A 122,154-nucleotide genomic window follows, 5' to 3' on the forward strand; every position below is an offset into this window, starting at 1 on the left:
AAATCATATATGAATTATATATTTATATATTTATAAATTATATCTCTGATTTTTATACATAAATATTTTATATATATATATATATATATTTTTTTTTTTTTTTCTGCTTTTCTCCTAAAGCAAATCCTAGAGTCACCCAGAGAAGGAAGACTTCCTTTGCAGATAGTAGGAGATGCTGGCACGCAGTTCATTTTTTCTGTCCAAGGACAGATTCCAGGGCCCTGTCCAAGTCTCCAACATTTGGGAGGGGGTCTTTTGGCTCCCTTCAGAGTTCAGGTTTCAGGCATGAGTTTGCTGTCCTGGATGACAAGAGAGGTGCAAAGGTGGGCACCCCAGGTGAGAGTAAGGGAGCAAGAGGAACCCACTGAGGAGGATGCTGGGACAGGGCAGGGCTGGGCTGGCCCAACCGGTTCAGTCCAGCCAGGAAAGGGCAAGTCAGATCTGGCTCAGGAGTGGGGGCTGGGCCGGGGGAGTGGCGCTGACTCAGGGCCTGGCAAGTCAGGTGACAGTCCAAGGACAGCTGTTGCCTGGGTGTTTTTAGAAGACTTTGGCTGCCAGAGCCTCATGGGCTGCTTCTGCATCTCCTCAGAAACAGGCAGAGGAAATGAGGACATCTTCTTTAATAAGCTCTAGGCATGGGGGATTAATATCTGGCCATACTCTGTTGATCCTTGCCAAAATTTACCTGGAAAACAGGAGCAGAAATTAGCCAAGAGGCCTCTGAATCCCCTTTGAATCCTCTGAAAAATCACCAAGTTTTTCCTCTTAGATCTTTTTAGGTACCTTGTCAAGACTCCAGTGTGGAGGTTAAGGGAGTGGGTGTTGAAGTCTGGAGGGTCTGGAATCAAGACCCAACTTTATCATTTATTATTTTTATAACTTTGATCAAGTTTCTTAATTTCAAAGAAAACAACACATAATTTTAATTATGGAAAATTTCGAATATGGAGAAATTAGACATAATAGTGTGATGAATTTCCGTATATCTATTATCCAGCTTGAACAATTACCAACCTGAGGACAGTCTTGTTCCATCACACCTTGCTTTGTCTCCCCTCCCTCCAATTATTTTGAAGGAGATACCGGGCATCATCTTTCCCATCCCTCTAAACTTCTCCAAACTCTTTTTTTTTTTTTTTGAATTTTACAGTAATCTCTACACCCAACATGGGTCTTGAACTTAAGGCCCCGAGATCAAGAGTGGCGTACTCACACAGACTGAGCCAGCCAGGCACCCCAATTTCTTCAAACTGTTGTTTCCTCATCTGAAAATGGGGATTATCCTAGTCCCTACCTTGAGGTATTAACATGAGATCATGCATATAAAGGGACAGCACAGTGCAGGAACTTAGTAAATGAAAACCTGCATTATTAAATAAAATAATAACAATAGGAAAAGTCTAGCTATCCTCCCATCTCCCTGCCGGCCCTCCTCTGTCCTCCTAGAGGCCCCTCCTTGTAGTATCTAAGGACTCTCTCGCCTCTCAGCACTAAGTCCAGTGCTGACATTGCGACAGGGTTAGATGACTGCCCAGCTCTCCCGGCCTCAGGATGGGCTGGGAGCACAGGGTGCCTGAGTCCTAGGGAGGGGGCTAGAGGGAGGCCATGGAGTCATGGGAAAGAGAGATCAAAGGTACAGCAGCCTTATGAGAGAGACTGGCAGACACAGGCCAAGTGTGAGCAGAGGTGTGGCAGGTCCTCGCAGCAAGGTCAGCAGAAAATGAGATGGGGAAAGTGAACGTGGCAGGAACATCAGGCAAAATTGGAGTCACTGTAGAAGTTCTTTTTTTTTTTTTAAAGATTTTATTTATTTATTTGACAGAAAGAGACAGCCAGCTAGAGAGGGAACACAAGCAGGGAGAGTGGGAGAGAAAGAAGCAGGCTCCCAGCGGAGGAGCCCGATGCGGGGCTTGATCCCAGAATGCTGGGATCACGCCCTGAGCCGAAGGCAGACGCTTAACGACTGAGCCACCCAGGCACCCCCACCATAGGAGTTCTACCGGAAATAAGTGTGATAGTCTGGGATCTTGGTTGCAACACAAACCGACTTTGGTAAATAGAAGCAGACACTAAGTTTATTGAAGGGTTATTGGGAAGCTCTCAGAATTACTGAAGCTGGAGAAACAGGCCAAGGAATTAGGGCACAAGCAGGTTGCACATGCAGGGGTTGCATGAGGCCATCACTGCTCCGTGCACACCAAAGAGATACAGCCTGCAGTGCCAGGGTGGACAGCACTGGGCCTGGGATGCCGTCCGGCTCTGGGGCTCACAGGGGCGCTGGGAACCAAGTACTGCTGCTGCACCCCACTGCCTGTTCAGGACATGCCCCACTGTGCCTGCTGCTCTGTGTCCTCAGCCCCTGTACCAAAGCTTTAGGCTGGGGCTTCAGGCTGGCAGATGTGTGTTTGGGGGAGGGGGCATGGGTGCTGGGGAAGGGAAATACAGTGGGAGGAGGGCTCTGCATCCCGGCAGCTTGCCGTGGAGGTTTGCTTGTCAAAGGAAGGGGGTTCAATGTTGGGCAGCCAAACACCTGACAAATGTCTGTTCCACAAGGAAGTGAGTGTGAATATGGGTGAGGGCTGGGGGACTGGCAGTGATGGAAACAAGGCAAAGAAATCCACGGAGGATTTCTACACGGCTGTCACGGATGCCATTGCTCACAGCAGGGCAAAAGGTAGTGGAATGCTGGTTGTACAAGCTACGTGGCAAAGGCCTGGTTTCCTCTCGGAGTAGTTTGGACAGTTGAGATGGCTGCCCTCAGATATTATCTTGGCAGTGTCTAACTCAATTGTATGTAGCGTGGAGGCTTTGGATACCCCATGCTTCCATCCTCTCTCGGGCTCCAGGAAGGAGGTGGGACAGCCTGCAAATAACTGGGTGCTTAGTCCAAAGCCCTGGAAGCAGGACTGGGTAAGGGCTGACAGGTGACAGCTGAGAGCTGAGCTCCCAGCTTCATGAGTGGACAATTCCATGAAGTCTGAGCTTCCGTAATCAATCGATGTGATCAAAGAAATCTGTCACCAATTCTAAAATTTGAATAACTGTTATGTTATTTGGTAATTAGGCATAAAAACAAGCAGCAAGAATCTATTCTTTTTTCAAACCAAACCAAATTATTTAGGTTTTTTTTTTCTCACTTTGCTATCACTCACATCTATGAGGCGTATCAGTATTGATTTCATCTATCTCCAAAAACAATTTTTTAAAAAAGATTTTATTTATTTATTTGAGGGAGAGAGCACAAGTGCGCGAGCACAAGCAGGGGGAAGAGCAGAGGGCAAAGTAGGTTCCCTGCTGAGCAGGGAGCCCTATGAGGGGTTAGATCCCAGGATCCTGGGATCATGACCTGAGCCAAAGGCAGATGCTTAACTGACAGAGCCACCCAGGCGCCCCTATCTCCAGGTACAACTGAATCCCCTCCTCACTTTTATTTTGTTTCGATCTAGGGGTGCCTGGGTGGCTCCGTCAGTTGGACATCTGCTTTTGATTCAGATCATGATCCCAGGGTCCTGGGATCAAGCCCTAAGCAGGGAGCCTGCTTCTCCCTCTCCCTCTGCCTGCTTCTCCCCCTGCTTGTGCTCTCTCTCTCTGTCAAACAAATGGATAAAATCTTTTTTTTTTTTAAAGATTTTATTTATTTATTTGATAGAGAGAGACAGCCAGAGAAAGAGGGAACACAAGCAGGGAGAGTGGGAGTGGAAGAAGCAGGCTCCCAGTGGAGGAGCCTGATGTGGGGCTTGATCCCATAATGCCAGGATCACGCCCTGAACCAAAGGCAGCCGCTTAACGACTGAGCCACCCAGGTGCCCCTGAATGGATAAAATCTTTAAAAAAAATTTAGATCTGGTTCTCTATTTCCCTCTCCCTCTGCCTCCCCCTTTCTAAAAATAAAGGAGTAAAAATAAAAATAAAAATTTAGATCTGAGTACTGAGTACTCGGAGTACTGACTTAACCACCTTCCTCACTTTACACACTGACTACTGACATTTTTAATCCGTGCAAGGTCCTTCTCATTTCATTTTATTTCACATTTTCCCCTTCTTCCCCTGTCATTGCTCTCCCTTTCCACAGGTTCCCTCTGTAATGTGTTTGATGTACAGTATTAAATATGTGTGAAACCTCATGCAATATAGTTTTGTATGTTTTTAATTTACAGGAATGGCATTGTACTATAAATCATTTTGCTTCCTTTGTTTCAGTTGCTGAACATGCAGCTTGTTACTAGCTTAATATTGCTACACAGCATTTTATAGCATGTGGGGTAGGCCCTGGACAGACCTGCTATTGGCCCAAAAGCACAATGAAGAATTTTCTTACATGGTAGATGATAGGCCCTTGAATGCTGGCCCAGCTTCTCACCAAGTCTAATCCTATAAAAACTTGGTCCCGATTCTGAACTCATTAGACCCATCTTTCTCCCTCTAAATGGCCTGCACCGATCATCAGAATTTGGGCATGTGAATGCGAGGAACTTGGAAGGCTTTGTTCTTTGCTTTACTTGGTCGCTAGTATATTAGCGAACTAAAGTGATAACAATGTAGCCTTGGGTCTGAGGTGTCATGTTAGCCAGTTTTCTTTTCTTTTTTTAAAAGATTTTATTTATTTATTTATTTATTTATTTATTTATTTATTTGAGAGAGAGCGGGCTAAGTGAGTGAGCAGGAGGAGGAGCAGAGGGAGAGGTACAAACAGATCCGTGCTGAGCATGGAGTCCAACGGGCGGTTCGATCCCACAACACTGAGATCAGGACCTGAGTTGAAATCAAGAGTCAGATGCTTAACTGACCGAGCCACTCAGGCACCCCAATATATTAGCCAAATAAAAAAATTTTTTTTATGTATTTGAGAGAGAAAGCACAAGCCAGGGGAGGGGCAGAAGGAGAGGGAGGAGCAGACTCCCCACTGACTCGATCCCAGGACCCTGGGATCATGACCTGAGTTGACAGCAGATGCTTAACCAGTTGGGTTACCCGCGTGCCTGATATTAGCTGATTTTCAACCACAAGCCAACCCTTTGTGATCTGGATTAACTTAATATGCATCCTCCACATTTTATTTACTCATTCCACTAGTAACAGATGCTTAGACTGATTCCATCTAGCTGCCACAAACAAAACCATGATGAACCTATATGAAGATTTCTCATGGACACACCCAGGAGTGGTATTACTAGGTCATAGGCATGTACATTGTTTATTATATATTGCCTAATTGTTTTCCAGAATGGCTGGACCAGACTGCACTCCCACCAGCTATGCATGAGAGTTCTTGTCCATCCACATCCTCGCCAACACTTGGTATTATCCATCTTTTTAATTTTTGTCATTCTGAAGGGCAGAAAATACTATCTTATTTGAATTCCTCTGATTACAAGTGAATTTGAACATTTCTTCATACATTCTTCTTATACTCCTGTGAATTACCATTTCTTTCTTTTGTTTATTTCAAATTTGCATATATAAGAGGTAATTTTTATTATAATTTATTGAATAGCTTTAGTAACTTAAAGAATGGTTACAAGGTTCACCTGGAAGGGAGACTCTTGTCAATCAAGTACCAAATCACCTCAGTCTTAGGGAGTGTCCCAATTGGCCCTGATTTCTATAACCTGACAGTGGTAGCCTGATTTGGGCATTTTCATAGGTTTAGATCCTCAACTCAAATAATGTTCAGTTCTGAGTGCCACATTCCCCTGGAGGGACGCATGCAAACCAAAACGATAGTGCTGATAGTTACCAGAGGGTCATCTGACTGAAGAGAGTTAGCTTGGCGCAGCTAAAGGAAAACACCAATGCTGTCTTCAAGTAGTTGAAGAGCTGCGTGTGAATGGGAGGAAGCTCACTTAGACACAGTGTGTGGAACGCTTTTCTGTCAGAAACACCCAGCACTGGAATCAGTCCTCTTGGCATCAGCAAACGCATTGGACCCATTCAGACACTGGACTGGCCACTGGTTGCTTAGAGCATCGCTGCATGGAGCAGGAAATCAGTTTAGATGCCTTCCAAGATTTCCTTCTAATGCAGACGTGATTCAATCTCATCTACATGAGAGCCCCTATTACATGCAGGACACCGGTCTGGGTATTATAGAAGATGCAACAGTGGTTCCTTACATGGTTTACGTCTTTCAGGGGGAAGAGAATCAATGTTTAAGAGAATCCTTCCACTGACTGCTAGTCCCACTGCCAGTTCTTGACATGGATTATTTTAATCTTCACCATAGCTGGTTTTAGCAGCTGATAACCCCACTTGCCAGGTGAAGACACTGAAGTTCAGGATGATTAGTAATTGTCTAAGATGACCCAGCTAAGTGAGATGGAACAGGGATTTAAGATCGGATCACTGTGACTCCATCGTACCACGCCATGAGTCTATGAACTCGTAAGTCACAAGTGTAGCTTCAGATTTCTCGGCTTGGAAGAGGGTTAAAGCATTCCTGTCCCCAGGCACTTGAAAGTGCCTTTTCTCTCCTCCGACTTTTGGTGCTTCTATCAGTTTTTCGACCATCTCATGCAGGTCAAGTTGTCATACCCTGTTCTTTCCCCTCCTGTCTCTCTCTCAATTTATCTATAGCCTTCTTTGCTCTTCAGAGCTCTGATTTTTGCCCCTATAAAAATTCTAGTTCCTGTGATGGACAAAGTGTGCCTTATAGCCCTGTTTTGCACTGATGCACTCAAGGGGTTACTCTGCATGTCTTCATGTTAAAAGGGAACCACTACGTTTGTTCATTTCTTGCTGCTTTCATTTTCTAAGTGGTCTGAATTGAGCAGTTATTACTTTAATACCTAGTTGAATAGCCAGTTATTTGAAAATCATCGTTTGCCTTGAATGATTTTTTTGTTTTTCTTTAAACCTTAAAAAAAAGTTAACTTACATATTTTACATTTTTATATGTAAATATACAACCCCTAAACTGGTTAGGGTTCCCACTGGATCCACAATCACTTTAGAAGAGGCATAAAGTTGTGGGGCGCCTGGGTGGCACAGCGGTTAAGCGTCTGCCTTCGGCTCAGGGCGTGATCCCGGTGTTATGGGATCGAGCCCCACATCAGGCTCCTCCGCTGGGAGCCTGCTTCTTCCTCTCCCACTCCCCCTGCTTGTGTTCCCTCTCTCGCTGGCTGTCTCTATCTCTGTCGAATAAATAAATAAAATCTTTAAAAAAAAAAAAGAGGCATAAAGTTGCAAAGATGGATTTAGGGGAAGTCCCTTCCCTTCTAGGATGTCCCCATGGATTAACAGAACACATTTCATGTCTCAAAATATGTGATTTGTTAAGATTTATGTCCCTCTCGGTTTGCTTTTTTCAACAAGTCAATGATCCTCAAATGGAAAAAGTTTTCTCAGTTCTGGTAGTGGTAATAACATTGCTGAGGCTTAACTGAAGGCCAAACACTGAGCCTCATTTAATCCTCACACAACCTTATGGTAGTTTCTATCTAATTATTACTTTACAGATGAGAAAACAGATTTAGAGATGGTAAGTAACTCACCCAAGGTCTCTTTTGAACAAAGGGACAGATATAGAACCTTAGATCTAGCCAACTCAAGGTCCATTTTTTAAATCACTGTGCGGGACCAATTGTTCCAACATAGATGGGTGGGTTCACCTCCTGGAGTTGATGGTGGGGTTTTTTTGTTGTTTTTGTTTTGTTTTTGTTTTTGTTTTGCTGGGGTGGAGGGAAGGGGGAATCTGCTGTCTTCAGCCATTAGATTTTCTTTCTTCCTTTCTCCCTCCCTCCTTCTTTCTTCCTCCCTTTCTTTCTTCCTTCCTCCTGCCCTCTCTTTCTCACTTTCTTTCTTTCTCACTTTCTTTCTTTCTTTCTCTTTCTTTCTTTCTTTCTTTCTTTCTTTCTTTCTTTCTTTTTCTTTTCTTTTCTTTTCTTTTCTTTTTTCTTTCTTTCCTTCCTTTTCTCCTTTCCTTCTTGTCCCATTATTCCTTTTGATGATATCATTAAAACTTTGCAGCTGAAGTCAGTTCTGATTCTTGCTTCTCCCAATTTTAATCCTTCATTTCTCCCTTTTCTGACCTATTTCTGTTCTTAGTTCAATTCTTTTAGCACCATATTTCTTCCATGATGGCTTATTGCTTTATTTCTAAGTATTCTAACTTGTAATTTTTCTTTCTTTTTACTTATGGTGCAATTCTTCACCCTTACCTATTATGAGTAATAGTAATAACTTATATTTACATAGTGTTTTATGCTATACAAAGTGCATTTACTTGCATTCTCTTATTTAATTTTTAAACAATCTCATGAAGTACCACACCCTTTTGACATACGGGCAAAATAGGCATGAGGTTAAATGAATCCATTGTCACAGAGCTAGTCAGTAGTTGAGTTGCCCCTGAGTCTACATTATCTGGCTCCAAGTTTAGTGTTCATTCCACTGTCCACATGGCAGTTGCTCTATTAGCCTTCATAGTATTTCTTGTTTACTAACATAAATTCTGTAACGGAGTTAGAGGAGTTCTTCACGTATTTGCTAAAATTAATAAAATCTGCTACAAAGGTATTATCTTTGCATTTACTTGTTCTGAGTTTTCAATTTTTTCCCCAACACGGAAAATTTCTCCAAATTAGTATTGTTTTCTAGGGGGAAAAAAGTGAACCTCTGAGTTTCATTTTCTTTTTCCTTCAATAAACATGTTTTGACTTTCTGATCTATTTAAGACCTGTGCAAAGTGATGCATATAATAGTCACATCTCTCAAGGAGAGTTTAATTGGAGAAAATAAAATATGTACATAAATACCTCTATAAAATGTGGAAAATGTATCACAAGAAATGTTTAAATAAAGAGCAATGGGAAGGAGACGTGGTTATTCACCAAAATACTAATAGTGGTTATCTCTGGAGGTAGATTTTATTTTAAATATTTTTATTTTTAAGTAATCTCCATACCCAACGTGGGACTTGAATTTATAATCTTGAGATCAAGGGTTGCATGCTCTACCGACTGAGCCAGCCAAGCACCCAGACTTTTTTCTTTTTAAGTAAGCTCTGTGCTCCACATGGGGCTCAAACTCACACCCCTGAGATCAAGAGTCACATGTTCTATGAACTGAGCCAGCCAGGAGCCCCAGAGGTAAAATTTTTAATAATTAATATTTTTTGTTTTGCTTATCTACAGTTCTAAGTTTCTAAAAATAACTATGTATTACTTGTGAAATAAGAAAGGGGAAACAATTGATTTTTAAAAGTACTATGGGAGGGATGCCTTGGTGGCACAGTGGGTTAAGCATCTGTCTTCAGCTCAGATCACGATTCCAGGGTCCTGGGATGGAGTCCAGCTCCTTGCTCAGTAGGGAGCCTGCTTCTCCCTCTGCCTGCTGCTCCCCCTGCTTGTGTTCTCTCCCTCCTTTTCCCTCTCTCTGGCAAATAAATAAAATAGAAAAAAGAATAAAAGTGCTATGGGAGGGGTGCCTGGGGGGCTCAGTCGTTAAGCGTCTGCCTTTGGCTCAGGGCGTGATCCCAGAGTCCTGGGATCAGGCCCCACATCAGGCTCCTCCGCTGGGAGCCTGCTTCTTCCTCTCCCACTCCCCCTGCCTCTGTTCCCTCTCTCGCTGGCTGTCTTTCTCTCTGTCAAATAAATAAATAAAATCTTAAAAAAAGAAAGTGCTATGGGAGTTCAAAAGAGAAACAAATTCCTCCCAGTAAAAGGGTTGGGGAAGAGGCTATGGGGAGGGCATTTAAGCTGAATGCTGAAGGGATATGGGGGGGGGGGTGAGGAGAGGATGCATTTCACATGAGGAGAACATTAAACTAAGCATGAAATCAAGAAGATGCATAGGAACTGCAGAAAAGATGACTAGTTCAGCTTGTCTGGAGACTAGTCTGTGGAAGCTAGGATAGGAAATAAAGCTCACTGGCTAGGAAATAAAGCCTGCCCTTAAGTGCCGGCTCAGGAGTCCAGTATTTCAGAACTGAGGTATCCCTGGAGAAGATTAGAACAAACACATCCAATGGGCTGGGGAAGGCTCATGGGGCAATCATTCTCTAACATGTGGTAGGATTCAGTCAAGATATGTAGGCAGAGCAGAATTTTGGCAGGTGATGGTGATAAGAACAGCTGCAGCCTCTGGGCAATCGGCACTCAGCATCAGGGATGTCTAACAAAGACCTTCCTCCTGGATGTCCCTGCAAGATTGGGAGCATGAACACAGGAAATAGGCAGTATCGAATGGGCAAAATCCCTGAGATTGGAGTGGTAGTTTTGACAGCAAGGCGATGACATAGCAGTGGGACTGCCATTCAAGGGAAGAACTCCCATTTTCAAGGAGAACAGAGAGAGCAAGGGGTGGGGGGGGAGAAACGAGGGGAAGAAATCAGGTATAGAGATTGGAAAATATATGCAGGAAGGTGAGTAAAGATGATCCTGAGTCAATATCTTTTGAAGCAGGGATTTTTTTTAAAGTTTATGTATTTATGTATTTAAGTAAATCTCTACATTCAACGTGGAGCTCAAACTCCGGACTCGAAGATCAAGAGTCACACGTTCCTCAGACTGAGCCAGCCAGGTGCCCTGAGGCAGGGATTTCTTGTAGCTTTAGAGGCAGGTCCTGAAAGTTGAAGCTAAAGACTGAAAACATGACTTTGGTCAGCTGTGTGTTTCCTAGAAAAATACAGAAATAATACCTTAACTAATAATACGAATATATAAATATACCTATTTTCTTTCTTGGCTTTGCAAATATTTGGGCTAGAGTCTTTACAGAGCGATGTTTTAAAAGGCATAAATCCTAAGCTCGTACTAAATTGGCATTTTCTTTCACTAAGTTTTAGCATTTATCAAATACTACTTTGCAACACTAGATTTACCTTTTAGGCCTACATAGACCCCCATTTTATTCTTTTTTTCCCCTAGAGTCAGAGATCTTTCATGCCTTGATCATTCCAGGCACTTTCAGTGGTGGATACAGCTTGATGCTTATGTCTTACTCTGGCAAAACTTTCAATTAACTTTATAGAAGCCAAACATTAAGTACTGGCTGAGCCTCCCAATTCCACCTCCATGCAGTGTGATGTCCTGTAGAGGTTTTCTTCCCTTTTCCCTTGCATATAGTGCTGGCTCTGCTACTCACGGTGTGACCTCTGCCAAGTCTCTAACCTCTTTAAGCCTTAGATTTATCTGTAAATTACGTGCAGGAGTTGAATTATGATTTAAAGATACGAAAGCTTGGGACACCTGGGTGGCACAGCTGGTTGGGCATCTGACTCTTGGTTTTGGGTCAGGTTGTAATCTCAGGGTTGTGGAATCGAGCCCCTTGTCGCACTGCACCCTGAGCTCAGCAGAGTCTGCTTGGGATTCTGCCCCTGCCCCCCCTGCATGCTCTCTTTCTCTCCCTCAAATAAATAAATAAATCTTCAAAAAAGGATATGAAAACTCTAAAATTCTATGATCCTGACCCAATAATAAATAAAATTTCTTAATAAGTGTAATTAACTCCTAAGGTTTCAGAATATGGAGCTCATGGAGGAAAGGCTCTCATTGATGTAACTGCTCGAAACAACTGGGATAGAGCATAGTTTTTAAAATTTATTTTCCATATTTAGCTGCCCTAATTCCCAAAATTTATGTAGTGGAATTAATTAGGCTTTCTACATTTAAAAACCATAACATTTGAAAATGCTTTACAATACTGGGACTTGAGTTAATCAAACTTTTTTTTTTTTTTTGCTTTTTTAAAAAATTTTATTTATTTATTTGAGATTGAGTGAGCAAGAGAGAGCACGAACAGGGGCAGGGGCAGAGGGAGAAGCAGATGTGGGGCTCCATCCCAGGACTGAGCTGAACTGAAGGCAGATGCTTAATGACTGAGCCACCCAGGTGCCCCATAATCAAATTTATTTTGAACGGGAAAATCATGCTAACACTGAAGATTCCCTGAGGTGCTCAATGTAATGCCTCAATTGAGGACAAACCTGTGTAGCACTGACCATAGCTCATTTTGATTTGCATAGCTAGCTTATATTAAAATTGTTGGTATTATCTTAAGACACCCCCAACTGGAGAAAAAATGATCCATAGAGGATAAGGTTTAAGTGACAAGAGCAATCACAGAAACAAACTGAAGGGCGAGGAGTATTAAAGAAGACAAGTATTTTTTCAGTACTGAAGCTTTACGGGTGGCTGGGAAGAAAGAATGCAAGCCAAGCCTTTTAAAAATGGGAGACTGAAATATGATGACCCTAACTGCCTCAAAGACCTATTTTAATCACATTTTAATACACAAACATTTTGGGGGGTGGTGGCAGGGTGTAAAAATGTAGTTTTTACTTCTCTCTGAATCCGTTTCCAGATGTCTCAGGGTTTTCTCCTGTATTAGGTTGAACCAGCCTATCAGGTTCAACTATGCAGCCATGACATGCTAGGTGTGCTTTTGCCGCGGTGAAACACACTGAGAATGGCTGGGCAGTAGGATGATTATTTAAACTACAGAAAAGAAGAGGAAGAGGAAAGTATAAAGACAGATGGGGAGAGACAGAAGGAAGGGTGTAAGGCACATGAAAAGAAGGTGCAAGGAAGAGGCAGCGTAGGGTTGGGGCTGGCTTCACTCTCCTTCAATTTTGGACACCGGTACTTCGATTTTGGCGGCAGGGAGGGGCCCTGCTTCTTCTGTATGGCGCTCTGGGCTCTCCCGTATTCCAAAAGGACCGCAAGGCCTGCAGTGAGTTCTCGCCCGTAGAGCACAGCACCGAAGCTTCCACTCTGCGGGGAGGTTCTCCCTGCGCTCAGGTGTTCCTCAGTCCTCCTCTCCTCGCCCTGAAAGGCGGATTACATCATCCCAACCTGGGCAGCCGGGCCAGTTTTTCCATGCTAAATTCCTGCTCTCTGGAACGTCAACTCTCGTTCAACCAGGATGGAACTCTAATGTTTCTCCTGTCACTATTAGCCACGAGAGAGGGCACTCCAGGATGCGTCTCATTTTAGCAGAGCCTATTAATGACCCAGGGCGCCACTTTTTTTCGCGTTTACGAGCTACAGCTACACAGGAACACACGGCCATCCAAGCCTGTCACTGCGCCAAGACCTTCAGCTCGACACACGCGACAAACATGACCGAGAGCATCCTCAACGCAGCCGGGAGGGCGACCCCCGGACGAAAGGGAAGGGTGTTAAGGGGCTACTCCAGCGTGCCGCGCCTGCGCAGTCACCAGGCAGCTCCTCCCCGCGGGGCGTGCTCGTAACGCTGCGCACCCTATCAGACGGCCGCAGGGAGCGCGCCCGCGGCCTCGCCCTCTCTCGCCCCTCCTCTCTCTTTTCTCCGCGGGGCCTTAGACTAGGGCTCGGAGACCCGGAGCGCCGCTCTCCGCCCCCGCGTGCCCCTACACCCTCCGGCGCGCGTGCGCAGAGACGATCCGCAGGGCGAGGGCGCGAGGGAAGGGCGGGCGTACGTCCTTGCGTGCGTCTCAGGCAGCGCGCACGCCGGCGTGAGAGGGCACGGGGAAAAGGTGGCTCTGGCCGGGGCGGCTCGGCTTCCTGTGGCTATGTAGCTGAGCTCGTCGGCTCGGGGTCCTCCTTCGCTGCCACCGCCGCGGCCCGGAGCGGAGTTTCTGTTGGGGAGAGAGACTGTCCTCACGTCCGTCGCGCTCCCTCGACGGCAGAGCTTGCTCGCTCGCCCGTGGGAGCGTCCCGGCCGAGCAGCCCTGAGGGGGGAGGGGAGGCCATTTTGTCCCGACCGACTCCCCGGAACCGGGCGGAGCGGCTGGGAGAGGCTGCGGAGCCGCGGTCGCCGCCCTCGGAGGCACCGGACGCCGCCACCGTCGGGGCTTCCTCGACGAGGCCGTTCGTAGGTCGCCCGCGCCCTCTCGAGCCCTCGTTTTTCCCACGCTTCCCCGGTACTCCGGCCTGAGAACGCCCAAGTGAGGAGTTGGCCGTAGTGAGAGGGACCGATCCCTTGGGGCCGCCGGCGGCGAGAGCCTGAGCCGCTCCTCCCAATGGCGAAGAAGACGTACGACCTGCTTTTCAAGCTGCTCCTGATCGGAGACTCGGGAGTAGGGAAGACCTGCGTCCTTTTTCGTTTTTCGGATGATGCCTTCAATACCACCTTTATTTCCACCATAGGTAAGACCTGTGGGAAGATGGTGTACGGTCTGGGTAGCTGCAAACCGTTTCTTTTACTCCAGACATCTTGCTTCCCGTAATAAACGCCTTTGTTTCAGTGATTCCGATTCCAGGCGACAGACCCAAGTTACTGTTTGAATCGACATCGAGCTTGCTGGGGCGGGGTCTTCCCATGCTTTCCATCCGGTCTTTTGCTTTCAAGTCTCCTACTCTCTTCATTGCCTCTATTGCAAAATATGCAGCATTAACCACGTCCCAGAATGCTGTTTCTTTAAGCGACTGGACTGGTTTTTTCCATATTTGTGTGGCGTTACTAGATGTACGATACGTGTAAGGGGTTTATTTTAGTGGTTCGGATTGAAGCCGTAGTAGTCATTTGGTAAAGGCCTGAATTTATACTTCAGGGCAAAGAGAAGATTCCATATGGTCATAACTTAGAGTAAACTTGAGGGTTTGTGTGAGGAATAATTAAAGCAAATTAGAGGGGAAAAGTGAGTTCCCCCGCGTTGACTAATCCATTGATGTGTCAAACAATCGGAGGCTCTTCGTGCTTGGGGTGGGACTCAATGGCATGTTTGCCTCACAGTGCTTTTCCAGACATCAACAGAAGCAGTAATCTAAAAGAGATGATCAGTTTCTGTCCTCAGACCCGAAAGACTGAAGTTCTCCCTTGTATTTGACTTTACGCTACAATTTACAGGAAAACATTTGGCCAGTCCTAGCTCTAGAACTTCTCATGTACTTTCACCTCATGTTTCAGAATTACTTAGTGTGGAAGTAAGAACTAAAGATTGACCTTTTTAGTCGGTTTCCCGTTTTGGAAAAGAAAAGGGAAGGCTCTAGGAAAGTCCCTTTGGACTCTGGTTAGAAAATTTAGTGGAATTAACACGACTTGTGTTAAACGAATTGTATGTGAAAACCGTCCTCCCCCCGCCCCCCCCATGAATATCTTAAAGAACACATGGTTGCTCCTGTCGTTTGGAGCCCAGCACTCAGCACTGGGGGGAATACAGTGAAACCCAATTATAAGTGTAACTAGTTTTATGTTTGAGACGATTTTAAAAAGCAGCTGCAGTCTTTCCTGAACTCTGAGAATTGTCAAAATTAAGCTGATTTCAATTTATAGCGTTACTGGAATGGTTGATGTGGATTTCTTACGACAATTTTTGTCAGCTACTTAATTCATTCTTACAAATTATGCTGAAACTAAATTGATCATTTAAAATAGATTTTAGTTTTACTCTTCCTTTTTTGGGGGTGGATAGGAGTCATCGCAATAATTATTTCATATGTACGATACTATTTTGACCTGTCATAAATTTCATGAAATTTAGAACTTGTTCTCTGCTTGTGGATTTGCCCCTCCTACCACTAAGTTTGCTTTTAATATTCCACTTTTAGCTGTAGCTGGGTGGGTCAGGTGGTTAGATAGTTCAGCAAATATTTATTGAGCACCTAGTGTTAGGCACGGTTTTAGGTACTATAAGTGGTGAACAGAATAGACCCCTTGAGCAGTCTCCTGAGCACCGAGTGTGGGAAGTGCTACAATAGGGATGAGCATAGGGAGGAGGGGTGACTAGCCTAAATCATGGGGAGTCTTGAGTAGGCATGCATGGAGATGATGTCTGAAATGAAGCCTGAAGGACGTTAGACCAGAGGGAAGGGATAGGATCTAGAAATTCTGGAAAGGGGAGCACAGTATAAACCTGTAGTAAGATCAAGGATTTAATTTGTGTGGGCAACTTTAACCTGCCATTCTTTAACCTGCCATTGAGAAGGGTGGGGTGGAGAGTAGGAAGCAATGCATTAACCCCCATCTATTCCAGTTTTTTTTGTAATGGGTACATACCCACAACTAGAACTTAATCCTGTTAGATAATGACACAATCTTGTGTAGTCCTTTTTTACAAAAAAGTTTTATTTATTTTTTTAGTAGTCTTTACACCCATCATGGGGCTCAAACTCAGAACCCTGATATCAAGAGTTTCACACCCTTCCAGCTGAGCCAGCCAGGCATCCCTTGTGTAGTCCTTTTATTAGGGAAAGTGTATGGTGTTTTTGGTTTGAGCCTGCTGGGTTGGAATCCTACTTCCACAGGCTGTGGGCTTTGGCAAGTTACTTAACCTTGTGTGCTTCAGTTTCTTCTTTAAATAGGACCTACTACATAGGGTAGTTGTGAGGATTTTATGGGTCAGTGAGAGTAAAGCATCTAGCATGATACCAGGCACACTGTAGGAGCAGAGTGCATATTAGCTGGATATAGAATGAGTATCCCTTCGGCTTTTGAAGTGCAGCAGAACAAGTTACTTTAGGGATTGAATGCCCTGTGCACAGTGGTCATTCAAATATTTGTTAGGGCTCTGCTAAGCAATTTCATATTAGACTCTGAAACTTTCATATTTTGATATAAAAATATTTGATGTTTGGCATTTTGATGTAGAAGGTAGGTTGAAGAGTGTGAACTGAGAAATGAATAAATAACGTAAGTGTAAAATTCTGAGCATAGCTTCGACACGTATTGCATGTATTACTCTGTGTGCAGGTTTAGAAGTCTGTTGTCTTAAACCAGTGCTGTTTAAAACAAACATAATGTGAGCCACATGGATGATATTTTTTGGTATTAAAAAAGGTAAAAAATAATTTTTACACTAAAAAAAAGTAAAAGAAGGGGGTGTTTGGGTGGATCAGTCGTTTGAGATCTGACTCTTGATTTTGGCTCAGGTCATGATCTTGGGGTTGTGAGATTGAGCCCTGCTTTGAACTCTGTACTTAGCGGGGAGTCAGCTTGAGATCCTCTCCCTCTGCCCTCCCTCCCCCGTGTGTGCACAAGCTCTCTCTTTCTAAATAAATAAATCTTGGGGTGCCTGGGTCGCTCAGTCGTTTACGTGTTTAACTCTTGGTTTTGGCTCAGGTTGGTTGTGAGATTGGGCTGTGTTGGGCTCTGGGCTCAGTGTAAAATCTGCTTGAGATTCTGTTTTCCTCTGCCCCTCCCCCTGTGCTCTCGTGTTTGTGCATGCTCTCAAAATAAATAAAAAAATTTTTAAAAAGATTTTATTTATTTTTGAGAGAGGGGAAGAGGAAGAAGCAGACTCCCTACCAAGCAGGGAACCTGACCTGGGGCTCAGTCCCAGGACTCTGGGATCATGACCTGAGCCAAAGGCAGATGCTTAGGCGACTGAGCCACCCAAGCACCCAAAATAAATAAAATCCTTAAGAAAAAATAAATCCTTTTTTTTTTTTTAAAGATTTTATTTATTTGAGGGAGACAGAGAGAGCACAAGCAGGGGGAGGGGCAGAGGGAGAGGACTCCTCACTGAGCAGGAAGCCTGATGTGGGGCTTGATCCCAGGACCCTGTGATCATGACCTGAGCAGAATGTAGACACCCAACCAACTGAGCCACCCAGGCACCCCAGAGAAAAGAAATCCTAAAAAAAAGTAAAAGAAGAATTTATTTTTTATTTTTTAAAAGGATTTACTTATTTTAGAGAGAGTGTGTGCACATGGGGAGGGTGAGGGGCAGAGGAAGAGAGGGAATCTCAAGCAGACTCCCCGCTGAGCTCGGGGCTCAATCCCACAGCCCTGAGATCATGCCCTGAGCTGAAATCAGGAGTCAGACACTTAATCGAATGAGCCACCTAAGTGCCCCAAAGAAGAATTAAATGAAAAATTTTAACTCATTTCTATCCCAAATGTTATCATTTTATTATGTAATCAAAATTAAGAAAATGTTGACATATTTTATATATATATTTTTTCAATGTGTATGTTATACTTAAAGCTAATTTCAATTTAGGTTGGGTACATTTCAAGTGCTTGACAGTCGCATGTGGCTGGTGGCTACCGTATTGGACAGTACATATCTACCTAGTCTGAACTAGCTAGTTGGCTAACGTGCAGATGACTAGAAATGACTTTGGATGTATACTACTCTTACTTTTTAAAAATTAAAATTTTATCAGTAGACTAGTGTTGTTTTTTTTCCTTTGGCTTTTTAAAAAATCTGGAGCATTCTCTAATTATGAATGATAATGAAATTTGAGTTGTTACTTGATTGTTAAAACCTCCTGAGATTTGAATAGGTAGTTACCTTGCTAGGTGAGTATTCAGAAATAAATACAAGTAAGTGTTCAGAAGGGCCAAACTGTCAATATTAGGCAGGCCCTCATTATTTCAGGCAGAATCATTTTAGTTGTTCCTTGGTCATTGATTCTTGGAAGAAAGAATTTTTATAGGCTTATTGTGCTTATAGTATACTCAAAGACTACTGTATTTAAATTTTTCTGTGTACTTTTAATTTCCACACATTTACATCAGAAATTATGTATGATTTTTATGGTCAGATTTATTGCAGACAGTTGCAAAAATAAATTACTGATTTGTTTCACACTCAGCATTCTCAGAGAGAATCCAAGGGCACTAGATACACAAGGCAGGGGTGGGTTGGTTTGTTTTTGTTTTGTTTTCTTTTTTTGCTGATAGATGCTAAGCACACCTAGAAGAGTCTCTTCTTCTAATGGGTGCTTGATAAATCATGAATGAAGGAAGAGAGGCAGACAGACAAGTAGTACAGAGTCAGGATCCTCTAATATAAAATAGGGGCCAGTTTTATTTTAATATTTTCCTTTCTACCTCCTTTCTGAGCATTATATATGTGAAGTAGATTGGGATCTTTGCTTAAGAATATTAGCTATTTGGCTAATAGAGTAATTTTAGGGTAAAACTGGCCTTGGAAATTCAAAGATTGAGAAATATTTGTTAAAAGAGGGTTATTGGTTTTGGATGAGCAAATTTTGGTGGTTGATTTGGTTATAACCCTCTTGGCAGTATGAGGTCAGGAAAACATTACGCTTTAGTGATATAGTAATTACATGGACTTGCCCCAAGGCAGAAATTTTTAGTGGACTGTCTTACTGAATATGCTACTTTTTGGTGGTGGTAATCCCTCCCTCCACGCCTAGAATTACTACCTTTTCCATAGGGAATTTATTTCGTTGGGAAAGGAGCGTCTGGTCTCCATGCAAGAAGTTAAATTGGTGAAGACTCTTGCCCCTGGGAGAGGTATAATGAATGCACCCTTTTGTTGTCTTTCTGAGTGTTTTTGCTAAGCTTTGGAAGAGTAGGATGATTCCACTAGCCTTCATTTAAGTATTGGCGGGTTAAATTGAACTCAGCCCATTTATATGGGGAGGCTGCTGTTTGGAGAAATGAAAAAAAACTCTTGACATATTAAACCTGTCTGGGCTTTGCTGTTATTCTCAGCAGCTACGGGAATTCCAGAATGCCTAATGAATCATTCATTTGAACACGCATTTTTAGGATTGATTAAGAACTATCCAGACATTTTTCCCAAGGAAGATATACAGATGGCTAGTAAGCACATGAAAAGATGTTTAATATCACTAATCATTAGGGAAATGCCAGTCAAAACCACTATGAGATGTTACCATTCGGATGACTGACTTATCACAAATGAACTTTGTTACACAATTACCTGTTCAAGTTCTTTCAGTTCTTTTGGGTATAGACCCAGAAGTGGAATTGCTGGGTCATGTGGTAATTCTATTTTTAAGTTTTTGAGAAACTACCATATTTTCCACAGTGGCTGCACTGTTTTACATTCCCACTATTACTGCACAGTGTTCCAATTTCTCCACATTCTCACCAACACTTATTATTTAGCGGCATTATTCATAATAGCCAAATGGTGGAAACAACCCAAATGTCCACGTGAATGGTCACACAAGATGCAGTATTGTATACATAGAGTGGAATATCACTCAGCCTTAAAAATGAATGAAATTCTGGTATATGCTACAACATGGCTGGACCTTGAAAACACTGTGCTAAATGAAACAAGCCAGGGGCGCCTGGGTGGCTCAGTCCTTACCCGTCTGCCTTTGGCTCACGGTGTGATCCTGGGGTCCTGGAATCGAGCCCTGCATCAGGCTCCTCCGCTGGGAGCCTGCTTCTTCCTCTCCCACGCCCCCTGCTTGTGTTCCCTCTCTCGCTGTCTGTCAAATAAATAGATAAATAAATAAAATCTTAAAAAAAATAATAAATGAAACAAGCCAGACCGAAAAAAAAAAGGACAAATACTGTGTGAAATCATTTATATGAGGTACCTAGAATAGGCAAATTCATAGAGAAAGTAAAATAGTGGTTACCAGGGCCTGGGGACTGGGTAATGGGGAGTTATTGCTTAATTTGTACAGATTTTCAGTTAATGGGGGAATTATTGCTTAATGGTACTGAGTTTCAGTTTGGGGAGATGGATATTGGTGATGATTGTATAATAATTAGAAAATAATACCACTGAATTATATGCTTAAGAATAGTTGAAATGCACAAAAAGGCAAATTTTCACTGTATGATTGCATTTATATGAGGTATCTAAAGTCAGATTCATAGAAACAAAGTAGAATGATGAAAGGTAGAATGATAGTCCCCCAGGGAGTGGGGGAAGGGGGAAATAGGGAGTTGTTTAATGGGTATAGAGTTCCAGTTTTGTAAGATGAAAAAGTACTGGAGAGCTGTTGCATAACAGTGTGAATATATTTAATGCACTTAAAACTTGTTAACATGGTAAGTGTTATGTATATTTTTACCATAGTTTAATAAGGTAAATTTTATGTTATGTATATTTTACTAAGAATCCAAAAAACAGAACTACCCAACACTTAACCCAATTCCCTGTTAAGAGCATTTGATTAGGGGCGCCTGGGTGGCACAGCGGTTAAGCATCTGCCTTCGGCTCAGGGCGTGATCCCGGCGTTACGGGATCGAGCCCCACATCAGGCTCCTCCGCTATGAGCCTGCTTCTTCCTCTTCCACTCCCCCTGCTTGTGTTCCCTCTCTCGCTGACTGTCTCTATCTCTGTCGAATAAATAAATAAAATCTTTTAAAAAAAAAAAAAAAAGAGCATTTGATCACACCCAGCATTCTGGGGTTGAGCCCCGCATCAGGCTCCTCTGCTGGGAGCCTGCTTCTTCCTCTCCCACTCCCCCTGCTTGTGTTCCCTCTCTCACTGGCTGTCTCTGTCAAATAAAATAAAATCTTTAAAAAAAAAAAAAGAGCATTTGATCACAGATAGCCCCTCACTGTTCCATGTGATAGCTACTGTTAACCGGTGGTCATTGAGTCAAGAGGATCTTTTATGGTATTTTACCACACTTTAGTGTCATTGGTCTGTACTTTCAGATACTGAAGACAGGTTTGTCTTTTTGTTGTGTGTTATCTATGTAGAACTTCTTGGAATGTTAGAATCATGAAATATTAATGCAGGAAAGAATCCTGCAATTAATTTTAAGAGTCAGGAAACACACTGGTGAGGTGAAGGAAGTTCCAACAGATTGTATGACTAATTAGTGAAAGAGTTTTGTTTTGTTTTTTGAAAGGTTTTATTTATTTTAAGAGAGGGGGCACACATGCGCAAGGGTTGGGGGAAGGAACAGAGGGAGAGGGGAAAGTAGGCTGACTGCTGAGTGTGGGGCCCAAGGCTGGGCTCTATCTCACCACCACAAGATCATGACCCGAGCCAAAACCAAGACTCAGACACTTGACTGAGCCACACAAGTGCCCTGAAAGAGTTTTGACTAGAATCTATATCCAGTTCTGTCTATGGCCATGTTTCTCACTCAGAGAATTTCATTGTTTTGTTTGAAAAAAAAAAAAAAAGGATAATTCTTCCTACTCATCAGTTTCTATTTGAAAAGTGGAGTTGCCGTGGTTTTCTGCTTTGTTTTTGTATTTGTTTTGGCAGGAGTGAGTAAGAGTAACAAGTAGCACCAAATATCAAAAAGTTTGTTCAGGTTACTTGTACTTTGCAAACCTAGAGCATAACAGAGCAGAGCTAATGGAAAATGTTAGGGATAATTACTTTCATTTCCAGAATCATGGTGTGTAAGATGTGGCAAAGGAAATACCAATACTCCTGTTTGGTTTGTAAAAGAGAAGGAATGATAGGAGAAATACTGGTAATCTCTGTCAGGTTTAACAGTACCAGTTTCCCCAGTCAGTGCTGTGGTAGGAGCTGTGATTAATAGAGAAGTGTAAGGGCTGCTTGAGTGTCGATTTACAAATTAGAAACTGTTATTTAGCATAAAATATAAATTGTGTGATCAAAGAGATCTGCATGGGAAAATTGCTTCTGGAGATGGTTCAGTCATAAATGAACCGTTTAAAGCTACAGAGCATGTTAGTCGAACATTTTCTGAACCAGAAAGACTGATAAAAGTCTTGTAAATTTACTTCCTCCAAATAGATGAGTATTGTGGGCTAGTAAAATACCTTTTTTTTTTTTTTAAGATACTATTTTTGGGTAATCCCTACACCCAAATGCTTGAATTTACAATCCCGAGATCAAGAGTTGCATGCTCTACCTATTGAGCCAGCCAGGTGCCCCTGGAATAAAGTTTTAAAATTTGGATTATAAGATAAAGAATTTGAAAAGATGGTTAGAATAAATTTTTGGTGAAGAAAACTCACCTGAAGGGAAATTTGAAAAAATTAGAAAAAAATTTCTTTGAGAACAGTATTTTGGATTATAAGCAAAAGTGATTACTTGATGTTTATCCTTCTTTCCAGAGATGAAAAATAATTTGTTTTTTGAGGAAAACAGCAACTGGTGATGGAACATTGAGTTTCCAGTATGACCCAGAAACAGAGCATCCAAGGTTGTAAATCATTAGAAAATGGAAAAATCAGTATTCCGGAGACCCAAAAAGTACAACGTATCAAAATCAGAACAGGACAGTGTGAATTTGTTTCTTTCATATCAATAGCAATGCTTATGCAGACTTTTTTTAATTGAAATTTTTATTAAGGCAGTTGTAGATTCACATGTAGTTACAATACAGAGGGATCCCTTCTACACTTTACCCAGTTTCTCCCTATGAAAACATTTTTTGAAACTTTAGTATAATATCACAATCAGAATATTGACATCTGGCCTGGTACACCAGTCTTATTTCCATTTCTCAGTTTTGTTTTCATTTGTGTGTATATGTATTAAATTCTCTATAGTTTTATCACTTGTGTAGGTTAATGTCACCACCACTGTCAAGATACTGAACGGTTCCAAGGTGCAGGGATCCCTAGTGTTCTTTTAACTATTCTCCTACACCCATTTATTTCCTCCAGGAATTTGTTTTTCATTTATAAAGCTTTGTCATTTCATAAATGTTATATAAGTGGAATCATATAGGATGTAACCTTTGGGATTGTCTTTTATTGACTTAGCATAATTCTCTAGAGATTCATCCCAGTTGTGTATATCAGTAGTTCTTTTTTATTGCATAGTGTTCTGTGGTATGCATTCACCACAGTTTGTTTAATCATTCACCTGTTGAGGAACGTCACGGCTGATTCCAGTTTTCGGCTGTTATAAATAAAGCTGCTATGAATATTTGTGTATAGGTTTTTATATGATCATAAGGTTTCATTTCTCTGGGATAAATGCCCAATAGTATAATTAGTGGGTCATATGGTAATTGCATGTTTAGTTTTATAAGAAACTACCAAACTGTTTCAGAGTGTCTGTACTATTTAACATTCCCACCAGCAGTGTGTGAGTGATCTAGTTTCTCTGCATCCTTACCAGCATTTGGTGGTGTTACTATTTTGTATTTTGCTATTCTGGTATGTGTGTAGTGATACTCTCGTTGTGGTTTTAATTTGGATTTCCCTGCTGGCCAGAGGTGTTGAAAAATCTTTTTATGTCCTTATTTACCATCTATGTATCTTCTGATGAAATGTCTGTTCATGTCAGTTGCCCATTTTCTTGGATTGTTTGTTTTTACTGTTGAGTTGTGTTTTTTTTTAAAGCTTTTTATTTTATTTATTTGACAGAGACAGCCAGCGAGAGAGGAAACACAAGCAGGGGGAGTGGGAGGGGAAGAAGCAGGCTCCCAGTGGAGGAGCCTGATGTGGGGCTCCATCCCAGAACACTGGGATCACGCCCTGAGCCGAAGGCAGATGCTTAACAACTGCGCCACCCAGGTGCCCCTACTGTTGAGTTTTGAGAGTTCTTATAATATTTTAGATACTAGTCCTTTGTTGGATTTGTGCTTTGCAAATATTTTCTCCTAGTCTTTAGCTTGTCTCTTCTTCTTCATGTGGACACTTATAGAGCACACAATTTTAATTTTGATGAGGTCTAATTTTTCTTTTTATGGATCATGCTTTTGATGTCTTAAGAACTTTGTTTAGTCCTAGATCCTGAAGATTTTCTTCCATTTTTAAAAAAGAGTTTATTTATTTGAGAGAGAGGGAGAGAGCGCGTGCGTGAGCAGGGGGAGAGGCAGAGGAATAAGCAGGCTCCCCACTGATCAAGGAGCCCAATGTGGGACTCAGTGCCAGGACTCTGGGATCATGACCTGAGCCAAAGGCAGATGCTTAACCAATTGGGCCCCTCTGGTGCCTGATTGACTCTTTTGTAATAGCAGTTTATACTGTGCTTTCTGAAAGGTTTTTATTTTTTATTTATTTTTATTTTTTAAAGATTTTATTTATTTGACAGAGCACAAGTAGGGGGAGCACCAGGCAAGGGAGAGGGAGAAGCAGGCTTTCTGCCGAGAAGGGAGCCTGATGCGGGGCTTGATCCCAGGACTCTGGGATCATGACCTGAGCAGAAGGTAGATGCTTAACGACTGAGCCACCCAGGTGTCCTGAAAGGTATTTAAAATTAATTTTTATCAGTGAGATATAATATTTGAAATAAAATAGTGCTAAGATATTTGTAGTAACTGAGGCACCTAAGTGGCACAGCGGTTAAGCGTCTGCCTTCGGCTCAGGTCATGATCCCAGGGTCCTAGAGCCACATCCCTCTCCCTCTGCCCTTCCCACACCCCACTCATGCACAGGTGCCTCTGTGCAAGAGCTCTCTTACTCTTTCTGTCTGTCAAATATATAAAATCTTAAAAAATAATAATAATAAAAGATACATAGCAACAAAGAAAGGAATCTCTTGTCCCATCCCTCTCCATCCCCGGTCCTGCTCTTGAGAAGCATCCTCTGGCTCTTCTGTTACCTACCTTTATTTTCTTTTTTTCATATTTATTTATTATTATTATCTTTTAAGTAAGCTCTATGCCCACTGTGGGGCTTGGACTCAACGACCCCAGGATCAAGAGTCTCATACTCTACTGACTGAGTGAGCCAGCCAGGTGCCCCCTACATACCTCTTTTCGAATTATATGCCTATATAGCCATCTCTTGAGTCATTGATTTAATATTAAATGAGAATTTTAACATTTTATAATCTCATCCCACTCTTTCTCCTTTTTGTTAAATTGGTTTCTAGTGGTTCCATTAATATGCCCATGTAAATATTCCTTGTCAAGCCAAATAGTTAGACTCTCCTCTCCTCTGAAGTTAGAAGTTCTCTTTGATTAATTTGCTTTTACCCATTGTCTTCTTATTCTCCAACAACCTGTCAGAACGATTATCTGTACACTCAAATCATCAGACAGATAATCTTTTTTTTTCCCCCTTCCTGGACACACCTCTTCTAGATTTTTTCTCCTTCCTGCTTCAGTAATGGATTGGTCATTAACTAGCTATTGCCTTGGGAATTTCCTTAGTTATCCCCTTCTGTGTGATACTGATTTTGTTTGTTTGTTTGTTTTTGTTTACGGCCTTGGATCCTTTCATGGTTTAGTAGCTTCTTGAAAAAAAGGTGCACGGCAAAGGAAATTTTTTGAGACTTTCCATTTTTGACAATGTCTTAATTCTTTTTCACTCAATGAAGGTTTGACAAGGATTGGGATTCTAGGTTGAAAATAATTCTTCTTGATTTTGAAAATATTAGTGTGTGGTTTTGTAGTTTCTGATATTGCTAGTAAGTCCAGTACTACTCTGATACTTTATACGTTATTTGTGGCCTAGTTTGTCTCTGGAAGTTTTTAGGTATAAAAAATTTTTTGAACTCCTGGTAACAAATTTCACAATGATATATCTTGGTGGGATCTTTTTTTAATGAACCCAGTTTTCTAAATATTTGGTGGGTCTTTCTGGGTTTTTCTTGCATTTTTACCCCTTATAATTTTCTTCCCTTTTTTCTGTTTTTAATTGGTTTTTGGACTTCCTGGATTGATTGTGTAGTTTCCCGTTTTCCAGCTTTGTTCATTTGTTTTACATTCTGGAAGTTATCCTCGATTTTATCTTCTAACTTTTCTGTTGAAGGCTTTATTTCAGCTGTCATATTTTTAAATTTCTAGTAGCTTTTTCTTGTTTATTCCTTGAAATTTGTCTTTTAAAGTGTTCTCTTTTCGTGAATACAGTATGTTTTTCCTGGAAGATAGCTTGTTTGACATTTTCTTCTATTTCTTGGCTGTTTTTTTTCCTTCAAGTTTTCTGTGCCCTTCCCCCACATTTGTTTTATTCTTCATTTTATTTTATTTTTATGTAATTTTTAAAAAAAGATTTTACTTATTTATTTGAGAAGGAGAGTACAGACAGGGGCAGTGGCAGAGGGAGAGGGAGAAGCAGGCTCCCCACTGAGCAGGGAGCCTGATGTGGGGCTCCATTCCAGGACCCCCGGGATCATGACCTGAGCCGAAGGCAGACACTTAACCGACTGAGCCACCCAGATGCCCCCCCCCTTTTTTTTTATCTTTTATTTATTTATTTGTTTGCAGCAAATAAGGAGATCACAAGGTTTATTCTGTATTTAGAGGCCTTTCTCAAATGATTGGTAATTTCAGGGTATATGTTCATAATTAAGAATGAAGAATGGGTCATTAAAAAGATGTTTGCAAGCTCTGTAAGCATGGGCAGGGCTTTTTAATCTCCCTGTTTTTAGTCTCCTCTCCACACTACATTGAGCCTCTTGTTCTTGAATTCGAAGTGTATCTATTTTATATTTTCTAGAGAATAAACCTTTAGATTGCTGCCTTAGCCTTGAGGAGTGGTAAAATCTGGCTAGGTGAGTTGGAGGCTAGGTCTTGGGGTGTCCTTATGTAAACCTTTAGTCAGGCCTTCCCTTTCTGCCTGGTGCCTGATACCTCCTGCTTTAAAACCTCTCCAGGGTTCTGAGACATGAATTGGCTTGCTCCTCTTTGGTGTCTTCAGTGGACCCTGAGGTCCTAAGATTATTTTGTCTTCTTGTATTGTGATTAGAATTATGATGTCTATTTATTTATTTATTTATTTATTTATTTAAATATTTCCTGTTTTCCTTACTGTTTTAGTGTGATTTTGGAGAGAATGGGTCAGAAAGATCTTTCTATACTACCTTAACTGGAATTTGAAGTAATTAAAAAATTATTTATATATATTTTTATTTATTTAAGTGATCTCTACCCACCAATGTGGGGCTCAGACTCGCGACTCTGAAATCAAGAGTTGCATGCTTTTCCAACTGAGCCAGCTAGGCACCCCTGGAATTTGAAGTAATTTTTGACTCAAAATGATATTGACTCCACTTTTTCTTTTTTTTTTAAGATTTTATTTATTTATTTGACAGAGAGACAGCCAGCGAGACAGGGAACACAAGCAGGGGGAGTGGGAGAGGAAGAAGCAGGCTACCAGCCGAGGGGCCTGATGCGGGGCTCGAACCCAGAATGCTGGGATCACGCCCTGAGCCAAAGGCAGATGCTTAACGACCGCGCCACCCAGCCGCCCCTTGACTCCACTTTTTAACTCAGAACATCCAGTAGAGTTAGGAATAAATGATATTTTGCTATTGTTTTTAAATATCCAGCCCATTCTCAAAATATTGAAGTTTTTGTTACTTAGGGTATAATCAGATGAATGTGGTAGAGAATCAGACTAGTTTGTTCAGACAGTGTTATTTAAAGGAAACAGTTTTGGTTTAGATATATAATTCTTGGCTGATTTACTTGGAAGGAAAAGGAGTCTTCTGCTTTTGATGTGTACTATTTTATAAAATACTGAACAACAGATGATTCAGCAAATTCATAATCTGTCCGAAGATTGCAGTGTGTCCCATATATTTTAGCACTTGGCATAGAATGATAAAGTATCTCACTCTTGATTTTGCTGGTTTGAGACTGCTTAGTGAACATTTATTCTTACAAAGTGTGAGTTTAAGTTATTCTACCTCTTTATATATTCTTAGTCTTATAAAAAATGCCTTTGCCTTCCTTAAATCAGAAATTAACAGATAAATATGAATTTTTAAAAATCCTCTAGTATCTTTTTGCATATATTTGTTTGTGGGGATATATTCTCAGCATAGTAAACATAGACGTTTAACCGAGTGAGCCACGCAGGCGCCCCCATAGTTATTTTTTAAAAAATAAACTAGGAGGGGTGCCTGGGTGGCTCAGTCATTAAGTGTCTGCCTTCAGTTCAGGGCATGATCCCAGGGTCCTGGGATCAAGCACTGCAGCGGGCTCCCTGCTCAGCAGGAAGCCTGCTTCTCCCTCTCCCACTCCCCTTGCTTGTGTTCCCCCTCTCGCTGTGTCTCTCTGTCCAATAAATAAATAAAATCTTAAAAAAAATAAGCTAGGAAATTAAGCTATAAGCCTTTACAGTTACTGTTTATTTAAAAAAATTGAGATTTTACAAAATGTGTAGGGCATCTTGTGTGAGTACCAGGGATGTAGTGGTGAGTAGTAAAGACTTGGTGACTGCTCTTGCAGAGTGGCAGCTCTACAGGGGAGGGAGTGGTTGAAAAGTACCAAAATATTACTACTTTCTTAGCACCTGAAGTTAGAATCTGATTCGCAATACCTTTGCTGTTCTTTTTTTTTTTTTTTTTTTTGCTCTTCTAAGATGTTTTGTGTTGTGAGAAATACAAGCTTTATGCCTTTTAAGATACATTATTTTTCTATTTTATTTTCTTACGTAATTATAGTTGCTCTACCTTAAGAATGATGTAGAGTTTTTTTTAAGGTGGAGAATTTTAACAGCCAACTAGTAACACTACATTTATCTAAGGATTAGTCTTCCAACACTGCAGTACTTGATGTTTTCTCAGTGTCTTACTGACTTTGATTTTTTTTTTTTTAAGATTTTATTTATTTATTTGACAGAGACAGCCAGTGAGAGAGGGAACACAAGCAGGGGGAGTGGGAGAGGAAGAAGCAGGCTCCCAGCAGAGGAGCCCGATATGGGGCTTGATCCCAGAACCCTGGGATCACGCCCTGAGCCGAAGGCAGACGCTTAACAACTGCGCCACCCAGGCACCCCTGACTTTGATTTTTAACCCCATTTTATTAAACCCAAAGCAATTAAGAAGCAACAGACTTTTGTTGCCATGCAGATAACATGTCTAGCCAGAAAAAATGAGACCAAGTAGACATTTAGGGAGGAAACCTGAAAACTAAAATGAAGAGAAAAGATTGTATTACTGTACCATACGGTTACAGATTTGTGAACTGATGATTATCAGCGAGAAGAAGTTCTTTGTCTTTAGTAGTTTCTCTCAAGGTAGAAAGTTTGGTATATTTTGCACATAAAAAGTGACTTAAGTTTTGGTACCTTACATGTAATCAGAGTTTAACTTTTGTGGACTATTTTTTCTACAGGATGCTGAATAAATGATTTATCATAAAATAGTAAAACATTTCTTATATTCAAAAAGATTTAAAAAATGGGATGATCAGTAGAAGAGTGAGGCCTGAGGGTGCATATAATCCAAAGAGAAAATTATGAGCCTGGCTAAGGTAAGCTTAAGATTGATTTACTACTTCTCAAGTTCTAGGATTTGTTGGAAGGTTATCCTTTGACACGTGAGTGAAGCAGTTTGAGGGTAAATATATGGATTTTTTGCATATTGAATGATATGTTAAGGGAAATAATTTCTCTGTTTTAAATGTACTCAAAGAGGGTCTGCGCAGATGTCTGAATGAGTGTTAGAGCCATAAATAGCATCTTAGTCAAACTGGCTTATACCTAACCTTTAAGATGGATTTCCAGGAGGTCAGCCATGCTCTTATCTTAATATGCCTCCCTCAAAAGTAGTGGACTTGTTGATCATAAGTCAGAGAGGATTTGATAGTTTGTATTTCTCTGTACAATAAAATATTCTTTTTTTTTTTTTAAAGATTTTATTTATTTATTTGACAGATATAGAGACAGCCAGCGAGAGAGGGAACACAAGCAGGGGGAGTGGGAGAGGAAGAAACAGGCTCATAGTGGAGGGGCCTGATGTGGGGCTCGATCCCATAACGCCGGGATCACGCCCTGAGCCGAAGGCAGACGCCCAACCGCTGTGCCACCCAGGCGCCCCTGTACAATAAAATATTCTAATAAAAATACTAAATAGTAATATCTTCTATAACACAGGTAACTATAAATTAAGCAACATGTGGACTGTACTTTTGAGGTTGTTTCTGTTGGTTAATTTATACTTAAGGGAATAAAAATAAATTCAGTATTAACCTGGTAAACTCTAGCATAACTAAGTTTTACACTATAATATGACTTCCCCTCACTTTTTCTTTATCTTCTGAAAATTTTTCCTTATTAAGATATTTTTATTTTAGGTATTACAACTTACAGGACTTTTTTTCTTTTTTTTTAACACAAGACGTTTTAAACTTTCTTTAGCTCCCAACACATATTTTCTTGAGCTGATTTCAACTTTTTTTTTTTTTTTTAGGTTATGCTATGTAACAGGCATTGTTTATTGGGTTGTTGGTGACAAGGCAATATCTTTATACGAGTGCTCTTACCCTTTGCTCTAGGTTGTGAACTTCCTGTTTAATGATGATTTTCAACTCCAGTAGTGATCTAGTTAGGCACAGTTTGCTCTTGCAGCATTTTCTTTGGTCTCAGGGAACATCTCCATCCTTGACATTATGTCTACCCTTGGAACACTTTAGCTCCATAAAAATGTTCCTGCTGAAGGGATTCTTCTAACATTTTTTCCTGATCTCTTAATGAATTTTAGTAAATTACTGAGTTTAAAACTGCTCAGTTGAGTGAGAATTTTTTAGGGAACTGTATTCTCAAATACACTTTGTTTTATCATCTGTTAAGTGAATTTGTTGATTGATGGGAATGAGTGGCTACAAGAAAAGAATTGGAAGTCTTAAATGTTAATTTTAAAGAACACATTATAGCTAACAATTTCAAGAGTAAATAAATTTTTTGTTAATTTGTCCTTGACTCTTTTACTGTAAAACATATCTTCCTGAAAGCAGTGGTGTTGTGTGCTTGCTTGGTGTGGCATGATTGTATATTATTTTGTAGATTTTGACATACACCATGGAATAGTATTATAGCTTGACTCATCTTTCTGGCTATTTGTCAGTTAAATTTTCTCATATAATTGCCATGAATCTGCTTCAGTGGATGATCTGCTTTTAGGCAGTGTTTGGCCTTCCCTTACCATTGTAAAATTTGGACAGTCTGTGGTGGGTTGATTTCCTTTAAAGATGATAAAAATGGGGGCGCCTGGGTGGCACAGCGGTTAAGCGTCTGCCTTCGGCTCAGGGCGTGATCCCGGCGTTATGGGATCGAGCCCCACGTCAGGCTCCTCCGCTATGAGCCTGCTTCTTCCTCTCCCACTCCCCCTGCTTGTGTTCCCTCTCTCGCTGGCTGTCTCTATCTCTGTCGAATAAATAAATGAAAAATCTTTAAAAAAAAAAAAAAAAAGATGATAAAAATGATCAGTTTTTTTTTTTTTTTGAAATGTGCAGTGTCTGTGAAGCCAGTGTTTCCAAAGTGTGGCTCCCTTAACAGCAGCACCAGCAACACCAGGAAACTTGCTGGAAATGCAAGTTCTCATGTTCCACCTCTTGATGTTTTAAATCAGAAACTCCTTGGGTAGGGCTCAGCCATCTATCTGTGTTTTGATAGAGCCCTCCAGATGATTTTGATGCAAGCTAAAGTTTGATAACCAAGGTTGTACAGTTGACCCTTGAACAACGTGGGGGTTAGGGGCTCCAACCTCCCTGTGCTGTGGAAAATCTGTGTGTAACTTGTGACTCCCTCAAAACTCAACTGCTTATAGCCTGCTGTTGACTAGAAGCCTTACCGATAATATAAACAGTTGATTAACATGTAATTTTATATGTTACATACTATATTCTTACAGTAAGGAAAGCTAGAGGAAAGAAAATGTTATTGAGAAAATCATAAGGAAGAGAAAATACATTTGTAGCACTGTATTTATTAAAAAAAATATGCATGTAAGTAGACCAGTGCAGTTCAAACCCATGTTGTTCAGGGGTCAACTCTACTATTATATAAATACATCTTAGAAATAGTTGTATTTTCCCCCTTCTCCTGTAATGTATCTTACGTTACAGGACATCATTTCTCATCATTGTTAGTTTCTTCATTTTTTAAACTGTTTCTTGGTGTTCCATTAGCTGTATCACAGTTAGTCAACCCGTCTGTCCTGCATTTATTGTCATCTTGGGTCTGGGGTGTCAGGTGTTTAGAAACATATGGTGCCAACTGTGAAGGGGCTTTGTATGATCTGGCAGTGAACTTTTTTTTTTTTTAAGATTTTATTTATTTATTTGACAGAGAGGGATAGCGAGAGAGGGAATACAAGCAAGGGGAGTGGGAGAGGGAGAAGCAGGCTTCCTGCCGAGCAGGGGGTCCCATGCAGGGCTCGATCCCAGAGTCCTGGGATCATGACCTGAGCCGAAGGCAGACGCTTAATGGCTGAGCCACCCAGGCACCCCTGGCAGTGAACTTATACTTCACCCTGTGGATGGGGTAGTGAGTGGCAGGGTTAAAGCCGTGTTACTTACTTACTTACTTATTTATTTTAATTTTTAAGTAATCTCTAAACTCAGCATGGGTCTCAAATCCACAACCCTGATATCAAGAGTTGCACACTCCACTGGCTGAGCCAGCCAGATGCCGCCGTGCCACATTTTTTTTTTTTTTTTTTTAAGAGAGAGAGGACTCAGTAGAGAGAGGGCAGGGGGAAAGGGAGAGGGAGAGAGAATCTTAAGCAGGCTTCATACCCAGCGCAGAGCCTGATGTGACCCTGAGATCATGATCTGAGCCACAATTAAGAGTTGGATGCTTAACCAACTGAGCCACCCGGGTGCCCTGTGCCACGTATTTCTTTCTTTCTTTCTTTTTTTTTTTTAAAGATTTATTTATTTATTTGACAGAGACAGCCAGCGAGAGAGGGAACACAAGCAGGGGGAGTGGGAGAGGAAGAAGCAGGCTCCCAGCGGATGAGCCTGATGTGGGTCTCGATCCCAGAACGCTGGGATCACGCCCTGAGCCGAAGGCAGACGCTTAACGACTGCGCCACCCAGGCGCCCCAGTGTGCCACATATTTCTGATGCTGCCACTGGTTGGGTGAATTGGTGTCATTAACAGAAAATATGTGAGAAAGAGCAGGTCAGAGGCATGATAAGTTTTTGAGTTGAGTTATGTGCCTGTAGGTTATCTAGTAGATGGTAGGTATTTGTATAGCATGTCTGGGAGGTAAGGAGTAGAATCTAGTCTGGAGAAAGAAAAGCAGTTTAAGTCATGGTGAAGTAAGAAGAGAAGACCTCCAGAAACTGCAAGGAATACCAACATTCAGGTGTAGACAGGATAGGAATCCAGCAAGGAAATGAAAAAGTAGTGGCTAGAGTGATAAGGGAGGGATGGTATAATGAAAAGAACATGGGTTAATTAAATTAATATCTTTGTTGCCGCTGTTTAATTCCAGGCAGGTTTTAAAATCTTTTGGAATTTTTTTTAGACAGAGGCTAATAATGCGTACCTTGTAAACCTGATTGGATTAAATGGAATGATAAGCCGCTATAGGACTGGACCATTTTGTGACTTAAAAAGACTTTATTGAAAAGTATCTTTTAGGGGCACCTGGGCGGCTCAATAAGTTGAACGTTTGACTCTTGGTTTTGGCTCAGATCCTGAGATCAAGCCCTGCCTTGGGCTCTGCGCTCAGTTTAGAGTTGGCTTGAGATTCTCTTCCTCTCCCTCTGCCCCTACCCCCGCTTGTATGTGCACGCATGCGCTCTCTCTCTCTGTAAAATAAATAAATAAAATTTAAAAAGAAGAAAATTATCTTTTACATGAATGATTTCTTTGGATACATAATCCGAGGATGGTTGTAAAGACTAGATATAGTCTATAGACAATTCGATTTGCTATTCATATTTTTAGGTTGAAAGAGCTGATATTTAGCCAAAATCTTTTTTTTATCATTTATCTCTTCTGTTGATAATTTTAAGCAGCCATGTTTCTTCTCCACATCAAACATCATACCTCTTTAAATGGAACCCATTGAAACCTCAAAATCTCTAACCACTAACAGCTTACAGTTCTAGGAGCTTTCAGAAAAGGGGTGGAGTTGGAGTTTTTTCTGTATGTGACATTTTCTTTGGTTTAAATATTTTTATTCTGTGGTAAATTACTGTAGTCAGTGCCTTTACCCCTGGGTCAGGAAAGTGATTTCCAGTAATAGGTGCATTTATTTTTATTTGAGTTATATTCATTTAAAATTTACTTCTAAAAAGTAATGCCTATTAATTTAAAAATACAGCATTAAAATGATAACATAGAAAGGGTAAGTACTGTGGTACCTCTCTTCCTTACTGCCTATCCTTGGCTCTGCATCCTCAATGTCTTTTTGGTGGCAGTACTTCTTTGCAATACATTTGTGTATTAGGAAGTGACAACCCCTTGCCTCCCAAGAAATCCCACAGATTGGCTTAAACAATAAGAAGTTTGAAGCTGTGCCATTTCAAGGGTCCGTTTGCTAAGTGGCTTGGCAGTCTCGACAAGAGCCCCAGTTATATTTTCCATCCTGCCACTCACTCAGCAGTGTTTCCCTAGCTAGCTTTCCTCATCGTGTGGAGATAAGCTGCACCAATTTTAGGCTCCAGACACACTGAGACATAATATCATCCTGAAGGAGGAGGACCGTTTCTTTCCTGTGTCTCTCTTTTCCCTTCCAACTTTTCATTTGAAAACTTTCAGACCTACTGAAAATTTGGAGGAATAGTACCACTCTTCATATATATACCCTTAATGGGGGTTTTCTAGTAACATTTTACTGCCTTTGAGCACTCACCCATTTTGTGTTTGTATTTCTTTTATTTGCTAGGCCATTTGAAAATTTGAAAGTAAGCTGCAGATATGACACTTCATCCCCAAATACTCCAGTATATATCAGCTCAAAATAAGATGTTTTGTATAACTTATGTAACTACAATATTATAATTATAGTTGAGAAATTTAGTATTAGTCAATTATATTATATGTTTTGTAGTCCTTATTTAAACTTCCTCAACTGCTTTGACTTTTTTGGAGGTGGTTGGCAGTGGAGGTGTCCAGAGTCCAGTTCAGGATATTGCATTGAATTTAGTTGTCCTGTCTCTTTACTTTCCTTAATTGAGAACAAAACAGATCATGACATTGACATTTTTGAATGAGTATAAATATTTTTTTAATAGAATGCCCCACATTTTGGATTTGCTTCTTCATGATTAGATTCAAATTAAACATTTTGGCAGATACACTAACTAGGTGATCTTTTTCAACTCATCACATCAGAAAGTGTGCATAATGTCATTTTGTCTATTATTGGTGATAATAAATTTGAGCCCTTGTGTAAGATATAATCTGCCAAATTGCTAAGATATTTTCCCATTTGTAATTAATAAGTAATAGGTGTGGTGATGCTTTGAGACTGTGTGAGTATTGTATTCTCTAATAACATTTTACCCAGTGGTTTGATCCATGAATGAATCAGTGATTACATTTGGGGTTTCAAAAAAATATTTATTTTTCTCTTATTTCTTTTTATCTTCTTTTAAGAGCATAAAAACTCTGACCAGAGTCCTTTGGCCAGCTTACTTTCACTTTTCATTAGCCAGAATTGCGGTAACATGGACAAAATTAAATGAGCATTTTCCTGACTTAAAAAAAAAACACCAAACTCTATACACAGCCATAATAGGGTTCCTTGATCTGTTCTTTCCAGCCTTTTCTTTCTTTAAACAAATTCCAAAAAAAACTTAATAACGATTTGTAGTTTAAAGAAAGTTAAACAGTACTGTATGAGACTCTATGAAAAACAGGGGTTTCCTCTACCACTGTTTCCACTATAAGTCCTGTTTCCCTTTGACAGCCGTTCCAACTCTTTGCTAATTCTCCTGTATGTACCATCATATTTCTAAATAATATTACATTGGTGTTTATCAATTTTAGACATTATCTGTTGATTTCCTTTTGTGGAATATGAGCGTTTCAGCCCAGAATATTGGCTCCAGAATCAATACTGCTGATTTGTCTTCTAAGAGGTGAATATTCTGTTTTAGAGATGTGGCTGGGTCTCTTATTTGCCATATATGTCTCCTTAATAATAATAATAATAATAATAATGATAATAATAATTCCTCCTCTTCTTCTTCTTCTCCTTCTTCTTCTTCTTCCTTTTTTTGAGAGAGAGAGAGTGGCGGGGAGCAGAGGGAGAGAGAATCTCAAGTGAACTCTCCTGCTGATCGCAGAGCCTGATGCAGGGCTCAATCTCATGACCTCAAGATCATGACCTGAGCCGAAACTATCAGACAGTCAACCCACTGTGCCACCAAGGCGCCCCTAACTGATACTATCTTTAAGTGAAATAGTTAATGGTAGGTGACAGAGGCGGAGGAGGATGGGGATTCTCATTCCCTCTTATTTGTGAGTTCATTTATATGAGGTCTCTATCAGTCTATATTAACCCTATTGGAAAGGTTTCCCTTTAGTGATAATGAGAATACAGATTTGGGTGGAGTATAAGTGTATGGCAAAAATGTTCTTATTAAACTAAAAAGTACTTTTAAAAGTACTTTAGAACAAAAAATATACTTGGAATGACTGTGGAATACACATTGCTCTAACTGCATACAAAAAGGCTGCAATTAGGGATGGGAAGGTGAGCAAAATGGGTTAAGGGGAGTGGGCGCTAACAGGCTTCCAGTTATGTAATGATAAGTCGTGGGAATAAAAGATGTACAAGATAGGGAATACAGGCAGTGGTATTGTAGTAGTATTGTTTGGTGACAGATGGGAGCTCTACTTGCGGAAAGCATAGCATAAGGTATAGAGTTGAATCTTTGTTGTATACCTGAAACTGATGTCACATTGTATATCAGCTATACTCAAATAAAAAAATAAATAGAAAGGGGGGGAGTGGGAAGGCTACAATAGTCTACCATTTGAAAGATAGCTTTAGATATATATATCTATATAAATATATGTATATATTTTAGTTTTTTTTTTTTTTTTTTTTGATTTTATTATTTGACAGAGAGAGACAGCCAGCGAGAGAGGGAACACAGGCAGGGGGAGTGGGAGAGGAAGAAGCAGGCTCCCAGCGGATGAGCCTGATGTGGGGCTTGATCCCAGGACCCCAGGATCACGTCCTGAGCCGAAGGCAGCCGCTTAACGACTGAGCCACCCAGGTGCCCCTATATTTTAGATTTTTAAAATTCATTTGAGAGAGAGAGAATGAGTGGTGGGGAGAAGCGGAAGGAGGGGGGAGAGAGAGAAGCAGACTCCCTGCTGAGCAGGAAACCTGATGCGGGGCTCAATCCCAGGATCCCAAGACCCTGAGATCATGACCTGAGCTGAAAAGGCAGACGCTTAACTGACTGAGCCACCCAGGTGCCTCAATTTAGATGTTAAAATTAGAAACACACACAGTGACTGAAGTATACAATTTGTGATCAAGCTGTTGTGCTAATTTCTATAGACATACACATTAATGACAGCATGTGAATTCTCTCTGTTACATGTCATTCATATTTTGGAAATGTTTGAGCTTTTATTTTTTTTTATTTTTTTATTTTTTTTTTAAAGATTTTATTTATTTATTCGACAGAGATAGAGACAGCCAGCGAGAGAGGGAACATAAGCAGAGGGAGTGGGAGAGGAAGAAGCAGGCTCACAGCGGAGGAGCCTGATGTGGGGCTCGATCCCATAACGCCGGGATCACGCCCTGAGCTGAAGGCAGACGCTTAACCGCTGTGCCACCCAGGCGCCCCATGTTTGAGCTTTTAAAGAACTACTTCGTAATCTACCTGAATGTCCTACGGTGGCATTGAATAATTTTTTATAAATGAATCTTAGAAATTTTGGTTGCATTTATATATATATATATATATATGTGTGTGTGTGTGTGTGTGTGTGTGTAAATATATATAAGGTAGGCTCCATGCCCAATGTGGGGCTTGAGCTCACCACCCTGAGATCAAGAGTCACATGCTCCAGTGAGCCAGCCAGGCACCCCTTGGTTGAACTGCCAGAAAGTTCAGGTATTGAAGTTTTTGGCAAATTGCAGTTATTGAAAATAAAACCTTGCACACAGGTAAATGACAAATGAAAGTGTTGACAATTTTCAGTATAGCAATCTTTAAATACAACTTAGGGAACTACAGAAAACTCTATTAAAAAAATATAGCCATACTGAAAAAGAAAACTACATTCTTCAGAGGAATATGAGGGACATGACATTAGGTGCGCTTAATAAAGGTATGTAAATATGACACAAAGAATATTTCTTTTTTTGGAATGATCTAATTTTTGGAAATTATCTTTATAGTGCCAAATGTATTAGAATATTGAGCCAGGAAACAAGGTTCTAATTCATCATTAATTTGCTTTGTGAGTTTGAGCAAGTCATCTAACCTCTGAGCCTTCTTTTTTTTTTTTATTTGTAAATTGGGCATGTTAGAGAAATAGGTGTTTAACTTAATTGTGCTAATCGCTTAACTGTAGTTAACATATGGGCTGAGTCTTGCTGAGTCATTTTCTTAGACTATGTGGGCAAGGCTCAGTTAAAGACAACTTAGCCAACTTTATGACATCTCATATCTGTTTTGTAGAAGTCAGAGGAAAGAAGTTGTTGTTCTATGGCTGTTTTATTTTTTTTAATAAAAGCTTTTTGCAGAGTAGTTACTGATTAGTTCATGCAGATTTCTTCATTTAGGAGTGAGAATATGGTACACAGTAGCTAGGGGACAGGACTGATACACTTTCTTGTATTTTAGTGGCAGTTTGAATTTAGGAATTTTAAAACTTATGTTATGCCTCTGTAGTTTCATATATTTTAATTTTTTAAAAAAGATTTATTTTTAGAGAGAGAGATCATGAGAGGGAGGGGCAGAAGGAGAGGCAGAGAGAATCTCGAGCATACTTCATGCTGAGCGTGGGGCCCCGCATGGGGCTCCATTTCTCGATTCTGAGATCACAACCTGGGTGGGAACCAAGATTTGGATGCTCAACCAACTGCACCAACCAGGAGCCCCTATTTTAATTTAAAAAAAATTTTAATTTATTATTATTTTTTTTGTTAAGAGAGAGAGAGAGAATTTTAATTTAAAAAAAATTTTAATTTATTATTATTTTTTTTTGTTAAGAGAGAGAGAGAGGAAGTCTTTTTTTTTTTCTTTAAAGATTTTATTTATTTATTCGACAGAGATAGAGACAGCCAGCGAGAGAGGGAACACAAACAGGGGGAGTGGGAGAGGAAGAAGCAGGCTCATAGCGGAAGAGCCTGATGTGGGGCTTGATCCCAGAATGCTGGGATCACGCCCTGAGCCGAAGGCAGACGCTTAACCGCTGTGCCACCCAGGCGCCCCAGAGAGAGGAAGTCTTAAGCAGACTCCATGCCCAATGCAGAGCCCGACATGGGGCTTGATCTCACAACCCTGAGATCATGACGTGGACCAAAATCAAGACTGAGCCATCCAGGGGACCCTGTAATTTCATATATTCTTAAAAAATTTGAGTGGTCCCAAAAATAATGCTGGATTGCAGTGTTTCTCGGGATTTATAGATTTATGTTTTTCCACAGTTTAGACTTTTTTTTTTTTTTTTTTTAAGATTTTATCTGTTGGGGAGCCTGGGTGGCTCATTCAGTTAAGCATCTGCGTTTGGCTCAGGTCATGTTCCCGGGCTCTTGCTCAGTGGGGATCGTCCTTCTCAGTGGGGAGCCTCCTTCTCCCTCTTCCTCTGCTCTCTCGTCCTCTCTCTCTCAAATAAATAAAAGATTTTATTTACTTATTTGAGAGAGAGAGAGAGCGAGCATGAGCATGAGCATGAGCAGGGCAGAGGGAGGGGGAGAAGCAGGCTCCCCACTGAGCAAGGAGCCTGATGTAGGGCTCCATCCCAGGACCCTGGGATCATGACTTGAGCTGAAGGCAGACGTTTAACAGACTGAACCCCCAGACGCCCCATAATTTAAACTTTTTGAGGCATATCTTGAAGATATTAATGTCTTAGATAGCAGAGCATTTAAAAAAGTTCCAACTGTTCAGGTCGTTTTGATGGTAGCAGGTTTGGTTTGGGGGCAGTGTAGTTCTGTGTGTGTCAGTCTTAGATTTATCTTTACTCTGCACTATATTGAGCTGTAATGGATGTACAGCTCTAAGTATTCTACTTGAGCTCCTTGGTTTTAGGGATCAGGCTCCTTGGACTTGAAGTTAAGCATCCTTGGCTTTCTCATGGGAGTTTGTTTTCTTGGCATCTTGTTTCTCTTTTTCTGGGTTTGGCTTTCTGGCTTTTCCACAAAGAGTAGAGGGCTTACTTTTGGCTCTTCTGGGAAGTTCAGAAATTAGATCTTGTTCAGAGGGATAGGCTGGAGAGCTCAATAGGAAATGATGGGAAAGAGTAGACTATATCAAAAAGTTGTGATTGGTGGGGCGCCTGGGTAGCGCAGTCGTTAAAGCGTCTGCCTTCAGCTCAGGGCGTGATCCCGGCATTCCGGGATCGAGTCCCACATCGGGCTCCTCCGCTGGGAGCCTGCTTCTTCCTCTCTCACTCGCCTGCTGTGTTCCCTCTCTCGCTGGCTGTATCTCTGTCACATAAATAAATAAAATCTTTAAAAAAAAAAAAAAAGTTGTGATTGGAGCAAAACAGACTCAAACTCACCTACACCACTTGCCACAGACAGTGCAGCTCAGTCTGCCTGTGAGGTACCTGCGATCATGTTCTTGATGAAGTCACAGTGATCTGGGGCATCGATGATGGTAATGTAGTATTTTCTGAGATATGTCAATGGTGATTTTTTTTTTTACCTGTTTTAAAACAGGTATGAAATTTTTTACAATCACTTAATAAAGTGACTACATCTTTTTGAATCTCAAGCATTTTTTCCCCCCTTCTTGGAGTTGATTTTTGTTTTCATAATACTTAATATAGTTTAGGGAAAATTTTAGAGTACTACTTTCCTTCTTCTGAGCCTTGCAAAGTACTGTGAAGAGGGCAAAGTAGGTAATTATTATCATTTCACAGATGAGGAAGCAGAATTTAATGACCTGTCCTTCATAATATGTCAAATATATCAGAGTCTGGTCTTAAACATGGTGATGGGAAGCTTTGGGATTAGAAACAGTTGGATTTGTTTTTTGACTCCACCTGAATTTCCTCGTCTGTTTAAAAAACCTCTTTCTAGATCGTTGGAAGGAGCAAATGAAATACATGATGGAAGCATCTAAACATGGTATGACATATAAATTCTCAACAAACGTTAGTGTTACCACTGGGGTTTTCAAAATTTGGATCTCCACAGACCCCACCTGGGGATCTTTTATGACCAGAAAGTCAAAACTACTTCATATTAATTCTAAGCTGTTTCCAGTTTTTCACCATGTTGATGCTTAAACTGATTGTACAGAAGCAGTGGTGTGTAAAATTGCTGGTCTTACCATTAACCAAGACAGTGGCATCAAGCTGGACTAATTAGTCATTGTTTTCTTCACCACCATGGACTCACAAAAAAACAAAGCTTAATTTCCTTGAGGAAGCAGAAATAATTTTTATTTTTACTAAAACTTGACCCTCAGAACCCATTTTTTTTCTGTGTGACAAAATGGGAAGTAACTGAAATACTTCTGCCTTATTCTGAAGCAGTGATGGTTGTCTCAAGGAAAAGCATCAGTGAAATTGTTCAAATTGGCTACCTTTTTCATGGAACACCATTTATCCTCGAAAGAGTAACTGGCACACTATGGTTATTCCACCTTGAGTATTTGGCAGACACTTTCTCAAATGAAATGATAGTATTTGTTACTGATGATAAAATTCATGCTTTTAAATAAAAATTAGAATTTTGTGGAGTTTTTAAAAAAATATATAATTATACCTATAATTTTTTAGATGGAATCAGTGGACCATTGCAGCAATTTTATTTTATATTTTTAAAGATTTTCTTTATTTTATTTGACAGAGAGAGGGAACAAGCAGGGGGAGCAGCAGAGAGAGAAAGAAGCAGGCTCCCTGCTGAGCAAGGAGCCTGATGCAGGGCTCAATCCCAGGACTCTGAGATCATGATCTGAGCCAAAGACAGATGACCGAGCCACCCAGGCACCCCTGAAAATTAGAATTTTGGAAAACTTGTGTCTGCCTTCATGAGTTTGACAGTTTTCCAGTACTTAGAGATTCTCTTGATGAGGTCCACAGTGATGTTAACAAACATGGTTTTTTTTTCATATTGTGTACTGAGATGTATCAAACATTTGGAACTGCGTAGCTTAGTGAACCTGTATTTTCCAAATGACCAGTACATGATGTTATAAAATCATGCATGTTTAAAAAGAGCCACTCAAAATATAAAAGTAACTGATGGATTTAATGTAGTTGAATATGAAAAATTCATTGATATGGTTTCAGATTCCACATTGCAACTAATCTTTGAGAAAGTACTTGTTGAGTTTTGTAACATCAAAGAAGAATATTTAGAATTATCTGAATATGCTCTTAAAATACACATTCCTTTTTCAACTATATATCTGTATGCAACTAGACTTCATATATATCATAGTCTTCATATGTTTCATCCTAACAGCATATTTTAACAGATTGAATGCAGAAGCAGATTGAAAATCCATTTGCTGTCTATTAAGCTGGACATTAAAGTTACAAAACTATAAAATCATACTACTCTTCTCACCAAGTTTACTTTCATTTTTAGAAAATAGTTATTTTTATAAAAATTTTATTTATGGGTTTATTTTTTTTTTAAGATTTTATTTATTTGCCAGAGAGAGCGAGCAAGAGAGCACAAGCAGGGGGAGCAGCAGGCAGAGGGAGAAGCAGGCTCCATGCTGAGCAAGGAGCCAAGGAGCCCGACACAAGACCTGATTCCAGGACCCTGGAATCATAACCCGAGCCGAAGGCAGACGCTTAACTGACTGAGCCACCCGGGGTCCCTGGGTTTATTTTCTTAAAATACATTAATAGTTAAAAGTTTTCTTAGTCTTAATTTCTAGTATAGTAAATATAAATTGACATAACCTACATAAACTAAAGCCTTTTGGGCTCCTCAGTAATCTTAGGAGCATAAAGGAGTCCTTAGAACAAAAAGTTTGAGAACTGGTGGTGTACCTCTTTCATTGCTTCTACAGTCCTTCCTAATTCTGTTTATAATCTAGTACAGGAAACTGACATAAAATGAAAAGTGAAATGATAAAATAACGTATGAAACAATGGTACTGAGAAAAGTTCCTTAAAAAGAGTCAATTCAATACAGTAAACAAATTTTCCTGGCAAATAATGGAAAACAAAAATATTGGGAACTTGAGAAATGAAATTAAAACTTATGAAAGCAAGTTTGTTTTATCTTGCATTTGACAGAATCAGTTTATAATATTAATTCTTGGTTACTATTTAGCACTGAAAGAAAGAATTTAGTGTTGGAAGGGTTGGCATACCTTTTCTGACAAAATTATGTAGGTAAGATCTTTAATCTTACTTTTGACTTTTATATTGTGAATAAAAGTTATTAAAATATATATTTAAAAGTCTTACCTGTTTCCTTAAGGGACTCTTTTAGTTCTTTTCATATAATTTTAAGCCCGTTAGCGCTGTCATCCTTAACTATTTCTGTTCATCTGTTAACTCTTTATTCCTCATTTGTCAATGGTTTAACAGTTCTAGTCTAACATTTTTCACTGCATTCACAGTCTCTTTGTAGTTAAGTTTACACTGTGTTATTGGACCATCTGGTAAGAAACATTCTAACAATGTCCATGTGACAGGTGAGGGGTAGATGCTAGTGTCTGTTTATTAGTATTTTCTTTTCTTTTTTTAAAATATTTTATTTATTTGAGAGAGAGAAAGCGACAGAGAATGATACAGGGCGAGGACAGAGGGAGAAGGAGACTCCCCGTTGAGCAAGGAGCCTGACGGCAGACGCTTAACCAACTGAGCCACCCAGGCACCCCTTTATTAGTATTTTAATGTTGTTACCACTTTTACTTCTTTTTGCAAACTTGTGACTTGGGAGTATAGATTAGGAAGACTTCTGTAGGGGGGCTATGGAATCACTAAGTAGAAGCATTTAGTGCAACAGGTTGTGTAGATTGCAGGTGGGGTGTTTCAGGAAATATAGAGGGCAAATGAGGGTTCTCCTTTCAGGGTATCTGGAATTAATACTTTCTGTATCGCTAAAGCAATTGTTAATTTCTGTTTAATTTAGAAATAGAATTAATATTAAACATTTGTAAGTAGAATGCATTGTTTTTAGAGTCTAGCACCCCCCCAAATTGAAAAACAATTCTTTATTCTAGGTTTGCAGTGAAAGATAATGGGTATAACAGTTAATGGGAGGTTTTGTTTTGTTTTAAGATTTTATTTTTAAGTAATCTCTATACCCAACATGGGGCTCAAACTTACAACCCAGAGATCAGGAGTTGCATGCTGTACTGACTGAGCCAGCCAGGCACCCCTAATGGGAGGTTTCTAACCAATGTGAGTTAGAAAATGGGTTTAAACTTCTTAGATTTGTGCCTTCCATCATCATTTTGTAGCACAAAGAGTAGAAGAAAGAGCACTTGGTGAAAGTTATGGATGGGGAGATTGAGCATTGAGTGACTGAATGAATCACTGGAATTTTAGTTTTTATTTTATTTTTTTAAAGATTTTACTTTATTGGAGAGAGTGAGAGTGAGCATGAGCAGGGGGAGGAGCAGAGGGAGAGGGAGAAGCAGACTCCCTGCTGACCCTGAGATCATGACCTAAGCCAAAGTCAGACACTTAACAGATTGAGCTGTTGAGGATATCCCAAATCATTGGAGTTTTAAAGGAGTTCCGGAGGCTAGAAACTGGAATACTTTCTTTGTTCTGTTCTGTAGTGATCTTTTGGTAGTGTAGGTAGTAGATGGAACTTGTATTGGAGACAGAAAACTACCTTTGTCAACAATAATTTTTTTTTTTTTAAAGATTTTATTTATTTATTCAACAGAGATAGATACAGCCAGTGAGAGAGGGAACACAAGCAGGGGGAGTGGGAGAGGAAGAAGCAGGCTCATAGTGGAAGAGCCTGATGTGGGGCTCGATCCCACAACGCCGGGATCACGCCCTGAGCCGAAGGCAGACGATTAACCGCTGTGCCACCCAGGCGCCCCAACAATAATTTTTTTTTTAAATAGGCAAATGATTTCATCTCTTGGCCTTAGTTTCTGTTTATAATAAAAGTAATATGATCTAACACTTAGGCTAACTGTGGGCCAGGAATTGTACTAAGTGGTTTATATGGATTGTATTTGTAGTTATTAGCACAGTTTAAGAGATGGTTTGTAGAGTCCTCTGTGTGGGGAAATAGTAATGTACCAGCAGTAAGGCCTTTGGCAGAAAATGAAGCAACATTACATCGAGACATTTGGAAGTAAAATGACTTAAATGATGTGCAAAATAACATACTACTCTGGGGCTTTAGAAGGGAACGGTAAAGGGAAAGGCTGTTGTAGCATTGGTAGTGTTACAGTGGGTCCTGAGGACTCCCTGCCCCTTCCTTTATATCTTTTCCACCTTTTTCTTTCTCATCTGGCACCTGTGGATAAAACCTAAGCTTGGATTATAAAGGAGGGAGAACTCTTGCTTGCTCTAATTTCTTGCACGGGCATTCTATAAGTTACAGTTGGTTTTTTTTTTTGTTTTGTTTTGTTTTTTAAAGCTTAGAAAAAGTAGTATTCATGATTAAGAGCCATGGACTTTGGAGTCAAACTGATGGAGTTAAAGTGCCAGTCCTGCCACTTAGTAGCCATGTACCTTTGGATAAATTACTTATGTGCGTTTGATTTTCTTATCCCCCAAACCCTGAGTTAATGTTTGTAAAATGCTTGGAACATGTCTGGTACATAGTACACACTATATACATGTTTGTTAAGTAAAACAAAAACAGTAACAAAAGCCAAGGACCTTGGAGAGGGATAAGAAGTTGGGGGAAAAGGAAGTGGTGTTCTTTTCTCATTTGTTGAGAGTAGAGACTGAGCTTAATTTGGAGCTCTTGAGAAGACCAGCCTGGTTCTAAATTTTAGAGCAACTAGATACAACAATGTAAGAGTACAGGCTTCCTGGAGAGTTGAAGAAAATGCCAAGATGAAGTAATTGAAGGTTGGAATACTGGTAAGAAATTAGAGAATATCATGCTCAAATTTTGGTAGTGTATCTCCTTTTTGGTAGTATCTCCTTTTTTCCCCTTAAAAAGCCAGTGTCTCCTAAATTCTTTAGTGTCAAAAGAACTGTTCTTCATTTTCCAGTAGGGAAAATGGTCCTCATTTCCTCCATTAAGTCATTTATTGCCTGATCCCATTTGAAAATCCTTCCCACCTACCTCCTTCCGCTTCTCTGTGGAATGGAATGGTTTTGTGCTTTGGCTGGCTGGTGTCCTAAATGGATCAGTGCAGATTTTAACTTGTTTAAGCAGATGTCTTGTCTCCCTCATAAATAAGCTTGGGAAGAGGCTGTTCAAAAGGTATTTTTTTTTTTAAGATTTATTAGAATGTGCATACGCATGTGTGCGAGTATGGGTGAGGAGAGGGAGAGAAACTTAAATAGACTTCCCACTGAGCACAGAGCCTGACACAGGGTTCCATCTCTTTACCCTGAGATCACGATGTTAGCCGAAACCAAGAGTTGGACGCCTAACCTTTTGTGCCACCCAGGCACTCCAGTTTTTTTTTTCTTTCTTTTTTTTTAAGACCAAAAAAGAAAAGAAAACATTAAAACCTGAGCTGAAAGTAAGAAAGGAAGAGAGGAGGTAGGTAGTCGAGTAAATTAGCAGGAATTTAAAGTGGTAATGTTTTGGGACGCCTGGGTGGCTCAGTCGTTAAGCGTCTGCCTTCGGCTCAGGGTGTGATCCCAGAGTCCTGGGATCGAGCCCCACATCGGGCTCCTCCGCTGGGAGCCTGCTTCTTCCTCTCCCAATCCCCCTGCTTGTGTTCCCTCTCTCACTGGCTGGCTGTCTCTCTGTCAAATAAATAAGTAAAATCTTAAAAAAATAATAATAAAAATAAAGTGGTAATGTTTTATTTAATACAGAATAAACAAATGCCATTGCGAAATATTATTCTGATGTGAAAGTATAATGGCCAGATGACAAGTTGTCATAATACTATGTGGAGAGCAGCATTATTCATTAATAAATTTGAAACAGTTAAGTCCTAGATTCTGAAGATTTGGTGGCCTTTGGAAGTCATATATGAACTCATAATGATCCAGAAAAACTTTCAGTATGTGAAAAGTTTTAAATACCCACAGAAAAGGATTGAAGGTAGAAATGTAAGCAAAGGGTTAGGAGAAGATAAGTGAGCAAGTTCTGGGAAAGTTGAGAAGAGTTACTAACCTAACAGTTACGCTGTTGCCTGGGATACAGTTTAGGCTGGATCAAGGAGATGTGTCAGAAGAGGAAGATGAGAGCAGGCCAAATAGGGGATAGACAGTTTGACTCACTAGTGGTAAAGCATTACCCTGAAATTAAGTAGTTACGGTAGTATTCAGGACCACCTTAAGAGTAGCTTAATTGAAACTGTTATGTAGCCTCCTCCTAGGCTTTCTGCACATGATTTTATTTAATCCTTACAACATCTTGGAGATGGAAATTATAATTCCTACTGTAGGTGGGGAGGCAACAAGAAGAGGTCTAGAGAGGTTAAAGTTTTCACCCAATGCAACATAGCTAGTATGTAGCAGAGTCGAAAGACTATGTTTATCTGCATACTCTTAATCATTATGCTACATACAACCTTTCTTAATTCCTTGTCAACACCATACTTGTATTTTCTTGTTAAGGTGTAGTTTATAACCTAATATATCATAAAAATATGATTGGTGTAGCTTCGTGTAGGGATCAAGATAGATATTTGAGGCAGGGTTACTCTTGACGTTGTGGTACCTATTTAAGCAAACTAGATACTGCCATGTTCTGGAGAACACCTTCTGGAAGGTGCCTCCAAAGTTTTGGGTAGTGGGAGTGACGGCAAAAGCAGCAAAATAGTGTTTCAATCACAGAATTTACTTGCTCAGTTCTTTGATATGAAAAAGTCTCCCCTTCCTTTTTTAGAAAAGTGTCAAAGGAGCATATAAAGAGCTTAGGAATAAAGAAACTGAAGGAAATTCATTAGGGACTTGAGGAATTAACTACACATGCCAAATTTAAAACTACTTTTGGAATTACATGACTCCAATGAAATCTTACGGCTTATGTGAAACAAAGCACAAAGCTCATTAATTTCTGCTACGCTAATTTTGAATTCAAAATAATTAAGAGACAGTAAGTGTGGTCGTGTTTTAGTTTTTCAGAGCTTTTGGTTTTTCAGAAATTTTTTGAGGTACAAGTGTAAATTGGTTATTGTTTTTCATTTTTGCCAAATTGGATAGGTGGTAAATGGCAAAATGCCAGATAATACATAAAATGCTACATGGGTATTTTACAAATATAGGCATTAGAAGTGCCTGACTGGCTCGGTCAGTGGAGCATATGATTCTTGATCTGTGGGTTGTGAGTTTGAGCCCCACATTGGGTGTAGAGATTACTTAAAAATAAAATCTTTTAAAAATATACGTGTGTGTGTGCATATATATATATATATTTATTAAAGGAAATTTTAAATTTTCAAATAAAATGTAATTCTAGCAGAGTGAATAAAGAAAACATCTTTTGTGCATAGACAGACATGTTAAAATTTCTGTTTTTGTGGTATTGCTTCTCTTTTATTTTATGCTCTATTAAATGGTATTGTGGAATTTATTAGATTTTCCAGTTGTCTTTTCTTAACTATATTACTTCTGAGAATCTTAATGAATTATGGGAGTGTCTCTAAAATTAGTGCATAACAAGTAAGACTTTCTTCATTCTGACTTAACACCTGTAGATTTGTCGGTTCTTGGGCTTTATTACATACTACTTCGTAATGTCAGCTGCTTTTGTTGGGTGAAGTTATTTTTTGTTAGAATGACTTTTGTTATTTGTAATATAATTTTAATGTAATATAACATACAGGTACTTTAGCTACTTTGTGTTTTAAAAGTCTATAAATAGGGGCGCCTGGGTGGCTCAGTCATTAAGCGTCTGCCTTCGGCTCAGGGCGTGATCCCGGCGTTCTGGGATTGAGCCCCACATCAGGAGCCTGCTTCTTCCTCTCCCAATCCCCCTGCTTGTGTTCTCTCTCTCACAGGCTGTCTCTCTCTCTGTCAAATAAATAAATAAAATCTTAAAAAAAAAAAAGTCTATTAATAGAATACAAGAACAATATACAGAAATTGAATGTATTTCTATACATTAGTAATGAAACATCTAAAAATGAAATTAAGACATTCATTCTATTTATACTAGCATCAAAAAGAATCATTTAGGAACAAATATAACAAAAGTACAAGACTTGTACACTGAAAACTCTGTTGAAAGAGACTAAATAAGATCTAAATAAATGGAAAGATACCCATTGTTCATGGATCAGAAGACAATATTAAGGTGGCAGTACTATCCAGATTGGTCTACAGATTCAGTGCAATTCCTGTCAAAATACTAGCAAGCTTGGGGCGCCTGAGTGGCTCAGTCATTAAGTGTCTGCCTTTGGCTCAGGTCATGATCCCAAGGTCCTGGGATTGAGCCCCACATCAGGCTCCCTGCTCAGCNNNNTCAGCAGGAAGCCTGCTTCTCCCTCTTCCACTCCCCCTGCTTGTGTTCCCTCTCTCGCTGTCTCGCTGACAAATTTAAAAAAATACATACATATATATATTGTATATACACATATATGTATATATAATATATATATTAGCAAGCTTGTTTGCATAGTTGACAGGTGGCTCCTAAGATTCATATAGAAATGCAGAGGATCCAGAATAGCCAAAATAATCTTGAAAACAAGGCACAATGTTGGGAGACACACTACCTGATTTCAAAACTGACAGCAAAGCTACAGTAATGAAGACCATGTGATTCTAGCATAAAGGTAAACATAGATCAGTGGAATAGAATTGAGAGTCCAGAAATAAACCCTTACATTCTGGTCAACTGAGTTTTGATAAGTAAATATCAAGCACTCTTAAATTTCTCTTTACCTTTTCTGTTTTTACTTTTTCAACTTCCTTCTATTACTTAAATCACCAGGTATTTATTGCTGAATATATAGGACTAGGGTAATTCTGAGGCGATGTTTATTCACATCCGTCTGGCTTGACAGAGCTGGCTTGTGCTACTATAGGACTAGTGACCTGAGAGAATGCCAGTTTTTAACAGTAGTTAATGAAGAATGAATATGTATATGAAGTGTATATATTTATAATTCAGTATCAGTGTTGCTGTTGTTGGTGGCTAGATCAGCATAGTAAAAAAATAATTTGCTTTTTAATAATTATATAATAAAAGAAAGCTAATTAGTGCAAAATCCTGATTACTTCAGCTTTGTTTCCTCAGTCTGTAATATCCAGCTGCCAGTATATCATCATGAAGATATGTGAGAAATACTGTCTGTCACACATGAAGAAACAATAATAGCTGTATTATTTCTGAACTTTAAATTATACTTTTTTTAGGGGCGCCTGGGTGGCACAGCGGTTAAAGCGTCTGCCTTCGGCTCAGGGCGTGATCCCGGCGTTCCGGGTTCGAGCCCCACGTCAGGCTCCTCCTCTATGAGCCTGCTTCTTCCTCTCCCACTCCCCCTGCTTGTGTTCCCTCTCTCACTGGCTGTCTCTATCTCTGTCAAATAAATAAATAAAAAATCTTTAAAAATAAATAAATAAATAAATAATACTTTTTTTAAAGTGTCTTCTTTGATCCAAAAAAAAATCTTCCTTGGTTCAGATACTTTAATTGTAGCCTTAGCAAGTTTTCAGTGAATAAAAATTGGCTCTAAAGCTTCGAAAGAATGATAGTGCACTAATACTGTAAACCACAACCCTCTGTAACAATAGAAGGCTGTGAACTCCCTGAAGTTGTACTCCAAATTTTGTATATGTACAGTTTGGTGTAAGGGTATGGGCAAAGGATCCATGATTTTTATTAGGTTCTCAAATGATTTGAAACATATTCCAAAAATGATCAAGGATTACTTAATCTTTAAAAGACAATATAGCTGTTGAGAACTTCCATTTCTGGACATTACAGAGTAACAGGTACCAGAATAGCCTTCTGGCTATAAACTGCTAGAAAACCGGACAATACATATGAAACAACTGTTTTCAAATATTTGGTGGCAGCTGGGGACAGAACTGCAATCCTTCAGAGAAGGAAAACAAAGAAATTGAACCCAGCGATCAGATCCTGGCTCTCTGTCTGAAACTAGATTCCAGTGCAGGATCTAAGCAGGGCAACGCAGTCTTGTTGGGCCAAGGAGATAGAAATCAGAGTAGAGAGAGACTGGGGAGGCTGGAATTTGCAGGATTGTTTATCATAGAAGATGGAGTTATTGGGGCTCCTGACTGGCTAAGTCAGGAGAGCATGCGACTCTTGATTTCAGGGTCATGAGTTCAAGCCCCACTTTGGGCGTGGAGCCTACTTAAAAATTTTTCTTGTAAAAATAAAAAGTAAAGAAGATGGGGTTATATAGACGGTGAGATCCAGAAAGGAATCCCTTTGATTCTTTGCCTGGTACTAAGATGTGTGGGATTCCATGGGCTGGGCGGAAAACAACTGTTAGGGCAAGAACTACCAGATAGCTGGTAGAAGTATTGAGACTTAAAATGGCTCGGGAGACATTCTAGTTCTGACCACCCTGAATAGAGAGATCTCACTGACCATCAGGGCCATTTGGGGGAGACCCCAGAAATGGTACTCATTAGGAGTAGGGCTAAAGTAATTCTGGAGAAACGGTTGCTTTTGATAACACCTTAAAACTGTGCTGAAGTGGGCGTCTGGGTGGCTCAGTCGGTTAAACACCTTCCTTCGGCTCAGGTCACGATTGAGTCCCGCATCAGATTTCTTGCTCAGCTGTGAGTCTACTTCTCCCTCTGCCCCTCGCCCTGCACTTGTGTGTGCAAAACTGTGCTCAAAAACAGATCTCCAGAGGATTAAGCTGATTCTCAACTAATTTAGCTGCCCGTCTGAACAAAACTCAGCATTTAAAAAATCTATACATTAAGGATACTTGGGTGGCTCAAGACATATGAAGAAATAAAAAAATGTAATCCTTAACCAGGAAAAAAATCAGTTGATGGAAACAGACCCAGAAATGACAGAGATGATAGATTTAGAAGACAGAGATATGTTGAAGCTAAAGGAAAACATGAACATGAAAGAAATGTAGGATGTAAAAAAGACCCTTTGGAACTTCTAGAACTGAAAAATACAGTATCTGAAATGAAAAATCCAGTCGATGGGGCTTAAAAGCAGATTAGATACACGGAAGAAAAGATCAGTGGTACGGGAATAGAAACTGTCCAAAATGAAGCACAAGGGAAAAAAGGCTGGGGGATAATAAAAGAGAGCCTTAGTGATGTGTGGGACATTATCAGATAGTCTAATACATTTGCGTTTGGAATTCAGAGGAGGGGCTGCAGTCGCAGAAGTATTTGAAGAAATAATAGCTGAAAAATTTCCAGGTATGGTGAAAGCTATAATCCCTTAGATTTAATGAACCCAGATAGGATAAACAAACAGAGTCACACTGAGGCACATCCTAATCCAGTCGCTGAAAACCAGTTAGAAATCTTAAGGGAAGCTAGAGGAAAGAAAGACCACATTATATATACAGAGGGCAACAGCTGTTGACTTTTCAGGAAAAATAATGTAAGCCAGCAAATGAACCTAACTTTATTACAATTGAATGACATAACCACACTGAAGAGGAGGAAGAGAATAGTCAAAGTGACTTTAGAAAACAGTATTTTGTGGGGCACCTGGGTGGCTTAGTCGGTTATGTCCAACTCTTGATTTTGGCTCAGGTCATAATCTCAGGATCTTGAGATCAAGCTCCTTGTTGGGCTCTGCACTCAGTGTGGAGCCTGCTTAAGATTTTCTTTCTCCCTCTCTTCCTCTGCCACTCCTTCCTCTCCCTCTACCCCTCTCCCCCGCTCTCTCTCTCTCAAAACCAAAAACCACAGTATTTTGACTAAAGACTGTAAGACTAAAGATTAAAAGAACTATATGCAAGTATTCTGTTAGTAGATCTACCCTTTCTCATAAGGGTATGGGTTGGTAAGTCTGAAACTGCTTTGTGTGTAAACTACTTTATGTATATACTGGGATTGAATATATAAGTAAATATATTTTAGATAGTGACAGCCAGGTATCTAATTGTTAAATGAAGAGGTTACAAGTATGGAAAGGAGAAAGACTAGAATGAGAACTTTCTGGTGTTGAATTGGAGGTTTCAGAGGTATCAATATTAACTCATGGTTATATATATATATGTATATATATATATGTATATATATGTATATATATATATATACATACAGATAGATAGTTACAGAAATGTAGATGTATGTGTATGCATGGGTTAATTTTACATAAATGTATTTCCTCACTCTGTCCTTTGGGAGTGCCTAGAAGCAGTGACATCCCAGTAGCAATGAGCATATCTTGTGCCCAGATCTTGGACTCTACAATTCTTCAGTAAGAGGAACCAGGGCTCTTTGAACAAAGAGCTGGGATGGGGGCAATAGAGGATGATCCTGGGACATCTTTAGTGCCAGAAAACAAGTGCTAGAAAAGGGTGGGACATGTCAAAAGAACGTAAGAGCCAACCTGAAAGAGCTTCTGATGACCAAAGCAGGCATCAAATAATTATAGCATTGCATTATAAGAAGTAGAATAGAATATCTATGAGTCCATATTGGCAATAATAAATAATTGAATTCCAGTTACTAAGTGTAAAGCAGCAACTGAAACATACAATTACCATTAGGCAAATTTTATAGTAACAGTTGTCACAGGAACAAATTGATGAAGGAAGGTAAAATCAGTGGGTGAAGGTATGATGAGATGCATGATATTTGCATAGTCTTAAAGTATTTTCTCCAAAAAACTTAATAGTTACGAAGGGAAAAACAGTGAATTTATAGTGGAGAGAAGCTGTAGATACCACGATAATCAAGTTACCAAGGTTAATACCACAGCAATAAGACATTTGCAATGTATACTCCCTGATAATGAGCTAAGAAAGGCAAAACATTATTTATCCTGTGGTATTCTTACAAGAATGTGAAGCTTTGCTCCAATTATGAGAAGGTCTCAGACCCAAATGGAGGGAGATTGTACAAAATACCTGACTATTCTTCAAAATTATCAAGGTCACGCAAGACAATAACATACTGATAACTGTTACAGATTGCGGGAGCCTTGTCAACTAAATGCAGTGTGGGAATTAGATTGGATCCTGAAACAGACAAAGACATTAGTGAAAAAAACTGGTAGATTAGGTCTATAGTTAATCGCATTGTACCAGTGTTACTTTCTTGTTTCTTTTTTTTTTTTAAACTAGACTTTCTTTTTTTTTTTTTTTAAGATTTTATTTATTTATTTGACAGAGATAGAGACAGCCAGCGAGAGAAGGAACACAAGCAGGGGGAGTGGGAGAGGAAGAAGCAGGCTCATAGCGGAGGAGCCTGATGTGGGGCTCGATCCCACAACGCCGGGATCACGCCCTGAGCCGAAGGCAGATGCCCAACCGCTGTGCCACCCAGGCGCCCCACTTTCTTGTTTCTGATAAATGGTTATGTAAGTGTTAACATTAGGAGAAGCTGAATGAAAGGTATATGTGGACTCTGTTTTTGCAACTTTTCTTTAAAATCATTTCATAATAAAAAATATTTTTTAAATCTGCATTTCTACCAAAAGAGGTATTGGGGGGGAAGGCAGGGCAAGCCAGAATACAATGGAGTAACACTTTTAAAGTTCTGAAGGGAGGGGCACCTGGTTGGCTCAGTCAGTAGGGCATGCAACTATTGATCTCAGGGTTGTAAGTTCGAGCCTCACATTGGGTGTAGAGATTATTTAAAAATAGAATATTGAAAAACAAAAAGTTCAAAGGCAGAAAACTATCAAGTTAGAATTTAATCCTAACAAAAATACCTTTCAAAAATGAAGGCAGAAGAAGGATGTTTTCCAGACAAAAGCTGAGAGAATTTCTTGCTTAACAGTCTTGCACTATTAAAAATGTAAAGGTAGTTTTTCCGGGTGAAGAAAGTCATTCTAGGTGGAACTCAGATATACACAGAGGAGTGAAGAGGATAAGAAATGGTGCATGTGGGGAAATATAAAATACCTTTTTCTCAGATTTAAATTTATTTCAAAGATAATTGACAAATAAAATTCAGAAGTACAAGTAGAAGTGAAAAAAATAATGGCCCGATAATGGGAGGCAGAAAGTGGGAGTTTACTGCTGTAAGGTTCTTATATTAATATGAGAAATGGTATAATGCTGTTCGAAGGTGAATTGTGCTAAGTTAAAAAAGTATATTATAAACTCTAGTGCAACTGCTAAAAATATATTAAGACTATCTAATAAGCTACTAATTATTTAAAAAGCTCAAGTGGCTATATTAACATTAAAGTAGATTTCAGAGCAGGGGATATACTTCCAGGAATAAAGATAATTTTTTTGTAATAATAGAGGTGTCAATTTATCATATTTATATCCCTAGTAACAGGGTTTCAAAAGACTTGAAACCAAAATCATCAGAATTGGAAGGAGAAATAGAAATCTACAGTTATATAGTTGTATATTCAACATTTCTCTGTAGTGATTGATAGAGTAAATAGACCTATATTAGAGAAATAGAATCTTAAGTTTTTCTGAAAGAAACTTTAAGGCCCAGATGGCTTCACTGGTGAGTTTATCAAATGTTTAAGGAAGGAAATTCTATTTTAGTAGATGGCGGAGGAGGACACACTTTTCAAATCATTTATTGGACCAGCCTTATCCTAGATACTAAAACCAAAGATATCTCTAATGAACATTGACATGTCCTTCATGAACATGTACGTAAGAATCCTTATCTAAATAATTGCAAAGCAATTCTGGGAACTTATAAAAAGAATAATACATCATGACCAAGTAGGCCTTATTTCCAGAATCCGATGTTGATTTCACATTCAAAATCAATTTTAATTAGCTGACTTAATGGGATAAAGAAGAAAAGTCATGATCATCTTAATAGGTACAGAAAAAGCATTTGACAAAACGCAACCTTATTTGCATCATAATACCTCAGCAAACTAGGACTAGAATGCCATTTCCTCAACCTAAATGATGTACAGTTAACATGATACTTTAATGGTGAAGCTTTCAGTCTAAGCTTTCTCTTAAGGATCAGGTACAAAACAACATTTTATTAGAGGGCCTAGCTGGTAACAGTAAGGCAAGAGAAAGAAAGAAATCAGAGGTTGGAAAGGAAGATGATAAAAAAGTACCATTTTGTAGACTACCTGATTATGATTACGTTCCTAGAAAACCCTAAGCACCACTCCCGTCCCCCCAAAAAAGAGCAGCTAGAATTAAGAAGTGACTGTAGTAAAGTTGCAGGATACAGGTTCATATACAAAAATAAGTTGTATTCTGTATTTAGCAACAAACAATTGGAAAATGAAACTTTTAAAAGTATTATTTATTAATAGCATCCTAAAAATGAAATAGGAATAAATTTAACAAAATAATGTGTAAGACCTAGGCACTGAGAACTGCAAAGTACTGTTGAGAGAACTTAAAGAACTTTACCCTGTTCATGGTTTAGAAGGCTTATATCACTGTATTCAAACCCCTGTTTCTTTTTTTTTTTTTAAGATTTTATTTATTTATTTGACAGAGACAGCCAGTGAGAGAGGGAACACAAGCAGGGGAAGTGGGAGAGAAGAAGCAGGCTCATAGCAGAGGAGCCTGATGTGGGGCTCGATCCCACAACACCGGGATCACGCCCTGAGCCGAAGGCAGACGCTTAACCGCTGTGCCACCCAGGCACCTCTAAACCCCTGTTTCTTGAACACACCAAGCATATTTTTACTTCAGATCCTTTGCTCTTAGTATTTCCTCTGCCTTAGATATTCACATGGCTTTGTTTCCAGACCTCCTTGAGGTCTTTGCTCAAAGGTCTTTCAGTAAAGCATTTCCTGATTCTCTTGTATGAAATAGCTCTCTCCCCATGCCTGTTTATAGCATTTGTGATTACTAACATTAAAATTTTTATTTTACTGTGGTGCCTGGTTGGTGCAGTCAGTTAAGCATCCGGCTCTTGGTTTCAGCTCAGGTTGTGATCTCTCAGGATCTTGAGATCGAGCCCTGAGTCGACCTCTGTGCTCAGTGCAGAGTCTGCTTTAGACTCCCCGCCCCCCACCTTGTGAGTGTGCATGTGCTCTCTCTCTCTCTCTCTCAAATTAAATAAAATCTTTAAGTCTTTTTAAAGATTTTATTTAATTTGAGAGAGAGAGCACAAATGGGGGGTGGGCAGGGGCCGAGGGAGAGGGGGGAAGCAGACTCCCCACTGAGCAGGGATCCTGACCCAGGGACCCTAACCCGAGCCAAAGGCAGACACTTAACCAGCTGAGCCACCTAGACGCCCCACAAATAAATAAAGATTAAAACAGTTTTTAAAAATTTTATTCTCTACTCTCTCTGGAGTATAAATTCCCTGTCAGTAATTTTTTTAAATACTTTCTTTTTTTTTTTTTTTTTAAAGATTTTATTTATTTATGTGACAGAGAGACAGCCAGCGAGAGAGGGAACACAGCAGGGGGAGTGGGAGAGGAAGAAGCAGGCTCCCAGCGGAGGAGCCCGATGTGGGACTTGATCCCAAAATGCCGGGATCACGCCCTGAGCCGAAGGCAGACGCCTAACAACCGCGCTACCCGGGCGCCCCATCCTGTCAGTAATTTTTTAATTCCAGAAACTTTATCTCATGCATTTCAAAAATCAAAATCAATGAAGTTACATAGCATGCAACAAAATAAAAAGTAGATAATTTAATTGGACTTCATCAAAATTAAAAGCTTTTGTAGCATCAGTGGAAATTAAAGTGAAAAGAGCCTACCTAGTGTAGGAAATATTTGCAAACCATATATTGGATAAGGGTCTGGTACCCAAAATGTAAGAAGAATCCTGTATCTCAACAACAAAAACTTGATTAAAAAGTGGGCAAAGGACTTGAATACACATTTCTTCAGAGAAGATATACAGATGGCTAGCAGACAGATGAATTGATGCTCAACATCATTAGTCCTTTGGGAAATGCAAATCAAAACCACAGTGAGGTACTACTTCATACCCAGTCACTATGATGACTTAAAATTTAAAAGGGAAGATAATAAACATTGGCAAGGGTGTAGAAAATTAAACCCTCGGAAGTTGCTAGTGGGAATGTAAAATGGTGTAGCTGATGTGGAAAACAGTGGTTCCTCAAGCAGTTAAACATACAATTACATTTAATTTGATCATATGACCCAGCAGTTGTATTCATTATATTCCCCAAAGAATTGAAAAACACGTGCTCACATAAAATACATGTATGTGTGTGTTCACAGCAGTGCTATTCACAAAAGCCAAAAGTTGGAAACATCCCAAATTTTCGTCAAGAAAGAAGTGGATGGGGCGCCTGGGTGGCTTAGTTGGTTGGGTGGCTGCCTTCAGCTCGGATCATGAGCCCAGGCCTGGGATCAAGTCCCACTTGGGACTCCCTGTTCAACAGGGACTCTGCTTCTCCCTCTGCCCCTCCTCCCAACTCCTGCTTGTGCTTGCTCTTGTGTGAAAATAAATAAAATCTTAAAGAAGCGGATAAACAAATTATGGTGTATATACATATAAGGGAATTTTCATTCATAAAAGAATGAAGTACTGTTAAATGCTACAATGTGGATAGACCTTGAAAACATTATGCTAAGTGAAAGAAGCTAGAGACAGAAGGTCACATGTTGTGTGCTTCTGTTTATATAAAATACCCAGAATAGGTAAATTGATAGAGACAGAATGCAGACATGTTTCCAGGAGTCATGGGAGGGGATAATAGGAAAGCAACTGCTTCGTGGGTATGGAATTTCCTTTTGAGGTGATGAAAATATTTTGGAATTAGATAGAGGTGCTGGTAGCACAACATTGTGAATGTACTGAATTGTTCATTTTAAAATGGTGCATCTTTTATGAATTTTACCTCAGTAGAAAATAGGTAAATAAAAAATGGAGTTATGGGGGCACCTGGGTGGGTGGCTCGGTTGGCTGAGCATCCAAATCTTGATTTTAGCCCAAGTCATGATCTCCGTGTTGGTGAGATGGAGCCTCGCTTTGGGCTCCACGCTGGATTTGGAGCCTGCTTAATTAAGATTCTCTCTCTCTCCCCCTTCCCCTCCCCCCACCCCTGCACGCCCAGNNNCCCATGTGTTCTCTATCTCAAAAATAATAAAAATAAATTTAGAAAATGGAGTTATGGAACTTAATGTAGGTTAAGAGCTTGTATGTTCTGAAAAAACACATGGAACTGATTTCTGGTTCTGCCACCTATTAGTTCTCTGACCTTGGATAAATTAAAGTTTCCTCTTCTGGAAAGGGGAACCCTGTTGCACTATTGGTGGGAATGCAAACTGGCACAGCCACTCTGGAGAACAGTATGGAGGTTTCTCAAAACACTCAAAATAGGGGCACCTGTGTGGCTCAGTTGTTAAGTGTCTGCCTTCGGCTCGGGGCACTCTGGATCGAGCCCTGTGTCGGGCTCCCTGCTCCACTGGCAGCCTGCTTCTTCCTCTCCCACTCCCCCTGCTTGTGTTCCCTCTCTCGCTGGCTATCTCCCCCTCTGTCAAATACATAAATAAAATCTTAAAAAAAAACCAAAAACATTAAAAATAGAACTATACTTCGATCCAGCAATTGCACTACTAGGTGTCTACCCAAAAGATACAAAAATACAGATTTGAAGGGGTACCTGCACCCCAGTGTTTATGGCAGCATTATTAACAATAGCCAAACTATGGAGAGAGCTCAAATGTCCATCAGCTGATGAATGGCTAAAGATGTGGGGGGGGGGCGCCTGGGTGGCACAGCAGTTAAGCGTCTGCCTTCGGCTCAGGGCGTGATCCCAGCGTTATGGGATCGAGCCCCACATCAGGCTCCTCCGCTATGAGCCTGCTTCTTCCTCTCCCACTCCCCCTGCTTGTGTTCCCTCTCTCACTGGCTGTCTCTCTGTCAAATAAATAAAATCTTAAAAAAAAAAAAAAAAAAAAAAAAGGTGTGTGTGTGTTCCAAACACAATGGAATATTACCCAGCCAGCAAAACGAATGAAATCTTACCATTTGCAATGACGTGGATAGAGCTAGAGTGTATTATGCTAAGTGAAATAAGTCAGAGAAAGACAAATACCGTATGATCTCATTCATGTGGAATTTAAGAAAGAAAACAGATGAACGTATGGGAAGGGGGTGAAGAAAAACAGGAGAGAGGGAAACAAACCATAAGAGACTCTTAATGATACAGAAAAAACTGAGGGTTGATGGAGGGAGGTAGGCGGGAGGTAGGCCAGATGGGTGATGGGTATTAAAAAGGGCACTTGTGATAATCACTGGGTGTTGCAGATAAGTGATGAATCACTGAATTCTACTCCTGAAACCAATATTGCACTGTATGTTAACTAAAATTTGAATTTAAAAAAATAAAATTTCCTCTTCTATGAATAGGCATATTAGTATTTTTGCAGAGGATATTTTTGGAAATTAAATGAGATCGTATATGTGAAATGCTTAGAACACTTAGTAGTTACCCAGTAAATATTATTAGTGTTACTACTTTTTTTTTCTTCTGATACTGGTTCTTATTTTTCATTTGTAGAATGGAGATAAAAGTATGGGTTAAGATTGTTCTGAGGATTTAATGCATTAATCCACTTAAAGGGCTTAAAACAATGCCAGGCACATTGTAAATTCTCAAAGTGTTTAGTAAGTTATTACTATTATATGAAAGAATCTTTACAGGAAACTTTTGCGTTCTACATTTGCACATCTGCATCTAGATAAAGAAACTAATGTCTGTATTGAAAAGTGGTCTTTTCAAAATTTGTGCTATTATGACAGAGCTAGAGTTAGGATCAGAATCATATTTCTTAAATTCCAGACAAAGCTACATTCAAAGGATTCTAGGTGTAGGATTCTTTTTTTTTTTTTTTAAGATTTTATTTATTTATTTGACAGAGATAGAGACAGCCAGCGAGAGAGGGAACACAAGCAGGGGGAGTGGGAGAGGAAGAAGCAGGCTCACAGCGGAGGAGCCTGATGTGGGGCTCGATCCCATAACACCGGGATCATGCCCTGAGCTGAAGGCAGACGCTTAACCACTGTGCCACCCAGGTGCCCCTAGGTGTAGGATTCTTATTTCCTTTCCTGATGTGTTGAAAATACTTTATTTTCACTTGTTAAAAATCAGAGATATTATTTACCTATGAGTTGTTAAACTTTGGGTGTCTGGAGTTTATTATATTTCTGCCCGCGTTAAATGCTACGTATTGGTGTGTCATCAAAAGCTAAACGGGTATTTATAGTGGCTAGAAGTTGCAGTTACTTCTCTTGCCACTTGATGGTGCTTCTGCAATATCATAGAGGCAGATACTTTGGCTGGTATTGTTTCTTACTTTTCTGAGCAGCTGAAAATTGGTAAAAGTTAGATTGCAGTAAATTGAAATATTCGTGTGAGCTGAGTCCCAGGAATCTGTAAAAAATACAGATTTCCTTTAGAGTGTTTTTACAAAGCAAAACCTAAAAGAGAATCACTGGTTGGATCAAACGCTATGATTGCTGTAGTCTGTGGTAATTTAGGAAATGATAGTGTTGGAGGAGAATCTGATTATTTCTCCTGGCAGAATCTTAAAGGGTGATAGATTTTCCTCGCTTCTCTTGGCAGTTGAGCTATTGATTTTGCTCTAATTCCTAAATTTTACCGAAAGCTTTTCTACTGTATCTTGGTATAAGTTTTTACCATGCTTAGGTGTGTGTGTTCTGGGGAATGTAGAAAGTATATGCTGGAGTGGCAAAGGTATTTACCTGGAAAAAGTACACAGCTGCAAAAGTTGTGTTTGAAGGGGACTACAGGAGGAAGAATGGAGGGAATGAGACTGCAGGGGTGGCTTAGGGCCAGGCTAAAATATGATGATCAAGTTGAAGTGTTTAAGTAGTGGAGAGAACATATTTATAAACACACCTCCTTCTCTGTTAACCCAGTTTTTATTTCTGTTAATGAAATAGACCAGAATTTTAGAAGTCACATAGTATTTCAAGGCCTGGGACAGCAGCAACAACAAATCTTTGTCCTGTGCCTGTGCCTACCTGTGTGTTTGCCTTTCCAAACACTTTCTGGCCTTTTTCTCTATTCTTCAACATCATATTCCTTAGTCATAGCTTTTAACTGAAAACAAAATGAACCCCAAAAACTTAACTTCAGGGAGCCTGGGTGGCTCAGTCGATTAAGCGTCTGCCTTCGGTTCAGGTCATGATCCCAGGGTCCCAGGATCAAGTCCTGCATTAGGCTCCTGGGAGGCTCCCCGCTCAGCGGCGTGTCTGCTGCTCCCCCTGCTTGTACCCTGCCAAATAAATAAATAAATGAATAAAATCTTAAAAAAAAACTTCAGAAATTCTCTCTGTTGTTATGGGAAATGAGAATCGATTACTCAGATAACACCGGACACTCCTGGTGCCTTTTTCTTCACCTCAAATAGTCATAACAATGTTTTTATTAGCTGTTAAAACAAGTAGTGTACTCTAATCACATTTCCTTTCTTGGATGACTTTCTGTTTTTATTGTAATTTACAGTTCCTTCATTGTTACGTTCACTTAGATTTCAAGACACTATCCATACTTTATCCCAAACTCTGCAACAGAATTGCCTCTGAATTTTTCTTTTCTTTTCTTTTCTTTTCTTTTCTTTTTTTTTTTTTTTAAAGATTTTATTTATTTATTCATGAGAGAGAGAGAAAGGCAGAGGCAGAGGGAGAAGTAGGCTCCCCACAGAGCAGGGAGCCTGATGCGGGACTCGATCCTAGGACCCTGGGATCACGACCTGAGCCGAAGGCAGATGCTTAACCAACTGAGGCACCCAAGCACCCCTGTATTTCTGTTTTTCATACAAATTACATTAATACCATTTCTTCCCCTCCCTCTCCGAGTAGGCATACTTCTTGGAACTTTCCTCTCGTTTTTTTTCTGTCCTTTTCTGTCCTCATTCGCTTCTGAACTGGTTGCTCTCTAGGCCAGTTTGAGCTGCCATTTACCTCACTGTTGGCTGGATTTCTTCTTATTTTTGGCAAAGCAATCTCCTGGTAGTTGTCTTAGAAAAGATGCATGGGAGCTAACTATTTAGAGATCTTTCATGTGTGGAAATGCATTTATTTTACTTTCATTTGATTTGGGGCTGGATATGGGTTGAAAATACTTTTGTGGGGTGCCTGGGTGACTCAGTCCTGGGATTGAGCCCCCACATTGGGCTCTCTGCTCTGCGGGGAGCCTGCTTCTCCCTCTCCCTCTGCTGCTCCCCCTGCTTGTGCTCTCCTGCTCTATCTCTGTCAAATAAATAAATAAATAAAAATCTTTAAAACAAATACTTTTGTTTGTTTTGTTTTTTTAAAGAAAGCTCTGTACTCCATGTGGGTCTTAGACTCATGTCTGTGAGATCGAGTCGCATGATACTGGCTGAGCCAGCCAGGTGTGTCAGGTTGAAAATATTTTTTAAAGACATTATCTTATTGGGGCACCTGGGTGGCTTAGTCAGTTAAGTGTCCGCCGTCTGCTCAGGTCATGATCCCAGAGTCCTGGGATCCAGCCCTGCGTCAACCCTGTGTCTCCCTCTCCCTTTGTCACTTCCCCTGTTTGTACTCTCTCGTGCTCTGTCTGTCAAATAAAATCTTTAAAAAAACATTATCTTATTGTATTCTAGTGTTGCTGTTGAAAAGTACAAGCTCAGAGTTGTCACTTTTGATTTTTAATACGGTCCATTTTGTTTCTGCAAGCTTTTATAATATTATCTTTATTCCTGGTGTCTTGAAATTTCATGGCGCTACTACTTGGTATAGACCTTATTTTATTCGTTATGCTGGGCATTTGATGAGTCCATCTAAAATAGATTCCTTTAGTTCTGTGAAGTTTTCTTGCACAATTTTTTTAAAGTTCTAATTTAGGGGTGCCTGGGTGGCTCAGTCGTTAAGCGTCTGCCTTAGGCTCAGGTCATGATCTCAGGGTTCTGGGATCAAGCCCCATGTCGGGCTCCCTGCTCATTGGGGAGACTCCTTCTCCCTCTCCCGCTTTCCCTGCTTGTGTTCTCTGTCTTGCTGTCTCTCGCCATCAAATAAATAAAATCTTTAATAAAGTTCTAATTTAAATTCCAGTTAATGTACAGTATATTAGTTTCAGGTGTACAGTATGGTGATTCGGCACTTCCATACGCCAGGTGCTCATCACAAGTGCACTCCTTAATCCCCATCACCTATTTTACCCATCCCGCCACCCACCTCCCTTCTGGTAACCATTGGTTTGTTCTCTGTAGTTAAGAGTTTTGTTTCTTGGTTTGCCTCTCTCTCTCCTTTTATTTTTTTTTCCCTTTGCTCATTTGTTTTGTTTCTTAAATTCCACATATGAGTGAAATCATATGTATTTGTCTTTGTCTGACTGACTTATTTCACTTAGCATAATAATATTCTCTGGCTCCATCCATGTGGTTGTAAGATTTCATTCTTTTTTATGGCTGATAAATATTCCAGTGTGTGGGTGTCGTTATCGTCTCTCTCTCTCTCTCTCTTTTTTTTAAAGATTTTATTTGTAAGGGAGAGAGTGCAAGAGTATGAGTTGGGGGTGAAGGCCAGAGGGAGAGGGAGCATGGGGCTCAATCCTAGAACCCTGGGATCAGGACCTGAGCCAAAGGCAGACACCTAACTGACTGAGCCATCCAGGCCCCATTTTTATCTTCTTTATCCATTCATGAATCAGTGGGCTTTGGGGCAGTTTCCGTAATTTGGCTATTGTAAATAATGCTGATATAGACATCAGGGTGCAGTATCCCTTTGAATTAGTATTTTTGTATTTTTGGGGTAAATACCTAGTAGTGCAATTGCTGGATCATAGGGTAGTTCTGTAACTTTTTGAGGAACCTCCATACTGTTTTCCAGAGTGGCTGGAGCAGTTTACCTTCCCACCCACAGTGCAAGAGGGTTCCCCCTTCTCCACATCCTAGCCAACACCTGTTGTTTCTTGGGTTGTTGATTTTAACCATTCTGACATATGTAATGTGATAATCTCATTGTAGTTTTGATGTGTTACCCTGGTAATAGGTGATGTTGAGCATCTTTTCATGTTTCTGTTGGCCATCTGTATGTCTTCTTTGGGAAAATATGTATTCATGTCTTCTGCCCATTTTTTAATTGGATTATGAGTTTTTCGGGTGTTGAGTTTTATAAGTTCTTTATGTATTTAGGATATTAACCCTTTATCACATATGTCATTTGTAAATATCGTCTCCTTTTCTGTAGGTTGCCTTTTAGTTCTATTGTTTGCTGTGCAGATTTCTTGTACAGTTTTTAAATTATTATTTTCTATATGTCATTTTTTCTGTTCTTTCTTGAACTTCTGTTAATTAGATGTCAGACTTCCCGGTTTGATCTTCTGTCATATATCACATAAATTCCATTCTTTGTCATTTTGTTATATGTTTTCTGGGAGATCTCAATTTTCTCTTTCAGTCTTTCTGTTTAATATATTATCCGCCCCTCCCCTTTTAATTTCCAAGAATTTTCTGGTTCAGGTTAATTTTCCTTCCTCCCTTTCTCTTTTTTTCCCCATCTTGTTCTGAGAAGATAAAAGGAGCCGTCTTTTCTCTTTCTCTGCATTGCCTCTGTTTCCTTCAGGTTCTCTTTTTTGGTTTGTTTTGGTTTTGGTATCTCATTGGAACTTTTGTTGTTCATATTTTGGCCTGAGCCTCTATAAGTGAATTTCATCCGAAGGGTGAAATATCTATATATCTTTTCTCAGGTACCATTTCACTTTCTCTAGAAAACATCATTTATCTGTTTATTCAGATACTTTCTGAATGTCTGCTTTTATGTCAGGCATAGCTCTAGGTGCTGGGAATTTAACTGAATTAAACATAAAAATTCCTACCCTTGTGGATCTTATCTGTTGGCATAGGGAGACAGACAATAAATAACAGGAATAAGTAAATAAAGTATATTTGAAGGATGTTAAAGATAAAAAGTAAGGAAGAAGAGTAGGGATTATTAACAGACAATGGACATAGGGTGAGAGACATGGGGTAATGTTGGCACTTAGGAAAGGATAGTGAGGGGAGGGAGCTATAATGGATGGAAAAGAGGTATTCCAAGTTGGGAGAATAATTATATGCAAAGGCCTTGAGGTGGGAATCTTCGTGACCTGTGTGTGGAACAACAAGGGGGCTGATACACTTAGCTAGATCAGAGAAAGATGCAGAGAATTATGAGGACAGGATAGAAAAAGAGGGAAGCGGGCAGAATGCGTAGGGCCTTATGAACCCTTTTTAAGGACTTCTGCTTTAGTCTTTACGAAAGATGGGATTTGAAGATAGACAATAAATGGTTATCTCAGGTTTGGAGTTCAAGAGAGAGGTCTGGGCTGTGATATAAATTTGAGAGTTGTGATATAAATTTGAGTGTGTGTGGAATTTAAAGCCATGAAATTAGTGAAAATCACCAAGGGAATGAGTGAAGATAGAAAAGTTCACTCCAATTTTTAGAAAAGTTCAGAGAGATAAGGAAAAACCAGTAATAAAGATTGAGGTATAAATAGCCGAGGTAGATAAGGAGAGTTTTTGTGCAGAAAAGAATGAAGAACTGCTTTAACCACTGCTGACTAGTTTTGAGGATAGAAAACATTGATCAAGAGAGAAACTCAAGGAGTCTAGGATGGAGGTAGGTGGCTTAAAACAGCCTAAAATCTTAATTTTCCAGTTGTACCTAGTTTCTATCTCACAAGATATGGAGGTTTCAGACCATGTCCTAATTTCACCTCTCTTCAGGAAGTTTTCTGAAATAGTAATGGTTGTCAGGTTTGTCATTAATTAACAAATTGTATGCCTAATTGGAATTGTTAGTCTTGTTCAGAGTTGGTCTTGACAACTAGGTCACTGTAGGACAATTTTCTCAGTAATTCATAGAGAAACAAAAATATGGGCTGTAGATAAAGCCTGAGATTTATGAATGCCAGGCACATGGCCCTCTTTTTCTTTTGATTCGGGTATGGGAAACTCAACCCAAGTTGAAGATTTTGGTTGGTTAGGGAGCAGACAAGTCTGGGAGATCTGCAATACTTTCACTTCAGGTATATTGAAATTCTGTGTTATTAGATGATTAAACATTTAGTATTTTTATGCCTTCTTAATGAATTCACACTTTTATCATTATGAAATGACCCTCTTGGGTGCCTGGGTGGCTCAGTTAAGTGCCTGCCTTTGGCTCAGGTCATGATTCCAGGGTCCTGGGATCGAGTCCAATGTCGGGCTCCCTGCTGAGCAGGGAGTCTGCTTCTTCCTCTCCTCCCTCGCTGCAAGTACGCATGTGTAGTCTCTCTCTCACAAATAAAATCTTAAAAAAAAGAAAAGAAACAAGTGACCCTCTTTATCCCTGGTAATAGTCTTTTACTTTGCAAGCTAGTAAAGGCTGTATTTTTTTTTTCCTACTAGGAAACATAGTTTTATTCTTTTGCATTAAAATACTAGACATTTTAGGGGTGCCTAGCCGGCTCAGTTGGTAGAGCATGCGACTCTTGATTTGGGGGTCATGAGTTCAAGCCCCATATTGGGTGTAGAGCCTACCTAAAAAGGAAATTTTAGATACTTTAAAGTTTACCTTTTCATTTCCTAATTGTAAAAACTCTTTCTATAGAGCTGTTTCTTCTGCCATGTTGGATCTTCTATTACTCAAGATTAAAATTGGATAATTTGCTCAGAATTTGCATACTTAGTATCAAGAGCCAAACACACACACATTTTAAAAGTGTGTTTTTAGGGTGCCTGGGTGGCTCAGTTGTTAAGCATCTGCCTTCAGCTCAGGTCATGATCCAAGGGTCCTGGGATCAAGCCCTGCGTGGGCCTCCCTGCTTAGTAGGGAGCCTGCTTCTTCCTCTCCCACTCCCCCTGCATGTGTTCTTTCTCTCGCTGTCTCTCTCTCTCTGTCAAATAAATAAATTAAATTAAATTAAAATAAAAATGTGTTTTTATTTTTACTCCAGTTAATTTTAGGAGAGCTAAGTTCAGAGCCATAGATACAATTTACCTTTTTTTTTTTTCTGTGTTGTAGGAATAGACTTTAAGATCAAAACAGTTGAATTGCAAGGGAAGAAGATCAAGCTACAGATATGGTAAGTGATGCTGATTTACCTACTTAATATAGTAGATTGCCAAGTTCCTGAAGGTTTGGCAGTGAAATCCTTCCTTGTCACCTGTTTAGATTCTGTGAGACTTTCCTTTGTAAAGCCAGCAGTCAGGTCACCTTCTTTCAATGAAGTAAAAAAATTATGGACATGGAGCACCTGACAGCTCACTTGGTAGAGCATGTGACTCTTGGTTTCGGGGTTGGGAGTTTGAGTGCCATGTTGGATGGAGAGATTACTTTAAAAATAAATAAATAATTGACATGGACTTTATTTATTTTCAGTCCATGAGATCTGGCTGAGTGTTTTACCTTTTCCACTTATTCTATGAACTTGAGCAAGTTACATAACACTGTGAGGCTGTTGTATCTTCATTTGTAAAATAGAGATAATACCACTTACCTCAAAAGATTGTTCTAAGGATTACATGAAATAATCTATGTAGAGCCTTTAGCACCATACTTTGCTCACACACACTCAATATAAAAAATTAGTTCATTGCTTTGAGAGTTTTAAGCTAAAATATTTGTTTCCTTTAATGTGTTTATGACTTTTTATATAGGCATTATTTTTATTAGTTTATATAGCATTTGACCCATAGAAGTAAAATGAAATTCTTTAAATTTGTATTCAAGTATGAATCATAAACTTTAAAATTAGAATAGAGTATTTTATAGTAAATATTAAGTGTTTTATATATATATTAACCTATTAAATACTCAGAAGAACCCTGTGAGATTTGTTATTCCCTTTTTTTAACAGCCTTGTTGAGATATAACTAAAGTGTACAGTTTGGTGAGTTTTGACATATATATAAATCTGTGAAACCATCACCGCAGTCAAGATAATGAACATATCCACCCTTGAAGCCTCTTTGTAATCTGTCCTTCCTTCCTATTTCTTGTCCCCAAGCAACCATTCTTCTGCTTTCTGTCACTGTAGACTAGTTTCCATTTTCTAGTACTGTATATAAATACAATCATATAGTGTCTTCTTTTCTTTCGTCTTTTCTGGGGGGCCGGGTGGGGGAGGCTTTGGGCTGGCTTCTTTCAGTGTAATTATTTTGAAAATTATCACTGATTTTTATGTGTATTAGTAAGTTCATTACTTTTTATTGCTGAGTAGTTAAGATACATCACGACTTGGTCATTCACATAAAGCTGCTATAAATCTCTGTGTAGGTGTATATTTTCCTTTCTCTGGATTATCCCTGTTTTATAGATAATGAAATGGATGCATTTTGAAATAACTAAGATCTTCAGCATGTAAATGGCAGAGCAGGGATGCATTACATGCTCAGACTGTAGAGGTGAGAGTAACACTGTTAATTACTATACTGCTTCCTATAAGTAGTGCAGTTTGACAGTTGATTTTGCTGCTCTTTCCAGTCCTGTCATTTTTTTCATTACCAGTCGGTAATTGTGCTAAATTTGAATTCATTGTTATCTCGGGTTTCACCGTAAAAGGACCTGTCATAAAGTGGTTATAAGAATGAGTGGTACATGTAAAGCACTAAGAGCCATGTGTGATACGTAATTAATGTTTAATAAAACATAGCTACTATTATTTGGCGATCATCCATTAAGAGGCTAGAACCCTAAGAATAATAACATCTTATTTTATGATATGAGTGGAGGCAGAAGTTAGCAAAGGAGACTGCAGAGGAGAAAGTTAGAGAATTAGGAGAGAACACTGTCCCAGAATCCAAAGACAGTTTCAAAAAGTTATTCCCTTCGAAAGAGAGTTGCTATTAATATTAATAATAATAATTTATTAATATTGATATTACTATTTTAGAGTGCACATGAGCATGGGGGTTGGAGAGAGGCAGGGGGAGAGAGAATTTTTTGTTTTTAAGATTTTATTTATTTACTTGAGAGAGAGTGCAAGCAGGGAGGAGGGTCAGAGGGAGAGGGAGAAGCAGACTCCCCACTGAGCAGGGAGCCCGACACAGGGCTTGATCTGCAGGACCCCAGGATCACGACCTGAGCCAAAGGCAGATGTTTAACTGACTGAGCCACCCAGGAGCTCCAAGAGAGAATCTTAAGCAGACTCCATGCCCAGTGCAGAGCCCAACACGGGGCTCAATCTCACAACCCTGAGATTAGGACCTGAGCTGAAATTAAGAGTTGGGCGCTTAACTGACTGAGCCACCCAGGTGCCAAACAGAGCTAATAATTAGAAGAGTAGGATATGTTTAACCAGAATGTCATTACCTGACCATGTACTTAGAGGTATAATCTTTATAATGTCTTTAAAATTTAATACAAATTTAAATAAAATGCAGACATTTTAAAGTATTTCCTAAATTTAATGATTCCTTTTGAAGCACAGTCCACTTGGTGATCATTGATTTTTTTCCTTACTTTAACTGGGAAGTAACTCAGCAAATGAACTGTGCCTTATACTCTGTTTCATTATAATTATAGGCTAATCTCAAGGGAATGGATGTCAATTATTTATTCTGAATTTCAACCAACTCTCCTCCCTGACCTTTTTTAGCCCCATGCCTTATCCCAGCATTGGCCCTATGGGCTCTGCCACACTGATTGGCTTTCCTCTCAACTGCATCCCCTCTGTGCACACTTTAAACCAATAATGTTCAAGCCTTTTTCATGGTAAGAGATACGTTTTACATTGTGACTCTGACTCAGTTTACATGTACATTTACATGTGAATGTATACAGCAAAAACAAAAGTGCAAAAAACTATTTTTTAAGATATATTTTTCTTTATATAATACATAAAACCTTCTCCCTACTAAATTTGTCCTATTCTTCCTCCTCTACACTGACTTCCACAAACTCCCCCCCCCCTTTTTTTAAGAGAGAGGGAGAGAGAAAATCTTAAGCAGGCTCCATGCCCGGTGTGTGAGCCTCACCTGGGGCTTGATCTCACAACCCTGAGATCATGACCTGAGCCAGAATTAAGAGTCAGACACTTAACCCGCTGAGCCACCCAGGCACCCCACAAACTTTCCCTTCTGTTCCTTGTCCTGTGGCTTTAAGTATTTTTTCTCCCTCTCATTTTAGTTTCTGTAGCTTCTAGAGGTAAATAGTAACAACTAACACTTGTTTTTGAAAAAGAGAGCCTTTCCAGAAGATGTTCTTTTGCAACAGTAAGTCCTCCGGTGTGGCCCTCAGGATTAATCTAGAAAAGATCTCAACTGTACCTATAAATCTCAAGTATAGCACAGAAATGGTAACATTTCTAATTTAGAATTTGAGTTTTAGACATTATTAATATAACCTCTTTTGGGGGCGCCTGGGTAGCGCAGTCGTTAAGCATCTGCCTTCGGCTCAGGGCGTGATCCTGGCGTTCCGGGATCGAGTCCCACATCGGGCTCCTCCGCTGGGAGCTTGCTTCTTCCTCTCCCACTCCCCTGCTGTGTTCCCTCTCTCGCTGGCTGTCTCTCTGTCACATAAATAAATAAAATCTTTAAAAATATATAACGTCTTTTGGGTAAAAACACTTGAGAAGGAAAATTTCATTTAGTCTATATTTTCATATATAAGACTGCTTTTAATTTGAAATACCCATTTCCTATAAAGATTAGGAATGAGTGGTGAAAATTTGCAGTTGATAGTTTTTAAGAGGTTAGCATTGTGCTAGCTGATTTTCTTTCTTTGCTTTTGAAAGTTTGCATGCTAACAGTCCAGGGAGAAGGAGACCATGCATCTCCAACTTGAGAAGGCTTTTAGCATCAAAAACCCAATTCTCATAATTGAAGAAGGCTTTTAGCATGAAAAACCCATTACTCATAATTCAAAACGCTATCCTTACTCAACTTTAAATGTTTTTCTTCCAGGTGCTACTAAAAAAGCATAGTGATTTTTTCTTTTAAATCTGTCTCTAGTTTGAATGAATATATTCAGATTCTTGTTTCAGCATGAAAAATTCCATTCTGTGATTGAATATTGATTTGAGAAACTTTTCTTCAGTCTGTGCTAAAGATTCGTGTTATTTTTCTTTACTTGAATGATCTTCACTTCTTGTCTTTTTTCCAAGGGTCTTATAGGCTATCTGTTGCATAGGTGTGGAGATGGGTCTCACCCTGGCCAAGGCACGTGTGTAGGCCTAAAATTAGCCTGTTTGGCTGATAGAGAAGCAGCTGTGGCTTTTTAAATTCTAGATCTCTATAAGTTTCCATTTCAGGATCTGTCTACATTTTCCATAGTGTTGCAGGTCCTACCAGGAAAAAAACCATAGTGAGTTACTTCGAGTTTGCCTTTTCTTGTTTTGTTTTTAAGGGCAGTTGATCAGAAATGTTTGTTACTGTTGGCATCTGTATTTTGTACCAGCAGCAAAATTTTTTTTTAGAGATTTTATTTATTTATGTGAGAGAGAGAGCATGAGCAAGAGAGCACAAGCAGGGGAGAAGCAGATTCCCCACTGAGCAGGGAGCCTGATGTGGGACTCGATCCCAGGACCCTGGGATCATGACCTGAGCCAAAGGCAGCTACTTAACCAGCTGTGCTACCCAGGCACCCCAGCCAGCAGCAGATTTAACATCAGCACAGTCAACCAGAAATCAATAGTCACACATTGTAGAGGAATTAACCATTTACCTACGTAAGGTGCCAGATTCTTGGGGAGTCATCTTTGATTCTTCCCAGTCCCCTAATCCCAACATCCTCTTTGGTAAGCCCTGTTGATTCATCTTCTATGTCTAGAATCCATATACAATTGGCTGTCTCCTTTGTTACCCCAGTCCAAGCCACCAGTACTGCTTCTTTGAGCCACTGCAGTAGGCAGGTTCTTAATATCCTAACAGGTCCTTATTTCCCTTTGTGCCTTCTTCCTTTTTGCCTTTTTCCACATAACAGCCAGAGTAATCTTTTTTCAAATATAAATCAAGTATAGATGTCATTCCTTCCCCATTCATAGCCATTTGAATTCCATTGCATTTCAAATGAAAGTCCAAATTCCAAATCCAGATTCCTTACCACAGTTAACAGAATGGCTTCAACCTCATTTTGTGGTCTCTTGTGCAGCTGATCTTTCAATTTCGTGAACATGGCAAGCTCTTTTCCAATTTGGGACCTTTGTACATGCTCTATAGACCTCCCTCAAACACCCCCACCCCCCTCACCCCCAACTGTGGCTAGACTGAACATTCTGAAGTACCACTTCATTCCAGAAGCTTCCCATTTCATCAGAAATGAAATTTGAAAATGTCAGGTTGTGGCTACTACCCCTTCTGACCTCATCTCTCACCAGTTTTGCTCCAGTCGGTGTGGCCATTTTCTCTCCCTTGAGCATGCCAAGCATGCTCCCATCTCAGGGCCTTTGTACTTCAACTGTTATTCCACTTGGAATGCTTTTCATCAGATCTTTATCCTGCTGCCTTCTCATTTGGATCTTAGTTCCACATTATCCTCTGAGGGAGGCCTTGCATGATTTCAAGCTAAAGCAGCCCAGTCCTTCAGGCACTGTCACATTTATCCTAGTTGATCTTTATCATAGTATTTTTTAGTATCTAAAGTTACCATATTTTTGGGGCGCCTGAGTGGCTCAGTCGGTTGAGCATCCAGCTCTTGATTTCTGTTCAGGTCATGATCTCAGGGTTGTGGGATTGAGCCCCACATGCTCTTTCTCTCTATCTCTATTAAATAAATACATTTAAAAAACATAAAATTACCATATTTTTAAAAAATGTCTATTATTCCTCCCCTTTTTAGGCTGGGGATCCTATCTGTCTGATATGTGGTTATTATAATGACCACATAGAACAGAACCTGGCAAATACAGATGCTCAAATATTTGTTGACTAAATGACCTTGTTTGGTGATTTCTGTTCATACTTCTCACTCACCATAAGTGTCAGGGACCTCCCTCCTCATCCTATCTAGATTATGTCTTCCTTTCCCCTTACCCCATTCTTCGTCACTCTATCCTGTTTACCTTGTTAGCATTGATCACAGTTTGGGATCATATATTTGTTTGTTTATTTGCTCGTTCCTTTCGCCACTGGAATATAAGCTCTGCAAGAGCAGGTTTCAGACTTCTTTTTTTTTTTTAAATGAAGATAAGCATAGTTAAAACTAATGATATTTTGAAGTAGAGAAATTGCATATCTCTGAGGAAATCCAGGTCTTGTTAAAACTCAGTGTAGGACCCCTGGCTGGCTCAGTCGGGTGGAGTGTGTGACTCTTGATCTCCAGGTTATAAGTTTAGGCCCCACGTTGGGTGTAGAGATTACTTAAAAATAAAATCTTAAAAACACACACACACACACACACACACACACACACAAAACACCCCAGTGCAAAATTTGACATCCTAATTTATAAAGTAAGAAATAACGTCATTATGTTATCAAAAACACAGAGTTAGAAAATTTGGGGTCTCTGCTTTGCAGAGAACATTGATGTTGTCTCTGGCCTGCTCTAGTGCTGTCAGTGCCCAGACTAAAAATAGCTGTCATAATAGCAGCCAGAGCACACAGCTTCCTTGACCCTGCATGTGGGACTAACAAGTAAGGAAATGAGCTATTTTAGTTCCTAGGAACATATCACTCCTTTTATAATATATCAGTGGGAAAAAAATAGGATTTCACAACATTCTCTTAGCTGTGTGTCTATTATTTTATGTAAGGAAAGTTTGTTGCTACTGGGTTGTAATTTCAGAAACCTTAAACGTAGGCTGAGAAGAAAAAAATTAGAAGAAAGGAAAACCGAGTTGAGTGATATTGAAACAGGCTTAAAATCTGTATTATGGTACATAGAAATATATTGTGAGTACATAAAGTGTTTAATTGCTCTTCGGATACTTAATACCTGGTTTTGCCTATTGGGGTCAACCTGCTGTCTTTAATCTTGGGTGTGTATGTGCATGCAAACCTAAAAATAATTTGGGCAATGAATAAGCAGCTGTGGCTATTTTTAGCCCTGGGCAAAGGATCATCAATTAGCTTAGAGATATTGAGCAAGAATTCTGTTTCTGGTTCATGATAAATGGTTGATTGCCTTAACAATTGGTAGGGGCTGATAGAAGTATCTAGGCAGGACTCAGGAAAAGGGTAATTTGAGATCAAGGAGTCAAGGAGCCAGATCATCTTGTGGGGTGGATACAGTCATGTTGGAAGGTTTAAATGTATGACCTGTGTAAATGAAAATGGGATGTAGAAAGCGTTTAAAACCCTTAGCAGGGGAAGCATATAAATAGAAGGAAGGTAGCTGGGTGTAAGAGATTTTGGAAGATGGACGAGACTAAAAGAAGAGATGGAATAGAATGTCATGGATCAAAACAGAAACTTAACTCTGAATCTAGTGATTACCTTCGTTTCAGAGGGGCCATTAATATTTCAGTATCTTTTATATTAACATTTCATTTCTAATCAGTATTATAAAACCTAAGTGCTGTTGATTTAAATTTAAGTGGTTTCTTTTGCAGTGTATTCTTTGTTAGTAGAGAATTTAGTCATAGATTTGACACCGATATAGGTATATAATTTGCTAATTTTGTAATGTGAATGAATGGGGAAGAAGAACGCATATCCTTGCTAGACGGTGTTGGGAGTCGTCGTTCATAGTGAAATGCTGTGGAAGATCTCTTTAAGTTATTATTACTAATGACAAAAAATGAAGTAAAAGTTTTCTGTGCCTCCCATATATAGCCAGTAGGCACTTCTGGAAGCCCGGCTGCTATACACTCTTTGTCTTCAGTAAATACTTTCCCATCCTGGGTTTTAGCTAGGAAACTTTAACCCCTTTCTAGGGGTATGGAATTATTAGTTGATTTATACTTTTTACCAATTTAGAAAAGAACTAAACTATTTCTACCGTGATGAGACAGAATTTTTGTTGTTCTTTCATGAAATCATAAGTTACACGTGATTATAGATACTTTGTGACTAAATAGATAAGATTAATAAAAGATAAAACAATTCAGAATTGAGGAAAATGGAAGATGTAAATACACTATCTCTGAAGAACAACTTATGCTTAATTTGTAAAACTTACCTAGAAATTTCTTTAGGGGCAAAGGTATAAAAAGGACTGAGAAGGGGGGCTACCAACAATAGATTACATTACTCTTTTCAGAATTAATGTAAAGAATGGGGGAGAAAACATCATAACAAATACAGAATACATTTTCATAAAGCTCCTTCTTGTGATTTTTAATTAATATATTAAAGGTAATGATGATAAAAATTGTGTTCTAAGAATGTAAATAAATATACAGATAGAAATATGTATGTGTGCCTGTGTATGTAGCATTTACTGATCTAACTCGATTTAAGTTAGATACAACTTGGGAGAATTGATAGCATGTGTCTTAGATGGTTTTTCTTAAATGACAGCTCTGTTGGCAGTTTGTTGGTATTACATTACCGCCTGACTCTGCTTCTCCATACACACCCATTTCCAACACAGTAAATAGAATGATTCTTTTTAAACTCAGGTTAAGTTACTTCTTTTTGTAAAACCCTTCAATAGACTTCTCATCTCAGGAAAAGCTGAAGTCCTATTGACCTCCTTATTATTCCTCAACCATGGGTCAGGACCGTGGTACTTGCTCTTACCTCTTCTTGGAACATTGTTACCCCCAGGTACTTCCTTATTCCCTTTACCTTCTCACTGAGGCCTTCCCTCACCACCCTGTTTAAAATTTTACTTGTTGCACCGTCCCCGACATCAGCCCCAAGTCTCTCTACTTTTTGTGTTCTTGGTACTTTTCACCCTCTGAAGATGTACAGTTCTAGAAATTATGATTTATTTGGTTGTCTACCCCCAGTAGCATATAAAAACTTCATTAAGGCAGAACTTTTTTCCTGTTTACAGTTCAATAAATAGTTGCAGAATGAATAAATGGGATTTTACATTATTTTAAAGGGCAGATCCATATACTTTGATACGAGATGGGCAAGTGACAGGGCTGAAATTCTCTTACAAAAGTTGAAAAATCCAGCTAGGTCGTCTTTAACTTGGCTAAATAAAAAATCATTTTATTTTACATTTATTCAGAAATAGGCTTCAGGCAAAGCCAGGGATTTCCTTGTGAACCAGCTTTGAGTACAGCTTAACCACAGACAGGTACTAACTTGAACATGTGCAGAGATGGTTTTGACCTACGACATCTTGAAAACACAAATTTTGAATCTCAAAATGACATTATTACATCTTTGCATATTCTTATACTACAGATTGGGCTCATTTATACCACACACAAATAAATTACAGAATTTTACTTTAGTTATTTCTTCTGGCTGTGAATGAAAAAACAAAGATTCAGAGTGGTTGTGTACCTTCAAGTTCACCCACCTGGAAGGGTTGGAATCTGAGGATAAACTTGGATCTGACTCCAAACCCATGTTCTGTGCGCGTTCTTGTAGAATGCCTAGCACACAGTATTTGAGTTGATGGATAGATGGATAGAGGGCAGATGTATGAACATGGTAATTGTACACCAGGATTGACTGTAAAGAATATTCATGTATTGGTAGTTCTGTTATATCTCTGGCTACATATATTTTTAGGTGTATAAGCATTTTTAAAATATGTTTTTAAGGATCATGCAGCTTCATATGTAAAATAATACAGAATCTGCAAGGTAATCTTCTGAAATACCGACTCATTAACATTTGAATGCTTATTCGCCAGGTGTAGATAGCATGGATTCTGTAATGAACATGACCGACAGATCTCTGATGGAACTTTCATTTTAGAGGACATGGGAGACAAACAGGAAAATAAATCTGTAATAAGTGTTACACAGAGAAGTTAAGTAGGGATATGGAATGGAGAGAGACTGGATGACTATTTAAATTGCGTGGTCAGAGAAGGCTTCATTGTTAACGTGATGGTTAAAATGTGAACATGAGGAGCCAATCATGTACAGGCAGGCTGTGGGAACAGCTAGTGCAGAGGCTGTCAAGTGGAAAACAAGCTTGTGAATTTGGGGACGTTAAAAACAACAGCAGCAGCAACAAAAACGTGACTCTAGTTGTTAAGGAAAGGAGTCCCTCAGAATTTGGGGGGTGGAGAAAAGAACAAGTCCTGTAATACTTGTAAACCTTAAGGATTTTGGAACTGGTTCTGGTTATAATGAATTGGAAATTTTGTTTTTTAAGCCTAGTAATCTTTTCTGTTTTGTGATGTCTTTATGGAGATGAGACATAATTCATATACCATAATTCACCCATTTGAAGTATAAAATTAGCTTTTTAGTGTATTTACAAGGTATATATTCACCATCATCACAATTTTAGAACATGTTTATATTCCCAAAAAGAAACTCCATACTCTTTTTTTTGAAACTGTACTCTTCAGCAGCCACTCTCCATCCTGACCAAACCCCTAAGCCAGGGCAGCCACTAATATACTTTATGCCTGTGTAGATTTTCCTATTCTGGACATTTCATATAAGTGGAATTCTACATTATTTGATCCTTTGTGTCTGATTTCTTTCACGTAATGTTATCAAGGCTCACCCATGTTGTAGCAGATACCAGTACTTATTTCTGTCTTACGGCTGAGTAATATTCCATTATATGACTATACCACATTTTATTTATCCATTCATTGATGAGTTGATGGGCATTTAGGTTGTTTCAACTTTTTGGCTATTATGAATAATGTTGTTATGAATATTCATGTATGAGTCTTTATGTGGGCATATGTTTTCATTTCTCTTGATTGTATACCAAGAAGTAGAATTGCAGGATCATATGGTAGCTGTATGTTTAACATTTTGAAGAACTGTGAGACTATTTTCCACAGTGGCAGCATCAGTTTACATTTATACAAACAATGTATGAGGGTTCCAATTTCTCTACATCCTTTATTTGCTTTTTTGATTATAGCTATCTTAGGGTGTATGAAGTGATTTTGATTTACAGTTCCCTAATGACTAATGATGTTGAGCATCTTCCTCATATTTTCTTCTAAGAGTTTTATAGTTTTAGGGGCGCCTGGGTGGCACAGCGGTTAAGCGTCTGCCTTCGGCTCAGGGCGTGATTCCGGCGTTACAGGATCGAGCCCCACATCGGGCTCCTCTGCTGGGAGCCTGCTTCTTTCTCTCCCACTCCCCCTGCTTGTGTTCCCTCTCTCGCTGGCTCTCTCTCTCTGTCAAATAAATAAATAATAAATAAAATCTTTAAAAAAAAAAGAATTTTATAGTTTTAATGTCAGGTCTTAGATCTGTTTCAAATTAATTTTCATATATGGTATAAGGTAGGGGTCCAACTTCATTCTTTTGCATGGAGATAACCAGTTGTTATAGCACCATTTGTTGAAAAACCTATTCTTTCCTCACTGAAGCTATTGGACGTTTAAGCAGAAAATGGTATAATCAGATTTAAAGAAGATCACTCTGGCTACTATGTAGAGAATGTTAGTTCCTGTATCTCTGAATGTTAGAATGCCAGCAAAAGTTACTGAGAATGAGCAGTCAGTGCCATCAACTAAGAGCAGAAACACGTGGTGTCAGAAAAGCCATGAGAATAAAATGTTTCAAGAAGAGAAGGTGGACAATTTTATGGTATCCTGATGAATGATTTAAATATATAAAAAGGAACTAAATCCTGGGGCGCCTGGGTAGCTCAGTCGTTAAGCGTCTGCCTTCGGCTCAGGTCATGATCCCAGCATTCTGGGATCGAGCCCCACATTGGGCTCCCTGCTCAGTGGGAAACCTGCTTCCACTCTCCCACTCCCCCTGCTTGTGTTCCCTCTCTCTCTGCCTCTCTCTCTCTATCAAAGAAATAAATAAAATCTTAAAAAAAAAAAAGAGGAACTAAATCCTGGATTTAGCTATCAGAGGTTTTTGGAGACCTTTTGAAGAAGAGCAGTCTTGGTAGAATAGTAGTAGTAGTAGTCAGATTAGAATTGGTTGAGAAATGAATTTGGGAAGACAGAAATTAGAGATCTCTTTTAAAAAGTTTGCTGGGGAGATTTTTTTGTAGACATAGACAAGCTGGTTTTAAAATTTATATGGAGGGTTGCCTGGGTGGCCCAGTCGGTTAGGCATCTGACTCCATCTCAGCTCGGGTCTTGATCTGAGGGTTGTGAGTTCAAGCCCCCCATTGGGTCCCACATTGGGCTCCTCACTGGGCATGGAGCCTAGTTAAAAAACAACAACAACTTATATGCAAAGTCTAGGTTAGCTAAAACAACTCTGACAAAAATAAGTGGGAGGAATCTATCTGGGTTTAAGACTTTATTTAGCTACAGTAATCAAGACAGTATGGTATGGGCGGAGGCATAAACACATAGGTCATTGGAACAGAAAGAAAAACTCAGAAATAGACTGGGTCATGGTCAATTGATTTTTGTCAAAGGTACAAAAGCAATTCAACAAAGAAAGGCTATTTCCTCAACATTTTCAACAAATGGTGCTAGAGTAGTTGGACATCCATATGTAAAAATATGAACCTCTACTTAAAATTCACACCCTGTACAAAAATTAACTCAAAATGTACCATTATTTTTAAAAGATTTTATTTATTTGACAGAGAAAGCCCAAGCAGGGGGAGCAGCAGGCAGAGGAGAGGGAGAAGCAGACTTCCTGCTGAGCAGGGAGCCTGATGTGGGGCTTAATCCCAGGACCTCGGGGTAATGACCTGAGCCGAAGGCAGATGCTTAACTGGCTGAGCCACCCAAGCACCCCTGTATCGACAATTTAAATATAAAATGTAAAACCAAAAACTTTTAGAAGAAAACATAGAAAATCTTTGGGACCTAAGACTAGGTGAAGAGTTCTTAGCTATAACGCTAAAACCATGATCCATAAAAGATTCTTAAAAAAATCAATAAATTGGATTTCAATATTTAAAACTTTCACTCTACAAAAGACTTTGTCAAGAGAATTGAAAACTAGGTACAGAACTCTCAACATGTAGCAGTGTTTAAAAAAAAAAAAAGACAGCAAACAATCCAGTTAGAAAATGGATAGAAGACAAGAACAGCCATTTTACCAGAGAGGATATATGGATGGCAAATAATTACATGAAAAATGTTCACCATCATTAGCCATAGAGAAATACAAATTTAAATGATGATGAGGTATCATTACATGCCTTATTTATTAGATTAAAATAAAAAATAGTGACAACACCAAATGCTGATGGATGCAGAGAAACTGGATCTGTTACATTGCTGCTTGGAGTGTAAAGTGGTATAGCCACTCTAGAAAAGTTTTGTAGTTTCTTATAAATGTAAACATATCATATGGCTCAGCAGTAACATTCCTGGGTATTCATCCCGAAGAAATGAAAACTTCTGTACACACAGGAACTTGTGCATAAGTATTCATAGCAACTTTATTTGTAATGGCCAAAACTGGACACAACCCAATGTCCTTCCATGGGTGAGTAGTTAAAAGTGGTATGTCCATACAATGGAATACTATTCAGCAATAAAATGGAACAGACTAGTATACGTGCAGCAACTTTGATGGATCTCAAGGAGATCATGGTGGAAAATGTGAAAACGATCATTTCAAAAGGTTGTATATAGCATGATTCCATTTATATAGCATTCTGGAAATGACAAAATCATAGATATAGACAACAGTTTATTGGCCGGAGTATAGGGACTAAAGGAGATGGAGGAGTGATGCAACATTTTTCTATCGTGTTTGTGGTGGTGATTACACAAATCTGTACATCTGAAAAAATTGTAGAGAACTACATACATGCGTGCATGTGCACCCACACACACATATGAGTGTATGTTTTTTAAAAAAAGTGAACTTTAAGGTCTTTTGATTGTACCAATGTAAATTTCCTGGTTTTGCTTTTGTACTGTGGTGTAATATGTTACCATTGGAGGAGAGCTGGGTGAGGATACACAAGACTTTGTACTATTTTTGTAACTTCCTGTGAGGCTATAATTATTTTAAACGTTAAAAAAGAAAGTTTGCTGGGGAGGGGAACAGAAAATGTGGTGTTAGTTGGAGGAATGTAGGGTTGAGAGTGTTTTTTTGTTTTAATTTTGCTTTTTTAGAAAAGGGGATACTGAAACATGTATGTATGCTGATGAGAATGATCCATAAAAGGAAGATATTGGTGATGCAAACAAGGGGGGTAATTACAGGAGCAAAATACGTATCTCCGATCTTTGGCATGAAGGAATTGAAAAATATTATTTGTGTATTTCCATCTTGTTACGTAAAAATGAGGTTATCTTTACAACATTTTGTAAATGATCCTAAAGATAAATGTGGCTGTACTACGGTTTAATCTAATGTTCTAAACATTCCATATGCTTTTGTGTTACGCTATGGAACTAGATCACTGAATAAAATGGAATTTCAAGAGTTTTTATCATACTTGCTGGTGTTCATTTTAAAATAACTTCCAAGAGTTTTACGTGTCATTTTTCTATGGTTTTCCCTTCAGGTTTTCATCCACTGTAGGTAGGTCATGAATTTCCTTTGAATAAAAATAGTTGCGTATATGTGTATATATGTTCTTATGAATAAACCATAGTTATTTGCCATTTAAGAATTAAATGAGTGGTGGTACTGTTTTGCTTTGTAGCGTATAGTGGATTTAATGTTGATCTTACCAAACCATTCTACTGTTTTGCCCTTCCTTTATCTAGAATGTTGTAATATCATAGTGCTCAACACAAATTATTGCTGTTTATTTCAGGGATACGGCAGGCCAGGAACGATTTCACACCATCACAACCTCCTACTACAGAGGAGCAATGGGTATCATGCTAGTATATGACATCACCAATGGTAAAAGTTTTGAAAACATCAGCAAATGGCTTAGAAACATAGATGAGGTAAGACCTAGACATTGTGTAACTCTAATAAAGCCGCATTTTTGTGTTTACTTAAGAATAAACAATTCTAAATGATGTTTAGGATATAATGTACTATCATTATTATTGAGTTATTTCTACTTCTTAAAGGTTAATGTTATATTTTGCTTACCTTTCTCTCAAATTTTTGGGTAAGCCTATCCAGAACCGCATCCAAGGGAATTACTAACTTAGGCAAAAACTTTATACAGCCATCTTATAGCATGGCCCCATGTAGAATCTACCAGTGGTTTTACACACCTCTCTCTATCTAAATGAATTCTTTCTCCGTGAATTTTTGTTGAAATGATGAATTACTACATTTTTCAGTAGTAATTTAAAACAACAGAAATGCTATATCACTTCTAGACATTTTGAAAGATAGAGTAGTAATGTGTTAAAAACCTAACCAAGAAAATAGTGCCATTTCATTACATGTGAAGATATCAATTTTTAGAAGGTAAAATATGTGTCAAATCTGGTCTATTTCTGTTCTGCAGTATAGGTAGCTTCTTGCTGAAATTATTTTTCATGTCTTATTGCAGCCTTTTGGGCCTTAAATTTCCTTAAGACTAACTCCTTAAAGCACTTTCAGCTAGAAGACCAAGTGTTAAGCCAGTATTAGATGCAAGATAATGATATCTTAGTGGTAGCAGTCCTGACAGCTCATTACTAACTTTTCCATCCCTGCAATAAATCTTCAAAGAGAAGCCTGTTAGTATTTAATAATGAGTTAACAATACAGAGATTTTTGAAACAAGAAAGGCTCCATTTTGGATTATCTTAGCCTTTATTTTATGATTCAGACAACTAGCATGTGTAGTAGGAACAATTGGTAAAGAGACTGTGCATTGTTGTTTCAACAACAGTTTTCCGTATTCGGTGACATGAACTGGATGTCCTACAGTTCAGTCCTATTCTGATGCTAACTGCCCAGCCTTAGTGTCGGACTCCCCAAGTTTATGGACTGCCCTTCCTTCAAATGTTAAGTCCTGGGTCCCCTTGGCTACCCACAGTTCTGTCTGACTTGGCTACAAATTTGGGGGTTCCCCAGGACCCACTTTCGGGTTCAGTAATTGGCTAGGATGACTCCTAAAACTCAGGAAAGTGTTTTATTTACATTTATAATTTTATTATAAAGGACACAGTGCAGGAATAGCTAAATGGAAGAGATGTACAGGCAAGGTATGGGGGTTGGGGAACACAGAGTTTCCATGCCATCTCTGAACATGTCACCCTCTGGGCATTTTGATGTGTTCACCAACCTGGAAGAGGTCCCCTCACTTCATTGTTTCAGAGTATTGATTCAGGTTTTACTGCATAGGTATGGCTAGTTAAACCGTGCCTCTGGTGATTAAACTTAATCTCTAGCCCCCTTCACCTCATGGGAGGTAGGGGAGTGGCTGCAAGTTCCAAGTCTTTTTTATTTTTATTTTTTATTTGAGAGGGGAAGAGAGAGAGAGAGCAGAAGCAGGGAGAAGCAGGCTCCCTGCTCAGCAGGGAGCCTGATATGGGGCTTGATCCCAGGACCCGGAGATCATGACCTGAGCTAAAGGCAGACCCTTAATGGACTGAGCCACCCAAGTGCCCCTTGAAAGTTCCAGTTCTTTATTAATCACGTGTTTGGTTCCTCTGGTGACCAGCTTCCATTGTGAAGGTCTGTTGGCCACCCACCCCTCTGCCCCAGGTCTTCATTAGCATAAACTTAGGCAGAAAAGGCCCTGTTAGGAACAACAAAAGACCCTCTGTCACTCAGGAAATTAGGAGTACTGTGCTAGGGCACCAAGGCCAAATATGTTTTTTATTTATATTACAGCCTTACACACTTTGTAGGCCGGATGGCTTCAGTTTCCCAACATGAGAATTAAGATACATAAAACTCAGTCATTAAAAAGAAAATCTGTTTTTCTGACATATAAGAGATTGGTGTTGCCTGATTTTCAATTTATTGTAGAAATTAAAGCTTTAACTAAATGAGAAAAAGCTGAATTGATCCACGGCATTTAAAAAAGGATTATATATCATGATCAAGAGGAATTTACCTAGGAATGCAAGGGTGGTTCAGTATAAGAAATCAGTCAGTGTAATACACCATCTTTTTGTGTTTTTTTTTTTTTTTTTAAGATTTTATTTGACAGAGAGAGAGAACGAGCAGTGGGGAGGGGGAGAGGGAGAAGCAGACTCCTTGCTGAGTAGAAAGCCCGACCAGGGGCTTGATCCCAGGACCCTGAGATCACAGCCCGAGCCAAGGCGGACACTTAACCCAGACGCCTTGTGCAATGCACCATCTTGATAAAGACAAAAACCATATGATCGTACCAACAGACGCAGAAAAAATTTTTGACAAAATTCAACACCCTTTCAAGATAAAAATACTCAACAAACTAGAAATAGAAAATCCGTAGCCTAGTAAAGGACATCTGTGAAAATCCCACAGCTAACAGCATACCTGCCCCTACGATCAAGAAAATGAGAAGCGTACCACTACTGTTCAGAATTGTAGTGGAGGTTCTAGCGAGGGCAATTAGGCAAAGAAAAGGGGGAAACCCAGACTGGGAGGGAAAACTGTATTTGTAAATAATGAGACTTTGTATGTAGAAAATCCTAAGGAGGGGTGCCTGGATGGCTCAATCAGTTAAGCATGTGGCTATGGCTCAGGTCATGATCACGGGGTCCTGGGATCGAGCCCCACATTGAGCTTCCTGCTCCACAGGGAGCCTGCTTTCCCCTGCCCCCCCCACCTCTCTCCCTGCTTATGTACCACCACCCCCAATAAATTTTTTTTTTTTAAGATTTTATTTATTTGATAGGGTGCCTGGGTGGCTCAATAGCTTAAGCGTCTGCCTTTGGCTCAAGTCATGATCCCAGAGTCCTGAGATCAAGCCCCACATTGGGCTTCCTGCTCGGTGGGGAGTCTGCTTCTTCCTCTCACTGCCTGCTGCTCCCCCTGCTTGTGCTTTCTCTGTCAAATAAATAAACAAAATCTTTATTTTTTTTTTAAAGATTTTTATTTACAGAGAGAGCATAAGCAGGGGGAATGGCAGACAGAGGGAGAGGGAGAAGCAGACTCCCCACTGAGCAAGGGGCCCGATGTGGAGCTCGATCCCAGGACCCTAGGATCATGACCCGAGCCTAAGGCAGACGCTTAACCATCTGAGCCACCCAGGCACCCTGTCAAATAAATAAAAATCTTTAAAAAAGAAAGAAAGAAAATCCTAAGAAACATACACCAAAAAATAAAACTGTTAGAACTGATGAACAAGTTCAGTACGCTTGGAGGACACAAGATCAGTATACAAAAATCAGTTGTATTTCTATACACTAGCAGTGAATAATCCAAAAATGAAATTAAGAATATAATTCCATTTATAGTAGCATCAAAAAGAAGAAAAACGAGTTTTGAAAAATTTAACCAAAGATGTACAAAACTTACATATTGATAACCATAAAATGTTGGACAGAAATAAAGATCCATGTAATTGGAAAGACACCCCATGTTTATGACTTGGAAGATTTCATATTGTTAAGATGGCAGCACTAGCCAAAGTGATCTTCAGATTCAGTGTAATCCTATCAAAATCCCAGCTGCTGTCTTGGGGGTGGGGGTGGGGCTGGCAGAAATTGACAGGCTGATCTTAAAATTCATATGGAGGTACAGGCACAGGACCAGAATAGCCGAACAGGCTTTTTTATGAGGAATGACATTTAGGCTGAGATCTGAAGAAATGAGTAAAAGTTACCCAGAAGAGGATAGGGCTAGTGGAAAGAAAGTGATTGATTCAAGTTTAAGACAAATCAAATCTCAAATTACTTTTATTATTTAGAAAACTTAACTACCTTGGCTCTGGAGACATTCAGGGAAAGGAGTGTTGGGCCAAAGATAGATGATTTGCAAATACTTTCCTTACTCCAGGGGTTGGTTGTCTTTTCACTCTGATAGTGACCTTTGACACCTAAAAGTTTTTAATTTTGATGAAGTGTAATTTGCCTATTTTTTCTTTTGTTTCCTGTACTTTTGGTGTCATATCCAAGACACCATTGCCAAATCCAATGTCATAAAATTTTTCTCCTGTGTTTTCTTTCGTGGAAATGGAAAAGGAGAAGTTTTTATAGTTTCAGGTCTTAACCTTTAGGCCTTTGATCCACTGAGTTTATTTTTGTGTATGGTGTAAGTTAAGGGTCCAGCTTCATTCCTTCACATATTGATACCTGCTATGCCCAGCACCATTTTTTTTTAATTTGGTTTTCTTAATTTTTTTTTCTTTCTTTTCTTTTCTTTTTTTTTTTTTTTTAAGATTTTATTTTATTTATTTGACAGAGAGACAGCCAGCGAGAGAGGGAACACAAGCAGGGGGAGTGGGAGAGGAAGAAGCAGGCTCACAGCGGAGGAGCCTGATGTGGGGCTCGATCCCCGAGCACCAGGATCATGCCCTGAGCTGAAGGCAGACGCTTGACGACTGTGCTACCCAGGCGCCCCCCAGCACCATTTTTTGAAAAGACTGTTCTTTCCCCCATAGAATGGGCTTGGCACTCTTGTTGAAAGTCATTTGATCATGCATGCAAGGGATTATTTCTTGGCTCTGTATCCTGTTTATTCATGTATATATCTTTATGCTAGTAGCACAGTATTTTGATTATTGTAGCTTTGTAGTGAGTTTTGAAATCAGGAAGTAAGTATGAATCTTCCAACTTTGTACTTTTTTTTCAAGATTATTTTGGCTGTTCAGGGTCCCTCAAGATTACATACGAATTTTAGGGGTAGGTTTTTCTATTTGTGCAAATGGTGTTAGGATTTCAGTGGAGCAAATATTTGTTTTTAACTCATTTTTCTGCATGGGATCTTCTTGTACCCTACCAGTGTAGCTTTTTGAGATATTAAGAGCTCTGTAGAATTTTTAAGTAAGGCTTCTATGGGGCAGTACTCATTATCTAAAATCATAATCCAACTTGGATTTAGATTATACATAAGAGATTTCAGTTTCAGGTCTTTTGCCTGTATCTTCAGTTTTGGTGAGACTATATCTAGAAACTAGACAGCCTCCAGCTGGGGTAAAATAGTATTTGACAGTGGTATGTTTTAGGAATTCTGTTTCTTTCTCTAAGTAATTTACGAATTTGTGTAGGCTTTTAGCATGGGGTGATTTCAGGGTGCTTGCTTTAAAACTTCAGATTATAAAAATGACAATGAAAATTAAGAAAAATAAAGTCATTTTTAGAGAATATTAAGCTGTAAGTCATGGTAGTGTGTACATTAAATCTTCATTCCATTGTAGCATGCCAATGAAGATGTGGAAAGAATGTTACTAGGAAACAAATGTGATATGGATGATAAAAGAGTTGTACCTAAAGGAAAAGGAGAACAGGTAAAAAGCTCTGAATGAAATTAATACGCTGCTCTTGGTGAAGATGGTATTGCATTTGATTGTTGGTAATGATAGTGGAGTGTGCTGAGTTATTCACATTGTTTTATAAATGCTGTGGGGAAACAGTGGTTTATCATTTGAGTGAATTTTTTCAGTGCATATCTAATAGGTATGGGAGAATTAAACCTTTGGTAGTAGTATTTTTAGCTGTATTTAAACTACAAAGAGGGAAAAATAGAAATTAGTGATCCTCAGTTTTTTAACTTAAGACTTTAAGTAAGTACCTCACTTAGAGTATTTGAAGTAAACTCCTGAAGTGAGGAGAGGATTCTTTTATTATTTTTCTTTCTTTCTTTATTTTTTGAAAGAACTTGGTCATTTGAATCGTGACCCGTTGAAATACTTTGCTTTATATAACCTAGTAGGGACTGCTGCCTTTAGAATATTATTATTTCCTCCAGAATGCTGAAGTCAACAGTTGGGACCCTGTGCTTGAATTTTATGATGACATTTTGCTTCTATTTTAGATTGCAAGGGAGCATGGTATTAGATTTTTTGAGACTAGTGCAAAAGCAAATATAAACATCGAAAAGGCTTTCCTCACATTAGCTGAAGATATCCTTCGAAAGGTAAGATCCTATTTTTTACTTCCCAAGGTGCCCTGTGTCACAGTTCTTCTTTGAAGTCCTGGATTAACATACAGAAAATTAGGTTTGGGTGGTATTGTTCCTAAATGTTCCCCTGTCACCAGTATCTAGCCCTCTAAAGTGAAGTAGGAACTGGGGGAAGCAATGAGCCATTAGAAATCTGTAGCTTCTGGTCAGCGGTGACACTGTTCTGAGCTCCCACACTGACTCTCAGGTCCCCAGGTTCATGCACCTTCTTTCAGCTTTTTGTCTGGTCTGCTGTCTTGTGGCTCTTCTGTTTACTTTTGGACTCACTTCTCTTACACATTCTTTGCATTTCCATAGATAATTTCTTAAAATTTAAGATAATAGTTACTGCTACAGAATCGCTTTCTTCTCTCTCTATAGTCACTTCTCAGATGTGCCAGTAAAGAGCATGTATATATTATATAGTGAATAAATACAATAAATCCATCCCTGTATTTCATTTAGCCAGGCATTTCAATCTGTGATATTTTACAAATTGCTGAAATATGATTCCAGGGAATTCATTTTACTTCCGGGTTAGTTTTCTGGGTTTAATTTGTGAATCCCCATACTTACCAATATGAGAAACTTGTAGCAAAATTGGGAATATGACTAGATATAATATGCAGATTTGGTTATGAATCCTGAGTTGTCTGTTCAATCTCTGGTACATTTAAATGCGTATAAAAACAGAAAACATCTGACACAACTAAAGGAGAAGTAGGCACTGTATAGGAGAAAATTTAATTGCTTCTGGTAACCATTCTATTTTTATAATTGAAATAACTGTATTTTTTCAAAAACCAATCCCCAAATTAAAAAATACATACATCTATAAAACAAGCTGTAATAGAGATGGTATCTCAAATATAAATCTAGTGAAATTTCAGAGAAATCAAACAACTTAATTTTTTATAGTGAACTGTAGTTATCCATTAACTATAATTGTGTGTTCAAACCAGAAAAATGTCATCAGTTACATTGCTATTCATAGTGACTATAAAATAAAAGTTGTGCCCTTCCATATCTGCCAGCATCCTGGTATCAATAATACATCGAGTAATAAGAAGCAAGTTAGGATAGAATACGTGTAGTACGATCTTATTTTTAAAAATTCTGTATGATACCAAACACACATGTGTATGCATGTGCACACACGTTTGGTTATGTTTAGCAAATAAAGATCTGGAAGGATTTATACCAAACTCTTAAAATAGTGAGTATTCCAAGTGGGTTACGGTTGTAAAGGGAGGGAGACATAGAACAGAAATTACTCAATGACTCTTACGTTTATATAGTTTTGTTTAGAAAATTTAACGTATCTTTTTAAAGTTATAAAAACAACTTAAAATTTTTAAAATATCCTTTCACAGTATGTAAAGGTAAAACCCCTTGGAATTCCTTGAAGAATTTTTATATTTTTATATACATTTTTATATTTCAAAGTATTCCTATGAGAAATAAAAATAGAAGAGTAGAAAAGTAAAGTACTAGATGGACAAGGAAAATTGTTCATATTATTAATTAAATGAAGGGAACAACAGGAATAGAAAAATGCTCTTTTAGGGGCGCCTGGGTGGCGCAGTCTTTAAGCGTTTGCCTTCGGCTCAGGGCATGATCCCGGCGTTCTGGGATCGAGCCCCGCATCAGGCTCCTCTGCTGAGAGCCTGCTTCTTCCTCTTCCACTCCCCCTGCTTGTGTTCCCTCTCTCCTTGGCTGTCTCTCTGTCAATTAAATAAATAAAAATCTTAAAAAAGAAAAGAAAAGAAAAATGCTCTTTTAATTGTGGAGTTCTTTGTATCTCAGAGTTGGGCAGGTCACAGTGAAAAATTATTCCAGAATTGACCATAACACTTGTTGAAATACTCTTGTCTCTTGTGTTCTTTCTCTGTCTGGATTTTTTGGTTTTCTCCATTGTTTTTGATTTTTTTCTGTCCATACTGTATCCCTTGATTTTCTCACTAATCTTGGCATTAAAACATACATATATATGCTTATATGGTCTTATAATCTGTGTCCCAGTGTGATATGAATGAATACACCGATAAAGATCTTCCCCATGTAGGCATGCCCCAATGTGAGGTCCCATTTTTTTCTCATACACATACATATATGCTTCTTGATGTGGTAAAGTTAGGAGTCAAAACATCAAATATAAACTTGCTTTACATTGGAGTGTGAGAAATACAGGAGTGGTTCCTGACCAGCAGCTTTCTGTGCCATGATTTCTCTCCTGAGTTTGTAAAAGAAAAATTAACTTTAGAATGAAAGCAATTTAAAACATTTTTAACTTAATTATTTGAATAGGTAATTCATTCTCATGGTGCAAACATTTAAAATAAAGCGAGTACAAATGCAGAGAAGTTTCCCACCACATTCCCCCAACTCCTCATTCCCCCCGACAGGTAACCAGTGTAATTAACCTCTTAATTATTAATATATGAGTAAATATGAATATATATATTTATATATATAATTCTTTATATATACCTTTTTTTAAACAGGTAAGGCAACCTACTGTACTCTGTTTGGCACTTAAAATAAGTAAAATAATTCTACTTTTAAAATAAATGGTACTCCTTTGAGTAAATATGTCATATAGGTTTTCTCAATGAGGGACATACAGGTGATTTTCAGCCTTATGATCTCATAAATTGTATTGCAGTGAATAATCTTATATGTAACTCATTTTGCAAGCATATGATTATGTGCAAGTATGTGAAGGACAGATTCCTAGAAGTGGCCAAAGAGCATAGATGTACATTTTTATAATTCTGTTACATGTTGCCACGTGCTGGCATGAGGTTGTACCCATTTACACTCCCACTGACAGTGGATGAGAATGTCTGTTTCTTCACACTCTGGCCACATAATGGATTATAAGACTTTAAGATCTTTCCCAACCTGACAGGTTAAAAAAAAAAAAAAATTTAATCTGCAGCGCTCTTATGAGTTTGGTGAGCATTTTTAAAGACAGTTTTAAGAATCGCTTTTGTATTTCCTTTTCTGTAAACTTGTTTTATTCCTTTGCTCACTTTTTCAGTTAATACTTTCGGCTTTAACAGAGTTAAAATGACTCTTCTGTCATTTTTCTCAAGATCTGCAATAAGAATAAAGTTGGTTGTTCAGGAAAACTCACAAAGATTTTTTTAAAGCAAAACTTTTTATCTTTAACACACAATGAGGAGAAGAATCCCATAAGGCAGTGAGAGTAGGTAGGTGAGCTCAGAGTGCAAGTCAGAATTTCACCTCCATATGAGTTAAGTAGGGCTTCTCTTGGGCTACATGACTTTTTAAAATATTTTAAGTTTTCCCCCCTGGGTTACCTTAACTTTATCTTGTTTCCATGAGAGAATACATTCCCAGTTACATCCTGGCTTTTAAAATTTCATTCATGATGACCTACTGTTAATAAAACAGCCTGGATAAATTTCACAGACTGATCCTGAATAAAGGGAGTCATACATAAAAGAATACATAAAGCATGGTTCCACATATTTGAAGGTCAAGAACAAAAAAAACAACCTCTGGTGACAGAAATGAGAGTACTGATTACCTTTAGGAGGGTAGTACTGGCTGGAAAGGGACACAGGGGAGCCTTCAGGGGGTTTTCTGTTCTGTGTTTTGATCTGATAGCTTCACTCTATATACTAAAAATCCATCAAGCACAATTAAGATTTTTATACTTTACTATATGTGTGCGGTTTCTAAAAAAAAATGTCCTTTCATACATACCGTATAGGCTATCCATTGAAAATAGTATATTCTTTTGATTTTAAAAGTAATATTTAGATTATTGGGGAGATACAGGATTATTCATAGAAGGAAATAAAATCACTCACAAACCCACCACCTAAGGTTTTTCTCTTTTCACATTTGGTATCTCTCCTTTTGATTTTTTTTCTGTGTCCATTTTTAACGTAGATTATACAACTTTGCATTCTGCCCTGCCCTTTCTCTTCCACTTAATGTTAGCATATCATTGTTGAGCTTGCCTTTTTAAAACTGGTGTAGAGCGTTACAAACTTCGGTCTCAAAAGGCAAGTGACTAGACAGAAAGGGCTGTTTTACTTCTCTGAGGTTAGACTTGACGCAGCATTGGTTTTATACAGATGATAATGCTTTTTAAGTACTAGATACTCAGGAGTCAGGGCTAAGAGATAGCAAACCTTTGTGCGAACTGAGAGTAGAAAAGATACTGGAAGCTTTATTAAAGGGATGCCTAGAGGCTTCTAGACATTTCACAGCTTGGAGTAAGCAGGCAAAATGTAGATCAGAAACAAAGCTGCTAGGTTTATGCATGGGAGTGGGAACCTGTCTTGCGCGACTGGAGTTATATTTTGTTACCTTTATGAGAATATTTCTGTTGAATCTTGATTTCTCCATAACAATGTTTTTCATGGGTTACTTTCCTTGTGTGTTTGTTCCAGACCCCTGTAAAAGAGCCCAACAGTGAAAATGTAGATATCAGCAGTGGAGGCGGCGTGACAGGCTGGAAGAGCAAATGTTGCTGAGCGTTCTCCTGTTCCGTCAGTTGCCATCCACCACCCTGTTTTCTCCTCTTGCTGCAAAATAAACCACTCTGTCCATTTTTAACTCTAAACAGATATTTTTCTTCCTCATCTTAACTATCCAATCCACCTGTTTTGTCTTTCATCCGTGACTGCTTGCTGACTTTATAATTTTCTTCAAACAAGAAAATGTATAGAAAAATCATGTCTGTGACTTCATTTTTAAATGTACTTGCTCAGCTCACCACTGCATTTCAGTTGTATTATAGTCCAGTTCTTCTTATCAACATTAAAACCTATAGCGATCATTTCAACTCTATTCTGCAAATTGTATAAGAATAAAAGTTAGAATTAACAATTTTATTTTGTACAACAGTGGAATTTTCTGTCATGGATAATGTGCTTGAGTCCCTATAATCTATAGACATGTGATAGCAAAAGAAACAAAAGCCAGGAAAACACTCATTTTCGCCTTGAATATGTAAATGGGATTAATTTTGTCCTGTGCCTTATGTGGAAAGGAACTTCTTTGGTTTTTCCTTTTGTTTGTTAGTTTGTTTTGGTGGAAGCATGTGCAGGAGACATACATATCATCCAGACATAAACCATTAAAATGTTCGTGGTTTGCTTGGCTGTAATTTTCAAAGTAGTTAATTGAGGACAAAGGGTAATGCAGAAATGATAGCTTTGGTTTGCTGAGTCTTATTTTAAGTGGCCTTGATATTTAACACTATTCCTGCCACCAGTTCTTCTCTTTGGCCGCTTTTTCCTCGTGTCTGTCCTCCTGCATGCTGCTCCATTTGCTTCTCCCTCCCCCACCACCAATGGTATGAGTTATTTAAAAGTGAAAGGGGCAAACTAGTAGGTTTTTCAAGTTTAACATAAAGGACTGATTTAACTCGCTAAGTAAACTGAAAGATAAATTCTAACTGCCTACTACTATTAAATGTCTTCCCCTCATTTTCTCTCTCTCCCGGATAACTTCTGCCCCAGATTCCTCCATTCGCTCTTTTACTTCATGCTCCTCTTCTTCCCTCCCTGTTCCCTTTCTATCCACTGAGTTTATGAAATGGAAGAGTTAATTGCATGCACTAGTGTTTGGAGGGTGTTGTGGTTTGTCTTTCTAATTAGGTGTATAGCCTATTCACTTTCCTAGAATAAATCTCGTAACCGAAATTTGAGTAGTCTCCATTCTGGCAACTCCTCTAGCAGTTTGGTAGCCCAGTAAAGGTTTGGTTGTTTCTATTTTTGTTTTTGTTTTAAATGGTGGGAAGGAGGAGTGAAATTTATTAACATGTTTGCCAAATATACTGAGATTTGGCCTTTGAAGAACACTTTTTCAGTGTTAAGTTGTCTTTACCTTAAGATTAGAAATACTTTAGAATATTATTAATTTTAAGTCCCGTCTTTACATCCCTTTGGAAAATGTGTATTACCATGGATTTGGGAAAAGGACAAAAGGCTTTTCATGTACAGATAAGATCTCCAGCTATCTCTAACCCTGTCCTTTCTTCACTTCGTTTTTCTAGTTTTGCTTCATTGCTTATCATCAGGATAGGGTAAGTTAAGTTTGCTACGCTGCTAGCATCCTAAGATGATACCTTTGTTGAAATAATTGTGAATAGCATGATTCATTTCTAGCAGAGGCTGAGTTTAGGACAGCAGCTTCCATTGAAAAGTCTCTCTGTGTCGTGGATAGCATTTTAATGCCCTCTTGGCTCACGTCAACAGCATTGGGACGTATCTGCTGTAAACATCCATGAATTTTTCAGATAGTGCCCTAAAAACAATTTTATATGCCTCACTGGTTGTTCTTAGGTTTTTCCTTTACTTGACTTTATCATTGTTTACTAGTAAAAGCAGCATTGCCAAATAATCCCTAATTTTCCACTAAAAATAATAATGAAATGATGTTAAGCTTCTCGAAAAGTTATAGGTTAAACCTACTATTGTTAGATTAATTTTAATGTATGTGTTGCTTTCCTTCATCTGGAATGTGGCAGTAGCTTTTTTATTTTTAACCCTCTTTAATCCTTATTCAATTCAGTGACTTAAGGTTTGAGAGCTAAACACTGGGATTTTTGGGTAAAAGACTGACAGTTTTGTTTGCATAATTATAATCGGCATTGTACATAGAAAGGTTATGGCTACCTTTTGTTAAATCTGCACTTTCTAAATATCAAAAAAAGGGAAATGGAGTATAAATCAATTTTTGTATAACCTGTTTGAAACATGAGTTTTATTTGCTTAATATTAGGGCTTTGCCCCTTTTTCTGTAAGTCTCTTGGGATCCTGTGTAGAAGCTGTTCTCATTAAACCCCCAACAGTTAAGTCCATTCTCTGGTACTAGCTACAAATTCGGTTTCATATTCTACTTAACAATTTAAATAAACTGAAATATTTCTAGATGGTCTACTTCTGTTCATATAAAAACAAAACTTGATTTCCAACTGTGTGGCTTGGTTTTCATTTATTTATGGAGTTGAAGATGGAGGATTACTTTGGAAGACAATGCGAAATAACAAACTGAATATTAGAGGAAATAGAAGGGAAATAACTTTCTCAGCCTAGGGAAAACAGTAATTTCAAGAACTGTCTTTGGTAAGAAACTACTGTAAAAAATGGAAATGTAAGCAGATTCATCCTGGTGTCAAAAGAGACACCACAGTCAGTCACTCCCCAGCCAACAACACTAGCATGGGCCAAAGGCAGACTGCAGCTAACACAGCTGATGACCCCGGAGCACCAAGGTAGGCTCCCAGGGTGAACGCTTGTTTTAGCAGTGACCATCCTCTTCTCTGAAAAAAGTATTTCCGACTTTTTTTGTGAACCATAAACGACAGCTTTTTTTTTCTTTTTTTAAGCTTTTACTTATTTAAGAGAGAGCGAAAGAGAGCATGAGTAGGGAGGAGAGGGAGAAGCCTGATGTGGGGCTCGATTCCAGGACTGCGGGATCAAGACCTGAGCTGAAGGCAGACACCTGACTGAGCTACCCAGGCACCCCAACAGCTTTGTTTTATATAAAGAAAAGCTTACTCCCGTATTAGGGCATTCATTATTAGTCAATAGATAGAAATATTTGTTGACAAGATTATCTCTGCGGGAAGGGTAATGTGTAGAAATTTTCTCATCCTGCAGTGTTGATAGGAATCACCTGGAGTGTTTTTAATGCTTCCTCACTCACTCTCCAGCTTTTTCTTTTTTGTGTGTCTAGGGTGAGGCCCACGATTCTCCTTTTGAGACTGGTATAGGAAAATACAACATGGTCTCTGCCCTTAAAGTTGAGATCTAGTTTATTGTTAAGATTGTATTTATTTATTTGTCAGAGAGAAAAAGCGTGCACAAGCAGGGGGAGCAGCAGGGAGAGGGAGAAGCAAGCCTCCTGCTGAGCAGGGAGCCCAATGCAGGGCTCGATCCCAGGACCCTGGGGTCATGACCCAAGCCGAAGGCAGATGCCTAACCTACTGAGCCATCCAGGCACCCCTGTGATCTAGTTTAGAAAGCAAAAGCAGTCATTAGCTAAGTGTATATGGGAGCCAATAAGGGGCGCCTGGCTGGCTCCGTCAATAGAACATGCAACGTTCGATCTCAGGGTCGTGAGTTTAAGCCCTGAATGGGGCGTAGAGCTTACTCAAAAAAAAAAAAAAAAAAAAAAGCCAACTAGATGCGATTCAGATTTTAAGTACCGTATTAATAGTTAAGAGCAAGATCAGTTGATGGGAATAGTTGGGGTGGCTTTTTGAGGGAATAGGGACACGAACTGGTTCTTAGGTAAGTAGATTGGCTAAGGCTAAGGGGGAGGTTAAGAAGGGACCAGAGGTGAATTCAAAACAGGCTTTGCTTATGTGAGAAACCAGAAATCCAGCTGGGCAATGACAGGCAATGGGGATCCTGGTGAGCCCTCAAGAGTGGTGAGAGCAGTGTGTGTGTGAGGAAAACAAGTCTAGATGTGCTGGAAGAGGAAGACGCTGGGAGGTTCCAGAGATTGATCACATAGGAAGTTAGTAGGTTGAGATTTGAATTAGGATCAGGCTAAAATGATGGCAGAGGGCAGGGTTTAAGTTCAAATATGTGAAAGGGAAAGAATATTTTTTACCTACTAGGGAGCCTACTAGTAACTCGTGACACTGTTACAGGGTTATGTCCCCAACGACCTGGTGAGATGGTATCCAAAATACCATTTATTTTGTAAATAAACGGTCTCAGATTAAGTACTTTGCCTCAAGTTGCACGTCCCATTAGTGCTGGAGTTGGATTTTGAAACCAAGCCTGACGCCAGTGCTCATTGTTTTCACATTCACCTTATCACAGTTTCTCAGGATAAGGTCTTAAGGTTTGGTTATAATGATTTTAATGGGGGTAATACGGGCTCTGTGCCAGAGTAACAGAAAGAATGCTAGAGTGTAGTCTTACCTAGTTAATGTAACCATTGAGCCTAACCTTGGCCCCTTCTAACAGAGTTATGCTCTTGAAAGTACTTAGCCCAGTTAACTAATGTTTTTAGTTTAAACCCATATTCCACCCCGTACCACCCGGCCCATTTAGTTTCCTCCTACTCCAAACCATCTTTTGGCTGAAAGTAAACAGTAAGGCAGTTGCTTTTCACATTTCTCTTAATTGGCTTTCTAAGGCTAGTTTGAGGGGCGCCTGTGGTGGTCATTAATCACTGCTGCGAGTAATGGTGAAAACACTCAGTACAGGAGAGGGGAAGAAGGCAGTTGGGTGTGGAGTATAACTTGTGGAACAAGATTAAGAGTCCCGTAGGGGAATTGAGGGCTTCAAGCTCTTCTGGGGCACTGACTTTAGGCCTGAGGTTTCCAGCCCCGAGATAGAGGTGTACTCCTGTTGCATCTTGGTTAAAGAGAATGGTTGCTAAGAAAAAATCTCTAGCACTAAATTCAGAAATTTCTACCATTGAGGCTTATTGGCCTTCAAAGGGAAAATGTCTCCAATGTGAGTTCATGAAACGCATAAATTTGCTTGTCATTTTGCTCTCTCATTTTTGTGAACTTCTGTAAAAGTACATTGAAAATCCGTGGTGGCATTTCTGCAGGGACCTGAAGTAATGAAGTGTAGACTTGTAGCTTTCTGGTGATTTGCTATCGACAGTTTATTTGCTGCTTCAAGAACCTTTCTTGAAGGTAATTACCATTGTCATTTGATTCTGAAATGATCACAGCTCGTCTTCCGAGCGGAGCTGGAGTGGTCAGTCCGAGATTGAGCTCCCCCGTGCATGCTTGAGGTGCAGGCTTTTAGTGGTAAGTGGAAAAGGTCCATTTGCTTTAGACCAGATGTGCGGGGGTCCGAGTGGATACCACTTTGAAAATGATGGGACTCAGAGGAGAGAGAGGCTGTTCGCCCGGGCCCCTTCTGAAGTGCTTGGAGTCCATTAGCCTCCTAAGCGTGACCTCGGCAATGACAGATGCCGTGGGCCTGGCAGGGTTTGAAGGCGGGTGCCGCGGTGGACTACCTGTGAGAGGAAGGCGCTCACTTTCCCAGGCCGGCGCTCCGGGATGAGCCAGCCGCGTCCAAGGTCCCTCTAGGCTGTGCCCTTCTCCGTGGTGCCTCCCGCATCCCTGCGGCCGCGAGGACACCCGAGCATGGCCGAGGCACGCATCCCCTCCCTCTTAATCAACACAGGCCACCTATGTGTTACCTCAGGAAGAAATGTTTGGAGAGAATTATGCGAAGAATAAATTCCGAGGATAGGGATCACTTTTCCAGTTTCAGCTCTAGGTCACTCATGTGGGAGGTGACATTACTATTCTTGTTTCTGATCACCCAGCTTTGAGACCTCAACCGCTATGACTCTGCCTCACGGTCACCTAGTACTGTTCAGTGTTCCTCCATTGTTACCTGTCTTCCCCTTCACATTCCCACCCCCTCATTTTGATACTTGGTCCTCTCTTGTAGACCACGGCATTACTTTCCTAACTTGCCACCTAAGTGAGTTGACCTGGTCCAACAGTTGAGGACCTTTCCCCAGGTCCCAATCCATGTTACAGCCTTAACTGTCACCCAGAGTGCTACACGGATTGACTTAGCCATTTGTAGGCCTCAAAACAGGTCAGGCAAAAAATCACCTCTACCATCCCTTGGCCTAATCCCCCTCTGTGCAGTTCTTAGCTGCAAATGGTAAAAACCAACTTTGCTTTACTTAGTGGAGGACATTTCATAAAAGGATGTTAAAGTTGCATTTTTTAAAAAGATTTATTTATTTTGAGAGAGAATGCACACGAGCAGGGGGGAGAGTGGAAGGAGAAGAGGATGAGGGAGAGAACGAATCTCAAGCAGACTCCCCTATGAGGGTGGGACCCATTGCAGGGCTCGATCTCACGACACTGAGATCATGACCTGAGCCGAAATCAAGAGTCAGACACTTAACCAACTGAGCCACCCAGGTGCCCCTAAAGTTGCATTTTCATACGAAGGTGGTGGCAGTGGCCTGATTTTCCATTGCCCACAAGTCCCTCCATGCTAACACAGCAAATAGATTAGGAACAGTATATACAGCAAACAGTTGATAAGGTACCCCACAAACTCCCAAACACAAGCAGGTTGGGGCAAACTTCTGACGGACACAGGAGCTGCATAATAGCGTCCGTGAAGAAGAAAGCACAGGGAAGACATGGGGCACCTGGTGGATCGAAGAACCCCAAACTAACCAGCAAGTGCTTGAAAACACCGCAAGCCAATGTTAGAGCAGTGGCTGACACGCAAAGGGGTTCACCCATTGCAACAGCAAGCCAGTGCAGGCGTCTACTAGAAACTCGGAAGACCACAACAGCCTGGGCCCTAAGAAGTTCCTTTGTCCCACTAAAAGCAACCAGAGCTTTGTGAAGAAATGGCAGAGTCCATGTTTGCCACATCCGACAGAAGTTCTGAAAATCTAAGGATGTCAGAATAGGGCTTGGGAGCCAACTCGAAGAGGCCCACTCTGGCCCGAGAGAGGACTCTTTGAACACATCAAATATTTATAAATCTGTGGATCTGTAATGATGGGACCCACACGTGTAGGCACACCCAGCCCTAGTGGGTCACTATCGGAAGCTGCTTGGGAAACAGCGCTCTTCCCCACCACACCTTCCCTGGCAAATAAAAGAACCAAGAACTTACCTTGACTTCCCTCTACAGGCTGTACCACCAGGTGACTGAACAGGAAAGGCCAGAATCAGCCACTGGGGCATAAAAATGATTTTCAACTGAAGGGTTCTGAATTTCTGAAATCCCATATCTGCTTTAAAGCATAGCTTCCCCAAAGCTCTCACCTGTCACTAAGGAGCAACTCTAAGCTCTTGGGGAGATTTACATCGTCACAGGACTGTTTGACCTCCTGGCCTCCTAAGGGTCCATTTGTCTTTCCAAAAAGTCATGTAAGTGCCCTTTCTCCTCCTCCCCGTGTAAGAAGTCATTTGTTCTCTAAGAAGTGCTTCTCTGCCCTTCCCTACCCACTATTAAGGTGGCGTATAAGCCCCGAATTAGAAGAGACCCATTCTTCTGTGAACGCACAGAGACATAGTGGATACAAATCTGCTTTTCTCTTACTAATCTGTCTTGTCGATTTAATTTGAAAGCTTCCAAACACTGCACCTAGGAGGACAGAGAAAGTAAATAAGGTGATGTATGTCTGTAGAGAAGTATTCCACCAGGAAGAAAGAAGAAATGAGAATATCGCTGTTTTGTAACTGCTAATGAATTAACAGATCCAGGAATGATCAACGGCTAACATGACAAAGGAAGATCCGACAAAACAGAGACCGCCAAACACCTGCGCACCTCTGACCACTAACGCAGGACTTCTACGATCAGGCCACGCCAAAAAAATCTCAAACATGAGTCAGCTCAAAGTTTCGGTCTAGATCCAACTACCAGTTTATAGGAAATCTGAGGACAGAGGACCATAATGAACTACATCGAATCAACAAAATCCAGACTGGCAAATTTTACAGGACAGCTGACCCAGTCTCTGCAACAATTAAATTTCAATGGAGGGAGAGTGAGAGTTTATAAATAAATCAAAGACTGAAAGAGAAAAAAAGGCAAAACTCAACTGTAGTGTATTTAGGGAACTATAGAGGTAATATAAAGAAAATTAAAGAAATGATTAAAAGTCAGGATAGTTATATTCTTAGCAGGGAGGGAGAAGTTATAAATGGTAGGGGGTTGGGGCTCCTGGGTGGCTCAGTCGGTTAAGCGTCCAGCGCTTGGTTTCTGCTTGGGTGATGATCTCAGGGTCATGGAATCGAGCCCTGGGTCTGGCTCCGGGCTCAGAGGAGTCTGCTTCAAGTTTCTGCCTCTCAGGACCCCTGGGTGGTTCAGTGGGTTAAGCATCTGCCTTTGGCTCTGGTCATGATCTCAGGGTCCTGGGATCTAGTACCGCGTTGGGGCTCCTTGCGCCGCAGGGAGCCTGCTTCTCCGTCTGCCTGCTGGAAGTTCCCCCTGCCTGTGCTCTCTCTCTCTCTGACAAATAAGTAAAATCTTTAAAAAAAAAAAAAAAGATTCGTTTCTCCCTCTCTCTCTGCCCTTCCCCCCCACATAAATAAATAAATCTTTTTAAAAATGGTAGGGGGCACATGGAGGGTTTCAGGGATAGCAAAATCTGGCATGGATGTTTACAGGGGTGTTTGCCTTATAACAACTCATTAATCTACACATTTGTGTTATGGGATTTTAAAGGGTGTATTATATTTAATCATGAAGGACTCTCTGTGGGTTTAATGTTATATTGGGCAGCTCACACTCTCCAGGACCATAGGACCAGTTTCAGAGGCCGAGCGGCCAAGACCACCGCTCAAAATCAGGCTTAGCAGAATTGGTGCGCTGAGGCCTGACTGCGCCTGCGGCTGACCGCGCGCCCCAGGAATGGCCGCCGCCTCCGAGAACAGTATAGCCGCCACCGATGCCGAAATCCTTGCTAAGGTCGGTACTGTGCAGCCTCCACTTTCAGGAGCTTTCGCTGCCAAGTCTGAGATGGTTAAGTTGGCTGGTGAAGCCCAAAGCGCATGCTCGTGCCCCAGGTGCTAGGGAAGTGGGGGGAAAGAGTCTTGCTGCAGCTTCCCTAGTGTGGGGTGGGCTCTGACTCTAGGTGGGGGGTTCAGGTGCGGGGCAGAGTCACACATGTCCCCGACGTCAGTGATGTTCACCGTGTGTTAGATCACCTGGGAAGCGCTTTTAAAAATACCAATGCCAAGGCTGCACGCAGCCCAATTAACACAGTATCTCTCAGCTGAGACTGGAGTGTGAGTGGTTTTTTTGTTCATGAACCGGTGCCTACACCCTGGCTGCTCGATGGGATGAGCCACACTGGAATCACCTGGGAGCTTGTTAGAAGCGCGGACTCTCAGCACACACGCACAGCCCTACCGAATTAGAATCTACTTTTAAACCAAAGCCCTAGTGCGAGGCTGATTGCGCATATTCCAATTTGAGAAGGGTTGACCTCGACTGTTCTTCCAAGGCCAGCCCCAATCCACACCACACCACCACCACCCCACCCACCCCCCGCCTTGGGCAGGGACGGGATCCCCGCTTGGAGCACTTTCGACCTACGTCCTTTGGGATTTACTGCAGACTTCCTTGGTTGCAGTTAATTGTCTTCTGTTGGCTCATCTCCTTACCAGGTTGTAACCTCTGGAGGGCAGGGACCCTGCCTTGTCCCCTTTGTCTTCACAGCGCTTAGCGCACTGCTGCCCACGCAGCAAGAGTTCAGGACCTGGGGTAAGTGACTCAGTGGCTTCTCTTCTGTTTCTTTCAACCCACCTCATTCAGCAGGGGCTGCACTGACCTCCTGGTGCCCCCTGCCACCTTCATGCCCTAACATTTGTATTATAATTTGAAGGCAACTTTGAATATGACTTTAAAAGAATTTTAAAACTCAAGCGTAGGGCCAGTTCGGACCTACCCTCTCCAGATACGGGACAGATTGGTTGACTCCTGTGGCTCTCCATTCCCTGTCTATAGAAGCAGGCGGACTAGAAAGCACGCCGAGCCTCAGTCCAGCATAAATAATCCTGTGATGCTGGTTCCCCTCTGCTGGATTAACCAAGATTCAGTACTTTAACTCTTGTGGGTTGGCCGGAAGTAGGGAGAAACTATAAATTAAATAGAGTCATTGAGCCACCTTGTGGCCATTGCTGAGAACTGCATGTCTTCATTGTGTCACAAGAAACTTCCCTAGAGCCCGGCACTCTGAGATCCTATCCTGTAGGAGTTTTGGTGAACGTGGCCACACAAAATTAAATGGGAGATAGGCTTCCAGTTACAGAATGATAAGTCACGGAAATAAAAGGCACAGCGCAGGGAATATAGTCAAAGATACTGTCATAGCGCTGCACGGTGACAGACGGCAGCTACACCCCTGTGGTGAGCATAGCATAATGTATAGACTTATCGAATCACCATGTTGTAATCTGAAACTAATGTAACATTTTGTGTCAACTCTACTAAAAAGAAAATGTTAGAAGGCAAACAATCTGTGATGATTAAAAGGTTTATTTCTGCAAATATTGAACTTACGTCTTCTAAAAATGGGAGATGGGGAACAGCTAGAGCTGAATGTCCTAGAACAGAAGTTACAACCTCATTGTTTTCCGGGAGGACTGCCGATAAAAAGTGCGCAGATTTGCCCTGGATCCCAGAGTTCCAGGATTTAGGAGCGCCGGGTTCCACTGAGATGTCAGGCATGGGGCCGCAGATGAACGGGGAGCGGCAGGAAGTCTCTGCAGGAAGTAACGGGAGCCTGGCGTCCCTGACCATCCCTCGCAGCCGGGAGTTGCTGCCACCCCTCCTGAAGGTTTATGATCTGCAGAAATGGAACGACAGAGGCTCTAGACCGAGCACTCGGTGCATGGAAAGGTGGGGATGAGGCCAGGATCAAAAACAGCGGGTTCAGTGAACAGCTGCGCCTTAAACGATGGGCTCCTCCCATTCTTTCCTGCCGGCCCCTCTCCCCTGCTCCGGTTTTGGGAGCCAGACACAGGTGCCTAGGCAGAAGATTTGGAAGGTCTCTGGAAAACCTGGCTCAAGAGAAAAGACCGACAAATAGGAGGTACACTAACTGAAAGTCAGCTCCCTGCGGATTGTGCTGTGCTGAAGGTTTCTAGTCACCAAGTCAGATGAACATCCGTAAAGTTTCCAATCTACCTAAAACACCCATGAAATCATTCAAACGTATAAAAAGCATAGACAATAAAAATCCACAGACCTGTTATCCAGACTGAACAGCGATTTGCATTCAATCAGACATTCAGTTCTTCGTGGTGACGTAAAAGAGAATAAGACAAGTAACAAAGAAACAACAAAAAAAAAGGAAATAAAAACACTGCAAAAACCAAAGAGAAACCTCAAACACACTTTAATGAATATTCTTGGATACGACATGACCTTGAATCCATAAAGCAAGAATAAGATGCTGGGGCACCCGGCCGGCTCAGTCGGTAGAGCGTGCAGCTCTTGACCTCAGGGTTGTAAGTTCGATCCCAGCGTTGGGTGTAGAGGATACTTAAATAAAATGGGGGGAGGGGTGCCTGGGTGGCTTAGTCAGTTAAGCATCTGCCTTTGGCTCAGGTAGTGATGCCAGGGTCCTGGGAGGTCCTGAGATCGAGGCCATGTTGGGCTCCCTGCTCAGTGGGGAGTCCGCTTCTCCCTCTGCCCCTCCCCTGGCTCGCTCTTTCTCTCAAATAAATAAATAAATAAAATCTTTTTTAAAAAAGAATTTTAAAAAAAGAATAGGATGCTATTTAAAAAAGCAAGGAAAGACAGGGGGGGAGGGGGGGGAGGGACATGGAAAAGAGAAATAGGGAGACAGAGAGAGAGGGGGGAGAGGGACATGGAAAAGAGAAATAGGGAGACAGAGGGGGGAGGGGGACATGGAAAAGAGAGAGAGACAGAGAGAGAGGGGGAGGGACATGGAAAAGAGGAGGAATGATACGGAATTCAGAGGGCCAATCCAAAGGCCAAAATCTGATTCATTGGAGGTCCAGAAAAAGAAAAAGAATGAGGAAAACAGAAGGAAGGTGATTATCAGGAGAGAGAAAACAAGAAAACTGCCCAGAACTGAGGATATTAGTCTCCAGACCAGAAGGGCCTAGCCCAAAGGAATGAAAAATCACTGTACCAAGGAATGTCATCATGGCATTTCAGAACCCCAAGGATAAAAGAAAAGATTAAGAGAAAAAAAGAAAAAGCATGGGGGGGGGGAGAGAAATAGGTCACCTACAAAGAACTGAGAACCTGAATGATAGAAATTTTCCTAAAGTAAGGCAGAGACTTAGGAAACAACAGGGAATAGCGCCCAAATTCTGGTCCAGTTTATGCAAAACTCCCTGAAAGAGCTGTGTATACTGGTCTCCAGCCCTTCTAGAGCATTCCCTCAGGGCATCATCCCCTTCACCCCCATCAGGAGTCCTCTTGCCAAGATCGGAGTGGCCACTAATTCTTGAGACATTGACTCGATCTCCCTCCTTCCTGAAACACCTCCTTCTCGGTGTCCAGGACACCCCCTGCCCCCTCCCTCCTCCTCCTCTCCTCCTCCTCCTCTCCTCCTCCTCCTCTCCTTCTCCTCCTCCTCAGTCTTGCTGGTGTCGTCTTCATCTTCCTGACCTCTAAGTGTCAGAGTGGCTCAGAACTCAGTGCTCAGAGCGCTTGTCTTCATCTGCACTCACGGCCCCGGGGAAGGTCCTGCAAGCACCTGGCTTTGGACACCACATGTGCCTGTAGACTCCCGGCGTAGCATCTCCGCACCCCAGACTCGCCCAGCTGCCTGCTCAGCCACCCCCCTCCCCAGGGGTAACTGTCCTAAGACACACCGATTCCCTTGGCCCTTCCCACAGCCCTCCCACCTGAGAAAACAGGCAGCACCCTCCTCTTGGTGGCTCTAAGCATCCCTGAGTCCTTCTTTCTCTCCTACCTCACGGCAGTCTGTCAGTAAATCCCATCGGTTTTACCTCCAAAATATCCGCAGACCCACCACACCTCACCATGACAGCTCTGTCTCGTGCCCCGGCCCGTCATTTCCAGCAAGTAAGGATGGGAAAGCCCCAACAGTCCGCTTCCTCCCTTGCTGGGTGGGCTCTTCTCCACCCAGCAGACAGAACGACCTCTGAGAACATCTAGATCGGGTCATGGTTCTTCCAAAAACACTCCAGGGGCTTTCCACCTCACTCAGAAGTCCTGAAAATGTCACCCATTGCCCCTCTTCCTATTCTGACCCCTAACAAACCACGCTCTGCCTTAGGACTTTTGCATTCACTGTTCCTTCTGTTTGAAATACGCATCCTCCATATATCAGAACCACTCACACAGCCACTTCCTTCTGGTCTCTGCCCAGAGGTCCCCTTATCATCCAGGCCCTCCCTGGCCGCTCCACATAAGATAGGAGCCATGCCATCCCGGCCCTGGATTCCCTGTCGTTTCCCCTTGCTTTCTTTTTTCGTCCAGTTCTTCCCACCATCTGCCATATTAAAATCTACGTGTTCAGTGGTTGATTGTCTGTCTCCGCGCTGGGATAGAAGCTCCGTGTGGACAGGGGCTCTGTCTGTCTTATTTGCTGCTGTGTCTCCAGCACCTACACTGGCCCCTGGCACGCAGGGGGCTCAGTAAGTGTCTGGTGAATGAATGAATCCCATCTCTTGCCCCTACTTCCTGCTGGGAACTTCTCACTGAGGAAAGGGAAAAGCAAAGCAGACATTCTGGAGGCCTTTTCTCAGGGTCGTGGAGGGATTGGTGTCCCCAGAGATGCTGTCTCCCCCCCAAAGGGAAGGGGCTAGCCCAAATGCAGCAGAATTGCCTGCTCTGCCACCCACTGTTTATTATCTGACTTCAACCAATCCTGACTTAGGAGACCTGCTCCTTGACTTACGTGTTCTCATCCCCATTTGGCACACAAGTAAATACAAGCTCAGCAAAGTTATGTAATTGCCCTGATCACACAGCTCGCAGGGAGAAAAACTTCGGTCCGATGCCCGGTGGGTCTGACTCCCAGACCCGGGTGTTGACCTCCCTCTGAAGTCCATGCCCTGATGAAGGGCTGGCTTCACTCCTCAATATCTGTAGTAAAAATAAAGCAGTACCTTAGGAAAAAATATAAGAAGTATATATATTATGATATTATCAAAATGGGAGTTTGCATCACACAGAGGTAAATTTATACAAGTGTTTAGTTTACAATTCCTTTTTTCAAAACTGATTTTTATTAATATTTAATTTCCCATAATGCTGTAGTAAGTATTCACATAAAAAGGCAAATAGAATAGACTTATGTTGTTTATAAAATAGGATTATGTATATTAAACAGGTCTCAATAAATTAAAAAAGATTGAAATCATAAAAAGCATCTTCTAGGGGCACCTGGGTGGCTCAGGTCATGATCCCAGTGTCCTGGGATCGATCATCGGATCATCGGGCTCCCTGCTCAGCAGGGAGTCTGCTTCTCCCTCTGCCTCCCCCGCCCTCCGCTTGTGTGCTCTCTCTCTCTCTCTCTCTCTCTCTCTCTCGCGCGCGCGCGCGCGCACACTCTTTCTCTCATGCACACTCTTTCTCTCTCTCAAATAAATAAATAAAATCTTAAAAAAGATAAATAAAAAGCATCTTCTCTTTTCAAAATTACAATGAGATACCGCTTTACACCCATTACGATGGTCATAACAAACACAACCAAACACCACCACGAGACAAGCGTTAGTTAAGTGGAGAAACTGGAATGCACGCACACCGCTGCTGGGAACGTCGGATGGTGCAGCCGCCGTGGAGACCGGTTTGGCGGTTGCTGAGCCAGAATTACCATGTGACCCAGCAAATCCACTCCTAAGTATATAACTAAACTAGTTGAAAACAAGTGCAAACAAAAAATTTATACGGGAATGACCACAGCAGCACTGCTCACAACCGCCAAAAAGTAGAAACAACCCAATTGTCCATCAACTGAAGAATGAATAAACCGAATGTGCCCCGTGTCTATACACTGGAATATTATTCAGCCTTCAAAATGAGTGAAGCGTTGACACGTGCTACAAAACAGATAAGCCTAGAAAACACTGGGGTAGGTGCATGAAGCTGGACGCAAAAGATCACAGTATGATTCGTTTATATGACATGTTCAGAGTAGAAAAATCCTAGAGACAGGAAATAGCCTGGTCCTTGCCAGGGCTGGGGAAGAGAGGGCCTGGGGACTGACTGCTTGGTGGGGGTGGCGTTTCCTCTTGGGGTGATGAAATGTTCTGGAACTAGATAATGGTGATGGTTGCACAATGTTGTGAATGTACTAAATACCCCCAAATTGTACACTTTAAAATGGTAAATTTTAGGGGTGCCTGGCTGACTCAGTGGAGTGTGTGACTCTTAATCTCAGGGTTGTGAGTTGGAACCCCACATTGGGTATAGAGGTTACTTAAAATCTTTTTTTTTTTTTTTAAGATTATTTGAGAGGGAACGAGATAGAGGGCACAAGCAGGAGCAGGAATGGGAGCGGGGCTGGGAATTGGGGGGAGGGGCAGACGGAGGGGGAGAAGCAGACTTGATCCCAGGACCCTGTGATCATGACCTGAGCTGAAGACAGACACTTAACCGACTGAGCCACACAGACACCCCAAAAACTAAATGGTAGAATTCTTTAAAATGGTAAATTTTATGTTATGTATTATAATTTTTGTTACCACAGTTTAAATAGCATTATATTTAATTTTATCAGTGGTTCAGTAGTAAATTAAATGCTTTCCTCAGGGGAGTCCCCTTACAAATAAGTTGAAATATATAATTTGCTAAAAACTTCGAAATTCTCATGTTCCATGTAACAGCCAGTGGTTTCACAGTGAGTTTTGAGTTTCTGCATCAAATCTACTTGTGAGGCCAGAATCATGACATAAAGAATCAATTCAACTTACCAAGAGGGCTGTTTAGTCACTATGTAGGTGACCGGGTGGGAGCTCTCCCACAGGTCCTAGAAACTTCTTTGCTTGACTAGATTAGTAAGCTCAGGGCTCTCAGTTGCTGCCTTCCATCCCTGTTGCCAGGTGGCCGGAAGCCTGGTGCAAAGAGCGGCAAAGCAGGGGTGAGGGTAAATTTGTGGTTGGCTTTCCTGGTTGTAAAAGCATCCGCCATGTTGTGCTTTTTTTGTGATGCGAATAATTTCATTTCCTACGGAAATAGGGAAGCTCTCCCTTTCCTGTCCCGATTCGGATATATGCCAATATGTTAGCTCCTGGAATTTGTTGCCTTCTTCAAAATGTCAGATTTAAATCTGGAGAGGGAAGCTGACGCTCTCTGGTAGCCATGAGTATTGTCCAGGTTTCATCTGCTGCTCAGATCGGTAGAGCAGACATTTGTAATTTTACTGAAGTCCAATTTTTCTTTCATGAATTTTTTTTTCATGAATGGTGCTTTTGGTGTTGTATCGAAGGAGTCATCACCCAGCTGAAGGCCATTTATGGTTTCTCCTGTGTTAACTTCTATGAATCCGATAGTTTTGTATTTTATAGTTACATCTATAATCCATCTTGAATTAATTTTTGTGAAGGGTGTTAGGTCTGTGTCTAGATTCTTTTTTTTTTTTTTTAAGATTTTATTTTTTTAAAGCAATCTCTATACCCAGTGTGGGGCTCGAACCTACAACCCTGAGATCAAAAGTCACATGCTTCACCGACTGAGCCAGCCAGGTGCCCCCTAGATTCCTTTTTTTTTTTTTTCCCTTTTTTTTGTGTGTGGATGTCCTGTTGTTCCAGCACCATTCGTTGAAAAGACTATTCTTTCTTTCGGCATTGAATTGCCTTTGCTCTTCTGTCAAAGATCAGCTGACTCTATTTGTCTACGTCTGTTTCTGGCTCTCCGTTCTCGTGCATCGATCTCGTTGTCTTATTGCTCAGATGGGAATTTCAGTGGAATTATTGGACAATCTGTCTCAGCAGACAAAGGCAAAGACGTTAGACCCTCAGCACATCATCGACCTGATTCACACAAAAGCTGTTGGGCAATTTCTAGTTTTGCTTCATCATTTGCTGTCACTTGGGCCCAGATGACACCGAGTCCGTCCAAAACGTCTATTCAGGCAAATGTGGTTCTGGATGGTATGAAAGACAAAGGGCACAAAAACTCTCTTTTAGAAAACAATGTGAATAAAGTCATTTCTAAAGGATTCTGAAACTTGTCATGTTGTGAAAGTAAAAACATTTAAAAGCAAGAGATGAAAAGGAAGAGGAAGCTTCAGATTTAAGAACGCCTTCGTGGGGGGCACTTGGCTGGTTCAGCTGGCAGAGGGCGGACTCGGGGTCGTGAGTTCAAGCCCCATGCTGGGTGAAGAGCTTACTTAAAAAAAAAAAAAAGGTCTTAATAAGGGTGAAGCTTAATTAGAAGAAATTTTACAAAATAAAAAATAGGGGATAAGGAAACTAATGAAACATGTTGATCATTTTTGACTTTTCTAAGCTTAAAATCCTATTCAGAGCAAAACATTTTGTTTTGGATAAATGTATTATTTAGCTAAAAATAAAACATATTCATTTAAAAAATATACAATTTGGGACGCCTGGGTGGCTCAGTCAGTTGAGCGTCTGCGTTCGGCTCAGGTCATGATCCCAGGACCCTGGGATCGAGTCTCAAGAAGGGCTCCTTGCTCAGCGGGGAGCCTGCTTCTCCTTCTGCCTGCTGCTCCCCCTGCTTGTGCCCTCTCTCTGACAAACAAATAAATAATATCTTTTAAAAAAATACACAATTTATAAGAGGTAGAGTTTGATTTACTGTGTTCAGCGCTATTGACCAAACCTTCAAGTTCTAGCTTCCTGAAGTAAATATTTCATGAGTTACTTATTTTGAGGAAGGAGCATTTCAGGAACAACCAAAAATGAGGATTAGGCCTCCATTCCTCTTCATCCTACAGTACCCTCTTTTTTATGATAAAATAGAAACATGCTAAGAAATTCCCTAAATAGGCTCCTTTCCACATTTTCTTTTTTCTTTCTTTTTATTTATTTATTTTTTTAGTGAGCTCTATGTCCACTGTGGGGCTTGAACTCACGACCCTGGGATCAAGAGTCACATGCTCTACCAACTGAGCCAGCCAGGGACGCCTCCACATTCTCTTTTGCAATAACAAGCTACATTTGGTACATTGCAAAAGCCAATCAAATTGTGCTTCTTTTCCATCTTGCTGTGTTCTAAGTGATTCCATCATTCACACCACAGAAATAAGAAGGAAAATCCTAAGTGAACTATTCTTAACTGTAGAGGACATATAAAAATGAAACTACCACACTGTTACAGCCTGACTTGAATGAGGACTGAGAGTCAACAAATTAAACTCAGTGTCCTTAAGAATGGCTCAGTTTAAAACAATTTTTTTTGAAGTTTTATGTATTTAAGTAATCTCTACACCCAACATGGGGCTCGAACTCATGACCCTGAGATCAAGAGTCCCCCGCTCCTCTGACATGTCTCAGCTTTTTGTAAGAACACATAGTGACAGTACCCATGTGGTGCTCCAAACATCAGCAATAAGAAAGACTTCCAGACTGTTCTTTGGTCTGTGCAGGCTGCCAGCAGAGAGGGCGGTGATTATGGTGTTCCATCCACAGAGATATGCAGCAGGTGGACAGGATTGTGTTCAAATGACAACACGAGCTTCTTGTTTTTTTTAAGATTTTATTTGTTTGTTTATTTGTTTGTTTATTTATTTATTTATCACAGAGAGAGAAACCGCCAGCCAGGGGGAGTGGGAGAGGAAGAAGCAGGCTCCCAGCAGAGCAGGGAGCCCGATGCGGGGCTCGATCCCAGAACGCCGGGTTCACGCCCGGAGCCGAAGGCAGATGCTTAACGACTGCGCCACCCAGGCGCCCCTCTTACTTGTTTTAACGCTAGTGAGCCTCTCTCAGCGGCCTCAACAGAGCTGCCTGGAGCACAGTTGACGGGTCACTGTGAGGAAGTCCTTGAAGTAGTCCTTGAAGAAATGGCTGATTCCATTCTTGGGCTGGACAGGGACCGTGCCGAATGACCCTGGAACATCCTATTGTTCCAGAAAGTTAGAAAAATTCCAAAGAACTATGGAAGCCTGACAGTGGAACAGAGGAGCTGGCTGAAAGCTGCTCCCATCGGTCAATTGTAGGACGCGTGAGTGTCACAGTGAATGAAGAACTTAGAAGAACTCATGAATTGTTAATCAATAAAGGGAGGGGGAGGGCAAGTGCCTCTTCACAGCGGAATGCGGACTGGTGCGTGTGGAAATGAGAGAGGGAGAAAATCACCGTTTGGCAACCGTGACAGGAATAACTGACTCGGGCAGGAATCAGAGCGGGTGCTGTCATGGGAGGCAAGCGTGTTGGGAGCAGCATGCTTACCCAGCCGAGCATCTCCCCGCCGATTCTTTATTAATCACAGAGCGGGGAGAAAGTGCCTTTACAGTGGGGACAGCTGGCAGACGCCACCTTAACCAAGTGATCCAAGTCAACAGGACAAAAATGCGACACACGGACATCACCTGTCTCCCGACACGACGCGCTAAGTCTTCCCAACAGTGACGCATGAGCCAAAACGGATCATTGAACAGAGCAAATGGTCAGTATTCTTCAAAGTTGTCAATTTTCTAGAAGTTCAACACAGGCTGAGAAACCATTCTAGATTCAACCAGAGACATAACAACTAAACACAATCTATGATCCTAGATCCTAGATTAATCTTGGGGGAAAAAAAACAAAACCAGCTCTATGAAGTATAAATGACAATACTGGGATAATAAAAATTAAACATGAACTGAATATTATTTATTAATATTGAATTTCCTGAATTTAAGAACGGAATTCTAGCTGTGTAAGAGATGTCCTAGTTCTTAGGAAACACACACTGAAGGACTATGGGCAAAGTGGCATGGTGTCTGGAACTTGCTTTCAAATGGTTCAGAAAAAAAAGAATAATAGGTATTATATTATGAATCTAGGTAAAGGACATATGGGAGTTTGTTGTAATATTCTTGCAACTTTCCTATGGGTTAAACATTTTCAAAAGAAAAAGCCTAATTGAAAAATGAAGTTGGGACACATCCGCTTCTGGTAATGGTTGAGTAAGATCCTGCTAGAGCAATTTTACACAGAAAAAAATAATAAACTCTGGATTTAACACATGCACATAAAAACAGCTAAATTAAGCCCCTAGAGAGTGGACTATAAATACCAAATAAAAGCAAAAGGATTTCAGGCCCCTGGGTGGCTCAGTTGGTTAAGCATCTGCCTTCAGCTCAGGTCATGATCTCAGGGTCCTAGGATTGAGCCCCGCATTGGGCTCCCTGCTCAGGGGGGAGTCTGCATCTCCTTCCCCCCCTCCCCCTTTCGTGCTCTCTCTCTCTCTCTCTCTCTCTAGCGAATAAATAAATAAAATCTTGGAAAAAAAAAAAGCAAAAGGATCTCTTTAAAGGCTGGGGAAAAAAAGGTGTCAACTAAGAATTCTATATCCAGTGAAAACATCCTTCAAGAATAAAGGTAAAATAGGCATTCTCAGATAAAAGAAAATTCACCACCAGCAGATTCTCACTACAATAGTTGCTAAAGAAAGTCCTACAGGCTGAATGGATATAATACCAGATGGAAACTTAGATCCTCAGAGAAGAATAAACACCATCAGTGGGTAAATGTGAAGGGTCTGTTATTTTCCTGTTAATTTCATTAGTATTTGTATGACTCTTTCAAGTAAAAGTGACAACACCATCAGGGCACCTGGGTGGCTCAGTTGGTTAAGCATCTGCCCTCAGCTCAGGTCATGTTCTTGGGGTCCTGGGACTGAGCTCTGCACCGGGCTTCCTGCTCAGCCGGGAGCCTGCTTCTCCCTCTTCCTCTGCCCCTCCCCTGCTTGTGCTCTCTGTCTCTCTCACATAAATAAATAAAATCTTAAAAAAAAAAAGTGATGACACTGTCTTGTGGGGTTAATAAGCTCTATGTGGATGGAATCCATTTCACATATTGGAGAGGGGCTAGATAGGTCTATAGGTTGCAAATTTTCTACATTTAGTCTGAAGCAGTACTGGGAAAACACAAGAGTGAAGGATGTAATCCCTAGAACAACCACACGTACGTGCACACGTGGTGGAAAGAAGAATAGCTAAAAAGCCAATAGAAAAAGTAAAATAGATTAAAAGAAAAAAAGAGGCAGGAAAGGAAGAACCAGAGGAACAAAAAGTAGAGACAAACAGTAGCAATGAACAATTGGAAACATTGTCAACTGACAGACATCTGAGGACAGTCACAATTCTGAATCTGTATGATGGCATCGTTGGAGTCGATCACTGGGACAGCTGTATTATTATTTTTAAAGATTTTAAAAAATTTTTAAGTAATCTGTCTGTATACCCAATGTGGGGCTCAAAGATCACAACCCCAAGATCAAGAGTGGTGTGCCCTACCAACCGAGCCAGCCAGGCACCCATATATTGTTTGTTTGTCTCAAGTTTTTATTTAAATTCCAGTTAGTTAACACATAAATTGTCTGATTCTTAGTACTGCAAAAGACAATCTGAAGAACAGTAAGCAGAGGTTGAACAACATATTGGAACTATATGTCCATGGAAATTACTTAGTGGTTGTGAGTGAAATGAAAGACAATTCCAAATAAGTTGTCAAAAGGTTATGTGTGTTTAGTGCAAATAATAAATGCCTAAATTTGCAATAAAGAGGTAATGAGAAAATGTCTTTTTTGGGGGGGGAGAGAAGAATTTCTTTTCTCAAAGAAAACTGATGTTGAATGAGACACACGATCTCCCTGTGAGAAGGCAAGCTGGCTGTGTCCAGCTGTGGGGGACCTGCTATGCCCAGAACCCTCGTGTGGACCCTGTCCCCGCAGCAGGCCTTCCCCCGCCCCACCGGCCGGGCCTGCCTGGGAGGCCCCGCTGCTCCCTCTGGTGGGCAGCGGAAGTGCCTGCGTGCAGAATATTCAAAGACCAGACTCTTGGAGGCAGGCAGGGCCTCATCATCAGGTCCTACTCCCTCATTTGTAAAGTTTCAACCGGCTTCTAATTACCAAATAAATGTCTCTTCACTATCTAAAACTTTGGAAAATATTTGAAAATTAGAGAGACAATATCACGTATTCCGTGACCCAGACACAAACACTTGAAACATTAGCGCAGGGTGGCCGGGCGGCTCCGTCCGTGAAGCGTCTCCTTCAGCTCAGGTCGTGATCCCAGGGTCCTGGCATCGAGTCCCGCATGGGCTCCCTGCTCAGTGGAGAGTCAGCTTTTCCCTCTGCCCCTCCCGTCTGCTCCTGCGTGCGCTCTTTCTCTCAAAAATAAATAAAATCTTAAAAAACAAAAACAGAGCACGTTCCCTTTGTTTCTTTTTTTATAGTTCATTTATTCATGAAATGCTATCCTGACTTTTTTACATTAACCCTATACAGTGAAGATTTCCCCAAAACATCACGATTCTTTCATAAGTATTATTTCTAGTGGGCGTGGGTGGTATTCCCTGGCACATTTGCCTTAGAAACGCCTGACGACAGGACAGCTGCCCTCAGCTGCCCAGCCCAGATACAAATAATATTTATGGCAAAATCCTGGTGATGGTGGCACAATATGGTGAATATGCTACAAACATTGAATTGTATACTTTATTTTTTTAAAGATTTTATTCCTTTACTTGTCCGAGAGAGAACACAAGCAGGGGGAGTGGCAGGCAGAGCAGGCAGAGGGAGAAGCAGGCTCCCCACCGAGCAAGGAGCCCAACTCGGGACTCGATGCCACAACCCTGCCATCACTACCTGAGCTGAAGGCAGACGCCTAACTGACTGAGCCACCCGATGTCCCTGAATCGTATACTTTAAATAGATGAATTGCATAGTATGTGAATTATATCTCAATAAAACTTTTTTTCCCAAAGATTTTATTTTTTTGAGATAGAGCAAGAGCGAGCGAGAGAGTGAGAGCACCCGGGGGGGCGAAGGGTGCAGGCAGAGGGAGAGGGAGAAGCAGGCTCTCTGTCATGTAGGCAGACCAATGTGGTGCCTGACCCCAGGACCCTGGGATCATGACCTGAGCCGAAGGAGATGCTTAACGAATGGAGCCACCCAGGCGCCCCTTCATAAAACTTTTTAAAAAATTAAGAGGGGGAGTAAGCAGGTGCATAGAAATACGTGGAGGATCATAAGAATATTACCTCTACTTTTGTGTACATTTAGAATTTTCTAGAATAGAAAGTTGGTTACAGTATTTCCTGGAATTCTCAGAGGTGCTTATCCAAATGTTCTCTGGCTTCCCACAGTTCATGGACTCAGAGAAGGCTATCTGTTCCTTAGGTGGGGTGGGGTGGAGCTGTTTCACAAACAACACCGGCCGCTGCTGTCCCCTTTGCCATCTTTCTTCTCCACTGACCACTCTGCCCTACTCGCGGGCTGCTGGGCTAGCCTCTGCTGCTGTCTGGCCTCTGGGCCAACAGAGGGCCTCTGCCAGGGCTACAGTCCCCTCCCCGTTCCCTCCTCCATACCCCTGAACTCTTACGTGTCCTCCCCTTCACCCAGTAGGGAGCCACCTTCTGCCTGTCACCGGCAACCCTGTCAGCAGAGCAGCTGGGACCCCAGTGACCCAGCCTTTGCCTCTTCTTCTCAGCCTGACCCACACTCTCCCCAGGGGGAAAGCTCAGGCATGGCCTCATACACCACCCAGGTCCCCTGGCTCTCTCCCTTCCAGATCCGGCTGCTCAGTCTGGCTTTTCTACTGAACATCTTTCCACTTCACCCTGCTTCCTGGCTCTCTGTCCTGCCAGCCATCTTCCAGAATCCTCAGCCTAAGCTCTAAGAAGTTTGGACTCTAAGTGGCACTGAGTTCCTTCCCACACAGTGCCTGAGCCCCAAGCAAATCCAGGGATCTCCGTATTGGGGTACTTGTCTCGGGTCCCTGGAGCTTTGCCAACCACTAAAAAGCCCCAGAGAAGTTCTGGAACTCTACAGCCAGTTAGGTGGTTCTGCCCGATGTCTCACACCTGTGGTGGGCCCCGACTCAGCCCCCGTCCAGAGCTGTATACAGGGCTTTCAGCGTGAACGACAAAGGGTGGCCTCAGGGAGAGAAGACTGGAGGGGGAACCCAAGTCAGGCGGGGACAAGCAGGGCTGGAGAGGATGATGGGCTCCACAGGACATGTGCTCGAAGCAGAATCGCCAGGACTTGGTGACCAGGTAAGTAAGTAAGGGTTAAGGAGATTTCTAGATTGGGGCACCAGGTGAAAGTGGTTCCTTAGTTGGGATAGAAGGTAAAAGAGGAGCAAATGCAAGTGCAATTGTTGAAACGGGAGGCCTGTGGATGCCGCTGCCGGCGGTGGAGGCGCAGAACTGGAAACTGAGGTCCAGAGCTGGGGGGAGCCAGGGTGAGTTGCCATAAGCCCGGTCTGAGCGTGAGAAACCGCGGTAGGTGCGGCTCAGTGGCACCCTTCAGAGACAGGGTGACCGTATGGCCCAGTCCTGGCTTGCACCTGCTGTCCCAGAGTCTGGTTTATGCCTATTCCACTCAGCGTCTCCTTCACTCTCGAAAGTGTCCTCATTTGGGTGACAAATGATCCAGTCACCCTACTCAAGAGAGCCTGCAGGGCAGGGAAAGAAAAGTGACCAAGTCAGGCTCCTCTCACCCACTTGCTGCTTTCGGCCTCCTCCTCCTCCCACCTCTGACCCTCCATGTCTGCCTTAGACGCCTGTATTTTCTCTTCGCTCTACCTCTTCCTGCCCACTCCCCCCCTCCCCACCCGCACAGACCATCTGGGTTACCAAGTCACAACTGTAGTGGCTGAAGGAAGAGCGAGCCGAGGACCAGCCGCTCAGCCTCAGCTCAGGGGACATGGGGGGAGACGGCCTCGGCTGGGCCGTGAGGGCCTGGTTATGGAGTCAGCGCTGGCGGAGGCCGGCCTCCTAGGCCTCTGCTTCCCTGTTTTGTTATCCTGGAGCAAGACATGTCTGCTCTTGGAGTTGCCCTTACTGTCGTCTGCAGAAGACGGAGGTTGAACAAATAATTCGAAATGTCTCTTCGCACTGGGAGGTTGGGTTCATCTTCTCCGGCAGAGGCCGCTGCTCATGGGGTTCAGGTCACACGATGTGGGAGGTCCGTCCCCTCCAAGAGGGTGTGCATGCACGTGTGTGGGGGCCTCCCTGGGTTGGGAGGCTGAGGACTAGAGTCCATGGAGCCCTTTAAGGACCAGTCTAGGGGCTAAGGCCTCCTTCTTGGCGTCCCCGGCCCCTCCGCAGGCCTGCACCGGCCCCCGCTCACCTGCAGAAGGCGCCGCAGACGCATGGAGGGCAGGGGGTCCTCGGGCGGCGGGCGGGCGGAAGGCCCCGCAGCTTCTGGGAAGGGCTTCCCGAGAGGAGCTCCCGCGCTGGAGCCAGGACGGGCTGGAAGGAGGAGGCGCGACAGCAGAAAAAGAAGAGCAACTTCAGGGAAAGAGAGCAGGGACAATCCGCCTGAGAGAGAGGACTCCACCGCCGGTCACCGGCTCGAACGTCAGCCGGCCCCTGCGGAGAACGGGGGCAGTTGTGTGTGGCGTGCTGGGCGTGCTGGAGCTACCCGGCCCACAGGACTCATGGAAATCGTTTCCAGGGCGCTGGGAGCTTGGCAAGTGCTCTTTAGTGGGGGCTCAGGGGGCGAGTACCGGGGAAGGCAGTAGGTTTTGAAGTCAAACCAGGATACAAGCCGAGCGGCCACTTGACCACTCTGAGCCTCAGTTTGCTCATCAGTAAAATGGGGTTGATGAGGCGGCCTCGCCGGGCCGTTCACGTGATGCTGGAGGTGATAGAGGCCGTGGAGGCCGCGACCGCAGCTGCCGAATTGTGGGCAGTAGCTTCGAGAAGCGGAGCAGGACTGGGGTGGGGTGGGGGGCGGCACGAGGAGGGCGAGGAGAAAGGGGGTCCAGATGCACTCGGCGGGGTAGAGGAGGCTGCCTCCCGACTCCGACCCGGAGATGCCGCCGCGCATCTTCCTTTTCATTCCACGCGCCCGCCCGGGGTCCCCCGTCCTGGGCTGTCACCTGGACACCCGGGGAGGGGGGCCGGCGCGCCCGGCGGGGCGGAAAGGCGGGACTTGGCGGCGGCGGCTGCGGGCCCGGGCCGGGGGGTGGGGCGAGGGCCGGGGGGCGGGGGCCGGCGCCCCGCGGGGAGGCTGGCCACGTGACGCCCGCAGCCCCGGCCGGGCAGCCAGGCGGGGAGCGCCGCGGCGGCCCCAGGAGGTGGCGGCCGGTGCGGGAGCCCGGGCCACGCGGGACTGGCCGTCGGGGGCCCCGGGACGGCGGCCCCGGGAGGCGCCCATGCCATGGAGAAGCTGGCGGCCGGGCTGGCCGGCCTGCGCTGGAGCATGGGCGCCTTCCCGCTCGACCTCATCGTCAGCCGCTGCCGCCTGCCCACGCTCGCCTGCCTCGGGCCAGGTACTGGGGTGCGGGGAAGGGCGGCTGGGGGTCGGCGGGGAAATCGGGGACTCTCCGGGCAGGTGCGGGGGCGGCGGCGTGAGGATGTGGCCCCTGCCCTCCCGCTCCCGGCGCGGGTCCCGCGCGGCTCCCGGTACGCCTTCCCTGGGGACCCGCGGCCCGAGAGCCGAGGGTCCGCCGCCTCCTGAGCCCTGCGCACGGGCCCGGGGACAGAAATCCGGGACAGGCACTGAGGCCGGGCCGGGACAGTTTTTTGGGCCAGCTAGAACCCAGAGCGTGGCAGAGGCCCCGCGCCCGCCCCGTCGTGCATCCCTTTCCCGGCCGCGCTCAGACCCCCGCCCGGGCCGCGCCCCCTCAGTCCCTTTGTCTCCCGCCTCTCACCTCGGTCCTCCCGCATCCCTTGGGCCTCGGACTCTGTCTTCCCACCGCCGCCGCCCCCCAGCCCTGCTTGGCTCCTCTTGGGACCCTTCTTGCACCTTCCTTCCTCGTCCTCGGGAGCAGTCTGCGGCCCCAGGCGGGCAGGCCACCTCGGGGAGAGACCCGAATGATTGGCCCTCCCGCCGGGCGTGCCCCCAAGCCCCCGGCCCTCCCCCACATCTTGTCCCACTTCCCAGGGGCCCGGGTGTTCTGCCGATGGGACTGTGCATGGGGACCCTTAAGGGGACGCCTGGAGGCTGCACGGAGTGAGGGGACCGTTTGGAGGAAGGGGAGCTGCTCGGCTGGAGGAGGGGCGGGAGCGGGGGCTGGCAGCCAGGCCGGGGGTTTTGTGTGTGAGAAGAATAGGGGTTTGGCCCGCGTTGGCACACTCGCTTCCCTGAATGCTAATGGGGCCCGCGGCCACAGGCTCCTCTCCTCTCCATGGGGCCCGCAGCCCCTCCTCCGGCCCGCGGCGGCGAGGAGTGGGCACCGTGAGGCAGGCAGCGTGTTTCTCGAGCGCGCTCCGTGGAGCCGTCCGTGCCCGGGCCCGTCGGAGAGAGGTGCTCAGCAGCCCGACGTCTTGTGCTCTGGGCCGCCAGCGTGTGATCCCGGGCCGTCCTGTCAGCATCAAGGCTGTATGTGTCTGCCTGTGAATGGGCTAAGCTGGCCCTAGGTTCTGCCTGGCTGCTTCCCACGCATCCTCTTTGGCATCTCTCCTTCCTGGGGGTCCTTTCTGAGCTCCCCAGTCTGGGTGGGCCTCTCTTGGACTCCCGTGACACTGCTGCCTTGAGTCCTGCGTGCCCAGTGTAATAGCTTATTGTCTTACCGCTGGGCTGCAGCCCCCTTCAAGGGAGACATCCTGCTTAAGAAAGATTATGGACTTACCCAACGGATGAGAGAAGGGACGACTGGTCACAGCTGTCTGTGACAGTGGGGGCTTTGGCTGTGGTCACCATGAGTGTGACTATGTGAACAAAAGTGTGTCTTGAGGTCTTCAAGGTCCTTGTAAGCCTATGCATTTGGGAGAGGCCCCTTAGTGGGGCTGTGGGATGAGTTGCATCAGTGGGGTGACAAGCTCCTGTCCCTGGGCCAGGTGGCTGTGTTGGCTCAACTGTTGGTGTGTGCCCCGTGTGGCTGTGGAAGGATGGGCTGGGGCTTAGGAGAGCTTTCCCGGCCCCGGGAGGGGGGGGGGTGTTGAGGAGGAAGGTTCAGACACCCTCCAACAGAGTGGGAGCCAGGCCCTCCCTCAAGCAGCTGAATGCACCCTCTGCACACTCTTCGTGGAGCCCTCCGTCATCAGGAGAAACCCTTTCCATTTGGTTGGGCGGCAGCGATTTAGTAAGTTGTGTCTGAGAGGGCTGGGAAGGAGGCGCCCCCACCCCCTCCCTGCCCACCAGCTGCAGCCGGGAGACCGGGAGACTGCTCCACCACGGGCCTCCTGGAAGCTGGGCCAGCCCCTCCTGCTCCCCTGGAAACCGTTGCTGGGATTGGAGCTTTCTGGGCCCAGGCCCCTCCCAGTACCTCTGCCCCAGGGCAGCTTCCCCCAGAACTAGCCCCCCCCATCCAACCCCCCCCCCCCCCGGG

General features: G+C 41.3%; 2 protein-coding genes across 2 annotated transcripts in view; both read left to right on the plus strand.

Annotated features, from left to right (window-relative positions):
* The first annotated feature begins 13,423 nt into the window (after window positions 1-13,423).
* RAB10 (RAB10, member RAS oncogene family) lies at window positions 13,424-96,247 on the plus strand. The gene is made up of 6 exons (XM_008700354.2): window positions 13,424-14,066; window positions 68,445-68,505; window positions 83,114-83,252; window positions 88,544-88,633; window positions 89,161-89,262; window positions 93,717-96,247. The coding sequence occupies exons 1-6, from the start codon at window positions 13,940-13,942 to the stop codon at window positions 93,798-93,800; spliced, it is 603 nt and encodes a 200-aa protein (XP_008698576.1). The 5' UTR covers window positions 13,424-13,939; the 3' UTR covers window positions 93,801-96,247.
* A 23,794-nt stretch (window positions 96,248-120,041) lies between these two features.
* Window positions 120,042-122,154, plus strand: part of GAREM2 (GRB2 associated regulator of MAPK1 subtype 2) — a 14,352-nt gene continuing 12,239 nt past the window's right edge. The window contains 1 exon segment of the mRNA XM_040622982.1: window positions 120,042-120,153. Within this exon segment, the coding sequence (XP_040478916.1) occupies window positions 120,042-120,153 (112 nt within the window).

This window comes from Ursus maritimus, unplaced genomic scaffold, assembly GCF_017311325.1.
Source record: "Ursus maritimus isolate PB19 unplaced genomic scaffold, ASM1731132v1 scaffold_6, whole genome shotgun sequence".
Classification (NCBI taxonomy): Eukaryota; Metazoa; Chordata; class Mammalia; order Carnivora; family Ursidae; genus Ursus; species Ursus maritimus.

Coding starts and splice junctions, on each gene's coding strand:
- RAB10 (XM_008700354.2), top strand. CDS start 13,940: ATGGCGAAGAAGACGTACGACCTGCTTTTCAAGCTGCTCCTGATCGGA. Junction 68,506..83,113: donor AAGATCAAGCTACAGATATG/GTAAGTGATGCT, acceptor TGTTTATTTCAG/GGATACGGCAGGCCAGGAAC. Junction 89,263..93,716: donor CTGAAGATATCCTTCGAAAG/GTAAGATCCTAT, acceptor TGTTTGTTCCAG/ACCCCTGTAAAAGAGCCCAA.